General features: G+C 45.0%; 1 protein-coding gene and 1 non-coding gene across 3 annotated transcripts; both read left to right on the forward strand.

Moving 5' to 3' along the window:
* The first annotated feature begins 8,048 nt into the window (after nucleotides 1–8,048).
* On the forward strand, nucleotides 8,049–8,152 carry LOC124098701 (U6 spliceosomal RNA). The gene has a single exon (XR_006853674.1). It is a non-coding gene; the product is annotated as a U6 spliceosomal RNA (small nuclear RNA).
* A 4,049-nt stretch (nucleotides 8,153–12,201) lies between these two features.
* On the forward strand, nucleotides 12,202–60,260 carry Rnf182 (ring finger protein 182). Of its 2 annotated transcripts, XM_058582403.1 has the most exons (3): nucleotides 12,243–12,322; nucleotides 32,234–32,311; nucleotides 57,257–60,260. In XM_058582403.1, exon 3 carries the CDS (start codon nucleotides 57,463–57,465, stop codon nucleotides 58,204–58,206), a length of 744 nt encoding a protein of 247 aa, XP_058438386.1. In that variant the 5' UTR covers nucleotides 12,243–12,322; nucleotides 32,234–32,311; nucleotides 57,257–57,462; the 3' UTR covers nucleotides 58,207–60,260. The 2 variants fall into 2 exon arrangements, with proteins under 2 accessions (XP_046309461.1, XP_058438386.1); XM_046453505.2 differs by lacking the exon at nucleotides 32,234–32,311 and having other exon boundaries at nucleotides 12,202–12,322.
* Nucleotides 60,261–144,179: the final 83,919 nt, after the last annotated feature.

The raw sequence follows: 144,179 nt of genomic DNA on the forward strand, positions 1-144,179 counted from the left end.
TGGTCAGCTTGCCACTCCAGAGCTGTGCTGGCTGCCGGTGGGAGCCCCTTCAGAGCAGTGAGGCAAGTCCCTTTCTAGGTCACGTTTAACGAGTCGGCACCTCTTCAGGTCGTCATCACCCAAACCCCCAGGCAACAACCGCACTTCCCCATGGATACAGAAATACCCAACAAACCCGGGACCTGCACTCTCATTTGAAGCCACGCAGAATTCCACAGCAATGACCTGGGAGGGGGTTCTGTGTGGAATGAGATGCTCTACGGATTAATTGAACTACTGCCATCGGAGGGCAAAACATGACGGTAGGGGCCAGGTCGGGTTCAAAGACAGGACACAAAACCCAGTGGTGTGGGAGTGTTTATTTTGGCATGTGCACAGACCACTGTACCACAAACGTAAAGTTGTGGCCTCTGCAGGAGAGACCCAAGGTTACATGCCACCAGAGATACCCCATGAAAGAGATTCCATGCCACCAGAAGGGAGAGACACCGCTTCCTGGAAGTGAAGGCTTTGAAGGGAGCCTTGAAGGGTGGGTAGTTAGTGTTCAAATTTGGGAGAGTCCGAGAAAAAGGACACTCCAAGCAGAATAACATCATCATGGCAGAACACTGTATTTTAGTTTAGTTGTACACAAGGCAGTGCATATTATAAGGGGCAAAACAAGTTAGTACCAGATGATAGAAAAAGAGTTGGGTAAGGTTATTACTCCACAGGCAACGGGGAGCCATGGAGTGTTCAGGAGCAGGGCATGACTTTAGGAAGATCGTGCTGACTTTAGCCAGCACTAATGATGGGGATGACCAAAACCACACGTTCACTTGGGAAGAACTTGTGATGGTTTAGGTAAAATATACAGAAGTCCTTACCTTGTATGTTAGTCAGTTTTCAATTCCTGTAACAAATACTTGAGATGAATCAACTTAGAGAGAGACAAGGTTTATTTTGACTCAGTTTGGGAGATTTGGGTCCATGACTCACTGGCTCTGTTGCTCTTGGGCCTTGGAGGCCGTACATCACTGTGGCAGAAGGAGAAAGCACTCACCTCATGGCCAGGAGGAGGGGGGAAAAGAAAAGGAGGAAGAGGAGGGCTGGGGTTCCATGGTCCCCTTCAAGGGCTCTCCCCAGGGACTAGAAGATCTCCCAGTAGGTCCCACAAAGTTCCCACCACCTTCCAACAGCACCGAGCTGGTGACTAAGTCATTAACCCATGGGCCTCTGGGGGACATCAGAACATATGGCATTAGGTTACAGGAATGACCGTGGGTAGGGTTAGGGTGGATATAAATACAGATTGACAGAAGGCAGCAAATGACCCACAGTGTTCACACAGCCTGCAGGACCACGCGAGAGGCTGGGTGTCTTCCCAGCCGGAAGGTTTTATTCCGTTGGAATTACACTGTTCTGTGCCAGGTCTTCCTGGTCGACAAGTCACCTGAGAGCCCTGTGAGTTTCCCGTGTCCATCGGCTCCCACGCCGGGCAGCTGGAGGACTCCTGGCCCCGCACCTTCCCAGGGAAACTCTTCATGGATGAGGCTGATGACCGCACGGGTCTCGGTGACACTGGATATCACCCACGGGAGCCTGGACCGGGACCAGCAGGCCTCTTAACGTCCAGTACACTTCATTATTAATCACCTTAAGCTTACATACGTGTTAAGCTCCTTCAAAGGCAGCCTCATTAAGAACGTCAAAGAGCCTGCGGAAGGAAGGGGTGTATGCATGTGGGTGTGGGGGGTGGTCACCTCTGGATTAAAGTCCAGCTTCTCTGCTGGAGGACAAGGGTCCCCGAGGCCAGTGTGGCAATGGCAGGATCTACTGAGAATTTCAAGGGAAGGTAAAGTCCAGGAGGAAGCAGCGACTGATTCCGTGAGGTCCCGGAAAGCATTTTTCCGTGGCTGGGTTTTTATTAGCCTGGGTTCTTACCTTACTAAAGAGAGTTCCCTCACACGGGTGCATACAGTTTGGTCCTTGCTACTTTCTTGATATCATTTTTTTGCCACCAGCTCATGAACACCCTGGGTTTTGGCCCCGTGGCTCAAGTTCAAGCCTTTAGAACTTGAACTTGACAAGCTGACCCTGCATCTCAGTGCCCTGAGATTCTGCCTGGAATGACCTCCCTCCGAGGGTGGCCTCCGGGACCAGTGTGAACACTAAGTCTGGGGTACCTCTCAGGGCCCCGAGCATGCTCGGCTGACTGCCAGGGAGGACTCCACCCCTGAATTGCCCTTGATCCTCCCCGGATCTTCTTCTCTGTCGCACCTTCCCTCAGGGCGGGGCCACCCTCTGGTTCATCTCTAGATCTCTGCCCTAGCCCCGAGGTTGCACGGGGAAGGGAGGCCGTGCCTAAAGAACAAACATTTTTAATTAGCTAATGATCATCAGCAGGGAGTGGATCTGTCTTCTCCTGATGTATCTGTTCTCACATTGGCAAAATGGCGACTCCTTTTTTCCTTGTAGTTTTAAAAACATTTTAATTTAAGCGTTTTTCATAACATCATTTTATTTATTTTTTAATGTGGTGCTGAGGATCGAACCCAGTGCCTCATGCGTGCTAGGCGAGCGCTCTACCTCTGAGCCACAACTTTAGCCCCTTGCTGTATTTTTCAAAGCATTTTAATGTAAGCATTTTTAAATAACATCATTCTATTTATTTATTTATCTATCTATCTATTTATTTATTTATGGTGCTGAGGATCGAACCCAGTGCCTCACACGTGCTAGGCGAGCGCTCTACCACTGAGCCCCAGCCCCAGAGGCACATAATATGACACACAGTGTGGCTGATGTCACTCCTCCGCACCTTCTCATTTCCTTCTCTTCTCCCTCCCCCAGTCCCTTTCCTCTGCTCTACTGACCACCCTGACCTGTGGCTCTTCTGATCAGAGGATGACGCGTTGGGCACCTCCCTGGCCTTCGGCCAAGCCCCTCTGCTGGTGTGGACTCCTGGCTGTGTTCTGGTCCAGCCCTCTTGTTGGTGAGGAAAAGAAACCATTCAAAGGAGACTGAAGAACAGAAAGAGTTATCACAGGGACATTATTTTACAGCACCCAATGGCAGGAAATAAGCCGTGACCAGCTGTCTCTGACCTGGAACTGTCCACTCCGCCCCTCACCAGGTGTTCACCGGGTGACATTGCTGTCCTAGAGGCTGAGGGGTGAGCACCGGCAGGATGGGCGAGTCCCTATGGTCTGCGAGCTCACAGTCTAGAACGTGTGGCGGTGACAAGGACCACACGGGTGAGCAAATGGCCATCAAGAGGTGATATTCTGAAAGCCACCCAAGAGGATCATGTGGTCACAGGAAACTGGGTGCTCTCTCAGATTTCTTGTCAGGAGAGTTCTCTTTAAGAAGGTGACATCAGGGTGAAGATCCGAGAGGCACAAGGGAGTCGGTCTTGTGAACTTGAGGAACAGAGGGGAGGACATGAATGCTCTTGATGTGTCCAAGGGACAGGAAGAAAGCCGGTCCCTTTAGGACTCAGGGCCTCACAGGACTTTGGTCCTATGTCTCTGCAGCCGCTCATCTTGCCTCTGCTCAGGGACAGCCTGACAGGTCACCCTAGCTGTGTGTGGTGACATCACGGCTCTATCTGCTCCTGCCATCTGTCTGTCTCTGCCTTCAGTTGTGACAACCAGATTAGCCAGCTCCTGGCCCCCGACACAGAGTTGTCATCGCAGGCCAGAAACCCCGAGGGAGGCTGGTCCTCCTAAGTGCTGCTGTCATCTGCTCACTTCTCTTTTCTTCCGCGGCCACCTGTCCCTATCTCAGTCCAACCTGCAGTCATCTCTCACCTGAACTACTGAGCCAGTCTGCCCAGGGGTCCCCCCCAGTTTCATCTTGCTCCCCACAAACCCACCCTCCACAACATAGAATGGGCTTCAAAAGGCTGTTAATGGAGGGGAAGTTGGATGTGTACCCCAAAGTTCACTCTGGAAACTTATTCCCAGTGCAATGGCGTTTGCAGGCGGGACCTTCAAGAAGCCATGGGGTCAGGAGGGCTCCCCATTCACGAATGGACCAATGGCTCTGTGATGGGAGGGGAGTGCGGCCCCATCCCTCCTCCTCATGGTGTGCGCTCCTGCCCTTTTTCTTTCCACCATGAGAAGATGCAGCCAGAAGGCCCACTGCCAGATGGGGGCCCAAGACTCTAGACTTCCCGGCCTCCAGAACTGTTAGAAATAAACCTCTGCTCCTTATCAATGACCCAGTCTCAGGTGTTCTGTTATAGTAGCACAGAATGGACCAAGACAGCCTTATTCATGGTGGTAATGGTGCATTTTGGGGGTGGACTATTCAGATTCCACCTCCTCTTTGGAACTTTGATACATCTCTGGGGGAACCCAAAGGGAGATGCTAAGATTGCATGGCTTGGCTTTGTGATTGGTGCCAAGGCATCTAACCCACTGTAGGGGAGTCAATGCCAGTTTGCTCTTGTTAGTGTGGCCTTGAACTTGTGCTGGTTCCTATAACTGTTCTATTTCTCTTTTGGCCTCCTTTCTTTCCTTCAAGGACCACTTATCTGCACTACTATTATGGCCCATTGATGACTGTTGTGTTGAATAGAGATCTTGTTCTTCCTCAGATCTGCATCTACATTGGTTGAAATCCTCCCCGAGATCTCAATTAGGGTTGCTTGAGTTACAAATAAAAATAAAGGATACCTACTTAAACTTGAATTTCAGATAAACTGAGAATAATGTTTGGGTATCCGCCTGCCCCACGGATTCGTGTCCTGTGTTTTTATCGGGTGACGCAACCCTGCTCTTTGCTATAGTCCTCCCCGCCCCAGTAAGCAGGGCTTGTTCCAGATCTGCCACACCTGGCTTCAGCTAGCAAGCCAGTGTCTGGGTGTTTCCTGTGATCTGTGCTCATCTAACAAAGCAAGGTACACTCTCTTCTGGGTGGCGAGGTGTCGCGGAAATGTTGCCGCGTACCTTGCCTTGTAAACATGCATGCCTCATCCATGGGGAGCCTGTCTGGTCATGAACTCTTGGCTTGCTTATTTTTGGAGGGGGGATTGAACTCAGGGGCATTTGACCACTGAGCCACATCCCCAGCCCTATCTTGTATTTTATTTAGAGACAGGGTCTCACTGAGTTGCTTAGCATCTCTCTGTTGCTAAGGCTGCTTTGAACTCATGATCCTCCTGCTTCAGCCCCCCGAGACACTGGGATTACAGGAGTGCACAACTGCACCCAGCTTCTTGGCTTGCTTTTGATGATGTAGAATTCTTCATTTACAATGTTCAAAAGACCTAGTCACCAAGAGGGCTTTTAAAATAGTTTACTATTATAATGATGTGTACAACACACAATTTCCCTTTGATATTTCCTCTTGCCTCTTGCTCCAAGAGTATTACAGCATTAAAGGCTCCTATGAGCCTTTGATCAATGAGCTTTACTGAGTGATCCAATTCACATCGATGAAATCTTTATTGGCGATAAGAACAGGCCTCAACACCCTTATTTTGCAGGAAGGGAACTAGAAACAAACCATTTCCATCCTGCTAAGAGCTGATTTGCAGCTGTGTCAAGGATCAATAAGTAAATGAACCATGAATTTAGAACACATAATATTGGAACTAGTTCATATTCTGACACTTTTTTTTTTGCCGCAAAGATAAGCTAAGCTGTGAGCATGGGAAAGATTGGAGGGACCTTACAAAGAGACGTGAGCTTCTACTTACTCATCCAAAAACAGAAAACAGTATCCTCATGGCGATTCTCTGAACATATTTTCCAAGACAGCCAAAAGTTAATTTATTTAAAACAAATTGAATTGAACCAGATTGAAGTACATCAAAAGTTTACTCTAATGCGATCTGATCAATATCAAATTAATACTTTTGGCTGAGAGTTTGTGTTGGATTTCTCCATAGGGAGCTCTTGGCAGACAATTGTGATGTATTTGTTTCTTTAATTCTGTTTCCATGTCTTCTTCTCGTTGGCAAATAACATGCATATATTGCTAAATGGGCTGCACAATAAACACAAGGGGGTAATAAATGATGAGTAAGACCGCGCTTCTCAATCCCGTGGTCTTTTGGTTGTAGACTTGCCAGTTCTTTGAGGCCACATTTCTCAAACCAGTGGCAACCTTTCTCGTGCTGACGTTCTATGCCAGACAGGTGGTTTCGTGATGACCACTGTGCATTCCTGACAATATTTTCCTAATCCCTGCTTTAGCAGCAAGTAGATTTCACAATCTATTTTACCTTTGTGGGATGAATTGTAGAGAGCAGGCGTCTCTCTACAGTTCTATAGGCAGTTAAGGACTCTTGGCATTGATGAGAAAGCCGGATATCCTGTAGGTCATTTATTCCTAAGGCCATTAGGGCCTGCCATGGGCTTTTGGAAACAGAAACACCACACACAGACCTCATTTTGAATGAGGGGAAATTCTTGTTACTTGGATGAGTCTTTTATGTCTTTAAAGAGCTTCACTAGGACGAAGAAACTGAGAACATTAATGGGGCACCCACTGGGGTCTTTGAAAAAAAAATGATTTAAATTGCCTTTTAGGGTCATAGGGAGTTCAGTCCAAGGGATCAACCTGCCTCCTTCAAGCAAGAATGTCCACACCTCTTAGAAGTGGTACATAAAGGAGAGTTTTTTTTTTTTTTTTTCTGTCTCTTCTTGCAGGGATATGATACTCAGTTTTGCTTCTGAGAGCAGATTTGCTCAGGGCCTCAGGGAGACCAGTGGGAGGAGATGAATTTGTGAGTTTTAAATTTTTGATTTCTGGGGACTCTGCCTAGGGTATGCTTTTCATTTTCAACCCTTCTGAATGGCTGGAGCTGTTTTTTCCAGACAAATATAATTTTCTTTCCTATGAAGAAAACTAACTTTAGGACATAAACAAGTATTTTAAAATAAATTTTAAGACATCAACAGGCCTTTAAAAATGCGTTTTGAATGTGTTCCTGTCGCCTCATTACACAGTGTCGGAAGATAACTAGGAGACAGGGGTGTTAGGCACAGTAGCTTAATGAGGTTGTAATGAGAGAACATGGAAGCTTGCTTTCCCCCCTGCCTATTCTAAAATTCATGGCTCCATGGGTTAAAGCATATTTGGGCTGAAGCTTTCAAATAATTTAATGATATTTTTTGGGGATTTTTTTCCTAGTTTTTGATTATGTTCCCTTTTATTAAATCTGTAGTGAGTAGATTAAGAGTGAGCAGGTGAGCTGGGCGAGGTGGCACACGCCTGTAATCCCAGCGGCTTCAGAGGCTGAGGCAGGAGGATTGTCAGTTCAAAGCCAGCCTCAGTAATGGCAAGGCACTAAGCAACTCAATGAGATCTTGACTCTAAATAAAATAAAATATAGTGTTGGGGATGTGGCTCAGTGGTCAAGTGCCCCTGAGTTCAATCTCTGGTACCTAAATTTCATAATTTTGCTTTTAAATAATTGAACATTGTGACCTTGGACATAGTGTGCAACAAATATCAGCTATTATTGTGACTTAGGGAAAAAAAATAAAACTTTAAGAGGACAAAAATCCAAATTATGGAACAGGAAAAATTTTTATACAAATGCTTCAGTAGGGATGAATTATTTACTTTGCATATTAGGGTTCCATTATAATAAATTGGTTGTAAACCATGTGATGATATTTGCTTCATTAAACTTGGAAAATTTAATATTTATCAAATGAAATTATTATAAATACTGATATGGTAATTGAAAGTTTGGTTTATTTTGTTCACTTAAAATGGATCAGAATACTTTGACAACTCTATAACGTGTTGGAGGGAAAGGGAATAAAATTTTGCTGATTCAGTTACCATTCCAATGAGACCATTTAAAGAAAAAATATACTATCTACACAGTATCCTGAGACGAAAATTGGTAGAGTAAATAAAAGTCCCAACAAAGTCTAACAATAATAACTAAAATGTACTCAGCATTGTATATGATCGAGCAACCTAGAAATTTATGTACACGCATCTACCTATTTTTATAACAATTCAGTGAGGTGAGAGTACCATGATGAACCCTATTTGATAGGTGAGGAAACTGAGGAACAGATGTATTAAATTGCTTGTGAGTGCTCACTTTGGAAGCACATATACTAAAATTGGAACAACACAAAGATTAATGTGGCTCCTATACAAGGGTGACATGCAAATTCTTGAAGCAGTCCATACTTTTGTAAAACTATAATGCACTAAGAAAAATATTAAAATAACCTTCTTGAGAGTCATGTAGTTGATAAACAGTGGAGCAGAAATTCAGGCCAGGTAATCTGACTTCTGCACGTACACTAAAATCTTTCTAAAATATCAGCCCGTGAGCTAATTTTGTGTGTTCTAGTTTTCTAATAACTAAAAATTATTCAACATAAATTGCCCTGTGATAGCATGTTTATGAATTGGGGAGCATTGATGAGGTAATTAATTTTAAGTAAAGGTTAAAAAGGTTAGCTAGCTTTATATTTGTTAACCATAGTTTACCATAAACACCAATTCTAGGGGCTGGGGTTGTGGCTCAGCAGTAGAGCGCTTGCCTCACACGTGCAAGGCCCTGGGTTCAATCCTCAGCACCACATAAAAATAAATAAACAAATAAAATAAAGTTATTGTGCCCAACTACATCTACAAAAAAACTTTTAAAAACCCACCAATTCTAAAATGGAGTTGTCCAATATGCCACATGTGATTCAAAATTTTCTTGTAATTTTTGTTAGAAAAATGACAAAAAAAGTTAGAATTTTAATATATTTTACTTAACCTAACATATCCAAAATATTATTTCAATATGTAATCAATATAACTGTTTTAAGTGAGATATTATCATTTTAGTGAGATATATGTTATGGTTTTGCTGGGCACGGTGGCACACACCTGTAATCCCAACAGCTCAGGAGGCTGAGACAAGAGGATTGCAAGTTCAAAGCCAGCCTTAGCAACTAGCAAGGCGCGAAGCAACTCAGTGAGACCCTGTCTCTAATAAAATACAAAACTGGGCTCAGATGTGGCTTAGTGGTTGAGTGCCCCTGAGTTTGATCCCTTGTATCCCCCCACACCCAAAGTTACAGTTTTAAGTCTTCAAAATCTGGTGCGTATTTGGCACTTTTGAACATGTCAGTTCAGATTAGCTGGTGGCCACTTGGTAATTCACATATGGCTTGTGGCTATAGGATGGGACTATATGGCTCCAGACAATCTATAGGAAAGCAAGTTTATTATTTCAATCTTATTTCCAACATGGTGAGACTAAGAAAAACCAGTTAGCCATCCACACAGTAACTCCTAAGCTTCGGGCGTACCTTCATTTCAGTTAGCTAACTGGACAGAAAGCTAGTTGAATTGATTCTCCCCCCCACCCACCCAGTAATGGGGCACATTTTAGAACGACAGTTTCCTCACAGTCTTGTAATTTTGTCTAAGAGAAAGAATGGAAGCAGAACTTAAGATAAAGCTAAACCTTCTGGGCAAAAACAAGTGGGTAGAATACCCCTCACAGAAAAAGGTGAGTCCCTAAGGAACTCGCCAAGTGGGTATTCAATGCAGACTTTTCCAAACCTTCAGCATTTGAGGGCAGGGGTGGCCAGTGCGATGGCCCTTCTCTCTTCTGGGTTCAGACTCCATTTAGGCATGAATATATAGGCCAATGAACACTATTATAAGGTAGCTTTGTTTTTGCTTCTTAATTGATAAATTATTAATAATACTTGTTTTTTTTTTAAAAACAAGCTAAACAATAAAGAAGTTGTATATAGTCCTTACTCTAGTTAATAGGTAACCACCGCTTCTGTTTTGTCTTCCCCTCACTCACCCTCCCTCCTTCCTTCCCTCTCTCCTGTCTATTTTCATTCATCTCTCTCAGCTCATCTTGTGTCCCTGCAACAACACAACAGAGGCAGCGGCCTTTTTAAAAGAAAGAGGTTTATTTTGGCTCAGGGTTTTTGAGGCCCAAGAGCATGGTGCTGGCATTAGCTTCTGGTGAGGGCCTCCTGTTGGATGGTACACATGGCAGAGCCTGTGCAAGAGGGATCACATGGTGGGAGAGGAAGCAAGGGAGTCAGGAAGGGCCAGGTTTGCTCTTCTATAACAGGCTCTTGCAGGAGCTAAGCCACCCTGTGAGACCTACTAGGCCCCTGAGACCAATGCCTAAGGGCAGTCACAGACCTGATCACCTCCTGCTAGGCCCCACCTCTCAAAGTTTCCAATGCATCTCACTGCATTGAATTGGGACCAAGTTCCAAGCAGTGACATTCATCAATGTTGTTAAATTGGGACCAAGCTTTTAGCAGTGACTTTTGGGGACAAACCTTTCCCAAACCATAGCACTATGTGTGTGTATTATATATATATATATATATATATATATATATATATATATATATATATATATATATATTTGATATATATACATATATATTTTATTTTATTTTTTTACAGAATGGGATAATCGCACGATTGTTGTCTAAAACCCTCATTTTCTTTCAAGATTAAACCAATATATTTCTCTGTGTTTTATAGATTTTATTTTTTCAAATGAATACAGGGTAGTGCGTGTGCTTAATTTATTTGACCATATCACTATTGGTGGACATAGAACTTATTTCCAAGTTTTACTAGTATGGAACTCTTGTAATGCACATCCTTGCCTATGTCTCATTACACATTTGTATATTTCTGTATAACAGGACTCTAGAATTGAGATAGTTGGGGGAAATGTACATGCATTTTGAATTTTGATGGGTACTGGCAAATCACTTAATGGCCTGCCAGAAAGACCCCTTTCTTTTGACTTCACCTCAAAATGCCAATATTCTCATTATAAGAAAGTGGGCCACCTTTTCTTTCACAAAACGGATCTTATGTTCATTAGTTAATGTGTGTGGCATCAGTTGGTAATCACATTGTCTTGCTTTGGGGCTTCTCAAATAGGTAGCAAGTCCAGAAGACACAGCTCTTCAGGGTTTTATTATGTTATTGATATTCCTTTGGTGAGTCACAGATACCAGAAAATAAATGCCAGGCTCCCAGGGGTTTGAAGGAAGACACCGTAGGTTTGGGATTCAGTAAATGATCTTTCGAGAAAACATAGTAGGGAGCGAGGACTCATTCACCCCAGGGTGGCTGCCCTCTAGCTCTGTCCTTAGAGGAAGCAAGACCAGGGTCTCCTAGTACTTTCCCTTCCTCTTCCTCGTGGAGGATGCCTAGCCCGAGCCGAGATGAGCATCCCTCCCCTCCCCAGTGCCACTGCCTCCAGCGCAAGGCCGGTCCTTGGCACAGAGTCACGGTGCTCGCGGTAGATGCTCAGCAGTCGCAGCCGGTCGCCAAGCAGAGTAGCAGCAGGAGATTCACGGTGCAGCCTGAAAGTTGCGCTTGAGCTTGTGGGTGACACCGTCTCCTGTTTACTACCGGAGCTGACGCCCGCGGCCGCTCTCCCGCGGGGCCCTCCAGGTCAGGGACTCGATCCCCGGCGACGCCCGGAGCAAGCGCGGGCGGCGGGCGAGCAGGGCCGGGAGGTCCCGGGCAGCCGGGCGCTGCGGCAGCGGCAGGAGCGCCGCGTACCAGTTGCTCAACACTTTATCACTTTGCGGGGCTGCCGCCTCTCCCTCGAGGGAATCTGCAGTTTGAGGCTCCCAGGAAGAAAGGTGCGGCGGCGGCGGCGGCGGGGTGGACAGGGCGCCCAGTGTCCGGTGCGGGAAGGCAAAGGGGTGCCGGCGGGGTGCAGCCCGGCCCGGCTCGCGTCCCTCGCTCGCCTCCCGCTGCAGCCGCGGGAGGCCCGGGCGGTCCCCCGAGCGGTCTCCCCGCAGCCGTGCGGCCACCGAGGGGCGGGGCCGGCCGGCCCGGGACGCTGCGGCCGGGGGTGCGCGCCCGGCCCCCGGCCCGGCGGTTGCCATGGTGACGCAGGGTCGGCGCTCGGCGAGGCGCAGACAAAGCCGCCCGCCGCCCGCCGGAGCTCCTCCTCCGCGGGCCTCCTCCCCTCCCGGGCGCCGCCGCCGCCGGAGCGGCCGCCGGTCCTCCCGCCGCCTCGGCCGCCACCGCCGCCGCGGGCCAGGTGAGGGGGAGGGGCGCGGGGCGGCGCCCGGGTCCCCGAGGGCCTGTCCCTGCCCTCGATGCCGCAGCCGCCCGCCCGCCCGCCGAGGACCGGCCGCAAACTTGGGGCCGCGCGGCGCAGCCTCGAGGGGGGGCTCGGCGGGGCCGCGTCCGCCGTCCAGCGGAGGGCAGCGCGGGCGGCCGCAGGGCGGCGCGGGGCGGGACCCACCTGCGCGGTCCGCTCGCCGCCGGCCGCTCGGAGCCTCCCGAGTGTCCGTCTCCGAGTGTGGTCTCCGTCCGCCTCGTCCTCGAGGCTTTGGGAAAGCAGGTATGCAGACTTTCCGGCTCCTCCTCCGCGAGGCTGCGAGGGAGGGCGGCCGGGGGAACGGACGCGGGGCCAGGACGTGATTTTTTAAAAAATTTAATTTTTAATAAATCTCTGAAAAGTCAGCCCATTCTCTTGCCTGTGGCTGAAGCATTGGGAGATGTCATCTGAAGTTCGTCGGGATTTTCAGTCTGAAAGACCTGGACCTTTGGAGGTTCACCTGCACCTGTAACGGGGTCCAGGGAAGGGAGCCGCGGTCCTCCCCCCACCCCCACCCCGCCCTCCCGGGAGGAGGGAGAGCTGGACTTTGTTAAGGGCACACGGGGCGCCTGAGGTCGTGGCTGTTGTTTCTGGAAGGTGTTGCACTTAGGCTTTAAGGAGCTGGAGGATGCCTGTGTTTTGATGTGCGGGGAAGCTGTGCAGAGCACCTGGGGAGGCAGGTAGCGGGCGGCGTTGGCATCAGTTTGTGAGCGCGGAGCTCCGGGATGCAGTTGCCAAGGGCGTCTGGGCACTGGCTCGGGAACTGCTCAAGTTCTGGGTACCCGCTCCTCTTCAGTGGTCCCAAGTCTTGCGGTCATTCCCGTGAGGTTTAGTTTGTTGCAGACCCAAAGGATAATTAATTAAGCATGAGATCTCGAAGACTTGCATTTTGGGTACCTAAGAATCACCTTACATGTGGTAATGTGAAAGAAAACATATTCTTTTTCAGAAATATTGCTTATGGATTTAGAAGGAAATTGCACAGATGTTAATATGATTTGTTTTAATTGGGGGGAAATGTCCTATTGATAACTGCAAAATGACCCAACTAGTGTAATTGTATAGCCAACTTAGAAAAAAATGTGTAAGTTGGAATAAGTCGCTTAGAGAACACTATATGGCAATGCAAGTAATTATATTTTTGCTAGAAGGCAGTTAATCAAAGGGTGGCATTGATCATTTTGAATTGCAGTTAAATTGATTAGAATTCTCGATATTACAGCTACTAGAGGTGTCAGCATAGAGTAATTATCTAATATTCCTTTTTCATCTTTTGGGATTTTAACACCTGTCAGCTTGCTGATTAGTAGGTTTCTAAGTTCATATTTGCTAGCAATTAAGTTATGCTACTTCATTAGAAGACTGTACTGGAAACTAATGGATTTAAGTTGCAACAATTTGCGGATCACTTCACAATTGGGTTTGTTTTTAAACTGAATTTTACCTGCAGATTGATTCACAGATTCTCTGTTAAATACTCTTTGATGATGGTAATGAAATGGTACAGTGATTAAAATGAATTACTTCATTTTAATCGGTTTTGAGAAGATAACCAGGAGAGAAAATAAGCATTTTTCTCATTTAGGCATGAAAGGTGATCAGAATACTGAAGCCTAGGCATATTCTATAGAATCAGAATGTAGTTTATCTTTTTTTTTTTTAAATTTATTTTTAATGGTAGTTGAACACAATCTTTATTTTATTTATTTATTTTTATATGGTGCTGAGGATCGAACCCAGGGCCTCGCACATGCGAGGTGAGCACTCTACTGCTGAGCCACAACCCCAGCCCCTAGTTTCATCTTTTGTACTAAAAAATTATTTATGTGTTCTTTCTAAGGTACCAGGAGCACAGCCTTATTCAGATCTTTTTTAGCCAATCTGCATTCAAGTACAAGGACTCTGTACAGGCTTTCAGCCAGATGAAACTTGCCCTGAGTTCTAGCCTGAATATTTATGCTATGGCTTATACAATGAGCCCTGAAGAATGGATATCCAATGTTAATTTAGCACATTAAGGGCTCATATTTTGCTTTTCTGCCAGCTCACACAGGCACAAGGTTCCATATAGCTTTGCATCTTCAAAGCTGTATCATTTGCTGCCAAAAAATAAAGTCAGTAAACAGAAATAAACAGTCATGTATTGCAGGCACTGCTTTGTTGTGGTGGTTTAATTATGAAGCTCTGAAGCATGGGATGGAACTGTGTCAGTGCAGAGAGCAACAGTGATCAGGCATGCTGGTATGTGTTACGTATTCTGAGGTATGTGTTACGTATTCTGAGGTATGTGTAATCAGACAATAAGAGAGACATACTCTGATGTCCACAGTATCTTCCAGGAAATGCAAATGGAAAGAGTGCTTTAAGTCCACCATTTAGATCAGCAGCCTGGTGGAAGCAAGCAATGACCTCAGGTGTAAAACACAAGTCATTAGCTGTTTCACCGAAAGGTCAGTCTTCCTCTGTGTTTGTAGGCTTCAGAGTCTTCATTTTACGAAGTAAAACTGGTCTTAGTCTTTGGCATAAGTTGTAAAATACAGTCTGATAATTGTTACCATACTCATGATGTTATCTGAAGAATCCTGGGATTTAATCTATAAAGCATATTCAAAGACAGAAAATAAGGAGTATTCTTTAATTTTGGATTACCACGATATTTGTGCTTTGGAAAGGCAGTTGTTTGTTACCACATAAGCCTGCACGGGCAGCTAAAGCCACTGAAGCTGCTATTTGCTGTTTCTGGGTCAACATTCTCTTGCAATTTCTAGTTGCACTGTGATAACATGATTGCTGGTTGGTGATTTAGCCTCTAGTGTAATGTGTTATAGCATTTATAAAAGCACATTTGTGAAGGATAATAGTTTTTTAATGATTTCTTCATTACCAAAACACTTAGGTTGAGATTTGTGGCTGGGGAGAAGAATGGGACCCTGAGACCACAAGGAAAACTGCTATAAATATAAGGTATTGTTAACTGACCTGCTGTGCACAGTGGGTATTGATCATAACCACTGTGCTGAGAAAAGGCACGGAGACACATGCATGGTGACAGGATGTGGTGTTTAGTGGCATGGATTATTAATAATGATTGATGGAGGTGGAGAAACTATTGCCCGGTCCATTTTTTGTGCTCTCAATTAAAGTGAAGATGTCTCAAGCCATTTTACAAACCACAAGTGCTTAGGGAAAATGTATGCGTTCGTCTTTTAGTGACATAAACATAGTTCAAGGTAGATAATTGATTCTGTTATCTGCCAGTTCTTTGTGGCAGTTACATAGTGTGGTTTTGGACACCAGTCAAATGTGGACCAAGTGTTTCCTTCTAATCTTTCCCATTACCTGATGGAAGTCATCTGAGCTTCTATGGATGAGGACTTACTTGTTTCCTAGCTATAGTTATTTCTTTAATTTTATGTATAACTCATTATGTACAATACCTACTCAAAATTTCTCCTGCGGTTTAGTTTGTAGCCTTTTTTTTAAAAGGGGAAAAGTGACCAGTTCATTTCCTAGTGTTCCTTAAGAATGTTTATATTCTTAGTCCTTATTTTTAAAAACGTGATTTGGTTACTTTGTAATTCAACCAGACAAATATTTGAAACTTAGATAATGTGTAATTGCGTGCATTAAAAACATACCGTAATCCTTACATCTCACATTTTGAACTTTTACAGAGATGGCATGGTGGATAGAGAAATTTGGGATCCTGCTGGGTGATGGATGGCTCATTTCCCTGGGTCTTGAGCTGGATCCCTGCTTCTTCCCTTACAGGCATTTGAAAATGAAAACCCCCAAGGACTAAGAGGTGGGGGCTTCAGTGAGCTAAAAGGTGTTTCAGAGGAGGTTGGTACATACTGAGAGCGTGCGGGGCGCTGTGGTGCAGTGGTCAAGGGCAGGGAGGAAGAGGGCCTCCATAGCTCTGATGTTCGCTTTAACACAGTCTGGGCCAGATTCCCAGGCCCTTAACCATGGTTTGTTTACCTTGTGGCAGTTTTGGAAGTGGTCACTTCCTACCACAGGGATGCCGGTCCTGCTCACTAACCGTCACCTTTCCTTGGACTAACTAGGTGTGACTCCTTGGCATTGCTGGTCAAGTATACTTTGAATGTCGTAAACCACAGATGAAGGCCCCAGAACAAGGGTTTTCTTGTGAGGGTCATGTAACCTGATTGTCAGGTATACGACTTAGATAATTGGAACAATAATGGACTATAAAACAGAACCAGGTGTTTGTCTAGCATGTTTGAGGTATTTGATTGGGGGTTTGTGCTCTTGAGTACTATTAGACCTGCGGTCTTCCTGCCCTTACATCTAAGTCATTTCAAGGCAGGCCTGGCCTCAAGCACAGTTTGATCACTACGTGATGTGCCAAGTAGTTTTACTGAAGAAGAGATGTTTACTTAAGCTCTGGATTATAAATCTACAGTAAAAGGTTTCTGTGTGCTTTTTTCTGGCATTTTTTCTTGTTATGTATTGGTTTCCTGAGACTCACAGTCATTTTGATTTCCATCTTTTTTTTAATGGATCAGTCAAGCAATCATTTCAGTCCCTGTGGGCCAGGCACTGTGCTAAGTACTTCACAGACATTAACTCATTTAGCTTCTCAATTAACCCTATGAGGTAGACACTGTTGTGATAACAAGTTTGCTCTCTCTCTCTGTTACGTTGACCTAAAGGTACACGAAATATTCCAGAATCCTTTCTTATGTCAAGCAATGTAGCAAGCTATATTTCCTGTTCACTGATGTACTAAGTATAGAAATAATGGCACTCATTATTACACTTAGGATTTTTTTCTTCTTATTATTTTTTGTCTTTTTAATATACAGAAAAAAACCCCCAAATCATAGAACATGGCAGATTTCTTGTACATATATGACATGTACCAGTATTCTTTTCTGTACATACAAATTAGAATAATTTACAAAAAAACATACCTCTCAAGGCAGTAGGCTGGTCATTTATTATGTATACTCATATATGTTGGAAGTGTCTGTCCATTTGTGTTACCTAGTGGGGCCATCCTCTCTCTGGGCTCACCTGTTCTTTCCTTGGCTACCTCTGACCTGTCCCAAGAACTGATATTTCTTTCTTCCCCTCTCCCTCTTTCAGTGGAACTCTGGGCATGTCCTCTTTAGAAATAACTTTTCAGGTTGTATTAAAAAAAATGCATGTACCTATTTTTTGTGCCTAGATTATAAACACTCAAGAACAACTGTGACTTATTTCTAGTACCAAAGATAAGGTGGACACACATGTGGTCTTCTAAATTGCATACTTAAAGGATGCTTTTATGTCATGAAAAATCATTATGTTTTTGTCAAATTCCAAAGTCAATATTGTTTTAGAGTCTAAGGAAACTGGCTCAAGTTCCTTCCAATATTATTGCTTCAGTTACTTAAATGTCAAAATGTATCATGATGACACTATAAAATTATTTAGATTTTTAGTTATTTGAAACAGAACATTAGAAATCAAACATCACAGTTGTGTTTCAACTTGTTTCACTTTTGATGCTCATGTCTTAAAAGGTTATAACTAAAAAATATAAAAAACTCTGGTTGGCTTAATTTTATTAACAGTTATGATTAAGCTTTCGATTATTCTAGCCAAAGAGAGCAGAAAATGGATCTTTCAAAATAATTTACACCTGTCTTTTTAATGTTCTTGGTGTTTTATCTAGTACCTCCTATCTGTTCCCTCCCCCGCCCCCCTCAAAAAAACAACACATATTCTCACAGTCTCCATAGAAGAATGATTAAGCATTTTAATTTCAGGGGCTTTTCTTATTTGAGCTATATAAAATGTGGGTTAAATAATAGGTGTCTATAAAAGCAAGTAACTCAGCATAGTTCTGTTGTTTCTTTTAATGATATTGTAATAGCTTCTGTTTATTGAGCATTTACTTGGTTCCAGACCCTATTAAGTATGCTGTATAATCTATCTCTTTTGATCATCACAATAACTCGTTTCCTCATCTATAAAATGCTAATAAATAGCTTATCCAAGACTGCATAAAACTGGCAAATGTAAAAACATGATTTGTGTGGATGAAGCACAATCTGCAGATGACTCTGATAGCTTTGTTAATCACCATCAGACCAAGAAGGCTTGCCTGCTGCAGTGGAGACACTTTTGTAAGGGTGTGTGCTTTGGAAAGGCGCAGCCTGGGACTGCCTGGTGGGTGGATTGGAAAGGCAAGCCTGCTTCTCAGGAGTTAAGAAGCAGAGACCACCCTGTATACTGCCTGCTGCAGATGTGGGTTGGGTTGGGGGTAGAAGGGGGGAGGGAACCCTTATCAAGTTATTTTTCAAATTGAAAACAAAATTTAGTGGACTTATCTTGTGTCCCCTGAATTGGCCTTATTTTATGCTGTGTCCTGGATTGGGAATGAACATGGAACAGGGATATGTGAGGGGCAAGAGATGAAAAGAAACGAAATGAAAGGAACTCAGTAAATGGAACACAGGCTGGACTCCCGGGAGGGTCAGGGCAGCATGCTCTCTGCGACACTGCAGTTCCTTGCCTTAGGAGGCTGCAGGTCTGGAGCTCCGGGTCAGGGACAAGGTGAGAAGCCTTGAAAGCTGTTTTTATTTGGGTCATTCCGGCAGAACATGGGGTTTCCCTGGAATTCCTTTCTTGGTAACTACTGGGGGAAAAAAGTCGAACAAGAGACTTTTAGTTGAAATCTTCACAGCATGGAAAAACTTGGTTCATGAACACCTAGTTATTTTTGTCACTGGGAGTCTTTTTCATGTTCAAGGACAATTGAGAAGCCAGACAGCCTGGATTTGAATACTGGGTCAGCCACCTTTTAGCTCAACGACCTTGGGGCAGTTTAATCTCTGCGCCTTCATTCATGATTGGATGGACTGAATGCTTATGCTCTCCCTACATCAGCATGCTGAAATCCTCACCCCCAGTGTTTTAGTCAGCTTTTCTGATGCTGCAGCTAAAAGATCTGACCAGAACAATTGTAGGAGAGGAAGAGTTTATTTGAGGGCTCATGGTTTCAGAGTTCTAAGTGCATGGGGACCGGCTGCATTCCTCACGGCTCCAGTGAGGCAGGACATTGTGGCAGAAGAGTGTGGCGGGGAAGCAGCTCATGTGCTGATCAGAAGGCAGAGAGAGGGGCTGGGGATGTGGCTCAAGCGGTAGCGCGTTCGCCTGGCATGTGTGCGGTCCGGTTGGATCCTCAGCACCACATACCTTCAAGCCACGCCCCCAGTCCCTCCTCCCTTCAGTTACCACTGCTGATCCTGTTGTGGGGTTAAGTCACTGGTTGGTAGGACTCTCACAACCCAGTGGTTTCTCCTCCGATCCTTCTTGTACTGTCTCACACGTGAGCTTTTGGGGGACACCTCACCTCCAGACCATGACACACACACTGGTGGTGTTAGCAAGTGAGATCTTTGGGAGGTGACTAGGTCATGACAGTCCTCATAAGAGACCCCAGAGAGTCAGCTGACTCCTTCTTCTGTGTGAGGACCCACTGGTCAGGTGCCATTTATGGACCAGGAATCGGGTTCTCACCAGGCACTGAATCTGCCCGTACTTTGGGCTTGGACTTCTAGCTGACAGAACCATGGGCAGAAAATTTTTGGTGTTTTTATGGTATCCAGTTTGTGGTATTTTATTATCGCAATCCCAACATTCTATCTGTAAAATGGGGAGAATAATATTTACCTTACTCAGTTGTTGTAGGAGTAAATGAATTAATATTGGTAAAGTACATGATTATTAGTGAAATTAAGGGTAAGTTTTATGCACAGAAAAAGTTAATACTTAATTTTTACAGATACAAAGAAAAATCCAATTTTCTTTAGGTCTTTAAGTTTAGCTTACATGTCTTGCCATTCTTTTTATATACCTGGTAAATATGAATATCACCATCACTTTTTCTTTGACTAATCTCTTATTCAAATGGAACAGATTTAATTCCTCAAATGATCAGTTTAATTTATAAACTTAGTTAAATTTAAACCCTTAAATATTTTAAATTGCAAATGTAAATTTGATATATTTGATTTTTTCCATTTGAAAAATCAGGTTAATATTGGGCAGATTTATGACTCAAATATTAATAAAACCTTCTCAAATATTAGCTCAAATTACTTTGCATATTCCATCATTTATGAAATTAATATTGTCTAGACACAATCATATACACATAAGCATCTCAATCTAAATAAATCATGTCTACCTACAACCCATCACACATTTTAAATTAAAATCACAAGACTAATCTGTCAGGGTAATGTCAGGTTCTCTTAAACATAAAAAAATATGACAACCATTCATAGACTGTACAGTTGATATAATTCTAAACTTTTCTAAAAAGCATTAGCATGCATCTGATTTTTTTCTATATTCTAAATGAATTCTACTTCTCTAAATTGGGAAGTCATTTACCCACTAGAAGGAGGCTGATCATCTCAGGGGATCTGAACGTACCAGTCCAGGTTACCTTTAGTTATCAGACTATTCCATATTGATTTTTTTTTTTTCGAGAGAGAGAGAGAGAGAGAGAATTAATATTTATTTTTTAGTTTTCAGCACAACATCTTTGTTTGTATGTGGTGCTGAGGATCGAACCCGGGCCGCACGCATGCCAGGCGAGCGCGCTACCGCTTGAGCCACATCCCCAGCCCCTCCATATTGATTTGAAGTTGTGCCTTGACTGTTTTTTATTAAGATCTCGTTGCTCATTGATCACAGATTTAAGGCTCGAATGCTGCACTTGGGTTGCATACATGGTGAATAATTCTCCTGACATTGATGGACAGGCTTGGCCCTTCTGTGGTCGCCATAACAACAGACAACCCCAAACCATGTTTTCAGATAGTATTGGAGTTGTCTAATATGTGATTTTAAATTTTGGGTAGACATGTTAAAAAAAGTAAAAAAAAAATAATTTTATTTAACCCTGCATATCCAAAATATCATTATAATTTTAATATGTAGTCAGTATAAAAATTATTAATGAGCTAATCAGATTTCTTTTTTTATTTGCACAGTCTTGAAAATCTGGTGTATGTTTTACACTTACAGAACATCTCAATTTGGATGTTAAGTTTCCAGCAGTTAAAATGAGATGTAGTTATACCAAAACAGCAACATTGCATTTGGAGGAAAAATGTTTTACATGGCTTGAGTTTCTAGTTTTAAGTTAATTGAAATTCAATAAAATTAAAATTGCAGCTCCTCAGCTGCACACGCCACAGGTCAGGAGCCCAGTGGCTGGAGTAGCTGGTGGGGGCCGTGTTGAGTAGTGAGGCCCTAGGCGCTTGGCCACGGGCTGTGCCCCACCACTGCTTCAGATGTCGTCTTCCACTCAGTTCCATAGTGGCTTCAGTGACATCTGATTGATTTCAAAGTCATTTTACTGTTATTTCGTCAGATCCACATATTCCAGACCTTTGCTTGGTTTTTGGAAGATGTCTCCAATGGTTCTTTTATTTGCTTCCAGCGGTTGGCAGTAGTTGTGGGAGTGCAGTGGGTAAGCGTATGCCATCTGTTTCATGAGTGGTTTGACTTTGAGACAGGACTGTCAGGACTTCAGTGTCATCTGTGTGTGAGCTCAAATGCTGATGGGCAGTCCCGGTCCACTTTCCTACTCTGTTCCGGGTTTGTTATCCTTCCTAACCGTCTCTTACCTTCCTTTCTCTCCTGAGATTTATACCCTCCTTCCCCCTTGCCCTCTGCAGATGATCTTGTTCTAGAGAACTTCAGGCATCTACAATATGTCGGTCACCCCACCTGCTTCTGAGCCCATTCACACCACCATCTCTCATGGGACCGGACGTGGCTGAGTTCTTCTCTGCTGCCACCTTCTCTACCCACTTGTACCTTGTGCAGCTTCCCTTCTTGCCCATTAATGAGCACTGGTCCTTGTGCTCCCAACTACGGCGTCATTTCCATTGGTTTCCAACTGCAGCCTTACAAGCTACATTGTTGCCCATCTTGAAAAACAACACTGTACACCCCATTTTCTTTATCCACTCATCTGATGATGGACCCCTAGGCTGGTTCCATAGTTCGCTGTTGTGAACTGTGTTGCTATGAACATGGGTGTGCATGTGTCACTAGAGTATGATCACTTTAATTCTTCAGGATAAATACAGCTAAATAAATAATAGCTGGGTCTCAAGGTGGTTTCGCGTCTAGTCTTTTGAGGAAACTCCAAACTGATTTCCAGAGTGTTGTACTGATTTGCAGTTCCATCAAGAACACAAGAATGTTCCTTTTCTCCATCCTCTCCAGCATTTACTATTATGTGTCTTCTTGATGGCTGCCATTCTGACTGGTATGAGATGAACCCTCAGTGTAGGTTTGATTTGCCTTTCCCTAATGGCTAATGATGTCCAACATTTTTTTTTCATTTATTTGTTGGTCATTTGTCTTTCGTCCTTTGAGAAAGTGTCTGTTCAATTCATTTGCCGATTTATTCATTGGGTTATTTGGTTTTTGACATCAAGGTTTTTGAGTTCTTATATATTCTAGATATTAGTCCTCTGTCAGAAGACTGGCTAGCCAAGATTTCTCTCCCATTCTGTGGGTTCTCTCTTCACATTCCTAATTGTTTCCTTTGATGCAGAAGCTTTTCAGTTTGATGCCATCCCATTTATTAACTCTTGGCATTATTTCCTGAGATTTGGGGTCCTATTGAGAAAGTCATTGCCTGTGCATTTTCACTGGTGACGCCTACATTTTTGTTCAGCTTTTGCGCCATTTCTCTGCTCTCCTTTATAGTAGTACTTGCAGCTAAGCGTTCGTACCCCCTCCTCTGCTGCCAGGGCTTTGGAGTGACCTCTTCCTTGATGTAGCCAGGATCAGGTCCCAGTCTTCATCTTACCAGCCTTTTAGTAACATTTCACAGTTAGTCAATTCCTTTTCGAAAGATTTTCTTCACCCGGCGTATCATTAGATTGCCTTAGTAGGGGTGGGTTACAAATCACCTTTGCACTCGGTGGCTCACATTGAGTCCCCTGCTTGTGTGTCACAGGTCCGCTGCATTTCTGTGGATCTGGGTGAGCTTGGCTGAGTGGCTCTGCTCCAGGCTGTGTTTCTCTGGCACTGACTCCAAGCTGTGGACTGCTCCTTAGTATCTGTTCTGGGACTCAGGGTGAAAGGACCTTGGTCACTCTGTGAATGCGCCTATCATGGCAGGTTATTGGGGGAAAGGTAAAGTCAGATCCGCAGGCACCTAGGAGTCTTCTTTCATCTGCCACATACACGCCCTCTGGGCCTGATGGGGTGGCAGGCACAGTCCCTCCACCTCTGGGAAAGGAGGGGAGCAAGTATCTGCTGAAGAATAACTTGGTGCGTCACACTTGGCCGCCAGGACACCTGCCTGTCTTGATTCTCTGCCCACTTCCCTGCTTCTCTGCTGTGCCCTTGGCGGGTTCCTCCAGATCTTGAAAACACTGCAGTGCCTGGAGTCCAGGCTTTGGGCCCTTTCTTTGTCTGCCCCTGTTTCCTCGTAATTTCATCTTGTCCCATGACTTTAATATGCTGATGAATATCAAATTTTAATTTCCAGTCTAACGCTCTTCCCTTAATTCCACACCCATGTCCACCCACATGTCTCAGTGGACATCTCCTCAACACACAGAGAAACCAACCGCTGACTCCCCGTGATGATGCACTATGCACTGTCTTCCTCCCAGTCTTGCCCAGGTTAGCAAGTGCAGCGTCGTTCGTTCTGTGGCTTAGGCCGTGACTTGGCAGTGTTCCTGCTGCTCCCACGCTTCAATGGATGCCCATTTGTCGACTCTGCCTTCGAATGGATCTTTTCTCACCACCTCCACCTCTGCTACCCAAGTGCCATCTACCACGGATTCCCTTTTATTTTATTGTACCTTCTAACTGGTCTCCCACCTGACCTCCCACCAGTCCTGTAGTCTGTTTTCCAGAACAATCTTTTTGAAACTTAAATCAGATACTACTTATTTGCTCAAAAGGCTCCAAGGCCAAAAGAAAGCAGAGGTTGGAGATGAGGGCACGGGCATAATTTGGTTTATATTTGAGAAGTATTTTTCCAGGTAGAGAATGAATAGTAAAGGCGCGAGAATGGGAGCAGGAGGCTTGCTAGCAGCTGGGGGGATTGTGCTATTGCAGTTGCAGTTTTACATTGACTTATGTGATTTTTTGTTTGATATTGTCCTCACTGGACTGTGAGACAGTGTCTGTTTTGCTTGATATTAAATTCCCAGGGTTAAGTCCAGAGCCTGGCTCCATGGGGTCCTTCACCTGGTCCTTGCTTGACTATGTAAGTATTGTAAGGAAAGCAGGGAAGGAGATAGGGTCCCTGTATATTGATCTAACTCTCCATCCTGTGCTTTCCTTAGGTCACACATGGAAGATGGATGTGTGTCTCATGGCCAGATAACATTATTACTATAGCTAGTAGGAAAGTCAGAACATCAAGGCCTTTATTCAGATAGTCAGATTAGCGTTCTCTAAGTCCTTCACTCCGATTCTGACCGTGAGCCGCTGCAAACCACGTATTGATAAGTGGAAGGTGTTTTCACGGGAAGCCAATCAGAACATCTGATTGTGAAAAAGGATAACATGGCAGTGACGACCTGTGACATCACCAACACCACTGGAATTGTTATGATCTCTTAGTCATGATAATGTCTGGGAAGAAAAGTTACTGAGCATATCTTACACTGAACACATATGAAAGATGTTTTAAAACATTTAATATTTTAAAAGTAAGACATCTTTTGGTGATTCCTTTCGGGTAGACCTCATTCACGGTAATGGGGCATTAGAGACAGACCATGCTGTTGACTGATGCAGTTTTGGTAAGAAACCAGCAAGCAACATGACAAATTAAATCTTTTCCCTTTCCCTTTCTTTATAGACAATGACGGAAGAGTTTCAGATCTTCAAAGAATTCCTGTTTCAATAGCGGGACCAATAATTAGGAGAAGCTTAAAGCATTTTAGAGTTTAGAATTATATGTGGACTGACATTTAATTATTCTTTGGCCCGTAGGAAATTTAAATGGCTTGATTATTAAGCTCTAGTCATGGTCAGTTTTTCTGCCAAAGAAAGTCAGCTTAAAAACAGGAGAATTTAGACAGCTTGTGTAAAAATCTCATATTGTAGAGGAGGAAGTTTCTTAGCTCAGTGTGTTCGGAACTCTTCTGACTTCATGCTTTATGTTTTCAGTTAACAGTGACTGAGTCGCTGTTGTGTGTCCGGCCTTGTGCTAGGCACTAGTGATCCAAAGAAGGATCAACCAGATGTGACCCACCTCCTGGAGCTGAAAGGTGTAGAGGTTACGGACAGCCATCTGGTCTCATGTGCTGGGGTGGCCACGCGATGACTGTGGGAACCTGCATGAAGGTTGGCTTGGGAATGATGACTATCTGCTGAATGCAGGAGGACCTCGCAAACCGACAGCTCTGGGTCGAGCTGGGTGGGAAGGAGGTAGAAGAGGTAGGAAGAGGGGTCTGTGTTTATTAAAGGCCAGAATCTATTCTGTAGCCTGTGGCTTCTCCTGGTGAGTAGGAAGCGCTGGGGAGGGATGGTGGGAGGGGAGGAGAAGGGAGTGGAGGGAGATGTTGCTGTCAGGTTGGCAAAGGCCAGCTCAGGAGAGATTAAGGTGGCTAAAGCAGGGGAGGGGCTGGGGCTGTGGTACAGAGCTTTCCCCTCACGCATGAGGCCCTGGGTTTGATCCTCAGCACCACATAAAAATAAATAAATAAAAATAAAGATATTGTGTCCATCTACAACTAGGAAAAAAAGTTAAAAAAAAAAGCGACTGGATTTGAGTCTTAGGAAAACCTCTGCGTGCAGACTTCAAAATCACCTTTTTTTTTTAAACTTTTTTTTAGTTGTAGATGAGCACAGTACCTTTTATTTATTTTTATGCAGTGCTGAGGATTAAACCCAGCTCCTCACCCGTGCTAGGGAAACACTTTACCAGCGAGCTACACTTCCAGTCCCGCAAATCACATTCTTTATCTGTTTTGCTCTGTGCATCATGTGTAGGCATAAGAAAGCATTATTATTATTTTTAGTTAAATTTTGATTTTGGAGGTTAACATACATATAGAAAAATTCACAACTCATAAGGGTAGGGCTTTTGTGTATTTTCAAAGTAAAGCCCCTATGTAACCCACATGGAAACCAGAAAATCACCACCCCCAGATCCTTCCTTTGCCTCTTTTAATCATTACCTGCCTTCAAAAGTTTCCTTACAAGCTGAATTCTAGACTGTATTTACTTGTTTTTGGAACTTTATACAAATGTACTTTATACAGCATGTACTTTTTTGTGCATGCATATGACGTCTTTCACAAACCATTTGCTTGGGACATCCACCCATGCACTACTGATGTAGTAATAGTGGGTTTTTTTTTGTCTCTCTCATCTTGGCATAGTAGTATCCCACAGTTGCATATATCAACGTTTTAAAAATCCATTTACTGTTGATAGACATTTGAGTGGTTCCAGTTTTTCTCTATTATAGAATGCTCTTGCGAACAGTTTTATAGATAGATCCGTGGACATGTCTGTTGAGCGTCTACCTAGCAATGGAAGGGTCTCAGGGGGAGTGAAGGAATCAGCTTGGATACTGCCAACCAGAGGTCCTGTGTGGTTGGTTATACCCCTTATATTCCCAGCATCACTGTGTGAAAACTACAATTTTTTTTTCTTATTCTTGTTCCTATGTTAATTGCCATTCATAGTGATGGGTGAAAAGTCATACCTCATTGTGTTGTTTTTCTTTTCTTTTCCTGGTAAATGATATAGATTAATTTTTCTTATCTTATTGGCAGTTTGGATAACTTCTTTGAAATGTCAGTTCAGATTTTTTTTGGCTCATTAAAAACAAGAAAAGATTGTTTTTTCTTAATGATTTTTATGGAGTTCTTTATATATTATAGGTAGAAGCTTTGTGTCAAATATATGTTTCTTCTACATTCTTGCTTGTTTTTATTTTTTAATATTTATTTTTAAATTTTAGGTGGGCACAATATCTTTATTTTATTTACACTTATGTGGTGCTGAGGATCGAACCCAGTGCCTCATGCATGCTAGGTGAGCACTCTACCACTGAGCCACAACCCCAGCCCCTCTTGCTTGCTTTTAATCTTGTATTTTTTGATGTACAGAAATGCTTAATTTTAATGAATTCCAATTTATGAAATTTCCTTTTGCAGTTAGTATTCTTGTGTCTTAAGAAATTTTGCCTGCTTTAAGGTCATGAAGATATTCTCCTGTGCTATCAGCAAGTCTTGTTGTTTGCTTTTTCACATTTAGATCTGTGATCTCCTTGGAATTGATTATTTATGTACAGTGTGAGGTAGGGGGTCAAGATATATTTACCTATGTAAATGTTCTATTGGCCAATTTGTTATTTATTTCCTCCATGGATTGCAATAGCCTCTCCATTAATCGGGTGTTTGTGAATCAGTTTCTGAACTTGTATTCTGTCCTGTTGGGCTGCTTGTCTAGTAAAGTATCTTAAGTTTTTGTAGTCCTGATATCAGGCATTGAACTCAATTCATTTTATTTCAGTTTATTCCTAGTGGTTGGCATTTTAATATACATTTTAGAATCACCCTGTCAGTTTACACAAACACACACACACACACACACACATACACACAAAGTGTCTGAGATTTTGATTGGGATTCTACTTAGTCTCTAGAATTTATTTGGGAGAGTTGATATCTTTATAATATTGAATCTTCTAATCAACAAACACAATTTAGCTCTCCATCTTTTTTTACTTTAAATTATTTATTTATTCTAATTTGTTATATGTGATGGCAGAATGCAATTCATTTCATATTACACATATAGAGCACAATTTTTCAAGTCACAGGTTGTACCCAAAGTATTTTCACACCATTTGTGTCTTCATACATGTACTTAGGGCAATGATTCTAACTCATTCCACTGTCATTCCTCCCCCTTTACCTCCTCCCTTCCTTTCCCTCCCCTTTGCCCTATCTAAAGTTTCTCCCCTGCCACCATCGCCATTATGAGTCAGCATCCTCCTATCAAAGATAACATTCAACCTTTGGTTTTTTTGGGATTGGTTTACTTCACTTAGCACTGTATTCTCCAACTCCATCCATTTACCTGCAAATGCCATGATTTTATTCTCTTTTAATGCTGAATAATGTTCCGTTGTGTGTGTGTGTGTGTGTGTGTGTGTATGCAAAGTTTCCCTATCCATTCATCTACTGAAGGGCATCTAGGTTGGTTCCACAGTTTAGCTATTGTGAATTGTGCTGCTATAAACATTGATGTGGCTGTGTCCCTGTAGTATGCTGTTTTTAAGTCCTTTGGGTATAAACTAAGGAATGGAAGAGCTGGATCAAATGGTGGTTCCATTTTAAGTTTACCAAGTAATCTCCATACTGCTTTCCAGATTGGCTACATCATTTTGATTGGAGTGAGATGAAATCTTAAGAGTAGTTTTGATTTGCATTTTTCTGATCGTTAGAGATGTTGAACATTTTTTCATATGTTTGCTGATTGTATATCCTCTTCTGAGAAGTGTCTGTTCAGTTCCTCGGCCCATTTATTGATTGGGTTATTTGTTTTTTTGATGTTAAAGTTGTTGAGCGCTTTATACGTCCTAGAGATTAGCGTCTGTCTGAGGTGCTTATGGTAAAGATTTGCTCTCATTCTGTAGGCGCTGATTGTTTCTTTTGCTGAGAAGAAGCTTATTAGTTTGAATCCATCCCATTTATTGATTCTTGGTTTTAATTCTTGAGCTATAGGAGTCTTATTAAGGAAGTTGGGGCCTAATCCGACATGATGGAGATTTGGGCCTACTTTTTCTTCCGTTAGGCACAAGGTGTCTGATTTAGTTCCTAGGTCCTTGATCCACTTTGAGTTGAGTTTTGTACATGGTGAGAAATAGAGGTTTAATTTCATTTTGTTACATGTGGATTTCCAGTTTTCCCAGCACCATTTGTTGAAGAGGCTATCTTTTCTCCAATGTATGTTTTTGGCACCTTTGTCTAATATAAGATAACTGTAGTTATGTAGGTTAGTCTCTGTGTCCTCTATTCTGTATATTGGTCTGCATGTCTATTTTGGTGCCAATACCATGCTGTTTTTGTTACTGTTGCTCAGTAGTATAGTTTAAGATCTGGAATAGTAATGCCACCAGCTTCACTCTTCTTGCTAGGGATTGCTTTGACTATTCTGGGTCTCTTATTTTTCCAGATGAATTTTGTGACTGCTTTTTCTATTTCTATGAGGAATGTCATTGGGATTTTGATTGGGATTGCATTAAATCTGTATAGTGCTTTTGGTAGTATGGTTATTTTGACAATATTAATTTTGCCTATCCAAGAACAAGATAGATCTTTCTATCTTCTAAGGTCTTCTTTAATTTCTTTCTTTAGCATGCTGTAGTTTTCATTGTAGAGGTCTTTCACCTCTTTAATTAAGTTTATTCCAAAGTATTTTTTTTGAGACTATTGTAAATGGGGTGGTTTTCTTAATTTCTCTTTCTGAGGATTTGACGTACATATACAGATTTATGGGTGTTGATTTTATATCCAGCTACTTTGCTGAATTCATTTATTAGTTCTAAAAGTTTTCTGGTAGAATTTTTTGGGTCTTCTAGGTATAGAATCATATCATCTGCAAATAGTGATAATTTGAGTTCTTCTTTTCCTATCTGTATTCCTTTAATTTCTTTTGTCTGTCTGATTGCTCTGGCTACAGTTTCAAGAACTATGTTAAAAAGAAATGATAAAAACAGTACCCCTGTGTTGTTCCAGTTTTTAGAGGGAATGCCTTCAATTTTTCTCCATTTATAATGATGTTGGCCTGGGGTTAAGCATAGCTAGCCTTTACAATGTTGAGATATGTTCCTGATATTCCTAGATTTTCTGGTGTTTGGTGTAATGGATTACATTTATTGATTTCCGTATGCTGAATCAACCTTGCATCCCTGGCATGAACCCTACTTGATCATGGTGCACTATCTTTTTGATATGTTCTTGTATTTGATTTGCCAGAATTTTATTGAGAATTTTTGCATCTGTATTTGTTAGAGATATTGGTCTGAAGTTTTCTTTCTTTGATGTGTCTTTGTCTGGTTTTGGAATCAGGGTGATATTGGCCTCATAGAATGAGTTTGGAAGTGTTCCCTCTTTTTCTCATTCATGAAATAGTTTGAAGAGTATTGTTGTTAGTTCTTTAAAAGTCTTGTAGAACTCTGTGTATCCATCCGGTCCTGGGCTTTTCTTGGTTGGTAGCCTTCTGATAGTGTCCTCTATTTCCTTGCTTGAAACTTATCTGTTTAAATTGTGTATATCATCCTGATTTAGTTTGGGCATATCATATGCCTCTAGAACTTTGTCTATGCCTTCAATAGTTTCTATTTTATTGGAGTACAAATTTTCAAAATAATTTCTAATTATCTTCTGTTTTTCTGTAGTGTTCATTGTAATATTTCCTTTTTCATCACGGATGTTAGTAATTTGAGTTTTCCTTCTCCTTCTGTTTGTTAACATGGCTAATGGTTTATCAATTTTATTTATTTTTTCAAAGAACCAAATTTGATGTTCTTTTTGTAAGCATTTTTGCACATCTTTCATTAGATTGATTCTTTTTGTTGTTCCTGCAAATAACATCTTTTGAAATTTCACCTAATTACTTTGCTTGTTTATGTAACTGTAGTTGAGTTTTGTAGATTTACCTTGATTCTAGGGATTTTGCTACATTTGCTTCTTAATAGTTTATTTATAGATTCATTTGAATTTTATATGTGCATAATCATCTTATACAGTAGATAGTTTTATTTTTTCTTGTCCAGTTCTTATAACTTTTAGTTTTTGCAATCTCATTGTTCTGATTAGGATCATGGTTTGGTTATAAGTTTGGATAAAAATGGTGATAGCATGAGTTTATCTCATACTCAATTTCAGGGGAAAAGCTTTCAATATGTAAGCATGGAATTTATGTTCAAGTGTTGTTGAAGTAGTTATATTTGATTAAGGTAATTCTCTTGTTTCTAATTTTACAGGTATTTTAATCATGAACATGTGTTGAATTTTCCCAAGTGCTTTTCCTGCATCTATTGAAATGATTGTATGATGTGTTTTCCTTTATTTTGTCAATGTGATGATCACATTGAAAGAAAAAGATAAAATAGTCTTGCATTTCTGTCATGAATTCAACTGCTATGCCATCATTTGTGCTTTGTTTAATTCATTTTGCCAATATATTTTAAAAATAATTTTGTGGTGTTGAGAAAGACTGACCTTCAATTTTCCTTTTTGTGTAATGGACTTCCTTGTTTGGGTATTAAGGACATACTGATCTTATACGATTAATAGGATAAGTGTTCATTTTTTTTTTTTTTTTGGTGGTTCTCTGAAAGAGATTGGTATTAGTTCCTAAATGTTTGAAAGAATTCATTAGTAAAACCACTTTTGCAGTTTTCTTTGTAGAAAAGTTTTAAATTGGAAAATAAAAGTTATATTAATGAATATAGACTCATTTGGATTTTATGATTCTTCTGTGTCAAATTTGATTTGTTGTGTTTCCAAAGGAATTTGCTCATTTAGTCTAAATTTTCAAATTTCTAAGTAAAAGTTGATGATAAAACCCTCTTAGCTTTGAAAAAATGCTTATAGGATTGGAGCAGTATGCCTTTTTTCACTCCTGATATCAATAATTTGTGCCTTTTTGTCTTTTTAGTTTTTCATGGGGTTTTCAATTTTATTTTTCTCTCATTGAACCTACTATTGACTCTTGGCATTTTGATATTTTATACTTGTTTCCTTTTGCATATATATATGTATGTATATGTATTTTATATATTTATATTTATATTTTCCGGGGCTGGGCGTTGAATCCAGGAACCCAGTCATAAAAGGTGTCATGGTTTGGATACGAGGTGTCCCTCCCCAAACTCCTGCTATTGCAGAAATACTCAGAAGTAAATGACTGGACTGTAAGGGCTGTAACCTAACCAATCCGTTCTACTTGGGTGGACCCACTGGGTGGTAACTGTAGGAGGTGGGGGGTGGCTGGAGGAGTGGTCCCTGGGACCCTGTCCTGCATCTCCCCTGCCGCCCCTGCCTCCTCCCTCTCTGTCTGCTTCCTGACCCCACCATGAGCTGAGCAGCCTTCCTCCTCTGGGCCCTTCCACAGGATGGTGCTGCCTCACCTGGGCCAGAGCCGTGGAGTCGGCCACCAGTGGAGTGAGAACTCTGGAACCACGAGCCCCAGGTAAGCGTCCCCTCCTGGGAGCTATACCTGTTGGGTATCTTGGTCCCAGTGGTGAAAGCTGACTGAACTCCTAGGCAGGCGCTCTGCCTCTGGTCTACGTCCCCGGCGCTGTACACTTTCCCCCAATTCTTTAATTTCTGTATATGGCTCATTTCTTTCCAGCTTTGTGAGACAGGTATTTACATTATTGATTTTCAGTCTGTCTTCTTTTCTTATATAAAGCTCTGCAGTTTCCATTAAAGCATGGTTTTAATCATATTCTTTAAGTTTTGATATTGTCTTTTTGTTTTTCTGCTCAAAATATTTTCAAATGGTTGTCCTTTGTTTACCCTTGTTCTGTAAGTTATTTCAGCATTTATTGGTTAATTTTCAATTACTTGGGATATTCTAAGGATACTCATTGATTTCTGACTTTTTCCAACTGTCATCAAAGAACATGTTCTTAGGATTTTAGTCTTTGGATAAAAAAAGATTTTAGTCTTTTGATATTCTTGAAACTAATTTTATGGCCCAGGTATGGTCATATTTTGGCATAGAATACATGTGGACTTGAGACTGCACAGTATACTTTGTAGTGACAGGTATAGATGTATACTTTGCACATGTAGCTTGAGCCAGATTTACTAATTGTGTTGATCAAACTTCCTTTCTATATATTTTTTTGTCTGATTATTCTGTTAGTTTTGAGATAGTTAAGCTAAATCTCTCACTATAATGATGAATTTAAAAATTTTTCCTTTTCATTCTGTCAATTTCTACACATTTTGAAGATACTATTGTTTGATATACATGTTCATAATTGGTATGTTTCCTTGGGGTGCTGGACTTCTCTGCTTTTGCGCAACACCTCTCCTTAGTTCCCCAGTGGTTCTTGAGTTAAAGTCTAGTTGTCTGATGTTACTGTAGTGTGTGCCTGGGTTAACTTTTCTCTATAATTTAACTTTTTTTACTCTGTTTTTTCCCTTTATAAACGGCATACAGTTGTTTTTTATTTACTTATCTCTTCAGACAAACTTTGGAGTATCTAATGGTTCATTTACCATTAAAGTAATTTATAATCTCTTTGGGTCTTAGTTTCCAACTTACCATTTGTTTTCCAAGTCTCCAACTGATTTTGTTCCTCTTTTCTCTTTTCTTGCCTTTTTTTGTATAATTGAGCACTGATTATTCCATTTTCTTCTCTACTGGTTTGTTGGTTATGTATCTTGTTATTCTTCTGACTGTTAGTCAAGGGATTACGGCATCTTTTCTTCTCTTAAGAATTTACTCTGAATGAGCACTTTAACCTCTTCCCTGATAGGCACTGCTATTAAAGGACTTTACCTTCATGAAACCCCCTACTTTACTTTGCATTGTTTCTGTCATTTATTTTAATTCAACAAATGATTAAATCATAGGATACATTACTATTGCTGTTTTAAGTGTCAGTAGTTATTTATGTTTATCATTTCTCTTCCTTCCATTATGTAAATCTGTGTTTCTCTCTGGGATTATTTTCTTTTGAATAGAAGTACTCCCTTTAGTATTTCTTTCTGTTTTTATTTTTCTGACACTTCCTTTATGTTGTCTTAATTTTTGAAGCACATTCCAACTGTACATACAGTCCCAGGTTGTCAGGTTTCCTTCAGGCCTTTAAAGATGGAGTTTCATTCTTCTCTGTCTTCCATTATTTTTGTTGAGAAATCAGCTGTCAATCTTGTTTGTTCTCTGAAGGTGATAAGCCTTTTCCCTCTGTATGCTTACTTTTTTCCTTTGTTTTTGGTGTTGAGGAGTTCTATTATAATGTCCTCAGGGATGTATTCCTCACTCTTTATCCTGCTTGGGTGTCATAGAGCTTCTTGAATCAGTTTTAGAATACTCTTGGCAGTTATTTCTTGGCATTTTTAAAATCCAATCTCTCTCCTCTTTTCTGGAAGCCCAATTTTACATTGGTTAGACCTTTTTACCAGACCTTATTGACTCTTAAACTCTTTTCTATATTCCATTATCTTTTATTCTTTAAAAAACTTTTTGCTTTAGTTTGGATATTTTCTAATGATCTGTTTCTCAAAGTGCTTGTCTTCTATTTAGTTATTATTTTTGTTCATTTTGGCATAACTTTATGAAGGTATAATTTACATACCACAAAATTTACCAATGTAAGTGTACAACTCAGTGATGTTAGTTATTACAGAGTTTGAAGTTATTACCACAGCCTAGTTTCAGGACATTTTATCAACCCTCAAAGTTTTCTTGCTCACGTACCCAATCTATGCTCCCACTCCTAACCTCAGGTACCACTATTTTTTTTCTTTTTATGAATTTGCCCTTTCTATTGATTAAAGTGAATCATACAAAACATTGCTTTTGTGGATGGCTTCTTCCATTTAGGCTTATGTTTTTGAGGCTTATCAGGCTTGTGCATATGGTGGTATAGATTGGTAATGAAAATTACCTCCAATTATTGTACACTATGAATAACTGTGCCATTAAATTTACATGAACCATTGTGTAGATAGGTATTTTAAGCTTCTTCTGGATAATTCCTAGGAGTGGAATTACTGGGTCATATACTGGAACTATGTTAAACTTTGTAAAGAAACTGACAAACTATTTTCTAAAGTGACTATAACATTTTACATTCCCTCCAGCAATATACGAAGGTTCTAGTGTCTTCACATCCTTTTTATTAATTATAGTCATTCTAGTGGTTATTTAGCATTAAATTTATGATTTAATTTGCATTTTTCTAATGGTTACTGATGTTAATTCCTTTTTTAATGTACTTTTTAACCACTGGTAAGTGTTGTTTGAGGAAATGTCTATTCGAGTGTTTTGCTCATTTTTAGATTGGGTTGTGTTCTTATTGACTAATAAGAATATTTTATATGTTCTGTGTAGAAGGAAACAAGTATAGACTAGATATGTATATGGTTTGCAAATACTTTACCCGGTCTATGGCTAGTTGTCATTTTCTCAACAGTGTATTTTATTGAAGTGTAAAAGTTTTCAATTTCAATGAAGTCCAGTTTATCAATATGTCCTTCATGATATGCTTTTGTTGTTATACCTAAAAACTTGTTGCCTAATCTGAGGTTACAAGAATTTCTATATTTTCTTATAGGAGTCTTAGGATTTTAACCACTACATTTAAATCTATTTACCGCAGTCTCTGGGCACGAATAATCAAGCCGCCACAAAGCCTTGTAGGTTCAAACAGCAACTACTTTATTTCAACTCTTACTGGCACTACACGTGCGCTTTTCCGCCAACGCCACCCACTAGGCTTTCTCCCGGGACACACCACACACCAACCGGAAATCCCTCCTCCGGAAATCCCTCCTGCGGCACTTCCCCAACCAATGGGAACTCTCTGGGAATCCCCACGAGAACTCCAAAGTAGCGGGGGAACTCCAAAGGAGCCAGCGCCCAAGGCAGCAAGAGCCACCCCATTGCCCGTCAGTAAAGGTCAAATATACAATACAATCAATCCAGCATCACAGCAATTATATATAGCTTAACTCAAATCATCATCTCAGTGGTTCGCTGGTGTCACCTTTCAAACATTCCCTCTGGCAAATGCCAGGCGTCATTCTGACCGGCAGTGGCTCTCAACATCTATTATCCATTTTGAGTTAATTTTTTCATATGTTATGGAGTAAGGGAAGTGCTCCCTCCTTTATATTCTCAGCTTGTGAAGAATGGTTTCATTTCTTCTCTAAATATTCCATATACTCACCAGAAGCCATCTAGGCTTGGGTTTTTCTTTGTGGGAATATTTATACTCATCATTTTATTTTTTTTCTTTGTGTAGGTCTACTCAGATTTTCCACCTTTTATAAAGTCTTCTTAGGCAGTTGGGGGCTTTCTAAGAGTCATTCCACTTTACCTAATTTGCCTTATTTGTAGTCATGAAGTTATTCATAATATTCTTTTTTTTTCTGTAGACCAGTAGGGATGTACCCACTTTTATGTTTTGATAATTGGATAATTTTTGTTAATATGTTTTTCTCTTTTATTTTCTTCACCAGTTATCTAAAGATTTGTTAATTTTGTTTATTTTTATTTATAGCTTAAAGTTAGCTTCACAGATTTCTCTTGTTTTCTGATTCACTGAATTTCCCCCTGATCTTTATTGTGTTCTTCCTTTAGCTTGCTTTGGATTTAATTTATTTTTTATTTTCTTGAGTTGAAGCTTAGGTTATTATTATTAGGTCATTAAGACCTTTCTCTTTTTTTCTAATTATGCATTATAATAGTAAAATTTGGTCTAAGCATTGCTTTAACTTCATCCCATAAATTTTGATATTTTTGTACTTTTGTTTATATTCAGTTAAAAATATTTTTAAAGTTCCTTTTGACTTCTTCTTTGATTCTTGAGTTTAAAAAAAGGTGTATTGTTTGATTTCTAGACATCAGATATTTACTCAGATTTCTTTTGTTTATGGATCTCTAATAAGTCATTTCATTATGATCAGAAAATATATTTGTATGATTTTAAGTTTGATTTCTTGAGACATCTTTTTGTGGTCCAGCCTGTTTTGTCCTGAACAGTGTTCTGTATGTCCTTGAAAACAATGTGTATTCTATAGTCATTGAGTAAAATTTTATACTAAAACTTTAGTTACATCATGTTGGTTGATGGTTGTATGTATTTATTGTCTTTACTGATTTTTGGTTTAAGTGGCCTATTACGTATTAAAAATGGGGTGTTTGAACTCTCCGGCTGTCTGATGGATTGTCTGTTTCTTTTTTCATATCGATCAGATATTGCCTTCTGAGTTTATGATTGTTTTCTTCTTTACACATTGATGAGTATGCCATAATTAAATGTCCCTCTTTACCTCCAGTAATATTTTTTAGTTACATTATGTTTATTTAATATTAATGTAGTCATTTCAGGTCATTTATGTTTATGGTTTCCCTGGTATATGTTTCTATCCATTGACTTCCAAGCTATTTGTGTGTTAAAATGTGAGGTGTATATCTTGTAGGTTGCATCTAGTTCACTTGTGCTTTTTTTTTTTTTAATGCTGGAATTAAACCTAGGGCACTTTACCATTGAGCTATATCCACAGCTCATTTTATTTTTAATTTTGAGACAAGGTCTTAAGTTGCTTAGGGTCTTGCTAAATTGCTGAGGCTGGCCTCCAACTTGTCATCCTCTTGTTTCTGCCTCCTGAGTCACTGGGATTACAGGTATGTGCCACTGCGCCCAGCCAGTTGTGCTTTCCTTAACCCCATCTCTGCCTTTTGAGTGGAGTGTTTAATTCATTCACATTTAGTATAATTATTATTATTTAAAAAATTTTTTTTGTTGTTGTAGATACACAATACCTTTATTTATTTTTATGTGTGCTGAGGATTGAACCCAGTGCCTCACACATGCAGGGTATGTGCTCTACCACTGAGCCACCACCCCAGCCCTGGTATAATTATTGATATGACTTTACATCTGCCATTCTGGTGTTGTATTCTATATATTTCCTGTACAGTTTTTAGTGGGCCACTTTAATTTGTCTGTTGATTTAAAAATATGTGTGTTGTTTGTTATTTCCTTAGTGGTCACTGTAGGGATTATAATTCATATCTTAATTTATAATGACATACTTCAGAATAATAGTAATTTAATTCCAGTGGAATGTAGAAAATTTGTTCCAATATTCCTCCTTCTCCCTCTTCTTTGGATTGGTATTGTCATACATATTACAACTGTATATGTGTAAAACCACACAATTACATCTACATATATTTCAAACTCAAGTGGTATAATTATTGCTTTATATAATCTTATAATTTAAAGAAGTAATGAGAAAAATATATTCATGTATAGAATATTTTATATTTACATATTTTGAGTGTTCTTCATTTCTTGCTGTGGATTCAAGTTAATGTCTGATGTCATTCTTTTTCAGCTTGAAGAATTTCCTTTAGTATTTCTTATAAGGAAGTTCAGCTAATAACAAATTCCTCATAGACATTGCTTCTCTGGGAATCTCTTTTTTTTCTTGGATACCAGAGATTGAATTCAGAGGCACTTGACCACTGAGCCACATCCCCAGCCCTGTTTTGTATTTTATTTAGAGACAGGGGCTCACTGAGTTGCTTAGTGCCTTGTCATTGCTGAGGCTGGCTTTGAACTTGTGATCCTCCTGTCTCAGCCTCCTGAGCTGCTGGGCCTGGCCGCGGGGAATCTTACTATTTTTTTTATCTTCATTTGGAAGGGTACTTTTGCTCAGTTAGTTGGGAGTTGTTTCCCTAAAACTTAGAATATGTCATTCCCATGCCTGCTGGTCTCCAGTACCTCTGTTGGGAAGTCAGTCAATAATCTTGTTCCTTGATGGTGATTTTTCTCTTGCTACTTTCAAGATTTTGTTTTTTTTTTTCTTTGTCTTTCAACTGTTTGACTATACTGTATGCCAGTGAGGATCTTTTGGGGTTCATTTAGCTTTTAAATCTATATATTAATTTTTATACCAAATTTGGGGCTGTTTTTGCCTGTATATACAATTTTTTTCCTGTTTTATTTCCCTTCTCCCTTCCATGTGGGACCCCCTTACATGCATGTTGGTATACTTGATATTGTCTTAAAGGTCTCTTTTACTCTGTTTGATCTTTTTTCTTTTTGTTCTTCAGATTGGATAATAGCTGTTTATTTTAATATTACTAATTTTTTATTTTTCCATTTGAAATATACTATTGAGCACCTTGCTTGAAATTTCTCAGCTCCTGAATTTTTATTTGATTCTTTTAACATAATATCTTTTTATCGAGTGTTTTATTTGTTGGGTCATTGTTGTTATACTTTTCTTTAGTTTCTTTAAACATGTTTTTAAAGTTCTATAAATGTATTTTACAACCAGCATAAAATATTTTTAAACCCAATATCTGGGTGACTCAGAGATGGCTTTTATTGACCACCTTTTTTTCCTGGGTATGGATCATACTTTCAGGTTTCTTTTCATGGTTCTTTTTTTGTTTGTTTGTTTGTTTGTTGTTGGATGCTGTTAATTTTGAGTAGTGTATCTTAGCAACTGTGGATTGAGATTTCTTTTCCTATGAGAATGGTGGAGTGGTTGTGTTGGTTTGTTTTGTTTATGGTTAGTAACTTTCCTAAATTTTCAAGTCTGCCTTCCCCGGTGCTGGGGATGTGGCTCAAGTGGTAGCGCGCTCACCTGGCATGCGTGCGGCCTGGGTTCGATCCTCAGCACCACATACAAAACACCGATAACTAAAAAATAAATATTAAAATTCAAGTCTGCCTTCCCCATAATGTACAGCCATTGATGTCCCTGCTCAGTTCCTGTTTTATTTTAAACTGTCTGATCATGCGTGTCCGTCCCCCAGCTGCACAGGACTCTTTCCTATCTCCATAGTGAAGCCGACACAGCCCAAGGCAGGGCGCTCCCCCTCTCTGTGGATGTATCTGCAGCGGGGCTGGGGCTTTCATTCGAGGTTCAGGCTGTGTTCAAGGATGCTCCCTTTGCTTCCATGGGGCACATGAATGTGTCTCTGTGCACATGGTCAGGCTGTGGCATGTGTGTGTGAGTGGCTCGGCCCACTCTGGTCTCCAGTGCAGAGTGCCCAGGCTCTGGCCAGCCCTGGCTAGTGGGGAACTTGTCAGATCTCCTCTGACAGCTATAATGTCTGGAACATCCCATTTCACATTTGGCTAATCTGTGACTTTTTCTAAATAAGATTGAGTTTTAGGGTAGTAGGGCCACTGTCTCTCTCTGTTAGCTTGTGACATGTCACCACTGTAACCAATAACACTTTGTATCAAGCGAGTCTCCTATTTGGTGGCACCGAAGCTGCTGGTGTTCACAGGCTGCCTCTCCCTGGCTGAATTACCAGATATTGGGTTTAAAAATATTTTACGCCACAAAGCCTTGTAGGTTCAAACAGCAACTACTTTATTTCAACTCTTACTGGCACTACACGTGCGCTTTTCCGCCAACGCCACCCACTAGGCTTTCTCCCGGGACACACCACACACCAACCGGAAATCCCTCCTCCGGAAATCCCTCCTGCGGCACTTCCCCAACCAATGGGAACTCTCTGGGAATCCCCACGAGAACTCCAAAGTAGCGGGGGAACTCCAAAGGAGCCAGCGCCCAAGGCAGCAAGAGCCACCCCATTGCCCGTCAGTAAAGGTCAAATATACAATACAATCAATCCAGCATCACAGCAATTATATATAGCTTAACTCAAATCATCATCTCAGTGGTTCGCTGGTGTCACCTTTCAAACATTCCCTCTGGCAAATGCCAGGCGTCATTCTGACCGGCAGTGGCTCTCAACATCTATTATCCATTTTGAGTTAATTTTTTCATATGTTATGGAGTAAGGGAAGTGCTCCCTCCTTTATATTCTCAGCTTGTGAAGAATGGTTTCATTTCTTCTCTAAATATTCCATATACTCACCAGAAGCCATCTAGGCTTGGGTTTTTCTTTGTGGGAATATTTATACTCATCATTTTATTTTTTTTCTTTGTGTAGGTCTACTCAGATTTTCCACCTTTTATAAAGTCTTCTTAGGCAGTTGGGGGCTTTCTAAGAGTCATTCCACTTTACCTAATTTGCCTTATTTGTAGTCATGAAGTTATTCATAATATTCTTTTTTTTTCTGTAGACCAGTAGGGATGTACCCACTTTTATGTTTTGATAATTGGATAATTTTTGTTAATATGTTTTTCTCTTTTATTTTCTTCACCAGTTATCTAAAGATTTGTTAATTTTGTTTATTTTTATTTATAGCTTAAAGTTAGCTTCACAGATTTCTCTTGTTTTCTGATTCACTGAATTTCCCCCTGATCTTTATTGTGTTCTTCCTTTAGCTTGCTTTGGATTTAATTTATTTTTTATTTTCTTGAGTTGAAGCTTAGGTTATTATTATTAGGTCATTAAGACCTTTCTCTTTTTTTCTAATTATGCATTATAATAGTAAAATTTGGTCTAAGCATTGCTTTAACTTCATCCCATAAATTTTGATATTTTTGTACTTTTGTTTATATTCAGTTAAAAATATTTTTAAAGTTCCTTTTGACTTCTTCTTTGATTCTTGAGTTTAAAAAAAGGTGTATTGTTTGATTTCTAGACATCAGATATTTACTCAGATTTCTTTTGTTTATGGATCTCTAATAAGTCATTTCATTATGATCAGAAAATATATTTGTATGATTTTAAGTTTGATTTCTTGAGACATCTTTTTGTGGTCCAGCCTGTTTTGTCCTGAACAGTGTTCTGTATGTCCTTGAAAACAATGTGTATTCTATAGTCATTGAGTAAAATTTTATACTAAAACTTTAGTTACATCATGTTGGTTGATGGTTGTATGTATTTATTGTCTTTACTGATTTTTGGTTTAAGTGGCCTATTACGTATTAAAAATGGGGTGTTTGAACTCTCCGGCTGTCTGATGGATTGTCTGTTTCTTTTTTCATATCGATCAGATATTGCCTTCTGAGTTTATGATTGTTTTCTTCTTTACACATTGATGAGTATGCCATAATTAAATGTCCCTCTTTACCTCCAGTAATATTTTTTAGTTACATTATGTTTATTTAATATTAATGTAGTCATTTCAGGTCATTTATGTTTATGGTTTCCCTGGTATATGTTTCTATCCATTGACTTCCAAGCTATTTGTGTGTTAAAATGTGAGGTGTATATCTTGTAGGTTGCATCTAGTTCACTTGTGCTTTTTTTTTTTTTAATGCTGGAATTAAACCTAGGGCACTTTACCATTGAGCTATATCCACAGCTCATTTTATTTTTAATTTTGAGACAAGGTCTTAAGTTGCTTAGGGTCTTGCTAAATTGCTGAGGCTGGCCTCCAACTTGTCATCCTCTTGTTTCTGCCTCCTGAGTCACTGGGATTACAGGTATGTGCCACTGCGCCCAGCCAGTTGTGCTTTCCTTAACCCCATCTCTGCCTTTTGAGTGGAGTGTTTAATTCATTCACATCCCCAGCCCTTTTTATTTTGAGACAGGGCCTCACTGAATTGCTGAGGCTGCTCTGGAACTTGTGATCCTCCTGCCTCAGCCTCCTGAGTCGTTGGGATGACCGGAGTATGCCACCTCGCCCAGCCCAGACTGCAGTTCTTAACACCAGATATTGTTTTTTCATTGAACACCGATTTCTGATCTCCAGCAGGTATTTTAGTATTATTACGTAGGGATTTGTTTTCCTCACAGGCAATTTCCGTTAGTAACATTTAACACTGATGAGCTGCTTCCTGGGGTCAGAGCCTAGGAGAGGCTTCAGGCAGATGAACAAGAGGATCAAGAGGACAATTGTGGCACCAGTGCTTTGCCTTCTCAGGGCAGAAACCTCCCAGTTGTCACTTGCATTGCTGTGATGCCCAGGGCCTAGGGGAAGGCTGCTCCCAGTCCCAAGCCCTGCGGTGGTCGAGCGGCAAGGCCACCAGCCAGACGAAGTGCTTTGACCCAGAAAGGTGAAGTGATTTGCCACATGATTGGCTTCAGATCCCACAGCCTGCCCATCAGAGAGCCAGGCCTATGGTAGCCAACATTTTTGTGGCCCAGTTCAGGGTGTCACCCTGGGACACCGTTCACACACGTATTCACCCAGTGTTCAGTGCCCCGGGCAGCCCAGGCATTCCCTTTGAGGATAACTGGAAGGTGGACTTGCCCTCGGGGAGAGGGCACCTCAGCAGTGTCCCTGGCCACCCAGCCCGGCGGGCTTAGCAGAGCTGCTGAACTTGTCCACTCTCTCTCTCTCTCTCTCTCTCTCTCTCTCTCTCTCTCTCTCTCTCTCTCTCTCTCTCTCTCGCTTTCCCTTTTCCTTTTTGGTGGAGCTGGGGATGGAACCCAGCGCCCCTCTTGTGCTAGGCAGGCCCTGTGTCCCTGAGCGACACCCCTGGCCCCTGCCCAACCTCTTCAGCTTCCTTCACGCCAGATTAGGCAGCAACCATGGAGAACCTGCACAGACCAAAGAAGCTTTCAAAACTTCAGCCCCAAGTGGCCACCATCCACCCAAGATGGAAGCTTCTCTGACTTCCGTTGGCTTGTGCCACGGGGGGTGGCAGGCAGTGAGCGGGGGTCTCCCCTGGCTGCTTTCCCTCTGTCCCTTCCCCCTGAGAGTGCCCCTCCTGCCCTTGGCCTCCTCTGCTTCTGGGTACACCGTCTTGCGTCCCTGGGTGGGACCTGGGGGTGACTCTTCTCACGGGTTCAGAGGACCCGTGACCTACTAGTGAAGATGGAGAAGGGGGCTCACGCTGCACTGGGTGTGTCTAATGACGCAGGGAGGATGGGCCGGAGCAGTCCCTGCGGGAGCCACAGGCACAGAATGGACGGAACCCAGCGTTTCCCTGTGGTTGAGCCGTGGCGAGGTGGCGGCAGGCTCTGGGTCTTCAGATGGGGCCACTTTAGGACATCTCTTCCTCAGGAGAGCAAAGCTGAGACTCAGGAGGGATGGGCCGGGCTCCGCAGTGCTGAGGGCGGCAGTGGGCACGCAGGAGGGCGTGGCTGCCCTTCTGCACCCCAGTCCCCTTGGCTCCTTTCCTGGCAAGCACTGCCATCAGGCGCTGCGACGGCTGAGTCACCTCTGGGCTCCCCCTCCAGCTGTCCACCTCCTGAAGGGTAAGGCCACTGTCAGCACCTAGCCCAGGGCCCACGTTGTAGAAGGCGTTCAGTTTGGTTGATGAATGAATACACGTGGTGGGTGGGCAGGGGGACACGGCATCCATGAACGCAAACGTTGGAAAGTAGACAGAAAGCTTTGCCAGTGGTTTTTATTTTTATCTTTTTATTATGGAATCATTTAAACGTATTCAAAAGTGGAGAAAATGGTGTAATGAATCCCTTTATACTAAGCTCTCAGCTTCCACAATGATCGACATATGGCCAATCTTGCTTCATTTATCTGCCCCTCCCCACTGGAGTATTTTGAAACAAAGACCAGATGTCATATGATTTCATCTGTGAATACCTTAGTCTGCATCTTTAAACGGTGAAGAGACTTGTCCTTACAACACGCATCCACAATGCCACTGTCACACCATGAAACAACAGGGTGATTCCTCGCTGTCATCAAATTTATGATCAGCATCAGGTCTCCTCTCTTGTTTTCCCCAGGTGGTGGGTCAGAGTCGGAATCCAGGAAGAACACACATGCGCCTAGTTGTTAAATCTCTCCTAGGCCGAGGGTTCACCCTTCTTTTTTTTGCAATTTATTTATTGAAGGAACCAGATTCCTTGTCGTTGGGATTTCCCATAGCTGAATTTTAATCACTTGAATCCCTGTGGTAGAGTTTAGTTTGTTTTTCTGCCCCTATATTTCCCATCAGCTCAGGAATGGAGGTTTGATTAGATTTTCAGTTTCTTGGCAAGGAGGCTTGACGGGTGGCGGATGGAGGCACATGGCACCGTATCCCTCTCTGTCACACGAAGCTCCGTTAGTGAGCACAGGTTTGCTCTGATCTGTGGGTTACCATCCCCGTCTCTTTTTTCCTAGCAGCCTTTGATCAACGTTGCCTACCTCAGAGGTTGGCAGACTTCTTTTGTAAAGGGCCAGGTAGTTCATGCTTTGGGCTGTGAGGGCTGCTTAGTCTCTGTCGCCCAAGAGCAGTCTCAGCCCGTGCCTGGGACGCTGTTGCACAACCTGTGTGTCCACTGGCAGGTACCTGCCCCCTCCTGATCTAGATGAGTTGTTTTACTAAAGGTTGAAAAGTAATATTGTCATCCTGCCATTCTTTGTTTATTATCACAATGCTTTTGTAGAGAATTTGACCTCAGTAGTTACTCGATGACCTTGATGAGAGCAGGCTGTGAAAGGAGGGGCAGGGTGAATTCTGTCTTTTCCTCTCTCGACTCATTTTCAGGGTGAGTTGCATTCTGAAAAGGTGGTCTTCTGAGGGCGTCGAGCTTGTTTGGCTGGGTATTGTCATGAAGTCCTGGCCTTTCAACATATGTGAGATGCCCACTTCCTGGACCCAGGCCCTGTGGGTCCTGGAGGGCTCCTGTCTGGTGACCGTCACACTGCAGCCACCTGTGCTTCTGAGGCCCCTGTGCTCCAGGGCAGATGGGTCCCGAGTCTCAGTCGCTCTGTTATTAGGCAATAAATCAGCCGTCTCCGTCTGCAGCTGGAAAATCAATGAGGCCACTGTTTCTGTTTTATTAGGTAAGAAAAATGTTTTTCAAATTAAGGAATTTGATTCCTCTTGCAATTTTACCTAATTTAAAAAAATCTGTTAACATACTTGTCACTGTTGTTAAGCAGAACTGACACTTTAAATTTCATAGTGCAACATTATCCAGTTAGCCTGTAATCTGGTATGTGACTGATTTAATGCCACTTGGCTTTACATTAGTGCTAGGTTGAAAATAATCCATGTACTTCAGTGACCCAAGTTGAGCCTTGTCACACGCATCAAGACGCTCCGTCGGGGTTCATCGTCCTTGTTTCTCTGAGCTCGGCTCTTCTCCTGGCTTCCTTTCTCTCTCTCTGACTCTTCACGTTCATCCTGTTCTTCTCTCTGCCCCGCCACACTTGAGCCCTGAATTCACCGCCTCCCCCGTCTCCCTGTCTTCCCTGCCTCCCCTGGTCTGTGGCCTGCTGGCCCCTTCCTCCTGGTCCTCCCTCCCTTCCCCTCCTGCCTCCCTGGCCCAGCTGCCTCCTGAGTCTCCTTTTGAGTCCTCGATGGTGCTCCCTTTACTCTCCGGGCACTGCCAGCTTCCTTAGGAAGCCCTTGGTCTCCTTTGGCACCCAGGGGCAGGTGACTCAGAATCTTTTAGAATCCGTCTCTGATTCTGAGCTCTGGTGTTTCTATTTCTGTATTTATCACCAAGTCTAGCTACGTGGCCTTAATTCCATTTATTTATTTATTTCACTACTGAAAATAAAAGCCAATAGAAGACAGTATGTTTCTGAGGTGTCCTTGTGACGGACTCATGTCACTCGTGGGGTGGGTCCTGGTGCTGGTTGATCTGAAGATGGGTCTCAGGCCTTCCAGACCTTGGCTCCCAGCCGTGGTCTAGTTTGGACCTGGGCTGCACCTTGACTTCTGCTGCTCTGGCCTGGCGTGTTCTGACTGCCCTTGGCTTAGGCCTTAATATGTAATGAATTCAGAGCTATCTCTCCCAACAGTCCTTTTTAAAAAATATATATATAAGGATCATTTCTGTCCCATTAAAAAAATTGCAGCTTTCTACTCTGTCCTGTTTTCACAGTTGAATGTATGTCAGTCAATAAATGCCACTTCATATAGCCGGATTGCAAAGTCACACATTCATTAAGATTGACTCTAAAAGGTCTGTTGAGAAAAGCCATTTGGGGCAAATCAAGTCAATACAATTTAATTTCTATTTCTTCCTTTTTTGGTCAATCTTGGCTTAGGAATATATTAGATGTGGTGGAATTTAGAAAGTGACGTTTTTCTTTTGTGAGCCTTTTTACCCATTATTAGTTGAAGCATCTAATTAATTGGATTGATCACATTTTGCTGAGTCAAAGTCCTGTTGGCCCTTGATAGTAGAAACATACTCTATTTCAAGAGCTGTAGCCATTTTTATTAATGCTGGGGAAAGATGATATTATTCTTTAGAATTATGAGAATTGAGCAAAACAGTTGCGGCATGATAAGATGAAAATCACTTTGGTTTGTGACACTTCTTATTTTAGAATAATATAAAAATATCTTTCTAGCTTTTGCTGTATTTATAATTTTGTGAAAGCTGTCAACATTGAGATATTGTCTTGATAACCATTTTGCTTAGTTTATAAAGAAACATTTAGAGACTATTTAAAAGCCTTAAGGACAAAGTGTGTCACCTCAGATTGGTCCCCAGAATTTACAGGAGACAGTCCTGTGGGAGTTTTCTTCTCTGATTATATTAATAGATTCCTTTGATAAATCTAAACTTGAAGCTGACCTTGGACAAATCATTATAAAAATGGGGATTTTAAATAGTTCAGATAAGGAGCGGAGAGCCTTCATTTCCCTGCCCTTCACGAGGGCTTCCTCTCCGCCGTGACTTGGGAATCATTTTGCTACTGCATTTTGTGATTAAGGTTTTTTGCCCCATCAGCAGATTCAGTGTTTCTTTAGGGAAGTGTTGGAGTATCACGTTTGTGATTTAAACATCTAAACTACAAAATGTGCAGCAGCCAGGGATACTGTCAAAACAAAGGGCTGACCCCACTGAGAGTGGGCCAGAGTGGAGGGAGGGGTCTCGGAGGCACCTGGACGTGTTCACTCATGGCAAGTCCCCCCTGGAGTCTCCTCTGGGCTGGCCTGTGGGGCGCAGGGGGGACAGTGGTGAGCAGCATGTCGGTTACTCTGCCACTGCAGGGCTGGACCTGCTAGTGCGGGAAACTGGAGCAAACAAACTAGTTCCATTGGCTTGTGGAGATTCATTTAAAACAGTCAAGCAGAGTGTTCCAGGAAATAAAGGGCGAGGCTTTTAGAAATGAGAGGGAAGGAGCACCTCCCTAAGACTGTGGTTAGATCTGTGACAGGGCGGGGTTTGTGTGACCGGTCACACTGAGGACCCAGCTTGGAGCAGGAGAGTTTGGACGGTTCCTGGAACTTAACAGAGACCAATGTGGCAGGAAGGAGGGGTGGACACGCGTGGGGACAGGGTGGAGGGAGGGCAGACGTGGCTGATGGAGTTTGGATTTTAATCTCTGCGTAATGGAAACTACTGAAGCAGATGATCAAGATGATCCAGTTTACATTTCCAGAGGCTCACTTTTGGCAATTGCAAAGAAAATAGTTTGTAGCTGGGCAAGATGAGGAGCTGGAGGTGAATTGGCAGCTGAACCAAGTAGGTCAGAGGTTGGTGGAGACACCGGTCCTGGAGGTGGAGTTGAAGGTTGGAGATACACTCCGGAGACTGACTTGCCAATGAGCTGGAATGTGAGGAGGGAGGGATGACGTAGAATCAAAGGTGACTCCCAATTTGGGGCCTGAAAAACTGAGAGCAGGATGGCGCCATTTGCTGTAATAGGGAAAACTGTGTACAAGACAATTTGGGTGGAAAGAGAGGTGAGGAAGTTAAAGTTGAAATACAAGTGGAGGTTCCCTGAGGAGAGAGCTGCAGACACAGAGCTGAGGCATTGTCACTAGATGGTGTGCAGAGCTATTGGAGTATGAGATCGTCCACAGGAAAGAATGCAATAGAGAAGAAATGGCAGTTCAGGACCAGGGCTGGGCGCACTGCGTTTAGAGATTCCACAGAAGAGGAGCAGCCAGACAGCGCTGAGAAGTGTGGTCAGTGGGTAGGAGGGAGACCGGGGAGTGGGTCACAGAAGCTGTAAGCACTGAGCTCAGGGTGCAGAGGGTAGCCATTGGTGGTGGGCAGGGCAGAGGTGAGGGCAGAAGAGGGTCCATGTACCTTTACAGTCAACCTCTGCTTTCAGGGACTTTGTCTTATTTGTCTCTGCGTCCGTGACACCTAGAACATAATCAGGCGTAATAGGCAGTAAGTGAACACTTATTGAATAGAGGGGCCACATCATGAGTCTATCAAGAATTAACAACTATTGCTCTTTTAAGTGAGGTCTATAGCAGTTGAAGATGCTTTTATTTTTATTTTTTTAATTTTATTTTTTTTATTAGTTGTTCAAAACATTACATAGCTCTTGACATATCATATTTTGCTTTTCTTATTACTCACTAAAATGCCAATAAAGGACAATCTGTGATTTTCAGCCATGACTTCAGAAGTATAATCAGGTAGTTTATTTGATCAACAAGTTAATTATCTCTGTCTTTTAGAAGAAAGGTAGTTACATTCGTTTTGAAAAACAGAGAAACTGTGTGGTATGAGTTTCATTTTGTGAAACAGGCCTCCAAATAATTAACTATTTCTACCTAAGTTTGAAATTGTAGAAATGGTACAAAGAGCCTATAATGTATTAGTCAGCTTTCCATCTCTATGACAAAATACCTGAAATGATTAACTTTTAAAGAGAAAAGGTTCATTTTGGCTCACAGTTTTGAGGTTTTCAGTCCAAGGTCAGTTGGTTTTATTGTTTTGGGCTTGAAGCAAGGCATCACGTCACAGCAGGAGCACACGGTGGGCAAAACCATGCGTGTCACAACCATGGAGCAAAGAGGGAGAGGAAGGGATCTGGGTCCACAGCCATCTTCAAGGACACACCCCCAGTGACCTAAGGACATCTCACTGGACCCTACCTCAGGTCTAAAGGTTCCACCACCTACCAGTAGTGGGACCCTGGGTGTCAAGCCTTTAACACACGGGCCTTTGGGGGACATTCAGCCACCAATTTAAAGTGGTTAATTTTTGAGATTTTTTTTCCTGATAAGTTTGTAGAGCTTTCCAGCTTTCTTTCTTTTCTTTCCTCCCTCCCTTCTAAGAGCAAAGAGGTTGATTTAATGGGAGAGGCCTCGGTAGTTGTCTTTTCAGGGCTGGGGTAGAACTCGCTGGGCAGATGCTCTACCACCAAGCCACACCCTGGCCCTCAGTCATTTAAAAAAAATCATTTATTTACTTTTGTTTGTTCTTTTTAATTACATATAGCATTAGAGTCAATAGAGTCATTTTGACATATTTATACTGGTATAGAGTATGTCTCATTCTAACTAGGATCCCAGTCCTGTGGATGTGCACAGGTGAGAGTCACTGTGGTGTGTCCATATACTACACAGGAAAGCCACGTCCATTCATAAATGGCAGACTCAGCTTTCCCTAGGTGGGCCCTCTCTGGAGGGGATGCCCGTGTTTGACGCATGCTCTTTCTGCTCCAAGTGAAGAGTGTACTTTAAAAAGCCCTGTGGATTTCTGGATTTCTATAGTGCTACATAGGGCTTATTTATGAAAATACTTATGCTGATGATTTCATTGAATCCTCACAACCACTTGGTGAGGCAGGTGTGATCGCTTAGTCCAAGATCCCATTTCAGTAAGGTCTGAGCCAGTCCCAAGTCTAGGTCTCCCCACCCCAGAGCCCGTGTGCCTCCCTCTCAGGACTGCCACCCACCGTGGTCATACTCCTGGTCTCATCAGGAAGGCAGATGTGATACCAGGTGCAGGTGGGAGTGCTGGTTTCTTCTCCCTCACTGCTGGACGTTTGTTGGTTTAAAACTGCTGACAAATAACGCACCCTAAACCCCACTCCATAGTGCAACCGTGGCGTCTTTCAGAGTTAATAGCCTGGGTTTCTAGATCATTAACTTGGTGTGTCCTAATGAATAGATTATGATTTCCCATCAGGTTAAATTGCTGGGTCTTGGATGAGGAGGGAAGCAGAATGTTCATCTTCGAAGGGCTTCTGAGTCATTCCTCATGCCGTCAGGAGCTCCTGGGGACAGGCTAGATTCTCGAAGAGGCAGCTGTTGGGCCTTCAAGAGAGAGCTCTGAGCATCTGTTGAGCCTATTCGTTTAGGATTTTCTAGGTTTAAACTTTCACTTTTTGCAGGAAGGATGTTTTTAAATGAAAAGGCACAGCAAAAACCTTAATGTTCTTAAGGGAGATTCTGATAATCGGGAATGATATCAGAAACTGGCCAGCACATAATGTAGTAATTATGGGAGTAATACAACTCGGCTGTAGCTGGAAGCCAGTTTTCTGAGTCTCTAGGTGGAAATCTGGACTTTATCGGGGAGTGGATGCCACTTGTGTGTTGAAGCTTAATTTGAGACTCAGGTTCCATAAATAAGAAGATCAGGAACATTGGGTTTTGTGAATGAAAGATTTGGCATCAGAGAAATGGCAAGTACCGTAATTTGTCATTAGCTGAGCTTAGAAACCAACGTTCTGCCTTGATGTTCACACACAATGATGTGACAGGGACCAGAACCAGCCATGTGTGATCGGAGACACAGAGTCATTAGTCAGAGTCTAGGACGCCACAGAAGCTGATGCTCAGGAGACGGGAGTGTGTGAGGAGCCATGACACTGAGCTTGGAAGTGGCTGTTAGCGCTCTCTCTACGGCAGCAGCCGTGGCCAGCCTTGAACTTGGCCAGCCTTGAACTTGTGCTGGTTTCCTGTCAAGAGGGCCCTCAGGTTCGCGTCTCCGCATCTCGAGAGAGCAGTGTTGGTGGTGTTTGTTTTCCCGGATGGAAGGTGTAACCAGGAGATGTGGGTTGGGACTTGGCAGTTTGGTTTCATAATATAATCTATCCCATTAATGTCAAATTAAAATGGCTGATAGACTCTGTGAACATGATTAAGGCTAAAAGTTTATTTAGGTAAAATCATCTAACTACTAAGTTTGAAATTTGAAATATAAGAGTTATATAAAGAAAAATCAAGGAAGAAAATCCAAGTGGTTCAAGATCCAAACAGGAAAGGCCCCAAAACAGTGTGCGTTTTAAAAAGTATCCATGTTTTTGAAATAGAAAAACTCAAGAACTCTTTTCCAGTTCCTTTTTAGTATAAATGGTGTATAGTAAAACTGTCTGAATTAAAATGTGAAACTTGAAAGGTACCGTTCAGAAAGATCGCCCGGGAGAGAGCAGAAGAGTCCTGTACCTGGGTGTCAGACGGTTTGCTGTGAAGGAACGTGCAGACGGGAGCATTCCAAACAGCGAATTTTAAAAATAGTCGTGAACTTGGGCACGAGTATCAACCTGTTATACGTCTTTATGTAACAGTCCCGAATGTGATGGGTATTGCCAGCGTCCTCTCCAGGCTAGACGTCATCACAACTTCCCGAGGTTCTCATCTGGATAAATACTGGGGGAGAACTTCCCAGGAACTGTAGCTGGCAAGAATCCTGGGAAGGTCACGTGCTAACACGACTCGCTACCCTGTCCCTCTCCATTGTCCCCTGCCTCTCTGACCTATAGCACTCACTCCTGGGGCAGAGACCCCTGCGTGCAGGAGAGACCCCAGCTTTAGGGAAGCCGAGGTGGGGAGGTGGGGCAGGGGGGAGCCTTCTTCCTGGGCTGGGTCTGAGGCTTCCCGTGGGTGGATCTGACATTCTGGATCCTGGGATGAAGTCGGAGGTTGGAGGACTCCAAGGAGGACTGAAAATCACCCTCCCTCACTGTGTGCGTGCGTGTGTGTGTGTGTGTGTGTGTGTGTGTGTTCCACCAGAGACGCAGGAGACCAGGGGAAAATGGCTGGTTGGGCCGAGTCCTTCCTGTCCCGCAGGCTCTGTGGAGTAGTCCTGGCAGCCAGCCCACTGGTCGCACTGCTCTGTCACAGGAGCAGAGAGCATGCGCTGACCAGCACGCACCGAGCTGCAGTCACTTGGTCTCAGGCCGGGACCCCAGCAGTATAACAAAGGGAAATGATGGCATGGCAGCCAGAGAGCAGGTAGGACACAGGCTGGATCCACTGAGTGGCAGCCGGAGACAGATGACGACCTGATCAGAATTGTAGGAGGACATGGGAGACCTAGCTGCAGTACAGAAAATGACCCAGAGATGGAAGGCGTGGCTTTCAGAGTGGTTGAAGGAGGTGATCAGTTGTGAGACTTTATCACTAGCCTCGTTGGTCCATGGGAGACTCAGAAAGCACAGAACCCAAACAGAGGAGTGTGAACCAGTAGATAAAGGAGACTCGGGAAGTGGAGCCCGTGGGTACCAGGAGAGCCGGAGGAGAAAGCAGCAGATGGAGAACAGGCAGCAGTCAGGTAAATGTAAGAGACACATTTCCTGAGCTCAAAACCAAGACTTGAGTCCATAATTCAAATGACTTAGGTTCCTGGGAAGATTTATGGAAAGATACCTCTGCATGTATTGGGAAAGTTCTCAAACTCACAGGAAAGAGAAGCAAAATCTTGGAAGCTTCCGGACAGTGAGAGAAAATTACCTACGATGAAGAAATATCAGACTAGCCACAGATTCCTCATCCATGTGCAGGGTAGTGGAGTGACTTCTGTAGACCAAGGTGAAGAAGACCCAGCCTGAGGACCTCGCAGCCAGGGGGCCGTTTCAAGGTCAGGATGAAGGAAGTTCGTTATTATGTTAGGATTCAGGGGTAGCATCGCCCACTCATTCTCCAGTGAAAATACTCCAGGGAAGATCACCAAACATAACGCTGAGCAGAAGGACAGACCTCCAGATGAGGGAGGATAACGAAGGAAAACCTTCCAGATGCAGTCAGTTCAAGTGAGGAGGAGGAGGAAGATCACATACAGCAGTCCTGACATCAAATGCCAATGAACTGTTTTTTCCCATTAAAAATTGGGTACTGTTAGACTGAGTTAAAAAGCAAGACCCTGAAGCTGTTTATAGGAAACGCCTGAAATAAGGCAATAGAAGGTGGACGTAAGGCAAATGCCGAGAATCAGTAGAACGAGCAATATTAGGTTTAGGCAAGGTGGAGTCTCAGTTAAGGCATAAATAGGACAAGGAAAGACGTTATTTCATGATGAAAAGAAAAGAAAGAGTTTATAAAGAAGATGAAGCTCATCTGTAAAACACCAGTCCAAAGTCAGTAGAGCAACACTCTTGGAAATGTGAATACCGTTATGCTGAGACCCCTTGATAAACCCCTTCCACTCCCTCCCCTGTTGTAGCCAAGTGTAAGCCGTAAGTCAGAAAAACTGAATGAATAAATAAGTTATATTTAGTAGATATGTGGGAATCTTGTATTTCTTGAAAACAGAATGTTCTTTTCTGGAATAATTAGGAAAATGGATCATATGCAGACTACAAAGAGCATCTTGATAAATTCAAAGGAAAAGAGATGTTCTTAGGGCACATTCTTTGATCAGTATCCATTAAGATCAGAAATAAATAGCAGAAGGTAATAAAAAGAAATTTTACTGTTTAGAAGTTAAAACACTTTATATTATTTTGTATCAAAGGAGAAATCAAAAGTCAAATGAGAAGCTACCTGGAAATCAATAGGAGGATCTATTCCAGAAGCTTCAGCCAGTGAGAGTGTCACAGTCTTTAGATACTTTATTATTTAAACACAAGGACAGTACTTATCTCTATCATGAAACGGGAAAAAGAATGTCCCAACAAACTAAGTTAGATGGAATAATAAAGAGAAAAGCTGGAATTAATGAAGTGAAAATAGAAAGACGAGCACATCGATAACTGATTCTTTGAAAAGTATAATAAAATAGATAATGGGTTTTTGTGTCTGATTAGGAAATTAAAGAATAAAATATTTAGAAGTCTGCAGGTGAGAAAGGGGGCATATCCAGAGATGCAGGGCTGGTTAAAGAAGATAGCAGAGACATATTCTTCAACTCTGTGACAAAGAATTGGAAAAACTAGAAGAAATGGATTTTTTTTCTTATCAAATCTCAAAGTCCAAATCCAACTCAGGAAGCAATGGATAATTTGAACAGGAAAGTAGCCGTAAAGGAGATGGAAAAGTGATTAAAGATCTGCCGTTGACAACGGCAGTGGGATCATACGGAATTACAGCTGTGTTTTATGTGACTTTTAAAGAACAAATGATTTTTATCATCATTTAAACTTCCAGGAGAAGTTGCAAAGCTCCTAATTCATTCACACAATAAGGACGCATTTAATGGCAAAACCCAGGAGAGTACAAAAAAATTCTAGAGACCAACTTAATTTTGAATATAGATGCAAAATTCAGAGTACAGTAGTAGCAGATAGGACCCATCCGTGTATCTGAGGTCTCCACGAGGTCCAGGAGGGTCTTTCCAAGAGAACTCAGGACCTCTGAGGGAGCTTGGGGTCACGGAGAGACAGGTGAGTTGCTCTCAGGAACAGGCAGTAGCCTGGTGCCCTGGGCTTCTGCTCCAGTAAGGGACAGTCATGCTGCGCCCTTCAGGGGTGCTGGCAGAGCCACGCTGCGGAAGGGTCTGCCTGGAGGTGCCCCTCAGGGGCGTCATTCACGCTGAGGGACAAGTTTGCTAGCGTGGGCCTTAGAATCAGAGCGGGTCTCTTTTTGATTGGACATTTGGACACGCGGCGTTTGTTTCACGTTGCCCAGAAGCCCGCGTGTGCATCTTGGCAAACATGAGCATCATGATCACATAAACCTGCGTGACGGAGTACGTCGATGAAAATACTGAGTTTCAATAGCAGCTCAGGGTTGTCAAGCACGTGATTTAGGTTCTCAGGATTCTCAGCGAGCGAGAGCAGGGTTCCTGCCCCCTCCCTCTAGGGCTGGGAGCTGGCACAGAGGTCGCGCAGCCTTTGGTTGGGGTTCCTGTGTCAGCTCCCTGGCCCTGGGCTCACTACTGCTCAGCGCCCCTCGCTGGCGGTTGCCTCCTCTCCTCCGGTGCCGCTGTCTGCGCTGAACACCGTCTTTTCCTTTCTGCGACCCTGCATACCTCTGTCCTTTCCTGTGGCGAGGGGGCAGTCTCTGTCATCCCTCCCTGCAGTCAGCCTGGGGACGCCCGGGTTTGGGGGTTTGGGAGGGCGTGAAGCCGAGCGCACAGGGAGAACCCGCGGTGTCTCCCCTGTGTGTGGCTGGCAGGGGGGCTGGCAGGAGACTGCGCATCAGGGAATGACTGGAGCCCCCCAGGAAGTCGGTCACCAGTCTGCTGCCCAGTGCGAGGGCCATTCCGTGAAGGTGGGTAGGGCCAGGAGGAGTGACCAGGATAGAGCAGTTTCCTGCTGCTTGGCCGTGGCCTCAGAAACGCTTCTCCCGGAGGAGGAGGAAAGCCTGCCAGCCTGTGGATTTGTGGGCGGGGTCCAGCCCGGCCCTGCAGTACCATGGGCATGTGTCCTGGACGGGTCAGGTCTGGAGTGAAGGAGGTATTAGGGCCTGGGGAAGGAAAGCCACCAAAGAAATGGTGTTTGTGTGTGAGACACTGGAGCCACAGTGTGGCTCAGGACCGCAGTTCTGGTATGTGGGCACTGAGGTACAGTACACTGTTTTTTTTTTAAATCCTACCTATGTTTTTTGGCCATCACCAGAGATTGCATTGACTTCCTTTGTCTTACAAGTCTGCATCTTGCCACGGATATCCGTTAGACATCCTTGTAGAACAGGAAATTGATTTAAAAATTAGCAAAAGTCATAAACAAAGAGGAAGAGGATGTGTATGCACAGGCCAGCTCTTCATGATTTTGAAAGACTGTCCAGGTGTAGGTACCCACGGCCTCTTTTCCATGAACGCAGTACGATCCGCAACAGAGTTTAAATTCTACCGTAGCTGCGCTCTGCTTCTTAGAAATGTTGTGACAGCCTTCTGCTCGCGTGGCTCAGGGTTGTGCTCAGAAACTCAAACACATTTCGATGTTTTCCAAGCAAAGCATAATTTAAGAGAAGGCTACCAAAAATATCACGTATATGATATGTATATTGAAAAGGATTGGATACTTCCCACATTCTGCTCTCATTAATACTGATGATGGACAGCTGAGTGTTCGCGTCAGTCCCCGTCTTCAGCCACTTGTCCCAAGCCGCTGAGGTTAATATTATTATTATTACTAGTGACAAGACTGCGGGTACTTTGTGCTGGGTGTCATAGAGCATTTTTGGGTCGAGGCCTGCGAGTAGGTGAGCATGGGCATTTTTTGGTGGCCACGCAGGAGTGGTGGTGTGTGGCTGACGCACTTTGTCCATGTTTACGTCTCTTCCTTGGGAAGTACCTCGACTTGTCTCTAGTGCCTACATTGGTAGCTTTCTGCTTCCTTCTGCCTTCTGCACCTGCCAGACTGTTGGAGGTACCTGACACCTGTTGTCTACCCGCGCCCTCTGAGTTGGTGTGCTGTTGGGGTGCACCTTCCACTCTCTTCTCAAAGAGGCCAGAACGTGTGCAAATACCAGGGAGAAACTCTCTCATCTCCAAAGTACCCTGGGGACACATGCCCCTCTGTGCCACACCCACAGGGTTCTTACTCCCACCTTCTTGGCTTATTCGTAGACTGAAATAGCTAAAGGGGGTGACAGTTTTCTGGTCTGGGGACAGAAATGTGTGAAGAGAGGACGGGATTTGACCTATTAGGGCCATTGCGCACCGACCTCGGGGCTCAGAAAGTTCAAGAAGCCCTTTTAGACGCGCCTGTTGGCCCCTGTTCCCTATGGTTTTAGACACCTGGCCCACCTTCACTACCTTAGAGCCTGTGTTTTCCTTTCTTTGCAGAGTCTTCGCGTGACCTCTGCAGACATGCCTGTGAGGTGGGGAGCTGCGAGGGGAAGCTGAACATGCCTGCAGGACTTTGGTTTCTGTCGCTACTGGTCCAGCCTCTTCGCCTCCCTGCGGGCCCAGCTGAAATGAGATTCCGAGGGACACCTTAGTGCAAGCTGTTCCCCAGCCGGGAGCTCAGAACAGGAGCGGAGGCCGGCAGGATGGCCAGCCAGCCCCCCGAAGACACCGTGGAGTCGCAGGGCTCCGACGAGCTCGAGTGCAAGATCTGCTACAGCCGGTACAACCTGAGGCAGAGGAAGCCCAAAGTGCTGGGCTGCTGTCACCGGGTCTGTGCCAAATGCCTCTACAAGATCATAGACTTTGGGGACTCCCCGCAAGGCGTCATCGTCTGCCCTTTCTGCAGGTTCGAGACGTGCCTGCCCGATGACGAGGTCAGCAGCCTGCCTGACGACAACAACATCCTCGTCAACTTGACTTGTGGCGGCAAAGGGAAGAAGTGCCTGCCGGAGAACCCCACCGAGCTGCTGCTGACCCCCAAGAGGCTGGCCTCCCTGGTCAGCCCTTCCCACACGCCTTCCAACTGCCTGGTGATCACCATCATGGAGGTGCAGAGGGAAAGCGCCACGTCCCTGAGCGCCAGCCCCGTGGTGGAATTCTACAGGCCAGCGAGTTTCGACTCTGTCACCACCGTGTCCCACAACTGGACTGTGTGGAACTGCACGTCCCTGCTGTTTCAGACGTCCATCCGGGTGTTGGTGTGGTTGCTGGGCTTGCTCTACTTCAGCTCCCTGCCCTTAGGGATCTACTTACTGGTGTCCAAGAAAGTCACCCTTGGGGTCGTCTTTGTCAGCCTGGTCCCTTCGAGCCTTGTCATCCTCATGGTGTACGGCTTTTGCCAGTGCGTTTGTCACGAGTTTCTGGACTGTATGTCACTTCCCTCGTAATCCATAGGCAGGGCCAGCAGTGTCCACACGCTGCCGTGGGGGTCGGGCACTTCATGGTGTGTTTTCTTTCATGTTCTTTAAGGTTTCTGTTCACGGCTGGAACAGCCTGGGTCATAGGTCTGTGGCCTGTTCCCATCCAGGTGTTGACTGGTGGTTTCTCCCGTGTGCTGCGGTTGTCCATTTCTAGCGGGGGTTAGCCAGGCAGCTGTGTAAGCCCGGCCCTTGTGGAGCCCTGAGGGATCCCCAGCCCTTCCAGACACACCCCAGGGTGAGGTGTGCTGGGCTGCAAGAGGTCCTGGTGGCCTGGTTCCTCCTGTCACAGTCACAGATGCTTTGCCGAGGTGTGTGGACACGGGGAGTAGCTTTGAGACACATGTGCCCAGTGTGTGCTTCTCCTCCCTGCTCCCAGTGAATTGAGGTGCTTTCTGTGTTCACGTGGTGTCACCCCAGGTCTGTTGCTCCCCTGAGAGGCCCCTCCCTCTGCATTGCCTTCCAGGAGGACACTCCATCTTACTCCCGTGGGTGGCTGGACCGAATGCCTGTTCTGCTGCTTTCTAAAGAGAATGCAGGGCATTGGGGACTCCACCAGAGCAGCCTGCCTGGCAGAGGCGGCATCTGCCCGTGACAGCACTGTCCCCATGTTGGCTTTCCTCTCTCCCCAGACTTCTCAGAGAGCAGCTCCTGCTGGTGGACGCCTTCTTCCCAGAACACCTTGGTGTTGTCGGGCTCTGGCCACACTGATGAGTCGGCCACCCCTCCCCTGAGCAGGTTTCCGTTTCACTTGTTCTCTTTGGTTTTGAAGATGTTCTTTTCTTCCCATTGTTTAAAAAGTCTGATGGGGACTTGTTGAGCTCAATCCCGGAACAATTTGGGGTGAATTTTGGCAACGAAAACCCGGAAGCAGTTAGGGAGATGCCTTCGCTCAGGGTGTGAAGCGCTAGCCCAAGATCCGCTGTGCCGTGCCGAGTGGTGCTGTATACAGTGGCTCGGGGGTAGGTACAGTGCTGTGCCTGAAGCCTGGGCCACGCAGTGGACAGAGACAGGCCGAGCTGGTGGCCTCGTGGAAAGACCCTCAGGGTAAAGTGGAAGCCAGGGGCAGCTGGACCTGGGCCCCTGCTGGGTCCAGTCAGTCTTGGAACAGATTCAAGTTCTACGTTAATTTCAGATAGAAGCGGAAGCCCTGCGACTTGAGTCTGAACTTCTGACGGTGTAGGGGAAGTGAATGGACACAGTGGCGAGAAGAAACGGTCCAGCAGGCTTCAGGGTCGGGGGATAGAATGTTCACAGAAACTAGGCAAAAATAAATAAAGGAACTTTTTAGTGTCTTAAATCATTATCTATGATTAACATTAAAACAATTGCAACTCTTAGAAAAGGGCTTTACTAAGGCGACTTTAACTTGTCTATGGTGAAATATTTGTTGCGTGAAATAGTTACAGAGGGCCGTTTCCAATCTCCTTGCTCCTTATTGAGGAAAAAGGGATACTTACCTAGAATAGCAGTCTGGTTTTCATTAAATAACTATTAACTTTAAGAACCTGTGCGCCCGACGTAGGTAGGATGAGAAAGCCTATGTGGATGTGGCTCAATGAATTTAAGCCCCAACGTACAACTAACTACACTGATTCCAAAAAACCTAGCTTAGGTCGCATTGTGAATGCAGTTTCCAGGAATCCATTTGTACTTTGAGTAAAATAATGTTTAAGAGATGTTTTGTGGTTTGGATTTATATATTTATAAGGTTTTTAAGAAACACTCATTTTGTCTGAAATGTAACTGAGAAAATGGGTGAGTTACGCGATCAGCTTTCCCGACAGTGCTGGAGGTGGGACCGCGCGCTTCGCTTATTTGTATGACGTCTGCAGTGCTGAAGTCGTGTCTGTGCCTCGTGGCCGTCTCCTCCCTTGGTTTCCAGTAAGCTGTTTGGTTTAAAGAGTTTTAAATGTACAACAACAACAACAAGCCCTTCGTGCTGTTGAATGGAGAAAGAGCAATGCTTTCTATTTTATTCATTGTGATGTCTTGTTTGTCTATTAAATTGTTATTATTTCAAACTGGAAGTTTGATTCCTGTGACTTGTGGCTGAGCTTCACTTATGACTTTGGGCCCCTGTTAACTTTAGATAACCACAGACTGAACCTTCAGAAACACTGGGAAGCGGTGGCCTTTCTCAGGCACATGGAGATTCCAGAACTTCAGTAAGGCTGACCCCACCCACTGCACCTCTAAGAGGAGAGAAATCTAGGGAAGAGGGAATATCAATATTGTCTTTGATAAGCAGACTTTTCAGTTTTAATTTGTTTGATTTACTTTCCATATTTCCCTAGAGGGAATCCAGTTTTGTTGTTGAATGGCTTACCTTTTGTGGTCTGGGCAAATTTTAAAAGTTGCCTGGTACCTACCTATGACCATTGTTAGGCAAGTGGAAATAACTGGAGAATTTGTGGCAGTTCTGTGTTTGTGACAGTGAATGGACAAGTGTGTGTTAACCAAGAATATTGGTTTCGGGCTGGGGTCGTAGCTCAGTGATAGAATGCTCGCCTCGCACGTAGGAGGCACTGGGTTCTATCCTCAGAACCATGTAAAAATAAAATAAAGCTATTGTGTCCATCTACAACTAAAAATATTTTTTTTTAATTTTTTTTTGAGAGAGAGAGAATTTTTTTAATATTTATTTTTTAGTTTTCGATGGACACAACATCTTTATTTTATTTTTATGTGGTGCTGAGGATCAAACCCAGCGCCCCTCACATGCCAGGCGAGTGTGCTACCCCTTGAGCCACATCCCCAGCCCAACAACTAAAAAAATATTAAAAGAAGAAGAAGAATGGTTTAATTCACTTCTGAAATCTTTACATAAGCAAAGCGGCTACCTCTGTGGTCCTCACTCATTCATTGGCCAACGCAGGCCTAGTTGCTGAGACCCACAAGGGCGGTTCAGCACTTGTTGGGCTTCAGAGACACCCTGAAGACATTTCTCAGCATGTCAGCCTGGTAGACCAGAAGCCCCAGGGACGCTGGGATGGGTAGGCCAGCTGACAGAGTGAACTCTGGGCCAGGCGAGGGGCAGGTGAACCTGGCAGAGAGCAAACTCATCCAACCTGGGTTAGCATTTTTGGAGCCACGCTGTCCTTGCAAACTCTTCCAGGTAAACACTTGCCTTGATTCTTTTGAAACACCACAGAAACACCTCCTGTTATTCCAGAGCTTTCCTCAAAACCAGCGACAGTCTGGTTACAGTAAGACCCTAAAAGAGGTCACCCATTTGCTCTTGAAGCTTGAAATCGTATGCTTCCCCCCCACATCTTTGCCCCTTTGATAGATCTTCATTTCTTCTTGCTTCAGTACCCTTTATGAATTTTTATTCCTATAGGATTCGTATTGGGTATTTCCTTTTAAGTTTACTTTTGTGTAAAAGAGGTTTTAAAAAATGCAGGTAAATTAAATGTTGAGATAGGAGTAGATTCCAAGTGAGCCCTGGAGGCAAGGCTGATTAAGCCCAATTCTTGCATAGTTTCTATCTGTGGTATAATCCAAACCTAAGTCTCAGTGTACAGATATTTATGGTTCTGACATGAAGGTGCTTTCACTTTAGAGAAAAAGAGAAATCAGACATTAAAATACGTCCTGAATACCGTGTTACTAAGTTGGGATGTGTGCTAATGTATTTTTAAAAGTGGCTGAACCTTTACTTAATTAAAACATTCAATTAACTGAAACAGTTACTCTATCAGCATTTTAATTAATCAGGAGTTTATTAGATTTGCAACATATTAACCTTTTAAATTGAGATGTTGAAGGCAGGTTGCTTTAGATCTTGGTTATCCCAAGTGCACCTCCGCACCCAGTCATCTCAGGTGAGAGGTCTGGCCTGGAGACCCAGTTGCTGGCTTGGCAGTAAACAGTAACCCAGGGTGAGTGGGTAGAGGTGTGGACTGGGAAGGAGAGTCTAGGGCTGGGCTCTCCAGGGTTCTCCCTTGGAATGCTCAGGGGAGGAGCTGGCAAGGGAGCTGCTGGGAGGGGCCAGGAGGAAGGAGGTGGAATGAGATTGTTAGGTGAGCACAGATGGAAACAGTCGTCAGATCCGTTCATGGAAAAACAAAAAAAGGTTCTTCAAGCTTTTTGCATGAGGATTTGCAACTCTATGGAATAGAGAAGAGTGTAATTATCACTGGTTCACTTAAAGCTCTCAGTTAACCTTTTGCTATAATTGGCATTTCTCTCTTAATCCCCTTTGTCGCTTGTCCCAGATGTGGAACAGATATACCTCTAACAGTAACTTTGAAATAATGGTGTTTTTCAAAGTCCATTCTTGGAGAAAAGGAAGAAGTGAATGATAGGAACACATGAAAGTACATGTAAAGGAGACAGAAGCTCTGGATGATGATTTCCAGCCCATTTTAATACACTGGTGTCAATTTCATTACAACAGTTGCAAATCTGAGAACTCTGACTTAATGGGTTAGGTAAACACATGCTGCACAGTTCCAAACTTGACACTTCCCCCTAGTGCTTGTCAGCATGATCCTGGTTTGGTGTGCCGGGCCAGGGCTCTCTTGTGAGATACTGTGGACTAAGTTCAGATGATTCTGAGAACTGGTCGAAGGTTAAATTCCTTCTCCAAGTTTAGAGGGAGTTTTTATTCTTTATCTCTGGATAAGAAAGCTTATAACAGAATTTTAAAATGAATTTTAATAACATTTTAAGTACGAAATGTTATTTTTAATGCTAAATAACATCATTAGTCAATAAATGAACATCTGTTTTGGATATGCATTGAGCCAAACCTCCCACACTCTTCCTTCCCCCTCTCTATTTTCTCTGACTTCTCCTCCTCCTCCTCCTTCTCCCCTGTGCCACCTCCTTTTCCTCCTGCTCCTCTTCTTTCTTCTTCTTCACCAGGGGTTGATCCCGGGGCACTTAAACACTGAGCCACATCTCCAGACCATATCATATATATATATATATATATATATATATATATATATATATAATTTTTTTTTTTTTGGAGACAGGGTCTTGCTAAGTTGCTTAAGGTCTTGCTGAGGCTGGTCTCAAACTTGTGATCCTCCTGCCTCAGCCTCCTGAGCCACTGAGATTACAGGCTTGTGCCACCGCATGTACCACCTCTCTGATTTCTTTAAGGCCATTATGGAAGAACTTATTGCACCCTCTGCCACCCTTATCCTCACCTCCTGTACACACAAGTGCACGTGCATGCCTGCACACACACATCCTCACATTTTTGGAAGCAGGTATGTGAACGAGAACCATATTACTCCTCCACCAATTGGTGATTATCCACTTACATACTATTTAAAAATATTTGTGATCACTAACAACTTCCTTTATGACTTCTCATAGAATAATGGCTTCAACTGCTTGTCTCTGAGGTGTTTCCTTCCTTTTTTCCTCTCTACTCTGAGCGGTAGAGATTACCCTAGCTGGACGACGCATGAGCTCATTGACATTGTGATTTTTTTTTGATAGTACAGCTACAGTCTCCATTCTATAGTTCATTTTATTGTAATTACAGATCTATGTTGGGCTAGAGTTTTTACAATGATAAAGTTATTTCCAACCCATAATTTGACCAACCCTCATCACCAGTTAAAAGGGAACAAATTATGTAGCCTAATTGTATGGGATTTTTCTGCAGCTATAGTAGAGGATGCGGTCAAGTGGTCCCAGGAGACCAGAGAATACTAAATTCTGCTCTCAGAACCGGGAAGGAAATTTGCACTGCTAATTACTTAGCCCAACTTGACATCCCAAATGGGAACCTGACCAGATTTTTTTTTGATATAAAGTTAGTCTCATTATTTTAACTCACAGTATTGGCTACCTACTATGCGTGATGTGTAAATGTCCCTTCACTCTCTGACATAACATCCACATACCTCATTGGAGAAATTGGAAAAAAAGACGATTAGAGGCTTTAAAAGGATTATTTCTTTAAAGCATTTGTTCCAAAATACATGATGTGGGGTGTGTCCAACCAGCGGACCAGTAGGGGAGACTCCTGGCTGTGTGTTGTGGGGGCCGAGCGTCCTCCTCCCAGATTCTCCTTGAGCCTGTGCCGGGGCCGAGAAGTCAGCCAGCTGGAGAAACCTGTTAAGAGGGTTAGCCCAGTGTGGTCCACACTTATGTGACCATGGAACTCTTTCTCAAGACGTCGGATTTTATGGAATTGTGGAGCACATTTTGTGAATTCCACCTTAGAATTGATAAGAAGCCTCAATGCAGAATCTGACTACAGATGTAAATCCCCAAACCGGCAGGGGAGTTGGAAGGCCCAGAAGAAGGTGGTAATAAGGCCATGGGGTCCAAATGGAGTGTCCAAATGCAAAGGGGGGCAGGGGACAGGCTGCCAGTAACAGGGAAGGAAGAAGCTATTGGTTTCACTTGTTCCCGACTTAAGCAGTCTACATCCTGGTCATAGTTTTATAGCTTTGTCCCTAACACCTACTTCAGCCTTCGACAGGTCATTGCACATAGGAAACACCTAAATACATGCACAAGGAAGTCTCCAGGGGAATAATTAAGTATCATTATTTATCAAGCCTATAAGACTTCCACAGTTAATCCTCCAGAGGAACCCAAGGTTCCAGCTTTTGGAAAACACGTACCAGGTTCAGAGTTCTGATCACCAAATGTTAGGGCTAGCAGGCTCTTCTATATGAGAGCCCAGCTCTTTATTTGACAGGAAGTCAGCACTCGGTGGATGAAGGGGTCTTCGTCGAGGCCCTATCTGTCAGTATCTGCCAACTCGGTTTTCCCCCCTCTTATTTGTCAAATGATGGACAACAAAATCTGTAGCTGGACAGATTCCATTTGATCCCCACAAGCTCTGGCTGGCTATTAAAGTGGTAAAGGAGAGGGGGAGTGGTCATCTGGATGCTTGCTCTGGAGCAGTCAAGTCCAAGTGCTCGAGTCCTGAAAACAGGGCCATAAAACAGATGCTCAGGGCTTCCTCACATGCGAAGACCGCTGGAGTCCGTGGGAGAAGAAGAGGGGGTGGCGGTGACAGGTGGCCAGGCCATGTGGGACAGAGGACCCAGATGGATCTGGAGGTGCTCATGCTTGCCTTGGCCCGCCACCTGCACATCTCAGCGCAGCCCCTGACCTGCACACGGGGGCAGTTTCCTGAATCATGTGAAGGGGCGCTCTGTGCCCTTGTGACGACGTCCCCAGCATCTGGAATCACTGTCACATCCTGGAAGTGCTGTGTTAACGCCCTGCTCCCAATGCCAGACGTCTCTGGTAATGGGTCCTTGGACATCTCCCTCCCACCCCCTATAGCCCTGCCACCCTCTGGTGCTCTTGAGTCACAGAGTTTGAATCCTGTTGTTTCAACTGTACAAAAACTTTTTTTTTCTTTTTTTTTTTTTTTTTGGCTACCAGGGATTTTACCCAGGGGTACTTTACCCACTGAGCCATATCCCCAGCCCTTTTTTTGTTCTTATTTTGAGACAAGGTCTCACTAAGTTGCTTAGGGCCTTGCTAAATTGTTGAGGCTGGCCTTGAACTTGCAATCCTCCTGCCTCAGCCTTCCAAGCTGCTGGGACTATGGGCATGTGCCACCATGCCTGGCCAGAAACTATTTTTTTCAAAGGAACTTACTTTTTAAAAACAATAAACTCTATTTTTATAAAAGTCATACACATGTGTGGCATTAAAAGTTAAATAGCACCAAGTTATAAGTTAAATTGTACCAAGCATATTTAATTAAAGACAGATGGCTCTGGCCCATTTCTCCTGTTCCTTCAGGGCAACTACTTTGTATTCTTAAATTTCCTACTTACACATCTCTAAAAATCGTGCATATGTAACAATTTCTTAATTTGCCCTCAAATTTTTGACATTATCTTTTGCAATCCTGTTGTGGAGAATGAGGATCTCATTTTCTTACTACCTTACACACACACACACACACACACACACACACACCCCTTACACATTCCTAATATATCCCATTTTGGGTGAGATTGGGATTCAGTGCTCAGATTGGCATGAATGTGTACTGTTGCTCAGAGCTTTTTAAGGTTTTAGTGCATTCTGAACACAGTTCTTCCACTATAAAACTTTTTGTTTCCTTTGGACTTGTTTCATTTGAAAATTACTTAGATTTCTTAGTCATTTAAAGATTACTTAGAGTTCTTCCTATAACTGAAGCATCCTCAGAGGCTCAAGCAACTGCAAAAAACTTTCCTTCCAGGTCACTGTCACTTCACACACGGTGCCGAGCTTTCCAGCGTGCCCTGGTGGGGCCACCCCCCCCCCGCCCCTTTCCTAACCTAGTCCCCATCAGTTACCTTCTGCACAGCTGCATCCGGGAGCTTTCTGTCATCCTGGGGATTCTCCAATGCCCTTTTCTTGAATCCCATCTTTTCCTGGTTTTATCATGTATTTTGTGCTTGTGGTCCTGGGGACTGAACCCAGGGCCTTGTGCATGCCCGGCAAGTGTTCAAGCTCTGAGCTATTTCCTGCCTGGTTTATTCATTTTTGATGAAACCCATTTCCCAGTGGCTTTCTGGTGGGGGGAGAGAGATGCATGGAGGTAAAAGTGCTAAGACTTTGCATGTCTGGAAAGGTCTTTCTCCCAGCCCTAGGCCTGATGGATGACCTGGTCAGCAGTCAGTCCCTCGGTGTCTGGTTGCCTTTTAACACCGCCCCCCCACCCCCAGTTTGCTATGGAGAAGTTCTGATTTCTGATTCTTTGTTTGGAATTTTTTTCTTCCATTTTGAAATCCATGAGGGTCGTCTTTTTGCCCACAGTGTCCTGAAAATTTCACAATGAAAAATGACCACGCAGCTCCTTTGCATTGATTGTTCCAGGCCTGCAGGAGGCTCTTTCCAGAAGTTCCTCTCTGTTCTCAAACAAAATGTCCCTGCTGTTCTCGTATTTCTCACTTTCTTTCTTTCTTTCTTTTTAAACAAAATAACCTCTTCTCCATTTTCTTTCTTCTAGCTCTGGAACTCAGGTGGGTCAGCTTTTGACCTTTCAGAATCAATCCTTTGATTTTCTTATCCTTTCTCTCTTACGTTTTTTTTTTATATATCTTTTTCATGTTGATCTAATTTTTGAGAATTTTCCTCAGACTGTCAACATTTCTCTTTATATTGTTCATCATCGTTTTAACTCTGTGAGTTCTCTTTGTCCTCTGCATGTTTCTTTGCCTCTTAATTTTTTGAACGACATTCTTTTGTGGTTTTCATGAACTCGCCCTCTGCTCTGTCCTAGCAAGGACGTTAATGCTAGAATTTGTACGTGCCCATTTGCTCCCTGGGCGGGGTTCCTTTTTGTTTCTGCCCCTGTCTCGTGGAGAACCCCCACGTCTCTGGTCTTCAGCTGTCTTTTCAGTTTAGCGAGGAGCTGAACAAATTGGTTGGAAGCTCTGTGTGCGTGACTGGGGCTTGTCCTGGGGACCCTGGGGAGGAGCCTCCTGTTTCCTTGGCAGGTGCTCAGTCCCCACTCTGTCTGTCTATCTGTCTGTTAAGTGGACCATCTTCCCTGGGGAGGGTGGTCCTGGCTGCCAGGGTTTCTCAGGCTGAGGGAAGAAGGGCGCGGGCTCCCTTTCTGGTCTATGGCCTGTCCTTTATGTCTCTTTTCTCAGCAGGACTCCTCACCTGTCCGTGGGCCTGGTGTCTCTAAGGACAGCCCTTCTCCGGCCTTCAGCAGGGCAGGACAGGGCAGGTGCAGTTGCCTGGCTGCACAGAGAAATAGACTGCAGGAGGCGGGAGGCGCGTTCCCTGTGGGCCACCTCTGGACGCATCCCTCCGAGATCCAGAGGTAGCTGGTGCCTCGGATCCTTGAGCTTTGCCCGGTTCTTCTGCACAAATCAACTTGCTTCTTTGGCATCCTTTCAGCTCCTCTGTGCCTCTCCACCTGCCCCGCTGCAGGCTGAGGAGCGACCTTTCCATAAAGTATCTGCTCACTGCCTTGATTAGCTGGGGTGATTCAAAAAGAGCTCCTGTAGGTTCCAGAAAATTTAGAAGTTTTCTTGTGACGTAGGATATCACAGTGCGATAGGCGCTAACATCTTCCCAAAGCCTGTGCACAGCCCTGTCCTGATGCCCCCTGCAGCACGGATGGGTCTGCTGGGATTCAGACCCAGGTCCCCAGCAGTCTCACCGAAGAGCGAAATTCTTACTATCATCTCACTACATTAGGGTCTGGAAAATGTGCAGGGGACTTTGACAGATTTTTTAAAAATTCACTTCAACATTCCTTACACCTAATGGAGAAAGGGGAAAATGATTGCTGGTTTAGAAATTATTTTAAATAGAACTTGAATAGCCCTGAGCAGAAGCAATTTTCTTCTTTAACATAAGTCTAATAAACATGCCATGGCTTTAGGGGTGTAAAATAACTCTTTAGCAGAAATGAGACATAACACTTAGAATGATTAATGATCTCATAATCTGAAAATCTCAGATCATCAAAGCCAACATTTTTCTTTTAAAAGGTTTATTGTGGCCAGGTTATTCATCAAAATCTATTTTGCAACGTCCTGACATTGTTCTAATAGGAAATTTGGAAATAATTAAACATCTGTCAGGCATCATTTGTTTTCAATTATGCAGGTAAATGTGAGACTGGTGTCTGTTGTCTGTGTAAATATCTGACATTGGGACATCTGCCAATTCTGCACTACATCGGGTTGCAGAATAATGACAGGCTACATGTTAAACAGCAATGAACCTGAAGTCATGTAACTCTGTGGAGCAACTAAGGAGTTTCCTGTGCTTTTTGAGTGACATTGTGCTTGTGAATTACAAAGCCACAAGGAATCTGGGGCCCTGTTCCCTTTACTGTTGCATCCACATGATTTACTGAGCACTTACTGTGTTCCAGATCCTGAGCTAAGTGCCTTAGGTACATTATCCCAGGTGATTGCCATAGCAACCCTATTTTCCTCATGTAGTAACTAAATTCAGAATGTTGCCAGGTTTCCTTTCCCCAAGTTGGCTCTATCTACTTCCTGGAGGGATTCCCTTTTAATCATGTGTGTGTTTTGCCATATCTGCTCACACACTACCTCTTGATTCCTGCTGTGAAAGAGGAGGTTTTGAACTCACGTTTCTTCCCACTTAACCTCCTCTCAAGTTTCATTGGTTATTATTTATAATTTGTTTTACCGATTGTGTTTATAGCTTAAGTGATATGCTTCAACATTTGCTCTCATTTCCTTATGGCTGGCTGTCTCTGGGTTAAACTCTAGTTCTGAGATTATGAAGGTGAAATAAAAATTATAGCCAGTTCTCCAAAGGGTATATCAGTAATTTCACCAGGAGATAGAATAGCACAGTTACTGATAATACCCAGCCTACATGATAAATTTTCCAGTCGTACTGTAGAAAGAGGTTCCAAGGGATTAGGCTCCACAGGTGTAGATTGGGCTATGCTTTCTTTAAATTTAGATTCTCACCCCATGCTAAAACTAAATATTCAAGGACATGAATTTAATGGGCTACTGGATACAGGTGCAGACCTTAGCATCATCTCTCGTCAAGAATGGCCAAAACATTGGCCATTACAACAAGCCACTCAAACGCTTCGAGGCCTAGGAGTGGCAACTAATCCCCATAGAAGTGCAATGGTATTAGATTGGAAGGATCCTGAAGGATGTGAAGGAACTATACAGCCATATGTATTGGATCATCTTCCCGTAAATTTATGGGGACGAGATGTCCTAGATCAATTAGGTTTGACATTAACAAATAACATCAACCAAAATGCACCCACTATTATGACTAGACAAGGTTTTAGGAAAGGAAAAAGATTAGAAAAACAAGAACAAGGTATAGCAGCACCAATACAAATAGATCAAGGAACAGACAGACATGGGTTGGATTTTCAGAAAGGGCCACTGAGACAATAAAAATTACTTGGAAATCAGAAAGACCAGTATGGGTTCCTCAGTGGCCCCTGACTAAAGAAAAGATACAAGCAGCCCATGACCTGGTCAAACAACAATTAGCAGAAGGACATATACAACCTTCCGTATCTCCCCATAATACTCCCATTTTTGTCATCAAAAAGAAATCTGGTAAATGGAGATTATTGCAAGATTTAAGAGCCATTAATAATGAGATGGTTATTATGGGACCTGCTCAATCAGGGATTCCTCAGTTGTCTGCTTTGCCAAAAACCTGGTATGTTTTAGTTATAGATATTAAAGATTGTTTTTTTTCAATTCCAATTCATCCTGAGGATAGTCCACGTTTTGCATTTACTATCCCTGCACTGAATCATGAAGGTCCTGATCAGAGATATGAATGGAAAGTACTCCCTCAAGGGATGGCTAACAGCCCAACTATGTGTCAAATTTATGTTAACAAAGTAATCCAGCCACTTAGAAATCAAAATCCTGAACTACAAATATTTCACTATATGGATGATGTATTATTAGCACACAAAGATAAAAACACATTGCGAGAATGTTATGCCACACTTACAAACTTATTAAAAAATTATAATCTAGAGATAGCAATAGATAAAGTACAATTAAATTTTCCAATTAATTATTTAGGAGTTCTATTATCCTCAACCATGGTCCGTCCACCAAAAATTCAAATACGAGTAGATCAACTCAAATCACTTAATGACTTTCAAAAGTTATTAGGAGACATAAATTGGATAAGGCCTTATTTAGGTATACCAACAGGAGAGTTGGGACCTTTATTTGATATCCTAAAAGGTCCATCAGATCCAAATTCACCCCGAATGTTAACGCCTGAAGCAAGAAAGGCATTAAAAATCATTGAAACATATATGGAAAATATGCATTTGGATAGAATTGATATAAGTTTGCCTTTATTATTTATTGTACTACCAACAAAAAATATTCCTACAGGAGTATTTTGGCAAGAAGGTCCATTATTATGGATACATTTATCTTATTCTCCTAACACTATTCTTACTAGGTATCCTGAGGCTGTAGGACAATTAATACTCAAAGGAATAAAAGCAGCAAAGGGAGTGTTTGGAATTTCTCCCAATAAAATTATTACTCCATATACTATGAATCAAATTGATGAGTTAGCTAATGAGTTAAATACTTGGGCAATAATCATGTGCAAATCTAATGTTTCATTTGATAACCACTTACCATCTAATCCTTTATTGTCTTTTTGGTCATCGCATCCTGTAATTTTTTCAAAAATGACAAGAAAAACACCTATCATGAATGCTCCAAATATATTCACTGATGGGTCAAATAATGGTACAGCAGCAGTAGTTACCCCTGATCAAACTTTTACATTTTTAGTACCCAAACAATCAGCTCAAAAGGTAGAGCTTAATGCAGTTTTACAGGCTTTTGTGATGTTTAAAGATTCTGTATTTAATTTATTTTCTGATAGTCAGTATGTAGTTAATGCTATAGTATCTCTTGAAGATGCTGGTAGGATTTCCCCTTCTTCTACTGTTTTCTCTTTGCTTTCCACTATACAAAGTCTAATCTGGGACAGAAAAGATCCATTCTTTATAGGACATATCAGGGCACATACAGGATTGCCTGGAGCCCTTAGTTTGGGCAATGATTTAGCAGATAAAACTACACATGACATACATATTTTCTCTACACTAGAAGAAGCTATAAATTTTCATAAAAAGTTCCATGTCAATGCTAATACTTTACAAAAGCATTTTAAAATAACTAAGGAACAAGCTAGACAAATAATAAAACAATGTCAAAATTGTGTGACCTTTTTACCACAAGTTAATCTTGGAGTCAATCCTAGAGGATTGATACCTAACCATATTTGGCAGATAGATGTCACACACTTGCCAGAATTTGGAAAATTAAAATATTTGCATGTTACAGTTGATACTTCTTCTGGATTTTTGATGGGCTCCCTTCATGCCGGAGAAAAAACTAAAGATGTTATAGCTCATTGCTTACAAAATTTTGCCACTGTGGGTGTTCCAAAACAGTTAAAAACAGATAATGCCCCTGGTTATACTTCTACCTCTTTTAAACAATTTTGCTCAACATTTGGCATTACTCATATAACAGGAATCCCATACAATCCACAGGGACAAGGCATAGTTGAAAGAGCTCATCAAACTATTAAAATGTACTTATTAAAGCAAAAAGAAGGAATTGGGAAGGGGTATATATTCCCCAAAGATAAACTTAAAATAACCCTTTTTACTCTAAACTTTTTAAATTTGGATTCATCAGGACTTAGTGCTGCGGAAAGGCATATGTGTCCAAAAAATGTGCATAAGCCCAAGGTACTTTGGAAGGATATTCTAACAGGACAATGGAAAGGTCCTGACCCAGTAATTGTCTGGAGTCGGGGGTCTGTTTGTGTGTTTCCACAGGGAGAACAGCAGCCGATTTGGATTCCAGAGAGATTAACCAAGGTCCTGACCCAGTGATTGTCTGGAGTCGGGGGTCTGTTTATGTGTTTCCACAGGGAGAACAGCAGCCGATTTGGATTCCAGAAAGATTAACTAAAGCGATTTCTACAGACCAAAAAGAAGATGATTTGGCTCAAATCCATAACAACTGATATCCAAAACTCCAGTTTGGCTATTCTTACATCTGCAACAGAACCAGGATGCTTTTTTCAATATCTATTTTATTATTGCCCTTTGCCATATCATGAAGTTCTATTTTGTTTTTTGAGCTCATACAGACCTAGGTTAATGTTTTGCTGATCAGTTCTATTTTTTGACTATAGAGTTTTTAAACATTGCAATGGAGATTTCACCTGTAAAAAGTTATAAGGCCTTTACTATAATGTTATGTGTTGTATGTATTATATTATGTGTGCACACTTGTGTTTTGTGTTATATGTTTGAATGTACGTATGTCCATATATCATATATGATGAGCGCTCATGATAAAATGGATCCAAAAATTTTTTTTTCACGTGATTTATATGGTTTAATTTAAATTGGGTAAACAACTGTTGAGGATTGTTTTAATATGTAAACAAAAAAGAAGGTTAACAGATCTGTTTGTTTACTTTCACCTTTCCTTTTCATTATATTTAATAATTCTCTTTAAGACAATGTAAATTGTTAAGAAAATTGTTTTCTTTTAGTGCCTTCTGTAATGTTACATAATTTTTTCTTTAGCCATTATTGCCAGAATTCCTATCTTCATCCCAGTGCTGGTGAAGTCAAAGATAAAACCAATCTACAGCTTCTACAATAGCCATCACTGAACTGCTTGCAGAACTTGCCTGGACACATTGTGAGCTCACCTGTATGCATTGTGAACTATCTGTTGGTGCAGCGACTTGTGGTAGTGTTGGGGTATTTTTGCTGATGATGTCATTGGTGGTACAATTTTTCCAAAAGGAGCCGTCAATTGGCTTGGTGTATCTTCCTCCCTTCTGCTTGTCATGATCATCCAGCTAAAATTTGGGGGCCAACAGAGGTGAGGCAAAGAACCTCACCCCCCCGCTGGTACAAAGACCTCTCCACAGGTGTGGCTGTATACTGGACCGGTAGTCAGTGACGGGTAAGATCCAATTGCAATGGTACCAAAGGACCATATGTACTATTGGACAACCTAAGGCAGGCACGGTCCCTAAGCCACATGCTTGTTGTTTAAACAGAGAGGGGGAGATGTTGAGAGCCACAGCCGAAGGGGCCCCAGCAAACTTCCAGCTGCCAGCAAACTTCCAGCTGCCGGCTGATGATTGGCTCACAGCGGCCCCAGCAACATCTAGCTGATTGGCTCCTCGGCCCCAGCAACATCTAGCTGATTGGCTCCTCTGCGGTGATGCTCATTGGGCTGTTTCCCTGCCCTTTCACCACGGAGCTGCTACTTTTTTGGCTCCGCCCACGTGACCCAGCCAATCGGCCTCAAGAGCAGGAGGATTGTGGGAGGTGGAGAGAAGCTTGGGTGGGAGAGAGAGGCTTGTGGAAAGCCGGTGGTGGCAGTTGAGGCTCTGAGGGTTTTTCCTGAGAGGCTGTTTTGTTTGGCGTGTGTGGTTCTAAAAATAAAGTTAGTTTCTTTTGACAAGTGGCTCCTGATTGTGCCCAGCCAGACTGCGGCACATAAGCTTTCAAATCTGTTGGGTCAATATCTAGAAACACAATTTCTGGATTGTATAGTAAGACTGTTTTGTTTTGTAAGAAACTGCAAAACCATCTTCTGCATGGGAGAAGATATATTCCCACCAGTAATGAATGACAATCTCCAGTTCTTTGCATGTTCACACACACACACACACACACACACACACACATTTTGGTGTGTGTGTGTGTGGGGGGAGGGTAGTCATTCTAATAGGTGTGTAATATTTCATTGCTGTTTAATCATGTACTTATTTGCATTTAGATATCTTTAGTAAGCCATCTTTAGATCCTTTGCCCATTTTAAAATTAGGTTATTGAGTTCTTTGTATGTGTTGGATACTAGCCCTTTATCAGATTTGTGTTTTGCAATATCTTCTCCCAGACTATGCATTGGTATTTAGTTTTCTTAACAATGTCTTTTTCAGAGCAGAAGTTTTAAAAGTCTAATTTATTAATTTTTAATAAAATCCAATTGCTTAGTCAGCTTTTTTTGCTGCTGTGACTAAAAGACCCAAATAAGAACAATTTTAGAGAGGAAAAGTTTATTTGGGGGTTCACAGTTTCAGAGGTCTCAGTCCATAGATAGCTGTCTCCATTCCTTGGGGCTCAACGTGAGGCAGAACATCATGGCAGAAGAGTATGGTGAAGGGAAGCAGCTCACATGATCAGGAAACAGAGACTCCACTCACCAGGTACAAAACACATACCCCAAAGGCACACCCCCAGGACCCACCTCCTTTAGCCACCGGTTAATCCCTGTTAGGGGATTAATTCACTGATTGGGTTAAGGCTCTCATAACCCAATCATTTTCTCCTCTAAACTCTCATGCATTGTCTTACATAATGCATGTGGGAGGACACTGCACATCCAGACCATAACACCAATATATCAGGTTTTTTTTCATGGATTGTGGTTTCAGTGTTGTATCTAAAAATGTTATCATCAAACTCAGGGTTTTCTTTGATTTCTTCCAGAAGTTTTATAGTTTTGCATTTTATAATTAGATCTATGATCCACTTTAAGTCAATTTTGCAAAAAGCTTCATGAAACTTGTCTATATACCGTAAGGTGTTTTTTGTTTTGTTTTGTTTTGTATATGAACATTCAGTTGTTCCAGAACTATTTTTGGAAAGGACTGTTTTTTCTCTATTGAGTTGTCTTTGCTTCTTTGTCAAAGATTGACTGGATATATTTGTGTGCCTCCATTTCTAAGGGAGAGCATTAACAGATGCTCTTACCTTAGGCTCTCTTTCCTGTTGGGTTTGAATCCCTGTGTTGGATCCTTGGACCTCCAGTGTATTCCCTTTCTCAAACCCGCTAGTGCAGTCCGTTAAATTTGTCTGGTTGTCGTCCCCCAACATGCTCATAGCTCTTGTGTCATTAAAGGGGTAGCCCATGGAAGCGATTTTGTTAATAAAGACAGCTGTTTCACATAGGACATCTTGGGGCTGGGCAGTCCTGGGGTTGACAGAATGGCTCTGCAGTGTCACCAGTGACCCAACCTGTTCATCCTTGGGTTCTGCCAGCTTCATTGTTTGGGTGACGTCTCCTGGAGTGTTCATTAGAAGGCTGATTCATAGAACAGGGATATCTTCATAGAGTGGGAATCTAAGCAGAAAGGGTTTGGGCAAGAAAATAATTCCCAGTACCCGAGTGAGCAAAAACTAGAGCTTAAAGCTACCTTCAGATCCATCGGTTGCAAAGTGAGCAGGACTGCTGCAGACATGGTCTATTTCCTTCAATGCTATCTGGACATAAGCAGGAATCTCCAGGCAACAAGGAATAGAGGAACGGGTTGGAGGCAAACCTAGGGTCTTTGAGGGCATTTATCTTTTAATGCTCAGATAAGGTATCGCTCCTGCCCTGCGGTGTCCTTACCCGCTCAGCTCTCTTCACACAGAATTCTTGCAAACATTGTCTGTACATGTGGTTAGTCTTACATTGTTAACTGTCCCATATTATGAGTTTTCTTTACAAGCCTGGACCTTTTCTTCAAAAATCTATCCTGGTGTCTTGCGCCTGGAGATCACACCTCATGCACTGCTTGGCTTCTAGAATCCTGTGTGTGGTGCACCCATCCTGGTGGTCTCAGAACACAGTCTGGTGCGCAGAACCCCCATCAGGCTCCGTCTTCTGAGTGTCTAGACTCCTCCCTGCCCCTCCTCCCACACACATCAAGGACAATTTGAGAAATTAGTAGGCGGTTTTAAAAATGATGACTATATAAAATTATTTTTGTAATAGATGATATGCAAAATGAGTAACACTAGACTTGAAAAACAGAGTCTAATCTTTTGAGGGCAAAGGAATTCTTAATTCATGACTAGTTTAAAAGACCATGGCTTTGTAATGTAGCATCTTTCCTTCTATTGTAAATAGTGCCCCCACCCCCCCCCAAAAAAGAAGAAAAAAGCATATTCCATCCATCACTTTAATAGTAATTTTTGACACATTGAGATAATAATATCGGTTAAAAAGAATAATGGAGAATCTAGCAGACCAAGGCATTGGCTTGGGTGTAAACATGCAATTACAACTTTTCAAAATTGTAAGCAAGCGTTTAAGTCAGATGGGTTGAAAGCACAGAAGGATTATGGGCGGTGTCAGAACAGGGTCAGTGGGGTGGAGAAGAAGAGAGAAAGACTGGGTATTAGGCAGGGGAGGCTGTTGAGGTAGCCTACTCCCAGCAGCGACCAACCTCAGGCTCTCCCAGAACCAACCTTCCTTTAATGACTGGTATCTGAGCCATCTGCTTGGTGTTTATTTCTTGTGAGACACACAGGAGAGTAACTAATTTTTACTGCTAGGAAATATATCACAATTTTACTCATCAATCCTAAGGAGAAAAAAACATCACTTACTACTGCTGTAAATCAGATAGCTGGCTGGGCAATTAATACACATCAGTCTTTTATACTTCTTCTAGGAATCCAGGAAATAGGTGTTGCTATCTTATTGTACTGATAGAAATATTGATCATGCAATTGGCCAAGGTTACAAAGCAGTGGCTGACCTGAGACTCTTCCTCATAGCTGGCAGATTTTAAAAGATGAGCTCTTTAAAGCGGTGGTTTTCTGCTTTGGCTGCACATGGAATCATCTGGAAGCTCTAATTCCTGGACTTGCCCAGGCCACCACCCTGACCAATTTAATCAGAACGTCTAGGGCTAGAACAGGGAACCCACAGATTCCAATATGCAGACAAATTTGAGAACCACTGTTTTAAGAGACAGGCTTATGTAGAAATGGGACAAAATTGTTCCCACTAGAAATTATTTATTAATTTGAAATTTATTAGCATAAGTGGTGTGGTGAATAAAACACCGATGGGGGCTCAATTTACCATATGTCTTGGGAAGTCATAAGTGAAAAAAATATTGCCTCAGAGGAAGAGTACATGGAGTACCTGTGAACCCACATCCCAGCTGGATCCAATCTCAAGCCAATCTCAAGTCATGCTTTTTAGTTTTTCTTAATAATTAACTTTGTGCTCCTTCCTGATCCTGTTATGCTTTCTCTCCAGGGAAAGGGTATTTTTCATTTCCTTGCCTCCTTTTGCTCTAATATGGTTATTGTCAGAGTGTCCATTTGGGGTCCAGGTCCTCAGTGTCCTGAACAAAGAATTGAGCAAGACACACACAAGTAACAGACTAAGTACAGGTTTATTGAAGGTGAAGGTGAAGTAGCACTCCATAGGGTGGAGGGGAGTGGACTGAGCAGGAGAGAGAGGCTCAGGCCCCGAAGTCGGGAAACTAGTGTCTTCAATGCTAAGCTGTGAAGCATTTTCTTCTCTATACAGACCCCATTGAATATCTGACCCCATTTGCCCCCATTGATCACCTTAGGATACCTAATTAGAATATCATCCAATTTCCCTCCATTGGTTACTTTAGAAAACCTAGTTAGAATACTGCCCACTATACCCCCATTGTTCTTTTTAAAATACCAAACCTGTGGCCTGAGTTGTCATGGTGATAAGTCCTCAGTGGTGGGAGTTGTCATGGTAATGGGACTCATTGTAAACAGGAGGAGGACTCCTTTCCTTGTCTTCTCCTCCAGTGACTTCTTTCTAGTACTCTGGGTCCGCCATCTTGGTGTCCCTGAACTCCTACTTAACATTATGTTTGTGGCTACTATCATGTGCGCGTTCTCCAGCTGTGTGAGTGCCACCTATTCCGCACCACTTTCTGCAGTGTGGTCCCCTCGTTGTTTTGAGATGAACCCATGTTGACACCAGGGGCCGAGGGATATCCCACTGGGTGCTGTCAATCAGACAGCAGTTGGGTAATTTTTTCTTGATGGTTTGTCATTACAATCAAGGAGAACGCTCCTGGTCACACGCCTCCCATGCAAGTGCTCAGGAATTCCTTTAGGAAGTACAGTAAGAAGGGTTTTCTTGGGTGGAGGGTTTTACACGTCCTCAACTTCACTCGATTTGACCAATTGCTTCTCAATGTAATTTACTAATTTTTCACATCTGCCAGTGTTGCCAGAATAGGTTTTGTGTCTTTGAAAATCCTGAGTGTTATCAAATTTTTAATTGCTATCAAACCAATGGGTGTGAAGTGGTTAATTGCTTTAATTTGCATTTCCCCAACTATTAAGTGATAGCAGCAGCTTTCCCATATGTTTACCAGAAACATAATTTTGACCTGATTTGCTCCATCTCCTTCTGGCTTGCTTGCGCTTTCCTTATTGATCTTTGGGGCATTTTCATGTCTATTCTACACTAATCTCGTCAGTTATGCACACGGCAAAGATCGTTTCCAGTTTGTGGCTTGTCATTTCAATTTGTGGTGTTCATTGTGAACAGAGGTTTTAAATTTGACACAACTGTATTGATCTTTTCCTTTATGGCTTATAACTTTCAAAACTTCTAAAGGAAATCCTTTTGTACTTTGAGTCATAAAGATATTTGCCTGGATCCTTTGCTAAAAATTTAAAAGTTTCCACAGATATTATTTAGTCACCTGTAGTTTACTTGGGGACTGGTTTTTTGTAGCGGGAAAGGCTAGGTTGTGTAGAAGAAGCAGACATCCAGGGGGAGAAGGGCTTGTCTAGACAGGGCCGTCATTGTACCTGTGGCGGGTCACACACTGGTGCTTCAGTTCTGCTCAAAGGTGACCCATTTCTTCTGATCCATCTCAGGGGCCAAAGTCAGTCCTGTGAGCACGTCTAACTTCAGAGGGGACAGAGAGGTGCCACTCCATGATGGGCCCAGGAGTAGGAGACACCTGGGGTATTTGGTGAACAGCACAGATGACCATCATCACTTTGAAGTAAGAAAGTAATTTTTATTGGAATCACCAAGAGGGTCAGCACCATTTTTGAAGTCTCCATATTGCCTTCTTGATTTGGAATGCCACCTCTGTCACCTGTGAAGTTTGACATCAGTGTGAGTTTCCTTGTGACGTCCTCTCCTGCAGCTTTATTCCCCAGCATCTTTCACAGCTTAGCTTTATACAGCTCCTCGTCTGATATCTTGCAGCAAAAGACCCCTGACCTTGGTTGTCCCCTTTAAAATGGCCTCAGCCAATAAATAAGTAAATAAATAAATAAATAGATAAAAGAGCCTCAGCAAGTCTTGATCCTTTACTTTTCCTGTGGATTTCTCAATCAGTCTGTCAAGTTTTATGACTCCCTCTTGAGCTTTGGTCCAGGCTCCTCAGCGAGCAAAGCCTGTGACTGAGCCTGGGTCTTTCCAATTCCCAGAGGAACAGAAAGGGAAATGCCTGTCCGTGAATTGCTGTCAGTGAGTGGAGGAAGAATCGTCCTGCTTTCTCTCCAAGCTCCTTCACCTTTCTAGGAGCTTCTACAGCCCTCGAGTGGGGCTTGCCCAGAGCCCACCCTGCTCGGTGAGCACTTGTTGACTGGAGCTGGATGTGAATGAGGGAGACGCGAAGTCCAGGGGCACCCAGCACAAGGGGACTGGGAGCGATCCTTCACCGCGCTGGTCCTGGTCAGTGCCAACACAGAATCTGCTTCCTGCCGGGCGGAGGCTGGACCGCATCAGGGCCCTTTGGTGGGATGCCACATTACAAAGCAGGGACAGAAGTTCCCATCCGCCCCCAGAGCCAGGCATCCTGGAAATGAGGTCTATTTGCACCTCTTCCGAAAAGCATTGATCTCTGATCCTGAGTCACTGAGCCCCGGGCACCTCTGGCAGCTGCGCCTATGAACTAATCATCTCCCTCGTCCCAGTTATTCCTCCCTGGGGAAACGGCCAGTGTGTACACAACAGATGCTCACTGAACCAGACTGGGGGGAGATGGCCGTCTTCAGCTCTCAGTCCCTCTGCAATATGGCTGGTTGGGGAAAAAAAAATAGAACGTAATGGAACATATCAAAGAAGACGTCTCTCTGAGCCCCTGGATGGCTCCCGGGGGACTTTCCCATTTCCAGGGCTACTGTGTGACTCATACCTCTATTTCCTTCCCTGCCCTTCTGTGGCAGGAGAGGAAGAGGCCGTGTGCTTCCTATGACTCAGCCAGCCAGCCTGTTAGCATCGATTTGTTCTTGGTGGGCACCGTGGGGCAGGAGGCTCTGCAAGCCACAGAGGAGAGTTTGGCGTCTGCTCTCACTTCCGATTCCGTATCAGCAAGGCCAGGACTCAGAGATGGTTTATCATCATTCTAATACCTGGCACTGTTGGCTGCCTCTGGAAGTTGGTGTGCCTTGGTTCAGGGCTGAGCTACAGAGGCACACACACACTTGGACACAGGATCTTTTTATCCAGTGTAAAATCAGGCTTTCCAGGGAGAATCAAGATGGAGAAGCTTGACATCAGCCAGCGTTGCTAATAACTATTACCAAGGCTACGCACAGGGTGAACATGACTGGAGCCATTCAGTAATGGACGGCATTGCTCCGTGGACAGTGAGTGCACACGACTGGAGGGTCCCATGGGGCTACAGAAAGCTAGAGCACTGGCCGAAGAAAACACCTGTCTGTTACTGAGAGGATCCACATGGCAAAGGAAGTCAGGGAAAATGATCGGGTCTGTGTGGTCTCCTGGGGTTGCTGTAACAGGAGCCACAAAATGGGTGGTTCAACAGAGGTAGAAACTTATTTTCTCCCACTTTTAGAGGCTTGAGGTCTGAAAGCATGGCGTGAGCAGGGCCATGCTCGCTCTCAAAGGCTCCGGAGGGTCTGTTCCTGGCCTCTCTCCCAGCTCCTGGTGGTACCTTGGCTTGTGGCCTGTAGCTCCTGTCTCACGAGGTCGCTCTGGCTCCCTCCCGGTTCCCTTTCCATAAGGACACTGGTCCTGTTGGATTAGGGGCCACCCTCCTCTGGTATGACCTCACTTCAACTAATCATGTCCACAGAAGCCCTATTTCCAAATAAGGTCCATTCTAGGGGTCTGGGAGTTAGGACTCCAACTTAAGGAATTTCAGGAGACACAGTTCAACCGATAGCCCCTTGCAACTCGGTGATCCGGTTGATCAGATCAGAGAGAGAGAAAAGTCTAGTTATTTCTTTTTCTTACCTTATTTAGCTATTACTCATCTAACCCTAGTATTCCCCTATCTGGACCTCAAGTGAACACTTGTGTTTTCTTACCCTGATTTTCTTTGAAAAGTCCTTGGACTTTCCAGTGTTTCTTCAGCTCTGCAGAGACCCCCCTGCCTGCAGCCTTCCCTTACCTCCAGCAAGAGATTCCTGGCCTTGATTATACGCAACAGCAGCATAATCTGGCCTCTAGATCAGCAGTTAATTTGGTTTTCTCAATAATCCCTCTGCCCTCTCATGCGGGCTTTGCCAGCTGGAAATCAAGAGCTCTCTTTTTGCAATCTGAAGCCAGGCTCCACCCCCCACCCCCGCCATCTACAGTAGCCTTTGCCCTCTGAATCTTCTGTGAAGTGTATGACGGTCCCTTAACACCATCTCACACTCAAGATTCAAAACAAACTCACCGGACCTCAGCAACTCCAGAAAGTCGCTTTACAATCACTGTTTAGTCAGAACACAATGAAACTTTGAAATAAATGCGTTTAGCCAGGTGCGGTGGCACATGCCTGTCATCCCAGCAACTAGGGAGGCTGAGGCAGGAGGATCATGAGTTCAAAGCCAGCCTCAGCAACTTAGTGAGGGCCCGAGCAACTTGGCGAGAGCCTGTCTCAAAATACAAAAAGGGCTGGGGGTGTGGCTCAGCAGCTAAGCACCCCTGGGTTCAATCCTGGTACCAAATAAGTACATAAAACAATGTATTTAGAAGATGATGAACGATTCTATCATGGGAAGATAAAGGCAAAGCGGCTAATTAGGGAAGCGTCTTGTGCGTGACTTCCTCTGGTGATCATGGGACCATTCCTCTTGTAATATTACAAAGAAAAGAATCAGGAAATAAACCTATGGACTTTGTGCCATGTCAGCTGTGGAAAAAACACAGAAAAGGGGGTGGGATGACTTAGAGGGACATGTGAGCAGTGGTTATCGACAGGTAATAGGATGCAGGTGAGTTTCATTTTCCTTCTTTAGATTCGCCAGTATTTTCCAGACACCTTTCAAATAGCCTGAGTTTCTTTCGTCCTTTGATTTCTTTCGTAGATGAAGACACAGGATATAAGCTCTGCTTCTCTGAGTCAGTGTGGTGTGCAGGACAACCTCGGGGGCTTCCTTCTGAAACAGTGAGGTCATTTACTCAGGGTTGATTGAATAGCGGAAAGAAAGATGGTTTGGTCGAGGAGTTTTGGGCTGAGAAGTGGGCATTCCCCCCTTTTCTCTCCCAGGTTCGCCTCGTGCGCTGTGCGTACGTCTTGATGCCGTTACCCTCAGGAGCCCAGGTTAAGATGAATGCTGGAGTTTCGGTTGAGGCCACAAAGGTGCTCGAGATGGGGCCATTGCACGGGCTGCTGTCTGCCAAATGACACTGATGAAAGACACTTGTGAATTTTGTTGCTAGAAGCCAAAGGGCTGGAGGAACGTGGGTGGAAGGAGGTGGGAGTTTGCTGGGGCATCTGGCAGCTCTTCTGCTCGTTTATAGGGAGCTGGGTGATGATGGAGGCCCAGGGTGGAAGACTTTTTCTTATTTTGAATTCCAAGGTGGAAGCAAAAGTTCTTATCTGGTCCTATATTCTCCTTTGAATTTTCCCAGGGAGAAAGTTTCCTTCTCCACTTCTTCAACCCTCTGCAACCCTGAATAGCCACAGGACAGGTGGCTCCCGGGTAGGAGTGAGGAGCTGCCATGACTTTGCCCAGGAAAACCTTCTCTTCTTACCCCCGTGGCTGACGCCATGGTAAACTGTTCTGCACAGAAGGAAACGTGGAGATTCCTCTCCTCAAGATCTTTGTTTATGACCTGGAGGATCCCAGGCTGCTTCCAAGACTGAGTCCAGGCAGGTAGCTCAGAGCTCTCCCGCCATCGATGCCCAGGATCAGGCCAGCAGAGAATGATTCACGGGTTTCCATTAAGGGTGACGATGCACAGCCACCTCCTTGGTCAACCTCAATAGCTCCCTTTTATGCAGCGAGGTGAGAACCACAAATATCTGCTGCCCTAAATTTGAGGAACACATTTCTGGTAGAGAGTTGGGTTCCCCTCTCACGTCCCTCTGGTGAAAACTCTTCTGTGGCATTTCAAGGCTTCTTTAACAGAGAATGTCACCAGGTTGGTTCTCTGTCCCTATTAGGAGGTGCACCCCACCGTGGAGCATGGAGGATGTAGTTTGCCCCTTAGAGCTGGGACTCTTCCTGCGTGCAGCTCTGTGCTTGGTGGAGAATTTATTCAACAACATCATTTTCTTTCTCAGACAAGAAATAGTCTTTTTTTCTTTTTTCAAATCTTTGAACTGGTCTGACAGTTTAAGGCTGCCGTGGCAGACAACCTTGGCTCTGCGCCTAGTTTTAGAAGGGGCGCCTCCTGTGCTGTGCCCCTGGGAGCCCACCCCCACCTGCTCATCCGACTGGATGTTCCTCCGTCTGTTTAATGCCAGAGTTCCACTTCCTCTGGTGAGCTCTGGACAGTGAGGGTGTCTTGCTTCCTGCTGAAATCCTCTGAGACTCACCCTTTGGTGATAGTTTCTCAACAAACTTTTTGCTGGTCTGTCTTTTAATAGTGATCAGTTCTTTGGGAAGACAGACGTCTAGGGAAGGTGCTGCAGGGGCCCCACTGAGCCTAGTGCAGGGTGAATTCCTTTCCCCTCCTCCCCTTCTCCCCTCTTCCTTCCTTTCTTCCCAGGAATAAATGCTTCCCAGAATTCGTAGCTCCCTTCATGTGGAGGGAACGAGTCTCTGTAAGGGGAGCTGTTCTTATCTTGTCCTTTATCCTCCTTTGAATTTTTCCAGGGAGAAAGTTTCCTTCTCCGTATCCTCTACAAACAGTTTTCATCGCCTGTCACTGGGTCCCTTCTTTGAATGCTTTGGTGGTGGCTGAAAAGCCAGCAGAGGACTTCTCAGGCGGCAGGCCTCATCTTGTCATTGAACACAGCGCCTTGCTGACAGTGGTTCCTCCCGTGAAGGGAGAGAGACTAAGTGCTTTGTTTTTCTCCATCTCCATCTTCTGTTTTTCAAACTTGACAATTTTCTCCAATCCACCTGAGATTCAATTTTAACTTCATGATCCTTTACATGTTTTGACATTTCAGAAATCAAAACAACAGGGATATTATCTCCTAGCAGAGTTTGATCAGTTATTGCACAGACGTTACCAAAACAGGGATTCGTCAGCCTGTGCTTCTGTTGAAGGGGACTTCAAGGATGAAGCCTGAGCCTCTCCAACCTGGGGCAGCAGGTGTAGGAGTCAGAGCTCTGAGCTCTTCCCCAGCTGTGTTCAGAGGAAGCCATTGGCTTTATCTGCCTCAGTTTCCCTACATATAAAATAATCAGATCCCTTTCTAAATGGATATTTGCTCCATGCCCATTAAAAACAACAAAAAAAAAAAACCAAAGACTTAGCTGAGTGGGGCGACACATGTCTGTAATCCCAGCAGCTCAGGAGGCTGAGGCAGGAGGATCAGGACTTCAAAGCCAGCCTCAGCAACTTAGCAAGGCCCTAAGCAACTCAGTGAGACCCTGTCTCTAAATAAAATATAAACAAGGGGCTGGGGATGTGGCTTAGTGGTTAAGTGCCCCTGAGTTCAATCCCCAGTACCGAAAACAAACAGAAGACAAACAACTTAATGGAAAGTCCTGTTTTCGAATTTTCTAGCATCTCTCTGAGATAAAGTCAGGTAAATTCTGGGGGTCAGTAACAAAAATCAGGGAGGTTGGCAAGTTTCTCAGCTTTGGGTTAAAGCCTTAAATTCCCATCATCAGAAAACAGCGCTCACGGCCCGTGGACCTGGGCACCTGGTCTCCCCATTGCTCTGTGCAGATGCTGTAGGGTTTTGGCAGAGTCTTTTCTGGGGTCCCCTTCCGTCATTTATAAATAGGATATTTATAAATCAGCTATTTATAAATCATTATAAATAGGGAATTTATAAATCCCCTATTCCCAGCTCACAAAGCTGTTCTTAGGCTACCTGAGGGTGCTCGAAAAGGCTCCGAGCTCATCAGGAAAAAGGAATTGTCTTCTTTCCTGTTTTACAGTTTGCTTCCTACTGTACGAATTTTTGTGAGCTTAATAGCATGAAAAGGCAGCACTTTTACACCTTGGTATTTTAAATTAATCTCAAAAACACTGGCATTGACAAGAAGTCGCTATCAGCCTCGAACAGCTTGCTAGAGATCCTTCCGGTTCCACGGGATACCCCTCAGTGAGAGCCAGAGAGGTGATGAGTGCTCGCATCAATCTTTCTTTTAGGAGAGAAAAATCGATCCGTAGCATTGTGGAAACGGACCTGGGATATTATTAAGTATCAGTTAGTTTGATGACATTACAGCGAAGACCATTTCCTTTCCGCAAAATGGCACCTGGATTTAAGCAATTACTTTAGGCCACCTCGCGAGCTGATCTTGAGTGTGACAGGCAGCCTCAGATCTCTTCCTGCCTCTGTTGTCAGAGCTGACTTCCTTCCTACCGGTTCTTCTGGAAGACACAATCCCACCCAGTAGAGACACGTCCAAGTCCTCCTCCTGGCAGAGTCCGTGGTCCCCAGATGGAGCCCACCGCAGTCTCCCTCCCCGTTGCCCACGATCACATCAGGTGCACTTCCAAAGCCCTCGCTGCACGCATGGAAACACGCAGAGACTGCAGAGGCTTGAGCCCAGGCAAAGGCAGCATTTCTGTTGCCCTCTGACCACGCTGCTCTCTCTGGAGGTCCTCTAGAAGATGGGGCTCCCTGCGGGAAGGGAGGCTTAGAGGCTTTGCTTAGTTAAGGACAGAGAAGAGCATCTTAGGAGCGTCTATCTTTCCTCTTCACCCTGAGCCCTTTACTCCATTTCCTGATTCCCACAGTCAGTTGTCAACCTGTCCACATGCCCCTTCACAGCGTCTTACTGTTGGCAGTGTCCAACAGCCTGCAGATGTCATGAGCGACCATCACACCCTACGTGACCGAGCAACCTGGCTTTCCGCAGGGTGCTAGATGTCACAGCAGATCACACTTAACTACAGTGGCCTGCACAAGGAATTGGCCTTCACGTGCCTGGGTTGGATGGACTGCGTGGGAAAGACCTGAAGGAGAAGAAACGAATGGCCACACAGGTGGACGCACTGGGTATGCGTGTGGGGGTTGCACTTTTTTCTCCAGAATTTCTGAGAAATAGTGAATTCATTAATAAACCTATTGTGCAAACAATTTTAATTAATACATACTTTTTGGTGCAAATGAGCAGCAACAATTCCTTACCTATGTTCAGAGGTTTACAGATTACAAACGTCCAGAGACCCTGGAAACCAAATGAACAGAGAAGAGCCGATTGTGCAATGATTTGGAGCAACCACCTGCTGTTACTCACTGAGCCTTAGACGCTCAACAGTGCTTAGGTCTTTATCATGGCTGACTCTCTGTCGCTCTAATCCTTCCAGAAGCTTTTTGGGGCGGCTTTAAAGTTTCCAGTTATGTTATGATATGGAGCCTGCATTTCCAACAATACTGGTGTTAGTTCAGAATTAATCCCAGCTGATGTGTCCCTCTCCTGAGACAGGATGAAGAGGGCCATTTAGGTGCACTGGTGGGACCTGGCCAACTGTCAGACTCTTCACTTGCTCACTTGATTGGACCTTGGGTGTGTTACACGTTTCCAGCTGTGGATGAGGTACCATCACTGCGGTCTTCAAGGGTGGGTGTGCCATACTAGATAGATGTTAAGGGGAAGTGTGAAAGGTGGTACTTGGCAGCTCTGGAAGAGCTTTACTGTTTGCTCACCAACCTATTTTCTCCTCCCCTTGGATATCAACTAAACTACCCAAAGGCCCTTCAGAGTCTCAGTGACTTTTCTTTAGTCACTGAGATTTCAGGGCTTATTTGTTTTAGCCTCTAGCAGTTACCTTACTTCATATAATAACCTTTAAGGTTCCATCCAATACTGACATTCTAAGTTTTATAAATCTTGAGAAACAGGTCTCAGTTTTGACTACTTGTGATTTTCATACCACTAACAGTTAATTCTTTATGTTTTTTCCCCCCTTCTGGTTTTCCACAGGATATCCATTACCCACCCCCCCCCTTCCATGTTTAATGGAGCTTTGGATTCACTCCTGGACAGGAAAGTGACTGATGGGAATTGAGCCTGACTGCCCAGCTGTTAATATAATCAGAATTCTCCAGAACCAGGAGGATATCTATGTCTGTCTGTCTATCTATGGGAAGGTGGCCAGTGCCTCACCTGGGGGTCCTTCTTCCTGCTCAGGAGGGAATAAGCCACTGCAGAAAATAAGTCAGAAATAATTAGTGAAGAACAAAAGACAAAGAATCAGAATTATAGTTTTAAGGCCGAGCATCTAATGGATCCAGCCCACACAGGAGCCGGAGCTCAACAATTAAAAAATGGCTCCCGTGGTTTATTGAAGGGGGTCCATCAAAGGCAGGGGTGAGGTTTCGGGGGTGGAGTCTTGCTTGGTGATGTCTTGCAGTCAGCAGGTTGATTGGCATCTTGGCAGGTCACACCCATCTCTGAGAGGCTGTGTGACTGCCGCAGGTCACCCCATCTCTGGTGCTGTGTGGGACCAGGCAGGGCTGAATAGAAATTCACATGTACCTGGGCCATCTTACCCCGTGGTACTGCCACGGGAAGTCCCAGACACCAGATGTTTCTATTTCTATGCTGGTGTAGTCCATACATAGCCCGTGGACTGTCTGTCTGTCTATCTGTCATCTTTCTATTGAGAATCACAATGGGAATGGGTCATGTGACTGTGTAGGACAAAGATGTCCATAATATGCCATCTGCAAGCTGGAGAACCAGAAAGGCCAGTGGTGGGACTCAGCTCTGGCCCGAAGGCCTGAGGACCAAGGGAGCCCATGATGTAAGTCCTGGTCCCCATCCAAGGAGTTGAGGAATGGGAGGATGGGGGAGAGCCTGACTGAATCTGAAGGCCCAACGACCAGGAATATCAATGTCCAAAGGCAAGAGAAGATGGATGTCCCAGCTCAAAAAGAGGGAGAGGGTGTACCCTTCCTCTGCCTTGGTGTTCTGTTGAGGCCCTCAAAGGATTGGATGATCCATTCCCCATTCGGGAGGGTGATGTTTACTGACTTACATGCTAATCTCTTCTGGAAATACCCTCACAGGCATACCCAGAAAGAATGTTTTGCTGGCTACCTGGACATTCCCTAGCATGGTCAAGTTGGCAAATAAAATTAACCATTGTACAGCTTGAAAGCAAGACTGTTTTCTAGGCATGCATTCAGTTTGCTTCAGGTTTTGCCACTTGGATCTGGGGGTAGTCTAAGTCGACGGGGAAACCTGACCTGGAAACAAGTGTGACTTGGCATCAGGACATGGTGATTACAGTTTGACAGAGAAGAATGCGGGGCCCAAAGTGGAGACCAGTGGGGATGGTGCCATTCAGTAGATCATGGTACTATCTAAAAGACTTACCCGCAAACTCTGATTTTCCCCTCTGAATACCACTGTCAATCAGCTTTCCATTGCTGTAACAAAATGCCAGAGATAATCAATTTAAAGAGAAGAAAGGTTTATTTTGACTCACAGTTTTAGAGGTTCCAGTCCATGGTTGGTTGGCCCTGTTGCTTTTGAGCCTGTGGCAAAGCATCACATCATGGAGGAGCGGGGGGATAGAGGAAGTTGCTCAGCTTATGGTCCTGGGAAGTGAAAGTAAGAGGCCAGCATCCCATAGTCATGTTTGAGGGAACACCCTCATTGACCTCCAACCTCCCACCCGGCCTCACCTCTGGGCCTCAACACCACCTTCCAATGGCACCATCCTGGTGATAAAGCCGTTAACACATGGGCCCTGGGGATCACTCAAGATCTGAACTATAGCAGCCACTAAGGCGAGCTTTATTTCCTGTATCTACTCACTGAGGAAGCCCAGGAAGTGAGCGCTCAGTGATGTCACAGGCCTTCCGCAGGCAGTTCCAAGGGGTCCCTAACCCACTGCACAGCCATTAAGTACCTAATGGAGGCAGAGGTTTGAACTTTGAAGTAAGACTGAATGACATTTGTTTTTAATGGTAGCTCATTAGTGGTAAATCAAGGGAATTGATTTTAATTAACATAGACCTCTTCCTGAAAAATTGGGTGTTAGTTTTAGAATAAACTCGAACGGGGCTATCTCTGAAAGGAAAATCATTTTTAAAATGCATCTTTCTACAAATTCCTGGTTTTGTGTTCTAAGACCCTTGGAAAACAATCATCACCACCACCATCATCATCACCCATCACGGTGGGACCCAGGATCTGAATACAGGTCAGAATTCTGGATCCAGAGATTGAAACTCCTGACCAGCACCCTGGGTTTTCTCCTCCTTCTCCTCTTCCCCCTCCTTCTTTCTTCGAGGTACTGGGGATGAAACCCAGGGCCTTGCGCACGCCAGACAAACACTCTGTCACTGAGCCACGTCCCAGCCCTTCATTTTAATGTAGGTAATGGTGTGGTGGATGGGTCTGCTTAATCTCCTATCTTGTGTAGTGCGTGTGTGTGTGTGTGTGTGTGTGTGTCAGAAAGAGAGGGAGACAGATGAGATTTCATCAAAGGCTTTACGATATAACCATTTTATGACGTTATATTTGTCAATCACTCTTGACTCAACCGATCTGTGATCGTATTCTAATAAACACGTGTGTATATCGGAGTGCCTGATCTCAATTAAAAGTTTGCCTTGTTTGAGTGTATTTATTTACCTGTGGACTTTGAAGTGCTTCTTACTTAGAATCAGATTATTTTAAGAAACATGGAAGGTAGAGGTGGTTTTCCAGCTGTGGGGTGGAGCACGGGAGGGCTTTTCTCTCTTTTACTCGACTCTTTGATGTTGCATAAGCTACTCACACGTATCAGTTGCTGTTGACATCGAAACCCACAAATATATTTAGCACAATACACCAGAGGCTGGGAAGTGAAGCTTTTAATTAGCCTTCAGGGGATTTTCTAAGATCATAGGTTTAAATAAAAAACAGAGGTGGGAAGTTCCCCACAAAGGTAACACGTGCGTTTCCTTCTAAATTTGGGGTGTGATCTCAGGGCAAGCGTGAGAGCCGACCCACAGACAGAAGGAGTGGATTCTCTATTTTAAAAACGTGTTTGCACAGTCTGAACGGCCCATTCCAGCTACGGAAGAAGGCAAGGACTATCACATGCCTCAGTGGATGGTTTGGAGTTTTAAAACCCGTCCACCCTAGGCAGAGGGTGACAGGTGTGCTCCGTCCTTCAGGAGCCGGGGCTTTCCTGCTGCCCCCTGTTTCCAGGGCGTGAGGAGTCCCGTCTTTGGAGCAGCCCCTTCCCTCCACTTCCCTCCCATCTGGGATCCAGCTCACCCACGGTGACTCCCAGCTCTCGTTCTCTACTTTCCACCATGATGAGCCTTCCAAGATACATTCAGGGTCCTCAATGCATCCCATGGAGTCCCTAAGACCATCCTGGAAGGAGGCGGTAGAATCCCTGCTGTCTAAGTGCAGAGGCTGGGGTGAGAGGCCGTGGCTCCCCCAGCAGGGCACAAACACAAGAGGTCGATCCTTTCGTCCCTCATGCCCCCTTTTCTGAAGGGAGGTTTCCTGGAAATAACTCCTGCTTCTGTGTGTTTGTTCCTAGAATCCTTCATGGCTCAGACCTAGAGAGTCACCCGTTCCTGTTCATTCTGGCTGTTGATGGTTAACGTGCATCACACCAGGCCCTGCACGTTCTCCTCTACCTCCTTTGGCACTAATGTTCATTTTAGGTAGCTATAACAAAATGCCACAGACAAGGAACTTGATAAAGAACAGATGTTTCTTTCTTTATAGATCTGAAGGCTGAGAGGTCCAAGAGCAAGTGCCCGCACCTAGTAGGGCCTTCTTGCTGTGTGGCAAGAGGAGTGTTGTGTTCTCACAAGGCAGAAAACTGAGCCACCCCTGCAAGCCCCTTTGGACCTCCTATGACCTAGACACCTCCCGCCAAGCTCCGCCTCCCACTTTTTTGCAACGAGGAATTGTTTCCACCATGAGATTTTGGGGGGATACGTTCAAACCACTGCAGCTACCCACTCCATCCATCAGAGTCTCCCCAGGCTTATCATCCTGGAACACCTGACCTTGGGAGGGGGTGTTCAGGCTGGGGGTCTGCAGAGCTGGTGGAGCTGGTGATGGATGGGTGGGCGGCTGGGAAGCCTGGAGGAGCAGATATCCAAGTCTCTGCTTCTTGCTTTGTCCTCCTCTCTCTCTGCTCCCTTCCTCCCCTCTCCTCTCTCCCTTCTCATCCCTCTCACTTCTCCTCATTGCCCTGATATTATCAGAGAGAACAGGAATGAAGCGTCTCTGGTACCATTCTCTCCTAACCCAGGGTCCACCTCCAGTTTTCTGTACACACATCGCCACCCCCCCCTGGCCTGGCCCTCTCCAACCTCATCTGAACTCCCCTGCCTGGCTGGTCAGTCAGGGTCCCATCCAGAAACTGGAAACACACAATGATTTGAATGTGGGGGGTCTAATATAAAGATTTACTAACCATCTCGGGAAGCTGTGATCCAGGTAGGGAGAAAACTCTGAAGACTGCCCTGGGGCTGGTGAAGCGCACCCATGGAAGCTTGAAAGGGGTCCCTCGCAAAGGCTGGGTTTCACGCCTAGTGGGAGAAGGCGTGCTTGCAGCCTGCTTGGCAGTGGTGAAGTTTTCTGGGGTATTCACTGTTAGGATCTGAATGTTCTTGTCCCCTCCAAAATTCAAATCCAAACTCAATCCTCAATGCAACTGTATTAAGGGGTGAAGACTTTAGGAAGGGATTCGTCCACTAGGGCCTCTGTCCTTATGGATGGAATTCATGGGTTTATCAAAGGTCTGGAGGAGGCAAGTTCACCATTTACATCTCTCCCACCATGCAAGGACACAGGGTCTCTTCTCTTGGAGGAAGTGGGTGCCATGTTGGAAGGGTCTCTTCTTTGGAGGAAGTGGGTGCCATGTTGGAAGGGAGACCAAGCTCTCAGACACCAAACCTCGATTAGACTTCCTAGTCTCCAGAACCGTAAGAAATAAATCACTATTATTTATACATTACCTAATATCAGGGTTTTAAAATTTATTATTCCACCAGTCCAAACTGACTCAGGCGCTCATGGTTGCTAGGCATGGCTCTGGAGTGTAGGCCAAGGCTGGCAGAAGAGTGTCGACCAGGGATAGGGATGTCAGGAGCTGTTCTCCAGCATAGTGGTATAAAACCTCGGTGCACAGGGCATGATCAGGAGCACCACAGGTGGACAAAGGGCTGTCAGCTTGAGCACTGAGCTCTCTGAGTGCACAGATGAGGAAGGCCCCAGAGCCATGCTGCCTGAGGTGGGAGAGGACGGCAGCAGGCCAGCACCAGGAAGAGCAGCCCTTCTCTCTGCACAGACTCTGTGCCAACAAGGCTTCATCTTGTGTTTTCTCCATAGGAGAGGGGCCTCAGCCTCCCTTACCACAGCAGGTGATGAAGGGTGGATTTGCAGCTGGGGTTGTGAGTGGACTGCTGGACACCGGCCTTGCCTTGCTCCTCTGTCTGGCTCATGCTACTTCTTGGATGCCACCTCTCAGCACACACCCCCTAGCCTGTCACTCTGGCTGGTTAATTGGTCCATCTGGGCTCTGCTCACTCAGTGCTTGGTGGAAAGTATTCTTCCTTCTCTCCTCTTGAGCAAATGCTACCCGTTTTGTCGGCCTGGTGCAAGGCCCCGACAGGCATCCATGTGAACTGCCCCTAGCTAGTCCTTCCTATCTTGTGTCTCAGCCAGCCGTGATGGTGAGTTCTTGTCACTTCATGATTGTCTCTTGGATTAGATTGTAAGTCCTTGAGAACAGGGATTGTCTTTCCCTCTGTTTTCCTATGATGCCCAGGTAGTGCCTTACCCTCCACAGACCCCTAAGTGACAATGAGATTGATGAATAGGCTTGGAATTTCAGGGTTGAGGGAGCTAATTGGGGAATGTGTTGAGGTCTCTAGAAACAAAGTCCAGTGGCTCGTGCTTTCTCCCCTATAACCCAGACCCAGTTTGAGCACTCACTAAATACTGGGGTCTCCTAACCCAGCAGCACCCATTTCCCTTCTGATCCTGTGAAACAGTGTTATTGCAACAGCAACAAATAAGAGCATGTAACTCCCTCCTGTAACTCTGTGTCCTGGGTGAAGGAGATATAAAAATGTCAGGGGCAAATGAACATGATTTTGCCTGCTCTAACCTGAGTCTGGTTGGGAAAGAGGATCTTCTTTCCTTTATCACTTTTAAAGAAAGCAGAGTTGCTTTCATAATAGAGACATTTCTGGAGATGAAATGCTAGACATCATAAAGAAGTGGAGAAAGCCAACGGCCCCGAGTGCTTTCTAAGGGACGGTTGATGGGATCAATGCCTCTTTGTCTTATTACACTGAGTTTCCCCAAATGGCCTGTAAGTGATTCTTGAATCACTGTGATCTCAGTCTCAATAGCCAGAACTGGGATAGATTGAAAGCTTTGTCCCAGGCAATGAGTCACTTGCAGTTTATCAAACAAACCTCCTCTCCCCTCTTTGCTGGAATCTCTACACAGCCCTTTGTAAGTCATCAATTTTCTTTTTTCTCTGAGCAAGATATTCCCTGACCACCTCCTACCATGAGACTGAGGCGATGTCTGGTTCTTTTTTGTGTGTGTGTTTCCTTAGCTGTTAACCCATTGTCATTCTGGAAGCTTCCACGTTTAACCCTAACCCTAAGAATCCAAACCGGTGGCTTACACATAGTAAAAGCTCAATCAATATTATTTGTCATGGTTCTGGAGGTGGCATCGGTAACTCAAGTGTCTTAGGTTGTTGGGGCTGCTGTGACAATACAGTGTAGACTGCATGGGTTGTAAACAACAGAAACTTATTTCTTAGTTTTAGATGCCGAAGAGTCCAAGGTCAAGGTGAAGACTCACTTCCTGGTTCATAGGTGACATCCCTCTTCTCAGCACATTCTCACGTGTGGGCAGGGGCGAGGGCTCTCAGGGGCCTCTCTGGTAAGGGCACTGATCCCATTCAGGAGGCTCCACCATCATGAGCTAATTACATGCCAGAGGCCCCACTTCCTAATACCATTACCTTGGGCGTTTGGATTTCAACATCTGAATTCTGGTGGGACATAACGTCCAGCCCATTGAACTTGTTTTAAGCACGAGAAACTATCTTGGCTCAGGTAATTGGGGCGTTCTAAGGATGCTACCTCCAGCTCCAGGCATGGCTGGATTCGGAGACTCAGATGGTAGCATCAGGACTCTTCCCTCTCTTTTTCAGTATCTGTCAGTTCTGCTGTTGTCTACGTTGGCTTCGTTCCCAGGAATGCCCTCTCTGTGTGGCACCGTTGGGCTTCTCTCTCAATGTGGGTGCTGTTGATAATCTGGAATGGATGACCCCTTGTTTATCCATGGTGTGGGACTCTCCCACGTATCACAGGATACTGAGCAAACCTGGTTTCCAGATATCCAACGCCAACAGCACTGCCACGCACTGTGACTCCCACTCCTTTGGGAGACAGTACCGCCCCTGACGGGGAGCCTCAGCTCTAAGCTGCCTTTGTGCCCATGGTAGTGGTCCAGGAGAAAGTGGTCTCTCAGTCACCTCGTTGTAAAGGACTCCGATTGGCTCTGCCTGGATTGTGTTTATACCCCTGGAGCAATCAAAGTGTCCATTGTGTCCCAGGATTTGGCATCGTCTGATTGGCAATCTATAGTTATCTAGTGCTGCGTCGCGATTGACTCTAAAACTTGGCAACAGAAACCGTTAACTGTCTCGAACAATTTCCACGGACCAGGACTGCGGGAGCAGCCTAGTTGAGGCTCTGGCTCAGCCTCTCTCAGGACATTACAGCGAGGCTGCCTCTTCCCAGGGCTCACCTGGGAGTGGAGGATGTTTCCACGCTCACCCACGTGGCGTCTTACGGCACTGGCTCTTGGGAACCTTGTCATCTGATCTCTTCTTAGGCTTCCCGACTTTCCTCTCCACGTGGAGTTGGCTTCCCCCAGAGTGACATATCCAAGAAAGAGAAGTTGAGATCCCCAAGTAAAAGCTACTATCTTGTACAACCTTGGAGGGGACACGCTGTCATTCCTACCTAGTGCATTTGCCTGTAGTCCCACTCTGGTGCGCCGCTGGTGGGGGCTACACAGGGTATGAACACAAAGAGGCAGGATTGTCATAGGTCATCTTGGAGGCCACCTGTGTGAGTCACCTTTCCATTGCCATGACAAAATACCTGAGAGTATCAACTCAAAGGAAGGAGGTTTAGTTTGGCTCAGAGATTCAGAGGTTTCAGTCCATGGCGGCTTGGCCCCATGGATTTGGGCCTGAGGTGAGGCAGAACATCATGGCAGAGAGCACCTGGTGGAGGAGAGCTTCGCACCTCAGGACGGTGGCAGCCAAGAAAGAGAGCAAGAAGAGAGAGACCGTTCCAGGCCGTGCCCTCAGGGACCGGTGTCTTCCAACTAGGACCCCCTCCCAATAGGTCATTCAGTCGTGGGCCATGGACGGATTGATCCACCGATGACATCAGCGCTCTCATGGTCCAATCTCTTCCCCAAACCCCCACCTCTGAACCCTGCTGCACTGGGGACCAAGCCTTCAACACATGAGCCTTCGAGGGAACCTTCCAGACCCAAACAGTAACACTGCCTCAGACAACAAGGACACAGACGATGCTCCTGTAGCCAAGGTCACAGGAACCACGGCTCTGGGGAGTCACAGAGGGGAGGGAGGGGCATTTCCCAGAAGGCAGTGGTGCAGAGCTCAGGAAAAGTTGATGTCCACCAGCCGTGAGTATCGACAGGCACCCGTCACCAGCCACCCGCGGGGCCTGGGTGTGTGCCAGTGAAAACCCTGCTCTGAATTGCTGCTATCTGAAGATCATCATTTGTCCCTTAAGAGTCCCTTTTCTACTGCAGACTGATGGTCCTGGCCAGCACTTACTTGCTGCAGAGCCTTTCACGAGCAATTCCGTGCTGATTTATAGGTAGGTTCTGGAGATCTTGGGAGGAGACCAATGTTTGAGCATCTGTCTCCTGTAGATCACCTCTGACAGCTGCTCTCCAGAGATCTCCTTTCTTTGGTACTCGTTTAATATTTTTGGATTTATGGCAAGGAGGGAACATTAGCGAGGCCCCAGTATGTCTTTGCTAAGGAAGGACAGGGTGCAGGATTCCAGCAGCCCCGGAAATAAGATGCTTCTGAACCCAACCCAGGATGAGAGATGGCTGTTTGACAGGTGCCGGGAATCTGCCTTTCAGGAGATGCTCTGTACTTGGGTTCTCCAGTCTATGTGGAATAAGTAAATGCTGTTTTCTCATTAGGGACGAATGGGGTACAGAGAAGAGGTGACTTTTCTTTTCAACTTCCGTTTTTGGTTGAAGTGCTGCCAGCTGCTAAGCCATCCTGACACCCCGCTGCTCCCAACAATGAGAAGCCGCTATTTGTCTTCTGCCTTCCTGCTGAATGCAGCCTGCCAGGTATCACAACACCAGCACCCAGGACGGTGACTGAAGACTGGCTTCCTCAGACCCTCTCCCCCAAAGCTTCTGAAGGTAGCAGTGATAATGCAGAAGATGAGTGGCTTGGAGGATGGATTCAAAAGGAGTCTTGCGTCTCCTTGTTCCCTCAACTGATGAAAATTAAAATGCTAAGCGTGAGACCTGATGTTAAGTCTGGTTTCTTACATAAGTCCTTTGTGTCCTCCTGGGTGCCCCATCAACAGTGAATATTTTGTTCAGTGTAAGGGAAGGTATCTTTGACTTGGGGCAGCTCAGTAGATCATCAAGCTGAGACAAAGTTTGTTGGTCTCTGGGTAGAAGTTCCCAGGAAAGGAGCATATGGTGTTACGTAGCAAAGCCATGCATATCTCTGCACTGGGTTTTGGAACTGTTTTCAAAAATGATTAGTCATTTGAGGGGCTGGGGATTTGGCTTTGTGGTAGAGTGCCAGTCTGGCATGTGTGAGGACCTGGGCTTGATCCCCAGCATGAGAAAGAAAAAAAAAAGATTAGGCATTTGAAAGTTGTATTCTTCCATATATGTTGTTTTTGTCCATTTCTGTTGCTATAATAAAATGCCTGAGACCAGGTAATTTATAAAGACTATAGGTCCATTTGGCTCTGAGTTCTGCAGGCTGGGAAGTCCAAGAGCATAGTGCTGGCATCTGGTGCTCAGCATCTGGTGAGGGCCTTCTTGCTGCATCATGACACAAGGAAGGGCATGGCCTGGTGAGACAGAGCAAGTTGCTAGCTCGGGTCTCTCTTCTTCTTATAAAGCCACTCATGTTACCAAGAGGGCCCACCCTCATGACCACATTTAATCTTAATAATCTCCAATATTCTTACCTCCAAATACCATCCATATATGAGTTTGGGGATTAAGTTTCCAACTCATGAGCTTTTGGGGGTTATTGAGTTGGCTGGCTCAGCTGCTTCTCATTAGGCTTTAAAATTATATATATATGTGTGTGTGTGTGTGTGTGTGTGTGTGCGTATATGTGAGTGTGTGCGTGTGTGTGCGTGTGTGCGTGTGTGTGTGTGTGTGAGTGTGTGCGCGCGTGTGTGTGTGTGTGTGTAATTTTTTTTCTTTTTTTGTCCTGGGGATTGAACTCAGGGGCACTCAAACCACTGAGCCACATCCACAGCCCTATTTTGCATTTTATTTAGATTCAGGGTCTTGCGGAGTTGCTTAGTGCCTTGCTAAGTTGCTGAGGCTGGCTTTCAACTCGCAATCCTCCTGCCTCAGCCTCCTGAATACACATTTCTTAATACACATAATATTTGGGTAAAAGGTCATGTGTGGCTGGCTGGATCCAGAACATGGCACTCCTGGGTCCTGGGGGAAGGGAGGGGGAGGGCTGGGACCGGTGCTGGAGGTGAGCAGGGTGTGGCTGGCCCCATCGGTGTCCCTGCTTCCCCTGGACGTGGGCTCTGCTGTTCTGCTGAACTGGGTTCCTCGACTTCCCACCCCGGAGTGGCCAACTACAGGACCCTGGGAGGTGAAGGTTTCAGGCCTGGGGTTTGGCTCATCTCCTTGGCTTGCAGAGGACAAGATCCAGTGCTTTGTTGCAGGTGTTTTTAGTCAGATTTCATTACTTTTCTGGGGTGGGAGCTGGTTGGTTTGTAAGGCTCCAGATGCTTTTTGTCTCAGGGAGTAGAATGAGGGCCTTACACAGCTCCTCGGCATCATGGGCCACCTGCGCTTTTACTAGCAGAAAGGGAGACGGGAGAAACGGCCGCAGGATCTTCTCCAGAAGGTGTTGCCTCTGCATGGCTTCCTAGGAAAACAGTTCACCCTGTCATCTGACCGTTTGTTGTTGTGTTGTTGTTGTTGTTGAGGGAAGAAAGGCAACACTTGTGGAGTTGGAGCCTGGGGAGGAACAAACACTCCTCTGCTTAATTAGCCTGTCACTCATTTCCTTAATCTTCTGCTGGGCTTTCTTCTTCTTTTGTAAATGGGAAGACCATTTTGTCAGTCTTTCCCATTAAAGCATTTCCAATCTCACTTCCATTAAAGTCTGGGCCACGGGGTCCTCTGCCCTTCCCCCTCCTCCTCCACGCTCTGCTTCAATCATGTCACACCTGCGGCAGGTAAGGCTTTACCGCTGGTGGGGAAGGACGAGGAGGGGGTGATCAACCCCCTGCCTTCAGCTGCACTCAGTGCCCACAGTGACGCAGGCTTTGCTCTGGACCCCAAAACACTGGGCTGCATTTCTTATGCACCGAGTTTCGAAGGCGAAGGGCCAACATGCTTCTCAGCTCTCTCTGGCTCACAAAGCTGGAGCGCCGTCCCCGAGGTCCTGGGAGTGGAGCCAGGCCGGGCTGACCGGGGTGCGGAACCCAGAAACTCAGGTTCCTGGCCCCTGGCTGCAGGAAGCCCCCAGTCCCCGGGGCAGAAGGGGCCAGCATTAAACAGGAAGCCATGAGGCGCATGGGGGGAGGAATTAGGTGGCTCTGCCTCTCTGTGGATGCTTTTAGCAGAGAGCACAGGTTCCCTGTTCCTGAGGACACTGCAGATAGTGCCAGAGCAGTGCAGAGACCAGAAGCCCGGAGCTGTTGGACAGACCATGGGGCCACCTTGAGCCTCTGCAAGAGGGACCCTGTAATCCATCACGTCCCCTCGTTCCATTTAAGAAAACTTAAATTGAATAATAAATGTATCATTTGTAGTAACTTTGAAATAAATATTTATGGTTTCAGAGTTCTATTGAGAAAAGTAATATAGGTGATTGATTCGTGATAATATTCATTAGCATTATTAGCGATATCATTATTAGTGTTAATGATGATACAAGCTCTAGATAGCATTTCCAACCTATTTTAATGCAATAGCTGAATTAAAAACTTGGGACTCACTGGGTTAAAGGTCAGCCCTGGGGACCTTGCCCAGGCCTGGACTCTACCTGGCCTTTCCCAGCCTGGCCTTTCCAGCACTGTTGGTGACAAAATTGATGATGTCACTGCACCACATTGGAAGCCAGGACCTTTGATGGAGTCACCTAGCTTCTGGGACATTTTCCTTTACTTCTTTCTGATGGTGTTTAAGTGACACCATAAATGAAATGAAGCAACCAGATCTCTGGCTCTGTCTGGGGTTTGCCAGGGAATGATAGGGGGAGTGGCTTCCCGCCCCCACCCTGGACACGTCAGTCATTCACTGCCTGCAGTGACTCACCCCTCACGATGGCACTTTAGCCACCTCTCTCTAATGACCTTCCTGGCAAAGGTGGAAGTCACAACCAGGCTGAATCATCATGTCACTCCACGTCCTTACCTGGTGTCGACAGCCACCCACAATTTACCACTGAGCACATCAGTGGGGCTGGGCCTGCAAGGGTCACCCTTGTTGCCTTTCCAGAACCTTCCGACCCCACCCCACTTTTACGCAGCCTGTGCCCTAGGAGAACCATACCCACTCTTTACGGATCATCAAACCCGATGGGCACTGAGGACGGAGTGGCATTGCACGGGGTGAGGTGGGCAGAACCAGGATATGACCATGTGCCGCAGGCACGGGGACTGCCCAAGCCTGGGTGGGCGAGGGGCTGGCACACTAGGGGGAGTCAGAAGGGCCTAGGAAAGGTCAGGTCCACAGACTGGATCAAACTGGAAGGTCAGCGTGGGCTCCTGCCTGACGCTCTGTGGGGCTCACAGGTCTTGCCAGGTTGACTAGAAAATGTCCAGGACAGGGGGATCTTGCAGAGGCCAGAGTTTACAGCCCACCTGGGAGGTGTGGCCCGCTCCCAGGGCACGCTGGCTCCGGTGGCTGCGGGTGGCTGGGGAAGGCCAAGGCGAGGCCTGACAGTTGTCCTGGTATCTTGTAGACTTTCTTAAATTAGCTGTGGGGAGAGGAAATGGGAAAGAAGAGCCAGAAAGTCAGTAGCCAGACTTTCCATACCATCTGCGAAAGGAAGTCAGGGGTGCCAGAAAAACCCCCGAGCAGAGCTAGCGCGAGCCCGGGGTAAGCAGGTCCTCCCTCCCTCCTCCCTCCCCCTGCGGCCTGTCCTCTCCTCTCCCTTCCCCTTCTCTCCCTCTCCTGTCTTTCTTGTTTTGAGCACAGAGCTTTATGGCGTCTCGATGTTCATGCTACTATCAAGCAAGCACAGACCTAAACATTTGGGATAAAAATGGCTCTTCTTAGGAGCGAGTGAGCCAAGCTTAAGCTGAGTCACACTGATAGCTGGTGGAAGGCGGAGGGAACTCAGAGGGGAGGAGTTTGACTCTTTGAAATCTTGCTCCAAATTGTCTTCCTAATTGGTAACTCTAGGTTAAGGGAATTTAAAAAAAATTATTTGTTTTAATTAGTTATGCATGACAATAGAATGCATTGATATACTTTGACCTATCACATACATAGATGGGATACCATTTCTCATTTTTCTGAGTGTACATGTTGTTTTTAAGAGAAAATAATCACAATGGGATCCTTAGCATGTTTTCATTTAGGGCTTCTTTTTCATTCCTTTTCAGGAGGACGGGTGTGACCACGGGGCCTATGTTACTTCATCAGGGAAACCAGCCGCCTGGCCTAGGGAGCGCTCACTGTCGCGGAGGAATTGAGGGGTCCTAGGTGAATACCTTTTAGGGTATACTTTATTCAGCTCTCTCAAAGCCGCTTAGATGATTTGCACTTCTCAGGGGTGAAGCTTTTTCGTCCCCTAAGCAAGACAGGGATTCTGGGCTCTGAGTTCCACAACTGAAGTGAACTGATAGCCGGGTGCCAGGCCAGAGCCCAACAGGGCCTCCTCCTCCCTCCTTCCCCTCTCTTCCCATCTTCCCTCTTTCCATCCACCTTACATCAGGGAGCTGAAGTGAAGCTTAGAAGTTTTTTTTTTTTTTCCTTAAGAGTCACCAGTATAGGAAGGAACTGGATTTTTCCAAAACTTCCCACAGTTCCTCTGTCTCTGCAGAGATGGGGAGGGATGTCGTCATTAATGGCAGAACAATACTCTAACAGAACTTTTGGATGTAAATCTTGCTGGAAAAGGGTGGTTTGAGACAACAAAGATCTAAATATTTTTATAATAAATTAATTCGCACATCTTGAATGACTTTCTCCTAGAAACAAAATTCATTTCGTCCTTCCATGAAGCCTCAGAAAATACCTGCCTGAGCTCTAGGTGGGAGAGACATGCCTCTTTGGGAGCTGAGTTGGCCCCTCCATCTTGATCTTAGAGCAGGGTCTAAGGAGAAGGGTGTCCAGAAGAGACCCCAAGGAGGGCCTGGCCCCTGAGCTCCAGAGAAGGCAAACTCTCAAGCCTCCACCAGAGCTCTGTTGGTCATCCCAGAGTCGGTTTAGAATTAATAGAGGTCCAGGGGCCAAGCTTGGCCAAAGAGCTGGCGAGGAGGCCATTCCTTGGGAGTCCCAGGAGTACAGGACTTGGACCCTGTCTTCAGGGCATTATTGAGCATGTGACCCCTGATGGTGGAAGAGTCTGGGCACCTTGGTTTCCTGAAAATTCACTTAGCAATTGCTCACCCTTCCAGGAGCATGGTATGTTACTGCTCAGAGTTACTGGCTCAGATTCTTGACCCAAGGAAGCAGAGGAGGCCAGGCTCCCCATCCCTCCTCCCCATCCCCCCCTTCAGATAGGTAGCCAGCCCCCATTACAGCCAGGGCAGCTGACATCACCCTCAGGGGGATGAGGGGTGCATTTGAACTGGGACAAGGCACACACCCCTGAGTATCTCCCTGCCTCCGTATTACTAGTAATTTGCAATCCTGACACTTGGGCATGTGTTCTCCCTTGCCACTCACATGTCCCTCTCCCTGGCCACCTGCACCTCCCTGAGGGCGTCCTTCCCTTCACAGTGTTTCCATAAACCCTGTGGAAGAGCAGCCCGCTGCCTAACAGCCTGCGGTTCCTTACTCACAAGGCCAATTTCAGGCACAACAGCACCAGGGCTTAGAAACGTGGGATCCTAAAGTCGGAAGAGCCATATTCACCAGCCAGAAATTGGTACCACCTCATTCAGTCCACGCCCCAAAGCATCCACGTTCCTCCATTTTCTAAAAGGCTCCGGGAAGTTTGCACAGGAGAAGAAGGGAGAAGACAACACCCCAGAGTGCAAAAGAGTCCCCTGTTGACAGGAACTGTCCCTAGCTGTGTCAAGTCACACCAGTGGGGGAAAGCACTGTAGTTCTGCTCATTGGATTTAGAGACGAAGCGATCCAGGTGTGAATCCTTAGTGCATTGGCCACTGGCTGTGGCCCCGGGATAAATGATCTACTCCTGTCATTTTCAGAACTGGAGAAGGTGGTGTTATTTTTCCATTTAAATGAGAAAACTAAGGAAAATAAGACTTAAAGAAGCTACAGGAGCAAACTGCCTGCAGGGTGAACGTCTCCATGTTCCACATGTGGTCTGTGCTCAGAATATGGCTGACGCTGTTATCGTGAAGTCCATCCTAGGGATTTCCAAGCTCAGACTGGAGTTGATTGCCTCTGAATAACGGTGATAATCATATAAGCAAGTTGTATAGTCATAAAGCCCTTCAAAATTTTCAAAGTACTTGTGATTTCTTGTTCTTGAGAGAGTTGGTCCTGGAGAAAGAGGCCTTGGCTTCCTTATAGAATATAGTATTTAGCCTTAAATGTAAAACTGGAATGCAGGAAAGGCATGCAGAGGGAAAAGAACAGAATGGAAACTCGCACCCTAGCCTGTGGGTGTGGCAGATCCAAGTCCATGCACCCCAGCAGCCCCCTTGACAACCGGGTGGGGGAGGGTCAGCCTAGCCAACAGATGGAAACCTCTCCATTAAGAAACAGTAACTTAGGTACAGAAGTAAGAGCCTCATGTGTGTCAGAATGCATTCGCCCCAAGAAGCCTTCCCTGCCACAAGAGAACAAGGGGAGATTGGGACAACTAAAGGTATGTTTTTTAAAAATAACCCAACAGGACACAGTCAAAACTAGGTGACGTTGGGAAGACCATGCGCTCCATAGAACTCAGCCAATGAGGAACAGGAGTGGGGACCTTGTGCTCTAGGGGATGAAATGCTGGTTGTAGCCAACCTATGCGCTTGCTCCCCCAGACACCGGGTCTTTCAAGATTGTCATAAAGCCTCACTGTTTGCTATACCCTGTGTCTCTTGGTCCATTCTTTGTGTTTGGACAACTGAGCGTGTTTCATGTATTTCAAATACGTTGGGACACATAGAGCAGAAGCCCCTGTGAAGGGGGACCAGGGACTAACTTGGGCAGCCACAGCCTAGGAACATCTGGAGCCCCAGAAAGAAGCTGGAAGACACTGAAGTTCTTTCCTGCAGGGCTTCGGAGAGACGGTGGCTCTGCTGATACCTTGATGGAGTAGTTTTGGTCCTCAGAACAGCAAGAGAATACACTTCTGTTGTTTTAAGACACCAAGTGTGTGATTTGTTACAAGAACCTAGGAAAGGAATATACCATTGCAAACAAGCACACACACACTCACAAATCTGCCAAAGAAGAAAAGGAGGAGGAGGAGGAGGAGGAGGAGGAGGAGGAGGAGGAGGAGGGGAAACTGTCACAGGAGAAATACCAAGGTGTTTATGTGCACAGAAATGAAACGTGTCTCCTACTTGAGGGCGAGATCCCTGGAAGGACCGTGTCCCCGGCCTCCTTTTGCTCCCTCTGAAGGGTTGGAGAGGCTGATGGTTTCATTCAGCTGCTGGAAGCACTTGCCCCATTTGTATTCCCTCCACATTGTCTATTTCTCCCCAACACAGGAGGGACTCGCCAAGCAAAGCCTGACATTTTCTATTCTTGAGTCTGTGCCTGGAAGCAACAGCCCTCACCAGGGAGGGTGAACAACTCCCAAGATGTCAGTGCAGAATTCCTCAGGCCGCCTGATCTGGCTATTATACCTCGCCTCCCCTGGAGCCAGTGCAGGGTGTCTCAAGGCTCCAGTGTTGACAAGTGAACGTTCACGAAGCAGAATAGTCAATACAGCTGTCCCTGCCCATCCCCAGGTTCTGCATCCTTGCATTTCCAACCAACTGCACATTAAAAAGATATTTGAAAAACTGCATCTGTACTGAACATTTACAGACATTTTCCTTGTCATTATCCCCGACACAATGCAGCATAACACCTATTCACGTAGCATTTACATGATACGAGGTACCATAGAAACCCAGAGGTGATGTGGGTAGGTTCTTTGCAAATACCATGCCATTCTATATAAGAGGCTTGAACACCTGAGCATATTGGTATTCCTGGGGTGCTCTGGAGCCAATCCCGGTGGACACCCAGGGTTGACCGTATTGATTAAGCAGCCTTAGAGACTTTAGCAGAGCCGAGACCAGAGTGGCCCCTTTGCCCAGGATGCACAAACCAAGTTAGACAGAGGTTATGGAAGAGCCTTGTGACTGTTTGCAGGCTGAAATGTCAGCTCACCTGAAGCCCACGTGACTTCAGAGAGCCCACGTGACTTCAGAGAGCCCCTTCTCCCTGGAGGGCTGTGTTCTACACAACAGGAAGGTTGTCGCAGGGCAGCGACGCTCACTGTTCACTGATGGAGCTGGACCTGGAGCAGGTGAAACAGGAACAACCCCATGCCTCCTCCTCCTCCTCCTCCTCGCCGTTCCTCCCCCATTTCCCTGACAAATCTGCCTAATCCCACAGATTTTCTGGTCAGTTTTAAGTCTTAATGCACAGTCTCATTTTTAGGTTTAAAAAGTCCAGTCTAAGCTAACATCAAAGCTTTGCGTCCCCAATGGAAAGCCGCTTATCCTCCATCAGTGTCAACCTGGATCTGGTTGGAAGGCTGCATTGGGGGGATTCCAGGGTGGGCTGCTTCCCCAGGATTTCTTCATCTCCCATCTTATTTTCCACCCGCCCTAGACTGGCTCATTTTCCAGACTGAGGTAGAGAGACAAGAAAAGGAAAACTCACCTTACCTGCCTCGGAGAGGGGCAAATGCCCAGATGCCAGCTCTGATTCTAGTGGCCCGTGTGGAAACGTCCCTCTGGAGGCCCCTTGCAGGGCCCCCCGACCCACTGCATGGTGGTGGTGCTGGCCGCCTGGACTTCCCCTCTCAGTTGCCGTTTCTGGAGGTCCACCCCTCATGGACTCTTCTTTTGTGGTCACTTCCTGCCTCAGGCTGGCCTGTCAGGAGGGCCCTTCCATGACAGCTCCAGCCCCGTGTTCCTCTGCAGGGTCTGCTGTGGTCCAAGGGACATGTCAGACGTTTGTCTTCAGAATGCCACAGGTGGGGTCAGGCACCCGTCTCTAGGTCTTCCAGAATCCAGGGACCACAGCACGTGCTTCAAGCAGTTCCCTGGAAGCCCCCCGGCCAGGCCACAGGAGGTCCCTCCCTGTCTCACGTGGCCATAATGAGCACTGGTCCGAATGGGCCGAAGTGAGGGATGTGAGTTTGGTTCTGCAGCAGGGGAGAGTTCTCATGCCCTCTCTGTGCTTTGAAGTGAGAACTTGCCCTTGGCATCTCCCCGCCACTTGTGCTCTGCCGATTCTCCTAAAGCCGTTCTCACGTGGCACAGGGAGAGAAGGCACCATCCTGCAGAGCACCCGAGATCCTCCCTCTCGCCTTCACCTGGGTGCATAGCCCACAGGAGGCTCCAGGCTTGGGCCACACTTGGTTTGGGGACCTCTAGGAAGTCTTCCGTGGAGGGTGCAGCTCTTTTGTGGAGTGGGGGTGCTCCTGCCGCCTCTCATCTCCTCTTTGGGCATCTCAGAGGCTTCCTGAGCACGTTCTCATTTTCTCCATCCCCCTCCCCCTGGTCCTCCTAGTCCTTCCATGGCCGCTTTAAGCACTCTCTCCCTGGTGCCCTTACCTTCTCCTGCAGGACAGGACAAACCTCAGGAAGGATAGCAGAGCTCTGATCCCAGGGCTTTCTTGAGACTTGAGAACACTGTTCTGTGTGTTCTGATTGCTGCTGACTTCTCAGGGCAGAGTGACAAGATGGGGTCTTGTCTGGGAAAGAGGAGGGAGGCACCACTTGTGAGGTTTTTCCCCCAGCGATGCCGGGCCTGTGAGCTCCTCAGGTTCAGAAGGGAAACGCAGGGGGTGCCCTGCAGAGGGTTTCTCTGGAGAACCCCTAGTCTACTCCATATGAGAGAAGCCATGGGCCTCCTATAAGTGCACTTTGACTCCAGTCCTTGACAAACAATGTCCCAGGGCTATGGTGCTGAATTTTGTCACATCCTTCCTTTATCCTTTCTGATTTCCAACACAGGAACATGGCATTCATCCTATCTAAGTGGGAAATCTTGTGGGGACAGGGAGAAGGCGAGAGGGTGGGGGTTTGAGACAGAGGAGGCACACGAGCCCATCTTGGGAGGGAGGAACTTGTGCTCCTCTGGGATGTGTGATGGTAACATTTGGCTGCAGTGAGCATTAGCGGGAAGGGGCAGTGGCCAGAGGTGAGGCTGGGGGACCAAGCAGGAAACCAATCATGTGGGGCCTTGTCGGTCCTGCAAAGGATTCTGGGCTTTGTTCTGAAGGTAATGGAGCTACTACAGGATTTTAAGCAGGGAGTTGACAGAAGGAGTCTTATGTTTTAGAAAGAGTCCTCTGCGGCAGCATGAAGCATTGATTCAGGGGCGAGTCAAGCTGGAGGCAGGGAGGCCAGGTGGGGTGCTGCTGTGGAAGTCCAGGAAGCAATGAAGAGTGTGGATGAAGGCACAGGAGGTGAGATACAGGAAGTGGGAGGCCTTGGAGATAGGTAGGAGGTGACAGCAGGGTGGGGTCTCTGCAGGCAGGAGGTAGGGGAGAGAGGAGTCTGGCTTGGGTTCCTGGGTGGATGGTACACACTGTGATTTTCTTTCTGTTGGAGACCCCTATCTCACCAAGAAAGATTCAGGATTCCATATCTCTAAATGGCCCTAACTCCCTCAATCACTAGACAATAGCACACTTGTGGAATTTCTCAAGGCTGGCTTGTCCCTGCTTTCTTTGTAGAGCCCAGTGGCTACCTCCACACTGAGGCCTGATTATCACAGTATTGCAAAAGGGACTTCATATCCTGGCATGGTCCTTGGGGCCAAGCGGTTCCCATAAGCTTTGGCTTCTGGGCACTTCAGGTCTATTTAATGGGTCTTGCCACCCAGATCTGCCATTTTGAGATGTTGAGCCCAATCAAAAGTCTGATTATATCAGAATAACGTAGGTCTTGTTTAGTTTTTCCTTTGTTATCTTTGCCCATTTTAGTTTTATTTTTGCAGTGCTGGAGATTGAATTCAGGACCTTGCACAAGCACTCTACCACTGAGTAGAACACACACAGTTTAATTATTTAATAGACAAAAGAAAGCATTGCCTTTGGCAGAGGCTGGCTAGATATTAATCCTATTATCTCTTCCTGGCACTCTGGGGGACTGAGTTTCTCAAAATTCCATTTTAATTAGATCGTGGCCATACACTGGGTTTTGGCCAGTGGTATGTGGCTGGAAGGGGTATCAGCTGCTTTTAGACTGGCATGAAATCCTGTGTGCTTCTCTCTTCCATGTGTGGCAATGGTGAGGGCCACACGTGTACGGTGGTGGCGACAGAAAATGGAAGGAGCTGGATTCCTGCGTTACCTCCTCCAGGAGAGCCCCCCGTCTGCTGAGGATGTGACTTGAGTAAGGATAAGCCTAGTCTATGAAGCCACTGAGACTGGAGAGCTGTTCTGTGGCTGTTCATCCTGGCTAATAGACGAATTCAGCATCGGATCAGTTTCCTCTTGGACTGGTCAGACCTCTCTTCTGCTGGTTTTCTATGTTGGAGCTTAGCTTTGGGGAGTTAAGTTGTCGTGAGAAGACAGCACCCCAGCACAACTTTCAATGGTAAGAAAGACACGTCAACCTCTCATTGCAGAACTCTGCAAGTAGAATGCCCATATTTTAATGTGCATATGTACACAAACACATATGCAGTACACACATATCTCTGGATAATTTTTTCTTGGCCGGGATGGGATACCAGGGATTGAACATGGCCACGAAACCACATCCCCAGCCCGATTTTGTGTCTTATTTAGAGACAGGGTCTCACTGAGTTGCTTAGCACCTCGCCATTGCTGAGGCTGGCTTTGAACTCACGATCCTCCTGCCTCAGCCTCCTGAGCTGCTGGGATTATAGGCGTGCGTCCCCGTGCCCGGCTACCTCTCACTAATTCTTGAAGCACGCGCTGGCTGACAGCCACAGGCTCTGGGGGAAACTCGTGTGTTCTACACCACAGTCCAGAAAAGTGCAGTAGGAAAAGAAAAATATGCTTTTGAAGAGGATTGTCTTTCAAAATGGTACATATAAAGATGACATTCTGTGGGGCATGTCGCCAAGCCTCCTGCCTGCATCTTGGTGCCGGGCCGTTGGGGAGAGCGACTTCCTGAACCCCAAGGACTCCTGAGTCACCACGGCTCCTCTCTCCCTTCCGGCTCAAGGACCAGTGCCGAGTGGGCGGTGGGCACTCCATGGTCAGGAGATGACAGCGTCCGCTGCAGAAGTCAAATCAGCATGTGTGCAAACAAAGGCTGAAGTCAGGGTGCTCGACGCTCTGTTCTTCTCTGAGGGGAGGGAAGTTGGGTTTGTCCCCGCTGAAGTGTCTCAGCAGAAGGTGGGGAACCACTTTCCACGAAAGGCCACGGAGGCCACAGAGAGAAAAGCAATCAAGGAGCGCAGGACTCTTTGGAAAATTATACAAATAGCAAAACAAATTATACATTTGTCTTCCCAGTTTATTGCTGTCTAAGAGAAACAGAACTGGACCTGGTGGTTCAGAGGAGGACAGGGGTAGCTGCCAGATTGAGATAGGAACAGACGGAAAAGAAAGCAAGAAAGGCCTCTCAGCCTCTCTCTCTTTCACCCTCTTCTCCCTCCCTCCCTCCCTCCCTTCTTCCTTCCCTCTTTCCGTTGGTACTAGGGATTGAACCCAGGGTGGTTTGCCACTGAGCTACAACCCCAGCCCCTTTAATGCTTTATTTTGAGACAGGGCCTTGCTAAATTGCTGAGGCTGGCCTTGACCTTGTAATCCTCCTGCCTCAGCCTCCCAAGTCTCTGGGATTACAGGCGTGGACCACCACGTCCAACTTGTTTCTTCTCATCTTTCTTTTCCTTTTTCTTCTTCTGTACACACACACACACACACACACACACACACACACGTATATCCGTAAAACCATAACTCACACTTTATGAGAAAATACTATCTGAAACTTCTCCAAGATGTTTTACTTTCTCTCTAAGACGTAGAAACCACAGGTATTCTGGAAAAAAAATTTCTCTTTTTCTCATTTTCTGATACAAAATGTCAGGTTAAAGATACTCAGCTAGCTGTTTTTAGCTCATCTTTGTTTTGGTAAGTGAGCTGTGGTGGTTTTCATTTCTAAGTGTAGAGTCATGCTCTCATTTTTGCAGTTTTTAAAAACATTTCAGATTAACATCATAAACGTGAGATTTGATTCTTGCTTATTGTTACTATAAAGACCTCTCCACACATCTGGATTTGTGCTTTCTCTGCCAGAGAGAATTTAGTTGGGCCAGAGCTGACTCGTGGTTGGGGGCTGCCTATTTTTGGTTTGGGACTGTCTTGTTTTGCTTTTGTTTTTAAATTCCGGGTCTCCCCATAGATCTCGGGAGAGGAATCTGTAGCACCAGATTGCAATTCATTAGCTGGTTGGATGGTCTTGACCCTGAACTCTGCTGCTCTGGACTGAGTCTTCAAGTGATTATCTGGTTCTCCTGTTTGAAGATCCTCAGGTCCTGAGTGGCCTGTAGTCAGACAGAGCTGCTCTAGTTGGTGCCTAACCTTTACCTTCTCGCTCTTGTCCACTATCCTTTTTAGGCAATGACTGGTCACCTCCTGCAGAGGCTGGGCAGGGACAGAGAAAGCTAAGGGGAGCACTGTGTTGGCTCTGATGAGTATTGGTAAAAGGTGCAGGGGAGAGGGTTGAGCCCTGCCTAAATAGAGAGGAAGTGTTAGTTCTTTCTGCATTGCTATAACAAAATACCTGAGGCTGGGTAACTTCATAAAGATAATTTATCTGGCTCATAGTTCTGGAGGTCCAAGGGCCCACATCTAGTGAAGGCCTCCTTGCTGGCAGAATCCCCAGGTGGTGCAGGGCATCAGAGTGAGAAACGGGGAAAGTGGGTATGTGTCTCTTCTGGTCTCTGTCCCTCTTATAAAGCCAACAGGAGTCAATCCCGAGCCCCACTGTGATGACCTCATCTAATCACGCATAAGCCCCAGAGTTGGTTAGGTTTCCACCCTCTTATCATCTCACAATGAACATTAAATTTCAGCACAAGAATACTTGAGTACACAGTCCCACCATCTCCAAATCAGAGCAGAAGGTTCGTGGATTCAAACTCTACTTTTATTAGATTATTTGTGGGTTTAAATCTAAACTTATTTCAACCAAATGCCTGGTTAAAATGTTTTTAAAAACAGGCTACATTGGTCTGAGGTCATTGGAATTGCACCGAATGCAAATAGTTTGAACTGATCTCATCCCTTCAGGTGATCTTGCTGACACTTTCTGCCTCGCTGAGGCAGAAAGCTGGGATCACATGCCATGCAACATAGTGACACTTAAACTAGAACCCTCACCCGCTTCGGTTGTAATAAATTCAATATATTATGTGAAACGTGGGAGTAATGTACACTTGGTATATTTATACCTCTAAAATATTTGAATAGACAAGTGTCCTTGTAAATAAGAAGCTGCCATCTGAGTTGAGTTTTTCATAAAAATCCACATTACAAACACGTTTCCTTCATTACACTTAAAATGAATATGCATAATTTCTCTACTTGATGCCCTAAAAATTTGTGTGGTCTATAATGAAGATGCAGGGTTAGGACAAAATGAGAAGTACCTTCCCCCCAAAAAAAATTGCCCTCTCTAGGGGGAGCGTATGTATTGTGGGGTATTTATACTCTGCATGGAAGGTCCTCCCGTGCTTGCTGGGTGTATCCATAGATCATATTTCAAATTCTGCACCAAATGAACTTATCAGCAGCCTTTCCCCATCACATTCATTGCCTCTGACAGATCTATCCCCAGCTGGTGTTGACTTCTCCCTGTGGTGCGTGGGGATCATTAATCTTGCATGTTCTCTTACTCTGAGATTTTTCCCCCCCTTAACTGAGATTTTAAAACAGATTGTGCCTATTTCTATTGACCTTTGAGAGATTTGTCATGGGTCCCCTTTTAATCAGGTTGTGTACAAATCCATTGCTTGAATACAGCCGGGGTCACGGGCTCTAGTTCTGTTGCCGAAGCAGGAGCCTCGATTTTGTTCTGCTTCCCCATGTCAAAACCAGAGCGAGGACATCGCCGATAGAAGCATTTCTTTGGTAGCACCTGAAGTGATGCGTTGGAGCCATCCTGATTAGTGACTGTCCTCCAGGACAGGGGAGGTCACTTCCCCCTGCCTCCTGATCTGCGTGGATAGGAAGCTGGAACTCATCCAAACCAGCTGCCAACAGTGACCCACAGGGCACTTACAGAGGGCCCAGATGCTACTGTAGATGTCCCCGGAGTTGCACCTTGTGACGGACAGTTCTCTCGGCTCTGGAGAGGGAAGGGGTTCTGTCCACACAGACAGAACAGACTTTGGGTCACACTGCCTGGAAACAAACACACACACAAAGAAACCCAAACCAGAGCAGGGAAGAGCGGTGGAGTTACCTGGGGAAGGCGGATGTTGAGAGGTGTAACTGCCAAAGGCAAAGACGGGTCGGTATGCCCTCCTCTCTCAGTGGCCGGTTATTCCTTTCTTCCTGAATGCTTTGGGCGGTCAGTTCAGCGGCCCATTTCTGCATCGACTTTCCATTTGCTCTACTAGAACAGCTTTCGCCTGGCGTCATTCTTCAACAGGGGCAGAGGCGCCCTGTTTGTCGAATGCTCTCCCTGCTCCTGCCCCTCCGTCAGGGAAAGCCAGGGACCATGGGGAAAAGCCTGTGAGCTCCGGCTGGGCTGGGTCTTCTCTGGAAGCCCCTCCCTTCCCTGTTTCACTCACCCAGAGCCTATGAAGGAGGAAGGGACCCCCAGTACCCCATCCATCAGCACCTGTGCACCCCGACTCTGATGCAAATCAAGAGTTTGCTCCACCATGAACACTTCCCCGGGCTCACCTGAGACCCTGTGCATCTTCCCCAGTCCCCAGCCCTCAGCTTATTCCTATTTCTGTCCCTTCGTCTCTTGGATTTGATGTGAAGCGCTGTTTTGTCTCTGGCTGTCAGCTTGCGATAAAGATCTTGGCGCTGTCCTAGCTGGACCTTCAGGTCATCCTTCAGGTTGTATTTGGTCCCACATCTCTTCCTGTGTTGATTGGTCTGGATTCTATCCATACCTTTGAAATGGACAACAGACCCAACTAAGTGGTGATTGAAACAGGACGTCCATGCTTAGAAAAGAATTTGTCGGCACGTAGGGAGGAGTCAAGTAACGCACTTTTAAAATATTATCATTACCCACAAAGGCGATGATAAACACAAACCTCTGCTGTGTTCAAAGGCATTTGTGTTTTAACTGTAGTGGGGATTTCTCTCTGAGTTGGGGGCAGGGAGAGAGAAAAGTTTTGATCCTGACTTCTGAGCTGGGGGGGAACAGTGGAGGCCATGGAGGAGGCCACAGCTCCTCAGGGCTGAACCTCCACTCAGTGCAGGGGAGAGTTTTGGGGACCAAGAATATAACGGAGAACCAAATTACACAAGCAGCCTGTGTTCAGAGGGCTTATATGGCAGGAGGGGAGGAAAGAATAGAGAAGGAAGTATGTGCATGAATAAGAATTGTGGGTGGGTATTTGGTCCCACGAGCCAACAAGTCCCTGAGCCAGAGAAACTACATGGCCACAGGGGCGAGAGGGTCCTTCGGAGGAAGGGAGGTGGGCTGAGGCCTCTGGCAGCCTGAAGGGGGTGTAGCTGGGGACATGCCCGCTGCAGCTCTGGCTGAGTGTTCCTGTGTGATGGCCACAGGACCCTCTTCATTACATCTCCAGAATTACATCTTTCCACGCACAGGCGGCCCTCCGGAGCCATGAGTTCTGCATCCATCGATCCAACCAACAGTGGCTTGAAAATATATATATTTTAAAATTGCATCGGACCTGAACATGTCCACTCTTTTTTTCTTGTCATTTTCCCCTAAACAACACAGTCTAACAAGTATTTACAAAGCATTTACATTGTATTAAAAGAACTCTAGAGGTAATTTAATATATACGGAGTACGTTCTATGCAAACATCCCACCATTTTTATACAAAGGCTTGAATTTGGTATCCCCTGGGGGCTGGAAAGATGCCCAGTGGGTCCTGGGGACACCAGTGAACTTAACAAGCTTTCCCTTCCAGGCAGGGTAGGCAAATCCCGTGGCCTGCCCCATGGCCGGTACTTGTTGAGGACAGATCTCTAAAAGCCCTTGACCACCTCTGAGACACTCAGCCAAGAGCATTTCCCCGCCAGGGATCCGAGTGTCATCGACACGGTAGCACTGAGGCCGGCTCCATGCTCCAGGCTGGTTTTCTATGAGGTTCACTTTCTCCCTTGGGAAAGCAAGAGGACCCAAGAGGCCGGTAACGGAGGTGACGTTAATGACAACGGTGTAGAACAGCACGAGTCTTAATGAACAGAAACCACAGGCTCCTTCCAGTCATTTCTGAGAAAAGAGTTATTTTGCTTTTGCTGCACTGGCTCATTCATTTAAAGCAAATAATGGCTGTGGAAGGGCTTGTTGAAGTGCAGATTTCCACCCAAATGTGGGGGAGGGTATTGATGCTGTAAGAGGGGACATCTGCTTTTTTTTTTTTTTTTTAATGAGGCTTTGAACAGGAGCACATCAAAGTGTCTGTTGGCTGGGAAAGTGGAAAGGGCTTTGGTTGCACCTTGGGGAAGGATTCAGAGCTGGTTACTAATGAACCCTTTTAGGGAGGGAAGTAGACACCGGAGCGCTTGCACTTCTCCTCTCCTCCAGATGGGGTGCCACTGAGCCAGGCAGGGAGCTTCTTCCAGCTGAACTGGAGAATTCCCTGAGGGGCCCCCGAGAAGGTGTATCTGCCAAAAGAGTCCTCTCAGGGGTACATCCATGACAGATTACAGATGTAGGACACTGGGAAGATAAGATGGAGTGGTGTTGAAGCTGTTTCGGTTTTCTGTCCCGGAAACATGCCTCCTGGCTAACAAAGTGGCCACATAGTGTACTGCCTTTGATGATATTTTCCTGCCCCATCTGAGATACATAAAGTCTTGGCAACACACATAGATCATGAACAGAGGCTTTATGTTCAGAAAGTAAAGGGGGGGGGGAGAGAGAGAGAGAGAGAGAGAGAGAGAGAGAGAGAGAGAGAGAGAAAGAAAGAAAGAACCCTGACATTATATAGATCGGCAGTTCCTTTGGTGAAGTATGTAGTTTTAGTAACAGGAGCACCGAGGAAACAAACAGAAACATCAAACCAAAACAAACAAAGGAAGCCTCATCCAAGCTATAAGGCCTTCCATTTTCAACAAAAACTATGTATCTCAAAAAGTTCTTGCTCTGAAAATTCCGTCAAGTAAGAATTAGAAAGTGGTTCAAGTTTAGGGTTTACCACTTCTTAAGCACCTGAAACCTCCCTCTTCGATTTCGGTTGCCCACCAAGTCCTGCTTTGCCCGCTGCATGGTCTGCCAGTCTCCAAAATGATGAGTTTTGCAAGAGATTAAGAGCTTATTCAGGGCTGGGGATGTGGCTCAAGTGGTAGCGCGCTCGCCTGGCATGCGTGCGGCCCGGGTTCAATCCTCAGCACCACATACAAAACAAAGATGTTGTGTCCGCCGATAACTAAAAAATAAATAATAAACTTCTCTCTCTCTCTCTCTCTCCCCCCCCTCACTCTCTCGCTCTCTCTTTAAAAAAAATTAAAAAAAAAAAAAAAAAAAAGAGCTTATTCACAGGGCTGGGGATAAGAGCTCAGTTGGTAGAGTGCTTGCCTCGCATGCGCAGGGCCCTGGGTTCAATCCCCAGTACCACTTACTCACAATATAGCCAAAACACGAGGAAGAGGAACTTCAGGCCTCAAATCTGATTCCCCAGGAATAGGGTTTAGGGGTATTTATGGGCTCAAGAAACTGGGCAGTCTGAGGCATGGAGAAAGCAACTATAAGAAGCACAAGGTGGTGTGTGCATGCATAATCCAATCTCATGGCTCTTCAGAGAGTGACAGTGTTGGCATGGCCTGAGGGTGTGTTTGTCACTCTTTAGATACTTGCTTTAGATACTTGCACAGCTCCCAGTGAAGGTTGGGGTTTCAACTGGTTTGAGCTACCTCCAAGTTCCCGAAAACACCTCAGGCAACCATTACCTTATGATCTGAATGCGGGAGGTGTTATATAGTTGAGCAAATGGGAACATACTGCTTAGCTCCCTGACCTCCAAAATCAGTGATAAAGGCTGTCAAGGCTGGAGGGCTGATTCCGGCTGTCCCTTGGGGATTGCACCTCCCTGCCCAAACTTCTTTTAAAGTGGGACTGAATGTCCACATATCAATTAAGAGGTGAAGAGGGGACTAATGTTCAAATAATAAAGTACACAGTGTTAAAGAAGAAAGACAGGAAGCCGTTGTTCTAGATTAAGCTCCTACACCGAGTCCCCACAGGCTAAAAATCAAAATGGGGTCTCTCATGCCAAAGTTCTATATCATCAGGCTGAAACTAAGCTGTTTTTCTGACATTGTGAGAAATCAGGAGAGAGAGAGAGAGAGAGAGAGAGAGAGAGAGAGAGAGAGAAACAGCCACAGTCCCAAGCAGGCCAGTTTCAATCAGCATGCTAATGAAGTTCTCCTGGTTTTAATCCTTACACAAAAGGAGTGACCTGAAGTGACCCGATGTTAATCAATCAGTTATTTTTGTATTGTTCAGTCTCCTTGTCCCCACCTTACAAAGAAAGTCCCTTTGAAATGACTGGTTTTTTTGTTCTTGGATTCTGCTTTGTACAGCCCTTAGAGAAGGGTTATAAAACCGGCCTCCTCTGCTTAGCCCACTGGAACACGGTTGCCCTCTCTGGAATCAAGCATAGAGCCAATTAAGATCTTTAAACTGATTGTTGAAATCTGGCCGCTGACAATAGGAGGTACTCAGTAAAAGGTAACAACTCTTGAAATCATCATTGTCCTGAATGTGGACGCAGGTTTTTCTCCCCAGAGCCTTTGAACAGGTAAAGCCGGCAACACTGAGGGCTCTGGGGCGTGGTGGGGGATGCCACCCACTGAGCCGTTAACCCAGGGTGCCCTAGGGAAAGGGCAAGCCAGTGAAGAGGGTGGCTGTCACCTGCCCACCCACCTCCTTGGTAGTAAGAAAATACTTTATGAATTTGTTGCCAAAAGCTTGCTCCTTGTCCCCGATGCCAATCCAATAAAGAGGACACAGTTTTGAGAAAAAGGAAAAAGAAGGCTTATTGCTTTGCTGGCAAAGGAGAAACACGGGGGACTCCTGTCATCTGCAGGAACAGGGGGCTTTTAAAGAGGTGATCCTAAGGCTACATGTCTGTTGGAGTTGTAATTCACTTGTTAATTTGGGAGACAAGCATTTCTGAGATCTTCAGGTGCCATCTCCCTAGTCTGGATTACTTCATTCCTATGGGGTGTGTGTGTGTGTGTGTGTGTGTGTGCGTGCGCGCACTCAAGGGCAGATAATCCTCCCTTAAAATGGGGGAAGAAAGACAACCCAGTTTCCCCTGAGATTAGGGAGGGGAGAGATTAGGGAGGACCTGAGAGAGAGGAAGGGAAAGAAACATGTCCATTTAAAAAATAAGTCTCAGTGGCTGAGCAGCAAGGGCCACATTCACAGCATAAAGTGGACCCTGTTACATTTTGAGCGTTCCCCTGTATGGTAGACCTCAGGGAGACATGCTGCATGTGACATGCCTGGGCAAGGTAGGGATTTATTCTGTGGGTCCTGAGTTTTACTGAAGCTTTGTTAATTCCAACTGAATCCGATACAACTAGATGTCTGGTCTGAATTTTAAAGCATCTTACCCAAAAGGGCTGCTACAGTTTGGATCCTAAATGTTCCCCGATGGCCCTCATGTCAGAGGCTTACCCCTCAGCTTGGTGCTATCAGGACGTGGTGGAAACGTTCAGAGGCAGGGCCTAGTGGGATGTTTGAGGCCAAGGGGATGTGCCCTTGAAGGGGCTATTGGGACCCCAGGCCCTCCTCTTCCTCCCTCTTTGGCTCCCAGCCTCCATGAAGTGAGCAGCTTTCTCTGCCCTACCACAATGTACAGCCACATCACAGACCCAGGGAGCAATAAGGCAACCAACCATAGGCAGAAACCTCCAAAACCCTCGGCCAAAACAAACCTTTCTTCTGTTTAAGTTGATTTATTTCAGGTATTTGTTACAGTATTGCAAAGCTGACTCATGCAGGCCTCTGCTGTAGGTTGGGGGTAGTGAAAATCAACAACCACAAAAACCCAAACATCATTCTCTTCTTGCTCCTGAGCATTCAACCATTTTTTTGCTAGGCTTCTTTCTCTGGGCATCTGTTATGATGTCACAAAAAAACGGCTGCATGAACCAATGGCTGGTTAATTCAGTACGAAGGGATGGTCACGCACACATGCCAAGTAAACTGGCTTAAGCCTGTGAGAAGTAGCTAAATTCTTACTTATGTATGGAGAACTCATTGATCCAGCCTCATGGACGAGTCCTGGAGAAAAAATAACTTTGTTCCCAGACTGAATTCTGCCTTCCTATTAACGCCACCCTAGTGGTTCTGCATACGAATAGAGAGAAAATTATCAGCATACAAACATTTGTCTCAACATTGGTATTCTCATATTTTTCTTATGGGATGGTGACAATTTAAGAATAAAACACCTGGAAGGTTTTTGTTGGGGCCTATGGAGGGGACTCACTGGGGCCATGGTACTCCAAAGTGCAGATATAGGTCTGCTCTCGGCTGTCCTCTAGTGGCCTAAATGTGGATCGTTCTCTCCAAAGTAGCATCTCCAAGGAGGGAATAGTGAAGAATAGGGACCGGACTTCACAAGCATTCACCTGTTCATCTGGACAAAACAAAGGCTTATTAGGACTTTATAGTAACCCTTTTTTATTGAATTCATCTTTCACGCCTTCCGTCACCATTGTACCTTGCCTAATTTCTCTCTTCATGAAGTATCTCATCTGTTTGTATTTTTTCTGTCACCCTGATTTGAAGATGCCATAGCTTGGTTCTTGAAAGTCCCCCAAAGAGGCCCATGTATCAAAGACTTGGTCCCTGGACTGTGGCACTATTGGGAGCGGGTGGAGCCTTTAGGAGGTGGGACCCAGTGGAAAGAAGTCACGTCATTGGGGGCGTGCTCTCTAAGGGAATATGGGGGCCCTGGCCCCCTTCTCTCTCGCTCTCTGCTTCCTGGCCACCATGAAGTGAGCAGCTTTTCCCACTGCACACTCCCTGCCATGATGTTCTGCTTCAACACAGGCCCCCAAACTGGATCCAATTAAACATGGACCGAAACCTCTGAAACCATGAGCCATAATGATATTTTTTCTTCTTTAAGTTGATGATCTCTGGTACTTTGTCACAGTGATGATCAGCTGGCTAGTGCAGAAGGTAAACTTCAGGAGATTCTGGACTTAGTTTGGTTCATTGCCATATCTCTGGGACCTAGAAGAATGACTGGCACATAGTAGGTGGTCTATAAATATTTGTTGAATGAACAAATGAGTGTCAAGCTTATCTAAGAACAGGGTACTGTCATGAGAGATTTAAAGCATATGGGGTTCATGATTTTGAAGAACTGGGCCCAAAAGGACTATGATTATAGAAAAAACTGGTGACACTAGTGCTTTAAAACCTGGAGGAGACTAACCCTAGGGAATCATTCATCCTTGGCTTCGATATTTGAGGAAGGTTGGGCTGATTGCATTATTTCCAAAGAACCTACAAACTGGTAGAAGATAGAGGGCAGGAATTCTGTGTTATTAAAAACCTGAGGATTGTCTGGAGTGGTCGTGAAGCATTCTGGGCATCACCAGAGGTGCGTAATCACAGTGTGGAGAAATCTCTGTGTATAGGTATTATTGACAACGGCAAGCTGCAAGGTTTGTAAAAACTCATTTACCTGAGACTCTTCCCCAACCTACTAAATCAGAATCTCGAGGAGGAGGTCCCAGGAATCTGGATTTGCAGCAGGCTCCCTTGGTGACTCAGAGGTGGCCCTCCTCAGACTAAGGGAGGCCTCGGAATGGTCCACTCAGGTCCAAGACGCAGGTGGACTAAATGTTGTGAAACTTCCAAGCATAAGATTTCCCGGTTCCAGAAGACCACGGAAGGTCCTCTCCTCTTGGTATTGGGGAGAGCAGTGGGTGCCGCCTTGGCCAGGGGTATCACTAAAACAGAAAACCCAATCAAGAAGGTTGGGAGTCTGGAAGACGTTTTAAGCAAAATAAAACTCCAAATGTTTTCCCGCCCTGCAGTGGGTAGAAATGACCAGCCTTCAAGTTCCCGTGTGCAGATGACCTGCCTGGCCAATCTCTGTTTCGAGGTTGAGCTTGTAATAACGCTTTCTGCGCATGTCTTTCCCGATCTTCGGGGCCTAGAGAGGAAACTGAAAAGTGGGCCAGATTCTTTTAGGAGAATTGTCAAGTGGAAAAATATGTGTAGAGCCCAGCCGCAGAGGTAGGAGATGGGCAGCCTGCTCAGGCCATCCCCCACTGCACCCCAATCCTAGTTTCTGTTCCGAACCTTCCTGTATGCTGTGTTGGTCTTGGCAGAGGTTTGACCACTGATATGAGGACTAGGGAAAGGAGTCAAAGATTAAATGCTCTCCCATCTCAGCCTTTAATGCAAACAAATTTAATTTAGGAAGTTGGACGAGGCCGGTGGGTGTGAGGAATCTGATTACCCAAGTCTAACCTGCAGCCATTCATTTATAGTAAGTGCTCATTGAAAACCAGCTCCTGCCAAGCTTATCTGTGGAGGGCAGAATTGGGTGGGAACACAAAGTTGAACAGTCTGTGGTCCTGCTCTCGGGGAGCTCAGGGTCCACATGTGTTGCTGGAATCACAACAGGTCCCTAATCTAGCTCCTCCACCCTTCTCTAGAGAAACCTCTTCTCCCGGGACCGGAGGAGGGGAGGAGGAGGAGGCCCTGTAGGACTCAGGGTACCCCCCACAGTGGCCTTTCATTGCCATATAACAGCAGAAGGACCCAGGAGGGGCTGATTTCTAGGAGGGGCACCAGCTACGGGGCAGAGGGGGGGACCTCCTCAGGAGACTCAGGCTGTCCCACGCCCAGGTGAAGACAAGACCAAAGTTGCTGGGCACCTTTACGGGAGCCCTTGGGACTCCCAGGAACAACTAGGGGGTAATTTGCAGGTGGACTTAGGTCTGTCTTGGGTCAACGGGTTAACAAACTAATAAGACTCAGGTAACCATGGTAAGAATTTTGTTTCACAGGCTGAGAAGACCATGGCCGTGGCCGTGTTAGGAACTCTGAGAAAGAGGCCAGGAATCTGTGAGGGAGGCCGGGCTGGAGGGGCAAACGGACATCGTGAGCTAGGCTTTGAGGGATGCGTAGGAGTTTGTTAAGCTGACACAGGTCGGTGAGCAAGCTGAGCTCTCCCCTTGCACTTCCTCGCCTTCTCCCAACACCTGGTGCCGACTGGATTTGAAGGGGTGGGGTGTAGGGGAGGGACCATCTTCTCACAGGCATCCTAGGAAGCCCACTATGGACTGCGGGACTGGCGGCCTCCCCTTGGTCCTAGGTGAGGCTGGGCTAGGCCTGCCATGCTGGATTAGGGAGAAGGAAGACGTGGTGCCTGCTCTGGTTCATGTGCAGGTTGATTCAGCCAAGGGAGACAGGCAGGTTCTCAGGAGGGCCCTTCATCCTCCCTGTCCCGCCTGCCAGCATCAGGCTGGACTGCAGGGCTGGCTGCAAGGTCATGGTGTGTAGGGGGTAGGGACACTCTTGAAGGCCCCCGAGGCGGGCTTGAGGTGGCTTTCCTTGGGACACTTCAAATGCGTGGGTCTGCCTGCTGCCATCGGGAGGGATGATTACTTTGTACCAAATGTGGCATCAACAGGCCCTCTGCCCCTTCCATTCACAGCTGCCCCTGTGGACGGGACTCAGCCTGTTCCTGAGCAGGACCCTGGGAGCTCCCGTGTCCTCGGGGGAGCGTGGCCTTCCTTGTTCGCCATAAACCACAGCTTGTCTGACTTATACGCCTGGAGGTGGGAGAACATCTGCAAAGACTGGGAGGTCCTCTTCTCCCTCAGTCCCCCACCCCTGGGTTTTGGGGGGGTAAGGGATTAGACCATGGTGACCAGGGTGGTCACCCCCACAGGACTACACAAGAATAAACAAGTGGCCGAAGTGAACCACTTCATCTGCCAAAGCAGAACAGCCACCAGGTCCCTGAGGTCGCTGTGCTTGGTAGCCGGCCAAGAGCTCTGCCACACAATGGAGAGATGTCCCCATTTCCCGCTCAGTTAGCGTCCTTCCCCTGGCATCTGCGCCGGGGACCCCGGGGCTCCCCACCCTCGCGCTCGTGGTGGTGCAGATCTGAGCTGTGGACCCGGGGAACTCCCTTCACTGGGGCCCGCACACCTTTTACTTGCTGCATTGGAGGAATCAGAGAGAGGCTCGTCACCTGCCAAGGCCCGGAGCTCCGTGAGGATGGATTCTGGGCTCAGCCTGTTACGGGCTGTCATCAGGCCGACATCTCTGTGGCCACAAGGAGTTAACACAGGGACTTAATTAAAGCCACCTTTCCTCTGTCTGGCAGCCACCCGGCCGCGTCTTGTTCCACGACACCTGGAAGATGCTTTGCAGAGGGTGCTGGGCTTGGAGCGCACCCCTGTCCCCGCCCTGGTGAGGAGGTGAGGGGATGGGGTTCCCGCTGGAGCCCAGGCTGGGAAAGGCAGATGAGCCAGTCAGCTCTCTGCACACAGGGCAGGGTTTCTGTGCCCCAGGTCTGCTGGAGCCGCTGTGGGAGAATGTGGCACATTTGCAGAGACGCTTCTGCTTAGAAAGGAGGCCTCAAAGGAGGGTCAAGGCAATGGTATCCAAGTAGAAGTTGCTCAAAGGGTGTTAACTCAGAAAATAGTAATTTAAAAACCTGTGAGTTTGCAAAACGCCCCACGGGCATTCAAAGTAATTTGGTCCTCACACCAGCACTGACAGGTGGACTTTGTGTTTATTACCATGCCATCTGCTTGGCGGACATGGACTGAAGGCCCACTATGAGCTGGCACCGTGCTAGGCTCTGGAGAAGCAGCAAACAAACCAGGTTCCTGCCATGTGCCTCTCACTCCTTAGGAGGAGGCCAGCTCTCCTCACTTTTGAACTTGTGATCCTCCTGCCTCAGCCTCCCTGGTGAAGTGGCATCCCCTTTCTCCACTGAAAAGTCTTAACCGGGCCTCTCCAAAAATCTTCACAAAGACTGATTTTAGGACTGTCAGCAAAAGAGTCTCTGCAAAAGAGGTCAATGTAGATAAACTTCCTATTTTCCTGTCGCCCTGTTTTACTTGGCCACTGGCCGGGAAGATACCAGCACTCCAGGTGCTGGACACCCCTTACTAGTTTTTCAAATACTTTGAAGAAATGTGCAAACAAGGCCTCTGACCTTGAGCTGGGCTTCACAGAGATGTCTACATTTTTCAGATAAGTTACAATTGGGCTCCGTGGTCACAGCTGGCAGGGGAGGAAAGAAAGGGGAGAAGCTCCCCCCTTCTCAGGGGTTGTCCTTGAAGGGTTAACTTGCCCAGAACAGTGAAAGAAAAAGCTGCTTTTATGTGAACTTCTGCAGACTGTGAACTTCTGAGCCCCTCCCCTTCCATGCTGGGTGTAAAACTCTGAAACTCCCTGAACTCGGGGTTCAGGGGATTGATTGATTACAGCAAAAGCTGTGCCCTCTGAGCCTGGATGCAGCCAAATAAAACTGTTTTCTGCTGTCTTCGGTGCCCTGCCTCATCTGCCCCTACAACAGTGGGATCGTATAACTGTCAGAGGCAACAGCCGAGTCTCCTGGTCAATGAGCTTTCCCACCCGTGGCTCAACCACCAAACTGAGAACACAGTTTTCTGGCACTTCCCTCCCCCCCCCCGTCCCCCCCACCCATCGCTGAGGTAAACCTGCTACTTGCATTTGCAACAGCCTCAACACCAAAGAGCAAGTGCTGTCACTAGGTATGTAGTCATGTGAGGCTTCAGCAGGGCTTGAACTAGGGAAGACTCCAGAACAATGGTTGGTGAGTGAAGGAGGTGGGGAGGGGGGGAGCCACCAGAGGAAAAGGCAGTATTTCCTTTTATCCCTGACTGTTATAGGAGTCTTGCTAATGACTAAAATAAGCCAGCGGACAGTCTGCCTTAACACAGCTGGTGGCATCTACGGCTATTGTCTAGTTCTTTGAAAAATTACAGAAATTCCAGTGACTTGGAAGGCTGAGGCAGGAGGATCACAGATTGGAGGCCAGCCTCAGCAATTTAGCAAGGCCCTAAGCCACTTAGTGAGACTTTGTCTCAAAACAAAGCAAAACAAAACAAAAACTGGGGACGTGGCTCAGTAGTTAAGAGGCCCTGGGTTCAATCTCTGGTACAAAAAGTAAATAAAAAAAATAAAATTACAGAAATTTCAGGTATATCCTGAGGTAAGTCATTTTCATTTAGGTGGTTAATAGATAGCTAAAGAGGGAGTGGTTGGTGGAGTTTGCTTTTGGTGAAACCCTAACAAAGTGGTGCTCTGATATATGGAAAAATATATGCAAATATCTACACACATACGTTTATTATAAATTTTACTGATATAAAGGTTGTGTATCACATAATTTACAAAAAATATAAAGTTGGCAATACTCTTTATTGCAAATTCCATATGGCCAATTGATTCTTATTTCTTTTTATTCTTTTATTTTAGGTATTGAACTCTGGGGTGTTTAACCACTAAGCTACATCCCCAGCCCTTTCTAAATTTTTTATTTAGAGACAAGGGTCTTGCTAAGTTGCCCAGGGCCTTGCTAAGTTGCTGAAACTTTTGAACTTGTGATCCTCCTGCCTCAGCCTCCCAAACCACTGGGATTATAGGCATGAGCCACTGTGCTTGGCTTGACCAATTGTTCTTCCAGAATTCTTTGTTGATTTCTGTGGAACTCTTGTATCCCTCATCAACCTTGGTTGATTCAACCATCATTTGATGAAATCAGACTGTAAACAAATGTTTGCTCACTCCCAGTTCAGCGGGCCCTGAAAGCATTAATAACTGCATGGAATTCCAACATGAGGGTTGGTGGATGTTTTGGCTTTGAACAAACAAAAGGGAAAAAAGGGAATGATATGTGGGCATTTCACTCATTCATCAATGACTGATTTTGTTGTTGAGTTAGATCATGGCTTTTGATCCTGAAAGAAAAGCTCCTCAATTGTGGCACAGTCCCTAATCTGCCAGCTATGGATACAATTTTATTGTATACTTTTAGGTTTAGTCTGCACCATTAGCATTTTCCCCACCACCTTCTTAAGTCTAGATGGGCATCAACAACAGCAGAAACAACAACAAATCAGCCGAGGCCCGATGTGTAGTGCTTGCCGATTCCCGTGGTGTAAATGCTCTTACCATGACGATCCCATGCCGTCAACATGATGTCGCTGACCACATTGATGGGAAAAGAAGTGCAGTACCAGGTGGCTATGTGACATTTCTACATACAGGCACAACAGAACAAAGTCATCTCAAGAGCACAGGTAATAGAAACATATAGTAAAATAATCAGAAAGAGATGTATTGAGTATTAACTCTATTTTAATATACTTTAATCATGAATTTTAATAATGACTGCATCTGACAATCGGCTTGCAAAGTCTTGGAAATGTAACAACCAGTCCTCGTGAGCTGGTACAAATCAGCTTCAACACACCCACCACCAAATATCACTCCATTTAGATGTGAAAGATGCTTCTCTTATCATAACATGTTGTGACACTTGACTACTAAAATAAGACATAGAAACAGCTGATCAGTACATGTATGTTGCATGAATGAAGACATATGGGAGAATATCTGTTTGCTAAAATCAAAGCTTGCTCTTGTTTTCTCACAAGATCGTCCGTGTAACTAAGTGTTAAACTGGTAAATACTGTACTTGGGGTAACTAGTCTCTTTTCTCTCTATGACCATCTGATTTTTCTGCCTGTTCTCTACAGGTACAGCTTGAATTTTGCAACTAGGTCCTACAATTTGATCCTACCTTGTTTAATTTGGAAGAGTAACACGTAACAACACTAATTTTAAAATACCAGTAGGTTCCTGACTATGGTGTCATCGCAGGTGAGCACCTGCTAATTAGCTAGCAGGGATTTGGGCTTTGGGGACTTATCTCACCAGCTGCTTCAGGTTGTTTACACTGCGAGACACTCACCTTTATCCCTGCAATTAGCCCCGGGGCCTTGGCACTCTTGCTTGGAGTCACAAAAGCCAACAGGCAGGATCCTCTCCAAGACGGCATTCTGTGTGCGATCTGTCCCGGGCTCAGGGAGGCAGCCCAGGGCGGCACTGAAACCACAGCTTTGCAGGTAGGAAAAGCGGCCACTCAGCAGATGAGCAGGGACATACTCATGGTGTCCCTTGTCCTTCATTCATTCTCACTCGCTTAGCGAGGAGCTACCTGGTACCCACCTGGAATCTGAGCAGTGTGAATTTCTGACCATTTAAAAACCTCATAGACTTTTTTCTTACTGAAAAGAGAAAAAAGCAAAGCATCATTATGGTAGAAGACAATCATGAAACAGAGAAGTAAAATGAGAAGAAAAGCAATTAAAAATCTCGGTTTCAAAGGTAGGCACCAAGTCTTCTCGACGTTTTAGGGCCTACGTAACACACAGTTGCAAAATTGGAACCTTACTTAATGTAATGCTTTTTGTGACTTAAAATTATATAATGTAGAAAGTGTGCCCTAAATCATAGGGTTTTGACAAAATATTCCTTAGAATTATTGTCTTAGTTGGAAATAAAATAAAATGATGACGTTTGCATTCTGCTGGCTCTGGAAATGCAGGACTGGGATAGAGGAACCAATGGCTGCGGCAGGCCCTTCCCTGAAGAAGCCAATCCGAGCCTGGGAGTCTTGTTACTGTTGTTGTGTTTCTTCTTTTTTTTTTCTTTTCTTTTTATTTTTTTAATGATGTCATTTGGATTAGAATCCTGAATTTTGTGAATTCGAATACTGTTACTTAATGCATATTTCAGTCATCATTTCCTTTAGCTTACTCAGTGAATGGTAATACTGTTTTTGAATGCAAAGTCACATTACCTGGGCTCAGAAAAAAGCCACACAGGAGCATGAGCAGATTGCTGGCACTAAGAGGACTGTCCCCCACCTCTGTTCTTCCCACTCTACTCCATCCCTGGAGTGACCACAGCCCACATCCCGTTGGCTTTAGCCCAGGTGTCTCCCCTGAGCTCCAGATATTCTGGCCAACTTCCTCCTGGTCAGTTCTACCTGATGTCTCCTCCACAAGGAATGCCAAGAAGGGAACACTTCATTTCCTTGCACCCTTCAGGGCCCGCTCCTGGTCCTTTCCCGAGTCCTGGGGAACCGCATCTGGACCCCTCCAGCTGTTGCTGGTCTCTCCTTACCACCCCTCCACTCCATCTCCGTTTGCCCCAGGCTCCCTGGTTTGGTTCAAGCCCTCATTAGCTTTGACCTGCCTTGCCCCAGCGTCCTCCTCCATCGTCCTAGTGACCTGTCTGCAGCCTTGCTCCTCCAAGCTTGGTCCCCGAACCAGCGGCATCAGCATCACCAGGAAGCTGTCAGAACTGGAGACTCTCAGGTCCTGTGTTTTCTAGCAGCAAGGGCCCAGTCTGGAGATGGCAAGCCTCATTAGTTTGAATACAGAACCTCCAATATCAAACATCGGTGATGGGATAAATGAATCTGTTCATTCAAGTAATAGACACCTGTTCAGGAAATGACATAAGGGTGTCACACAGGGATGACACTGAGGGGAACCCTCAAGTCTCAAAATGTTATGTGCACTGTGATTCCTCGCATGTGACATTCTAGGAAAAGAAACTATGGGGACCGAGCTTCAGTGGTGGCCAGAGGCTGGGGGAGGGGGAAGATTTGATGACGAAGGGAGAAGATGAGGGAATTTGGGGACACTGAGGGAGTGCTGGATCCTTACCATGATGGTGCGCACGTTTGTCTACATGTGTTAAAACACATGGAACCAACTGTACCCAAGAAGACCAAGTAGACTCTATGTGTATTTAAAAATATGCAACAGATAGTATGAGTATAGACCACTGAATAGAATCAGAAACCATGAGTTTGCACTGATGTAAATAAGTAAATGCAAAATATCTACCAATATTTAAGTAACTGCACAGGAGAAAGATTATGGGTGGGGGGGGCAGGCCTGGCAGATCCACCTAAATGGAGTGATCCAAGTTAACACCCTCACTAACGCACAAAGCAGAATCACTGCCATCTGATGAGATGCAGCGTTGAGATCACAGATGGACCAGCGTGTGACATTTGCGGTCCCACAGGGCCTCATGCTTAGAAGCCCCACTGTTGGTTTCGAGCCCTGCTGTCGCCTTCTTGGAATTCTCACTCATTTTAACACAGATCTGCATTTTCATTGCAGCGAGCGCTGCCTGAAATGTAGCTGGTCCTGGACGCGGCACCGGTTATGAGATATTCTGGCCAAGGTGGCCTAACCTGAATCTGACCATGATTCCAAATTGTGGTGCCAAGTTTTGCATTCAGCAAAAGCAGTGTCCTGCCCTCTTCCACAGAGCTGAGGTCATGAGAGCCACTGGAAGACGGAGGAACTGGGTCGTGTTGGAGGAACCAGAGACTCACAATGAGAAACTGCCAGGCAGGATTCTCTGGCTGTAAAGGGTGCCATTGGGACAACTAGTGAAACTTGAATGGGGTCTGAAGATGACAGGGCAACAACGAATCAGTGTTCATTTTCCCATCCTGATGGTTGAGCTCTGATTGGGTAGAAGAACCCGCTTGTTGGTAGGACGTCCAAGCTTCACTACTTAAAGGTGATGGACGCCATATTGGTAAGCTACTTCCAGATAGTCGTGCTCTTTGTATGCAACCCATGAAGTCGGAGATGGTTTCAAACAAGAAAAAGTGATGGACAGAGGGAAAAGCAATGGGGAGTGGGAACCCTTCCCTAATGGGGTGATGGCTGCAGTGTGGGAAACAGTTGCTGGAGGGAAGCAGGGAGACGAGCTGGCCCCACAGGAATGACCCACTCTCTGAGGACTAATGGGCTGCAGCACCTCTCAGAAGGCTGACCACCCACAGCACGGGGCGCTGGCAGGGCTCAGCCTCAGCAGCAGTAATCGCCAATCTTGTGCCCGCCTTCCTTTGGAGCCCTGCCAGGAAGCGTCTGGCACAGAGGCTTCTTGCCAAAGGGCACTTCTGATCATGACTTGCCAGGAAGGTTGAAAAGCAGCTGGTTACATTTTTTTAAATCTAGTTTTTCTATTATTTGGCGCACGCGTTAAAGTGTCACTTTAAATTAATTATCACAGAACCAAAGACAAGCTCAGGGAGCACAGGGTGATCATCAGATCATGCTGTATTACCTGGGGCTGCCTGGCAACTGCAAGCTCCCTTGTCCTGTGTGGACCTTGCATCCTCAAGCCTCCTCAGGAGAAGAATCTTGTGGCTTTAATCCGGCTCCACTCGTGTAAGTCCCTTTTGTGTGGCTAAAACAGAATACCATGGACTGGGTAATAAAGAAAGATGTTCTTACATTTCTGGAGACTGGGAGGTCCAAGGTGCAGGGGTCTTGCATCTGCTGCATCATCCCATGGTGGAAGGCAGAAGGGCAAGGGATTGGAGGAGAGAAAGGGAGAGGGAGAGGATGGGGCCCTCAAACTCAATCCCACTTTATAATTGGCACTAATTCATTCTTGAGGGTGGAGCCCTCATGACCTAAACACCTTCCCTGAGGCCACACCTCCTACTGGGGATTGGGGATTGCTTCTAATTCATACACATGGTTTTGGTGGGGCACATTTAAACCATGGCACCACATGCCCACACACAAAAACATTTTTGCATGGGCCCCTGATTTTTGGAACCAAAGAGACCTTGTTGAGAAATGAATCCAGTCCCTTCTTTTTGTAGACTTACCAGGTAAGTTACATTTTAGAGGTTGGTTGGGTTTAGCTGTGCCCCAAACTTGTCCTTAACTATTGTCAAGTCCTCGTTACAGAAAGAACTTGACTTAGGTGCTGGGTATTACATCTATTGCTTCTGCTTTCTCCTTTCTTTTTGGAATACCCAGTGATCTTAAGGACATAGTATAACTAACAGAGAATTACATGTCCCTTTTGTGTTTGGCCAACGGTGATCCTTTAATCTATTATATGATACTTTTAAACACAAATATACATTTATGTTATTAGGTGTCTAAACAACTTTTAAAACCCAGGAGCAGGCTCACAAAGACCAAAACTTGAAAAATGTTTCCCCCCATTTTTAATAAATGCACATTTACTTAAAAATGTTATTTCGAATGTGATCCTAAGCCTCTGAGATCATTAATTCCCAGTTTACGCAGCAGAAACCCAGCATGACTAGGAGATGATTTGCTTTAGGTCAGAGACAAAGCCTTCATTGACCTTGGCACTGAAGCAGCTCGTTAGAGCTGAGAGATGCCCAGGTCGGCACTGGGATGGATGCACGGCCAAAGTACAGCTCTGATCCCTAATTTTGTTGGTCTGATGAGTTCTGAGCTGTTTTCTGTTCAGTTTGAGGGGCTTGTTCTTATAGTTACCAAATAGGGTGGTTTAGTTTAAATTTCGTTTGGAGTGATTTATACCATTCCAAGTAGATGAAAATACAATCGCCTTCCTTTCAGGCTTATAAATCTGAGGAAGATGAAGTTAATTCTAAAAGCACAACAAAAATATGTAAGTCTTAAAATAATGGCATTGCCATGAACTTAGAGTTTCAAATAATTTACAGAAGATGTTGGCCATGGCTCTGGTCTAAATGTGGCCTTCAAACTTTATATGTTGAAACTTAATGACCAATGCGATGGTATTAAGAGGTGAACCCTCGAGGAGGTAATTGGGTCATAAGGATCCCCCCTCTTGAATAGATTAGTGGTCTCATAAGAGTGGTCAAGGGAAGTGCCTGGTGCTATTTTCTCTTCCATTCTTCCATGCAAGGACACAGGGTTGATTCCATTTGTCCCTTTCTCTCCTGCTGTGTGAGGATGCAGCGGGAAGGCCCTCACCAGACATTGCACACCGGCATCTCAAACATGGACTTTCCCACCTCCAGAACTGTAAGAAGTAATTCATTGTCCTTACAAATTATTCAGTCTCAGGTGTTTTGTTATAGCAGCACAAACAGACTGAGCTAGGCATGCTGCGTGTCTTGATCTGTCAAGTTTGTAGTAGTCCCGTTAAAATCGTCTGTATTTCCCGTGGCCACAACTTACATATTTGTCTTGTTTCCCCCAAACCATTCATAGGTCTGAATGGATAGTGGATCACACACTTCCAAAACACATTTGCCACCTTAATAGACCAGTCAAGGAAACTCAGGGCATCTGGGTCTTGAGCATCCTAGCTGCGAGACTTCAGGTTTCTATGGTTGCCTAGTGTTCTCATTGTGCGTTTGATCCTCGCCTGTGAGTTTACTGCCAATTATGGTCTGAATTATGTCCCCTGGCTACCCCTGATTCCTGTGTTGACCTCCTACCCCTCAGTACCTCAGAATGTGACTGGATTCGGAGATAAGGTTTTTAAAGAGGTGATTATGTTAAAATGAGGTCTTGATGGTGGGCCTTCATCCAATATGACCAGTGTCCCTGAAGAAGACACAGACACATACGTTCATGGAGGACAGGTTGTATGAAGATGTCGGAAAAAGACAGTCAGGTACACAGCAAGGGTGCCTGAGAATGACCCCACCCCCGTCAGCACCCTGGTCTTGGACTTCCAGACCCAACCTGGAAGGAGGTACATTTCTGTTGTTTAAGCCACCTGGCCCATGGCACTTTGTTGGGATAGCCCAAGCACACTAGGTAGATTTTGGTACTGAGAGTGGGGTGCTATTAAAAACAAACAAACAAACAACAAAAACCCCTAAAATGTGGAAGTGGCATGGAGCTGGGTGATGGTAGAGGCTAGAAGGCTTTTGAAGTACATGGTAGAAAAACCTAGATTTAGCTGGGCGTGGCCACACCTGTAATCCTAGCAGTTCAGGAGGCTGAGGCAGGAGGATTGCAAGTTCAAAACCAGCCTCAGCAAAAGTGAGGCCCTAAGCAACTCAGTGAGACCCTATTTCTAAGTAAAATACAAAATAAGGCTGGGGATGTGGCTTAGCAGTCGAGAGCCCCTGAGTTCAATCCTTGGTACCCAAACAAAAACAAAACCTAGATTGCCTTGAAGAGCTGTTGTTAGAAATATGGGCATCTCAGGTGTTGCTGGTGAGGCCTCAGGTGGAAGTGAGGAGCATATTACTAGGCACTAGAAGAAAGGAAACCCTTGCTGTATAAAGAACGTGGCTTAATGATGTGCTAGTATTTTGTGAAAGGTAATACTCAAAAGTGATGAACTTGAATATTTAGCTCAGGAGATTTCCAAGTGTTAAGAGTGGGCCCTGATATCTCTTTACCATGTCTAATAAGATGTGAGCACAAAGCTAAGTTGAAGAAGAACTGTTAAAAAAGGAACCAGAATTTGAAGATTTGGAGAATGCTCAGCTGTCCACATCGAGAATCATGAATATATCATGTTATGGTTTAGATAGGAAGTGTCCTCCAAGAGCTCGCCTGAGAGACGTTGCAAGAGTCTTCAGAGGTGAATTGATCACATCACAACAGCTGTGACCTAATCAGTGCATTGATCCATTCGGTGGATTAATAATTTGAAATTAAATAATTAGTTTCAAATTATTATTTGAAACAATAATTTGAAATATTATTATATTGGCCTGGGGGACAACTTTAGGTATGTGGGGTGTGGCTGCAGGAAGCAGGTCCCTGGGCTGTGCCTTTTGTCTCTGGCCACGCACTTTCTCTTTCTGCTTCTGGGCTGCGTGAGGCTTTAGCTTCCCTCCACCACGATGTTCTCACTCAGCTCGGGTCAGAGAGACGGAGGTGGCTGACCATGGACCGATCCCCTGAAACCGTGAGCCAGAATCAACTTTTCCTGCTCTAAGTTGTTCCTGACAGACATTTTGGTTGCAGGGATGAAAATCTGACAACATACTGCCTTTCCTTTATAGGTTAGTTATGAGGCTCAGACGTTGTATGTCCTATAAAAACTTTGTCAATCATAAACTGTCATACAAAGGAAAGATGCTATCATGCTACTATGTGTTGGTATTGTTTTATGTCTCTCTTGAAGGCAGGAAGGAGGAAAATGTCAGCATTATAATTTTTTTTTTCATTTGGGATATCTGAGGTTTAGAAAGATACAGGGCTTTATTCCATGATGCCATAGGGTCGTAGGCCCTGGATGAGGCTTTGATCTTTTTAAAGTCTCAGCCCAGGGCTCTTTCTAATATAACGTCCTCTCATGCCAAAGACTTCTAGACTTTTAGCAAATCAGATTAACAAGCATTTAATTGCATACTCTGACCAACATGGTCAGAACTAGGAGGAATACAATATAAGCAGAAAGCATAGTTTTGAGTCTATATTATTCAGAAATAATTTTATAAAACCATTCCCAGCTAACTAGTTATACTGCAGCATTGGGATAGTTATCCTCTCTATTTATTTCGAGATGGTCTTGCTATGTTGCCCAGGCTAGCCTTGAACTCCCGGGCTCGAGGGATCCTCCTGCCTCAGCCTCCCAAGTAGCTGGGACCACAGCACACCTGGCTCCATATGCTTTAATTGATGAGCCTCTAAAGGCAGGCTGGGGATTTTCAGAATACCTTCTGGAAAATAGGTTAGATTTTAGAATCTTGGAAGAGTTCATTTACTCTGGCTAGTTTGTCACCGATGCTTTTCCCTCTGTAGTTTCCACGATTGTCTTGGAAGGCAAAGGTTTTAACTCATTGGCTAATATCACGGTCCAAAGCTCCTGCCACAAATAAAAGATTATGATGGAGAATGCAGGCAGCCCCCTGGCTTCTCAGTGACTCAAATGGTGATTTTTCAACTTTCTGATGATGTTAAGAGAATGCATATTCAGTGGAAACCATACTTGGAATTTTGAATTTGGATCTTTTCCCAGGCTGGCAAGATGTGATCCCATCTTCTCTTGTGTCACTGGGCAGTGGCTGTGGCCGCAGCTCCCAGGCAGCCTGGTGATCACCAGGAAAAAACCCATGCTCCACAGGGTGCAGCTGCTTGGCTGTGATGCTCCACAGAGGAGGTGTAGCCAATGCACTTGGAACTTAGAACATTTTCAATTTTCCATGAGTTCATAGGACACGACCCCATCCCAAGTCGAGGAGCATTTGTACTTGTGAATTTGGTCATTGATTTAATTAAAAATGGCCTTGGGGAGTGATAAAAACAATGTCACAGGTCGTGTTTTTGCATGGGAAGCAGTTGGAGCTGTGGTGTCTACCTTGGGTACCATCCCCGGGGAGCGTGGTGCTGGAGTGTCCTGAGTGACAACTTCATCTTCCTGTTCCTCATGCAACCTCACAATTGCTATTGTAGCAGAGCCAAATCTGCTGGAGGATGCATGTTAAATATCTTTCCCTGGACACTGGGGTAGGATCCTTTGCATAATAATAATAGTAATAATAATAGTAATGGGAGGAAAGGAGGGAGATAGTCGAAGGACATCCAGAAACTTCTCTTTCCCATCAGCAATTCACCAGCAGCACGCACACCTGCTGCCAAGACAGTGTATATGTGGATTATGTCCACGGACTAATCTTCATGGAAAGCCACACTTTTTTTTTTCTTTCTAATGAACAACTTAAAAAGAAAAGATCCTCAGAAATGATGACCCCAAAACACAGTCCTGAGAGATGGTACGGGATTGTAATCATACTCCCCATCGGTGATTTAAGAGTCACCAGTGGGGAAGGATTTTGTGAAGTGTAGAATTTTTTTCCTGTTTGAAGACTTTGCTACTCCTGTTTGAGTTTTAAGTTTGAATTTCTATATATCTGATTGTCTCAAAAGACACATAAATTGACACATGACCTCAGAGCAATAAGTGACCACACAGCAAGGATCACAGCAGGAGCAGCTCTTCTCTGTCCAGAGCTCAGCTCAGTTCATGACAGGACCACATCATGGGACAAAGACATGCCTCAGCCCCACCAAGAAAAGCCACTGTGGCCACATGTGTCTGGCTTTGCCATAGCATGACACTGCACACACCCACACTCTACGTGAACACAGATATCTCAAGTGAGACTTGCTCATATAATCTGTTCATGATCCCCCTCCTCTTCTCCATAAACAAACAAACAACAACAGCCAAATGATTTGACTATTTACCATCCCTAAGGTAAAGTAGCTAAGACCTTAGCACACATCCTCTGGCCTTTCTAATGACTTTTGGCAATTATTTATCTGGATTCACATACACATGTATTCTGGAAAGGCCATGTGAGCATGTGTGTGTGTGTGTGTGTGTGTGTGTGTGTGTCTGTCTGTCTGTCTGTCTGTCTGTCTCTGCATCCATCTGTGTGTGTGTTTGTGTATCTGGTTCTCTGCATTCTTTCCCACTTCTCCCCTAGGTAGACATTCCCCCATCTCCTCCTTGTTCCTTCAAATGAAAAGACAAAGACTTTGGGTATTACAACAATAGCAGTATTTCCTTTAATACGGAGATTGCTATGTATGGCAATTCATTGTCTTTCTATATGTAAACCAATTTAATCTCCAAAGGAACCCTATGAAGTTAGAACTATTATCCTCATTTTATACATGAGAAAACTGATACATAAATTGTTATAAATGAAACCAGAGAAATGAAATAATCAGTCTCTCAAATGCACTCTCCCCTTAGGCTCCCAGGCTTCACAGTACATCTGTATGCAGAGAGAATATAGAGTACACATAGAGGGTGGATTTGGAGAGATTCCATCACATAGGGCCCATTTCATTGCCTCCTGTCTACAGTATATGCATGAGCCTGCGGCTTCCTCTAATTCCTCCAACACAGCCCATCTCGGGAGAAAACAATGCTAGTGCGCAGATCACGGGGCAGGCTTGACACCCAGGAACCACACTGACAGTGTCCTTAGGGTTCTCTTCAGCCACAAGCTCCATGGTGCACTACTGCCACCTAGAGCTCGCAGACTGAAACACAGTCTCCTGATCCAGCAAAACTCAGAACAAAACAAAGCAAAAAGTCCAGCCCCAACCTGTCACAAAGCAGGTTGTTTCAGTCTGAGCAGTTCAGATCAACAGTACAATGTTTAAAATGAAATTCATTTGTTCAAGATGCCTGGATTCGTATTTTTGAAAGTGTATTATCATCCAATAACATTAAGAATAAAAACTCAAAATTGGCAGCTCTCCAAATAAGGAAGAAGGACAGAGCGAGAGGGAGAGGGGGAGAACTCAGGGAATATGATTTAAACTAAGGCTTCAAGTTGTATTCACCCTGGACAGATGAGAAAACCCAGGCTCAAAGTGGTCACAGATTTCCCAAGTTCAAACCACTTGTAAGTGGTGCTGGCAAGAGTGGAATACAGGGCGCATCTTTTCTTTTCTGTTAATTCCCAAATGAACTCATCCCGGTGAATCCATACAAGACTTCATGTTCCTCCTCCACAAAGGGTGGCTTTCCGGCTGGTCCTCCCTGTCCTGGGAAGGGTGTCAATGTTCTGGTTGTCATTGCCTTGGGAGCATCCTCCTGGTTGTGTGCATTCTCTTCCCCAAAGGGCACTGATTTCTCAGCAGGTGGCCGGGTCAGAGAGACAAGTCTATGACCCTGAAGGCCTGACCTATGGGGGGGGGAAAGGCCACACACGCCCACAAGCCTGATCTCACCACGTTCTCTGCCACCCTTCTCCCCAGGAGGTGAGAGAGACTGCTCAAGTGAAGTAGAGATGTGACCACATGGGGATGTAGGTGACACAGGGTCTCCTTGGTGATCTTCATTGGGCCATGGACCCTCTGCGGATTCTAGGGATTCATTTTTTAAATAATGCTTTCAAATGCAGAAAAAGGAATCCATAGGGTCATAAAGGAAATCAATATGTGTAAAGTTGCCAAATTCTTTAAAACCATGTGACTTCGTATTACCTGTGTCTAGCTAAATCACTAGTAAGTATTTTGCTATAACAAACTCCCAGATAGGTGGCCTAACTAGTAGGCATTTACTTCTCACAGACTCCTTTCCTGGCCAGGGCCCTCTTCCAGGTGTGCGGAGGATGCCTTCACGCTGTGTCTTCACGTGGCAGGGAGAAGGGGCTCTGGTGTCTCTTGCTCTTCTCCCCAGGGGTCTCATTCCACCATGGGCCCACCCTCTTGATCTTATCTAAACTTGATCACCTCCCAGAGGCCCTACACCTACATTTCAGGGTAGGATTTCAACCCATAAATCTGGGTAATAGGAGGGTGGGAACACATTCAGTTCATGACCATGTGCCTCTTTACTGGGGCATTGAGTGACAACCCTTGTGACAGACCCAGTGAAGCAGTGACAGGCATAAATGGTATTGCCAGCTCTCTGGAATATAACACATTCTGAAAATCTTGGTGATTTCCATTGGTGACAAAGCCCCAGGAACTCCTAATGTTATCGTGGTTCAGTAGTATTCTTAATTGAGGAAATGTTAAATTTCAATTAGGAGCTAATAAAAGTAACTATGTCATTTCCCCCACCTATCTTCACAGAGCCTCGGGGTCTGTAAATGGACCTTAGTTTAATGAACCTCTGCCTTAGAGAATCTAAGCACATTTGCTGGTTTGTATTCACTGGACCACGAGGGGCTAAGCACATCCGTTAGCTAAGATATTAAGGAGAACTCACAAGTGTGCAGATTGCAGGCAGGGGCTGCCACACTAGTCCGCCATCTTGGTCTCAATATCTGCCTTTCCTTCCTCTTTCTGGAATCGAGGATATGGGCCTGGTTGCAGGCCCTGTCCTGAGCTCAGTGTCCTTTTCTCACCATCTGGCCTTGGGTACAACAGTGACAGTGAATATAAGGCTGAGTCAGCCTCCTGGCCAGAAACCGCTGACCCCAACAGGAGGCTCAGCTTTATTGGGTTCATTTCCAGGATGTATTAGTAAAGCCACGGATCTGTGTTCTGTAGGGAAACCTTTGATTCCTAGTTAGTGTTCAAGGCCAAATGAATCCTTTCATGAGTACAGTAGATGTTACAATTAAAAAGGTGGAGAGGAGGAAATAGCTGGAAGTCACATCTCCATAGAAATATCTCAGTCAACTAGAAGCAAATTTTCGTGAACATTTTTCAGTATGTAATGCAAGATGGACCAAAGCAGACTTTCACCTTGGTAGGGAAACCGTTGACCAGTCTTAGAATATGTTAAGGCCACTCTTTTTGGATGCCTCCTATAGTCACAATATCCAGGGAGATGTTTTAATTATACTCACAAATCATAAAGTAAAATGTCTCTAATTGCTTCATTTAGATGCCACCCCCCCACCTCTGAGTTAATAATGTCATTGGCACTTATTCAACGTGGAGTAATTTAGCCTCATGGAAGACCTCAGAATACCTAGGCCTGATGGCCACTTGTGGGCAGATGTCCCCTCTGTGCCTTCTCTGCAAAAGGTGGTCCTGATGATGGCACTGAGGTGGGAAGGGAGGGCTGTGACTTCCAAGGGGAGGAAAGCAGCCTCCTGCCTGCAGGCCAGTTCAGCAAGCTGCCCCACCTCCACTACTCTTCAAAACCAGGCCTCGGTGTCTAAGGTGGGGCAGGAGGGAAGTGAGGACTTATCCCAGGGCTAGCAGATGGGGCAGAAGGGAGGGAAGGGCTGCTTATGGAATCCATTGGTAATTTCCAAATGGTTCCTTAAGAAAAGGGAAATTCTCAATATAATTCAGACACACCCACCCATGTCCCTAATTCCATCCCTGTTACCAAGAAAATCCAGAGGGTTGGTTTTAAAAGAGCCACCTCCGGTGAATAAACTGGACACAGGCTCATCTCTTCCCAGCCCATGACTCATGTCAATTCACACATCAGCAAATGCTCCAGAGGCAGCACAAAGTTGGCTTGATGGGAAGACTTCCAAAATTTTTTTTCAGGATCTTTATTTTTTTGAGATGATAGAAGATAAAATAATTTGAATAGATGAAGACCAGCTCAGAAGATGTAGAATCTTTTCTAACCTAAACATCTCATTTTGGTAAGCACCCTTTTATTTTTGGTCCATACATAAACATTTCCTTGCAAAGATAAATGTAATGTACTTTTTATACAATTCATATTGTTTCAATATAACACTGCATACATTTTTTTTCATGGTGGCCTGTAGTCTTTGTATCAAGTAGCTACCTACATGGAGATGATATGCTGTAACTTAGTAATTATGCTGTCATTGTTACAAAGTATGTCTTTTCCAATTTTTGCAATTTTGAAATCTTTCCTTCCCAGAGCGTTTTCTTCGTTTGGATTCAGGATAAATTCTCATGAATTATGTAACTAAAGCATGGAATGTAAGTATTTTGTTTAAGTAAATATATATTATCAGACTGCTTTGCAAACGGACAGCATCAGGACCAATCGACGAAGTCACCATCAATGAGGAGATTCTAGCTTCATCACGTTCCACAGCACAAGGTCCTATCGTGAGCTTTGCTAATTCAGAGAGTGCATTTCCTTTTTTGTTTCAGAGGCATAGACAGAGATTTATTTAGGGAGAAAAAGGCCTTTGGAGTGAAGCAAGGACGACTTTCACGGCAGACAGCAGCCAGTCGGTGTGGGTTGTCAGTATTTATGCTGCGCCCGTTGCTAGGGGCGGGACTAGGGGTGGAGCCAGGGCGGAGCCACACAATTGAGCGCCAATTTTCCTGGTGCTTGCATCTGGCCCTTATTTTACAAGAGCATGGGTCAAGGTCAGGGCCAATGGTCTGTCGCTCTGGAGTTGCAATTGTTTCTGGGCATAATGTGGTTTTTCTTTTAATTCACATTCGATTACCAATGAGATGGCACATTTCCCCAAATATCTGTTTTCTGATTGTGTTTTTACTTTTGGGGTTTTATCTGTCCATATCTTTCTCAGTTTCTCTAGCAGATGATTCCAATTTATTTGAACTTCATGATAGGTATTCACTCTTTGCCGTGCATATTTAAGGCAGATAATTTTTATTATAAAGGAGCATATTTTACATGGTTTAATGTGTTAATCTTTTTTATTCATTTGTTAATGCTCCAAACCAGAGAAAACCATCATTCTACACAGATTAGAGTTTTATTAAATCATTTCCATTTTTTAAAAGCAGTTTTTAGTATTTTAAACTTTTTCATTTTTTTTTTCTTTTTTGGTAACAGGGATTGAACTCAGGGGCATGAAATCATTAAGCCACATCCCCAGCCCTATTTTGTATTTAATGTAGAGGCAGGGTCTCACTGAGCTGCTTAGAAACTCACTGTTGCTGAGGCTGGCTTTGAACTCACAATCCTCCTGCCTCAGCCTCCGTAGCCCAGCTGCTGGCATTACAGGTGTTCACCACCTTGTCCAGCCAACTTTTCCGTCTTTTAACCCATCTGTAGTTCACCTAGTGATGTTAAGTCTGGCAGTGTTTCTCAAAGGGTGGTTAGAGGCCATAAACATCACACCCACTTGGAGCAGAGGGAAGGGAAAAATCTGGATTCTTGGACCTCCCAGATTTATGGAGTCACAGTCTGTTGAGGTGGCCCCAGTCTCACAGTGAAGGAAAAAATTAGACAAACCCAAGTTGAGGTGCATCGTATGAAATACCCGACCAATATGCTCCCAGATGGTGAAGCCATGAAGATAAGGAAAAGACTGAGAAACTGTAATGGTCTGGAGAAACCTAAGGAGACAGGACCAGAAGTGTGAGCTAGGAATTTTGGAATATGGAAAAGTAAAGATGGATGCAGTCTCAAGAGAGAAGTGCCTAGGAGCCGCTGGAAACACCCAAGAAACTTTGAAATGCAAAACAGACATTCCTGAGCAACCCAGCCCAGGCCCTTCACCTGTGCCCTTGACCCCACGGCCTTGTCTACAAAAAGTAGCATGAGGATATGTGTGAGTGCTGGAGAGCTGGTACCAAATTATGGAGCTCTGTCCTGGCTCCACCTCTAGTGCAGCCCCTAACAGCCCACACCAAGGGGTTGTGGTCTCTCCCTGTGGAAAGGATCACCTGAGTGTATCTCTGCTCTCCTACATGAACTTTTGCCCGTGCCTCTGACGGTGCGTGCTGAAATTCTTTTCTGTCATATAAGCCAAGAACCCCACTTGTCCTGAAGTAAGGTCCCCTCTCTGGGAATTACGTGAACCTCCAGTGACATAGCCATGTAGCATCCTCGATTGGATCCTGGAAACTGAGTAAGGACATTAATGCAAAAACTAGTGAAATGTAACTGCCGTCTGAGTTCAGTTAATAGCGATGCACCAATGTTAATCTCTTTCTTTAGAGAAACCACCACAGGATTAAGATTAGGGAACAACAGTGATGGGGAGACGCTGGAATTCTACATTATCTTCACTATGTTTCTGTGCATCTGAAATTATTCTCAAGTAAGCTTATTATTAAAAATGCTATGGTCCCAGATACTCTGGAGGTTGAGGCATGAGGATTACTTGAGCCCAGGAGTTTGAGACCAGCCTGGGAAACATAGTGAGACCTTGTCTCAAGGGGGGTAAAAAAAAAGGCACAAAAAATATGGTTATCTTCAGGCTGAGGACATAAATCAACGATAAAGCATGCAAAGTCCTGGGTTCTGTCTTCAGCACTGCAAAGATCAATAAACAGATAAATAAGGAATGAATGATTAAAGAAGCATTAAGTTAGGATCATGGCTCTTTAATCACCACGCCGCGTGATTAGTTATGGTGAGCTGTGGAAGCAAGTCTAAATCACCAGCTAATGGTGGGGTGTCTGGAAGTCAAAGGAAAAAGCCACCTATTCCCTCCCCCGCCCTTTTGTTTTGAAAACCTTGCTTCAGTAGGGTCGGGGTTCTCTAAACTGTGACTCAGGAATTTGATTTTAGAGCATTAAAGCCAGAGCTGGGGGTGGGGGGGGGGGAGAGCGGTGGAGCGAGAGCAGCAATAGCCAGGCTGGGACGGTGTGTGTGTGTGTGTGTGTGTGTGTGTCTTCCCCACCATCGGGCAGCCCCGCCTGCCAGACCTGGGGCAGCTCCTTTCTTATCTCCACCCCCTGAACCCCACCTGCACCTCCACTTCTGTTATTCTGATCTCTTAATATTTTCTTGTCTCAATTTCAACTTTGGGCCCTGAGCTCAGATGAGTATTTAATAAACTCGACCATGGATTGATAACATCAAGAAATGTCTTTGAACATATGCAGAATGTAAGAGATTTAGCCAACGTGACTTCACCCTGTGGTGAGATGTGGCCGGCCGCACGGGTGGCGAAGCCATAGATGGCTACAGGGGAGCAAAGGCAAATGGAGTAGTTGCTCTCCTTGGGCGTGTTGCAAGGAAACGTTTGAAAGTCATGAACTGTCATGGTGTTTATTTAAACAAGGGCAGAAGGTAGACAGGAGGGCTGTTTTCTATCCCATATTATATGACTCCATTTATAGAAATCAGACTGCCAGCCTGGGGCTGTGGGAAGGGTCAGGGGAGTGACTATTACTGGGATGGGGTTTCTTTTGGGGATGTTAAGTGGCCTGGAGTTAGATAATGGTGATGATTGGACAACTCTGTGAATCCTCTGAATTGCATGCTTTTGTTTTTAAAATAATAATGATAATTATAATTTATTATTATTATTATTATCATTATTATTTTGCAGTACTGGGGATTGAACCCAGGGGCTCTCTACCACTAAGCTACATCCCCAGCCCTTTTTAGTTTTAATTTTGAGATAAGGTCTTACTAAATTGTTTGGGCTGGCCTCAAATTTGTGATCCTCCTACCTCAGCCTCCTGAGCAGCTAGAATTACAGACATGTGCCACCACACCTGACTTGAATTGTATACTCTTTTTTTAAAATTTATATTTATATTTTATGTTTAGGTGGACACAATGTCTTTATTTTTATGTGATGCTGAGGATCGAACCCAGTGCCTCATGCATGCTAGGCGAGCACTCTACCACTGAGCCCCAGCCACAGCCCAGTGAATTGTATACTCTTAAAGGGTGAATTTTGTGGAGAGAGAGAGAGAGAGAGAGAGAGAGAGAGAGAGAGAGAGAGAGAGAGAGATATTTTAAAAAATGAATTTTTCTGCCCCAAACAAAGGAAGAGGTCCCAGCTGGCTTACAAAGGATCTTCCTCCAGGTGAGAACTGCCCTATGTCTTGCCTCATCTCTTGCCATCTAGCCTGGATTATGACACCATTAATGCCCAGCAGCAAAAAAGCCCATTCGTTACCAAATAGGTGACCCTGGGCGAGCTACTGGCATTCTCTCTTCCTCGGTTTCCTCGTCTGTGAAATAGCAGAGATAATCACATTTGTGTTAAGGTGATTGACAGGATCAATTCACTTGGAATAGTGCCCAGATGCTGGGCCGGTGGTAGTGACTGCACTCATTCACTGGACATCATGAAAGTGCTTTCTCTGCACAGCTGCCCCCTGTCTGTCAGAGATACGAAGATAGACAGGACGTGGCCCCCACCCACAGGTTGTCTTCTCGAGAGTTGGTGGACCAGAGGGCTGCTCAGAGGCGGGACTGGAGACTGCTTCTCCTCTGAGGACCTAACAGGTGTTAATGGGCTGACATGGGTCATCTGGGTTTTCCTGGGGTGTTCTGTGTGTAAGAGGTGACCTCCCCCAACGGGACCGGTTCAGTGGCTTTCAACCTGCCAACCACCTTGAACTGTCCTGCACGACATGAGACTAGAGACCAAGGAAGGACAGCAGGGACAGACATTTGTTAAAAGAGTTTTATGACAAGTTAACTTTAGCAGAGATTGAGCAGAAAGAAGGCTCAGGAACCAGGTGTCACTGGAACCAAAAGC

Source organism: Marmota monax, unplaced genomic scaffold (assembly GCF_021218885.2).
Source record: "Marmota monax isolate L192 unplaced genomic scaffold, Marmota_monax_Labrador192_F-V1.1 WCK01_AAM20220418_F8-fsc00029, whole genome shotgun sequence".
Classification (NCBI taxonomy): domain Eukaryota; kingdom Metazoa; phylum Chordata; class Mammalia; order Rodentia; family Sciuridae; genus Marmota; species Marmota monax.

Bases quoted from the DNA above. Each gene is read 5' to 3' on its own strand.
- Rnf182 (XM_046453505.2), top strand. From the start codon at position 57,463: ATGGCCAGCCAGCCCCCCGAAGACACCGTGGAGTCGCAGGGCTCCGAC.